The 144,179-nt window shown below is 37.9% G+C and overlaps 1 protein-coding gene and 1 pseudogene across 1 annotated transcript; both read left to right on the top strand.

Annotated features, from left to right (window-relative positions):
• The first annotated feature begins 55,231 nt into the window (after positions 1–55,231).
• Positions 55,232–112,296, top strand: QRFPR (pyroglutamylated RFamide peptide receptor). Its single transcript, XM_015139153.3, has 6 exons — positions 55,232–55,871; positions 99,036–99,194; positions 102,794–102,855; positions 106,582–106,817; positions 109,089–109,186; positions 109,895–112,296. The coding sequence occupies exons 1-6, from the start codon at positions 55,532–55,534 to the stop codon at positions 110,293–110,295; spliced, it is 1,296 nt and encodes a 431-aa protein (XP_014994639.2). The 5' UTR covers positions 55,232–55,531; the 3' UTR covers positions 110,296–112,296.
• Positions 66,552–67,468, top strand: LOC706652 (putative monooxygenase p33MONOX pseudogene; annotated as a pseudogene).
• Positions 112,297–144,179: the final 31,883 nt, after the last annotated feature.

Raw genomic sequence — 144,179 nt, 5'->3', positions numbered from 1 at the left:
TATTTAGCCTCCCTCCAGATATTTCTACCCCTGCTATTCATCTCTTTCCAGGTGATGTTTCCAGAGTATCTATTCCTAGTCATTTGGGGAAGACAGTTTGGTTCTGATATACACTTGAGTGAGAGCAGGCTGCAGGGTGCATCTCTGAGGTCACCTTGCCCCTGCCAGTCTCAGGCATCTGGTCATCCTATAGCTTCTCTTAGGCTAGAGCTTCTCAATGAGCTGTGCTGCTGCTGTGGGTGGCAGATGGGCCCTGGTGGGGACAGTGTGGGACAAGAAGGGTGTACCACCCTTCCCTTAAGCAGCACAATACCCACTGACTGTCCATTGACTTCCAAAGCACCACTGCCCAATACAAGGCTGGCGCGGGAAACAGATTTTACCAGGTTACTATTGAAGAATAACTAGAAGAAATTACAACAGCAGGGTGAATAACCTAACATTTGATGTTAAATAGGATTGTTTCTCAGAAGCCAAGGGAAAGGAAAAGGTAAGCGCTTCCAGGATGTCTTCTCATAGGCATATCCATTTTCAGTCTTAGGGTCCCCCTCCTTTGCCTCTCTTCAAAAAGATAATCTCCTCTTCAGTTTCACAAAATAAATCCTCTCTAATCACAGGAAAACCTTATTTCCCACCCTAGAATTCTTTTCCTAGGGTGCACTCCCTCTTCTCTTACTGCTAACCAGGACAATGGGACTCAATATCTACGGCTGCCCCCTTCTCAGAGGCTGGGTTCCTCTTTTGGAAACACGTGGGGGCAGGTGGGGCTGCACCTTTGGTGGTCAGATCCAGCCTCTGTCCTCTGCTGGTGGGACTCCAACATGTGTTGTTGCCTGCTTCCATGGCCTTGCAGATTCACTCCTGGTCTCCGGTGGCAGGTAACGTCCTTGCACTGATATCCCCCTCTCCTTTCTCCTCTCTCAGGCACTGAGACACACCCCAACATCTCAAGGACAAACAATGCCTTGGAGAGACAGTGTAAACAACAGCGAGACAAAGGAAAACACCTTCCTGGTGGGCTCTTCTACCTGCTAATTACTTACAGGGAGTCATATATAAACATTTCCAAACATGTCATATATAAACATTTCACTGCCCAAATAATGAGATCCTTGTCCACAAAATGATGCCTGGTGGTTTCAGTTCTTTTTTCCCCCACCCTTTCCAGCTTCTCAGCATAATAAGCAATGCCTATAACAGAACTTAACCAAGAATCTCCTTTTCTGAGACACTGCTGCCCTTCATTAGAAGACAAAGCAATCCTGTAACATATGATAAGATTGCTTTTCCTGCTAGTACCTTGGTTTTGAGGATGCAGCTCAGAGAAGGAAGGCACATTCAAACTGTCTCTGTACTAGCCTTTTTGGAATAGGGTATACTTCAATTTTACTGTAGCCCTGAGAAGCTGCCTGATAAAAAAAAAAAAAAATCAAAGTCTTTAGTATCAGAGAGACAAGGGTTGAAACTTCCATTCTTTATTTACTAGCTCTGGGACCTTGGACAACATACTTAATCTTTCGATTTTCTTACCTAAAATGAGTTAATAATTTTGCCTTATTAGATATGAGGACTAAATAAAATACGCATTCAATTTACCTGGTGTATAGTTGACAAACATAAATAATAGTGTCCTTCCTTATCCCTTCTAATTTCTGGGATATTTCTAAATATTTATTTTGGGGGTATGCATATGTGGAATTCTGTTTTCTTATAGCAGCATTCTGATACAAAATCAAATCAGACTAAATAATTTGCTGGAATTATCCTATTTAACCCTTACAAGAACCCTATGGAATTGGTGCTAATATAATCCCTATTTCACAGATAAGGGAATTGAGGTTAAGGTGACATGACCCAAGTTATTTAGATGGGATGAGATTTTACCCTTAGAACCTGGTTAAAAGAAAGTGAGGCACAAAGCAAGTAACAGCAAAATGGAAAATTACAGGCTGCGTATGGTGGCTCATGCCTGTCATCCCAGCACTTTGGGAGGCCGAGGCAGGAGGACTCCTTGAGCTCAGGAGTTCCAGAACATCCTGGGCACACTCTATTATTCAAAAAAAAAAAAAAGGAATGTGGAAGAAAAACAACAATCCTTTTAATCCTGGGCTTCTTAGGACTTGAAACTATATAATTATGATAAAGCTCCCTTAATTAGGCCAAAGCAATAGTTCTGTGTGTGCTCTTTGAATTTTCACAGCTGGGATTTAGCCTTTTCCTGTCTGAGAAAAAAACAGGAAAGTGACCTTATAAGAAAACTTAAATTTAACTGAAGTCAGCAGGACACAGGTGGGCTTTGAGATAGTCTATGAACTATTTTGCATGGATATGCTAAATATTTTCTCTTAGTGAGATATATTTAACTTCTTATTAATATCTAAAGTTTTAATATTGGCTTTTTATTTCTAGAAAAACAGAATCTAACTCATTTTAAGTTCTCTTCAGAAAATCTGCTTCATGGCAATTACCCAAGTCCAAGGCAGCTCTTTCCCAGACTCCTGGCAGAGCACTCACTTGATAATAGTGTTCCCACAGAGGATTCAAGTCATCTGGAAAAGCAGTGTCAGAAAAACCTCCTCAAATCATGTCAAGATGAAATAATATTAGAAGTGTTGCCTCTGCTGGGTTATCCAAGACAGGCATTTCAGAGGTGATTCCTCACAAATGCTATTAAAGATCAGTGACATGCTTCTTGAACATACATCTTTTCTCCACCATCCTATTTCTTTATGTGCTTACTAGAGATGACATCTCTTTTATTAAAAAAAGAAGGCTTAGCTGCTTAGCTCACATTTTGCTTTAACAATAGCCCTTGTTTGTTTTCAGTGGGACTCCTTTAAATTTCTCTCTCTCTCTCTCCAACATTAATCTAGAAAAGGATATTTCTCAGCAGAACATACATTAAGGGTCATCCCCATGTGGAGCCATCAGCAGCTCCACAGAGTTTAGCTGATCTATGAGGCTTTAATGCAAAAACAATTACTTTCATTTGTTCCTAACATTAAGCTTTGGAAAAATTCATTAATTAAACTGTGTAGAAGAGAGACAGACCTCATTGATTCTTCTTTTTTTTAATCTGTGAAATGAGGAGATTAGATGAGGTATTTGTATAATTTCTATGGATATTAGAAATTTCTGATAACCCATTATTAGGGAAAGTATAAGTTTCCTCTTGCCGCTCTCACAATTTGCCACACACTTAGTGCCTTGAAACAACGCAAGTTTATTATCTACACTCCTGAAAGTCAGAAGCCCAAAGTGAGTCTTATGAAACTAAAATCAAGGTGTCGGCAAAACTGCATTCATTATTTCTGGAGGCTCTGGGGGAAAATCCACGTTCTCACCCTTTCCAGTTAGTAGAGGCCATCTGTACTCTGTGGCTTGTGGCCCCTTCCTCCATTTTCAAGGCCAGCAGTGCAGCATCTTCAAATCTGTATTTCTGATCTCTGCTTTCTGTTTTCACACCTCCTTCTCTGACTGTGCCACTCCTGCTTTCTTCCATCTTAAAAGGACCCTTGTGATTACACTGGGCATACTCAAATAATATAGATTAACCCTCCCATATCAAGATTCTTAACATTATCACATCTGCAAAGTCGCTTTTGCTATGTAAGGTAACATATTTACAGGCTTCAGAAATTGAGAGGCAGATGTTTTCAGATGCAGATATTTTGGTAGGTTGTTATCCTGCCTACCACGGAAAGGTACTGATTAAATGCCTACAACATTAACTTTCACTTACACAGTCACATAAATATAAGTGTGCGCAAAATATTACATTTAGTGAGTGGTTTGGTGTGGGCAGGGGATACTCACAGCACGGCCATTTCAGATGACACACGGTTCCAGTAAGGATAGGTTCCAAGGAGACCACTTTGTGGAATGGGTTTTCTTAAAGGGTCAGCAAAAGTTACACATGAGAGTTGCCCCTTCCCATGGCTGAGAAAAACATCACATGGCATGTGGTCGATCACCAAGTGTGTCTAGAAAACAAAGTGAGTAAATTCATGGATGGCACACCACTGTGTTTTACTACAGTTCAGAAGTTCCCTCAAGCTTGAAGGTTTTTTCCCTGCTGTTTCACTTGCCAGCAGAGTTGTTCTGTATTTTTTCAGTGAGTATGTCAACTCACTGAATGCTTTCCACTCACTAGAGTGTCTGCGCCTTTAAACATTAAGATATGGAAGAATTTTAGGGATCTTCTAATCCACCTGTTGTGTGTGATAGATGAATAAACAGACACACAAAGCGTAATTAACTTGCCCAAAGTCACTCTGGTAGAACCTGAGCTACAACCAGACACTGGAATGATTCCTATTCCAGTGCCCTTGCTGCTATGCCATGTTACCTCTGGCTTTGTTTGCAAATGCTATTGGGACAAGCAAATGAAATAGCAGGTGGTTAAATATGGATATTAGAGCTTTACTTTCATAGCAAGTAGGTGGGAATTAATGCTAATTTCTGAAATGCAAGAGTACCTCTCTTTTATCTAGGAATGATGAAGTCACATTTTGAAATGAAAGGAACACTATATTTTCACACTTAAATTGATATTCCACAAGTCTGATTAATAAGAATCAGTATGAAAGGAAAATCATTTTACCCACCATAGTTGGTAAAATTGGCATTGTTCTCTGTTGCTTCTTTTATCCATATTATTTAATTTTTTTCTTTGGATAAAGATTTATCTACTTTGAGTTGGAATAAAATCCAAACTTTCCTTACTTAGAAAGAAAACCATCAGCAGCCTATTGTTTGCCACGGGAAAATTATAAAGTCTTCAATATTCCTCTCAGAGAAAAATGTCAATTTCCTGGGATCCGAGATTATTTTAAGTGCTTTATCTTTACATAACCAAAATGTCCCCAGGCTTCTTCAAACGTTAACATTCCAGACCTAAATTTCCTTGGTTTCTTAGCCTCCATCTGCTGCCTAGGACTCCATCCGAGGCCTCCTCTGTCTCCTTGGGTCTTTCTTTAGGGTGGGTCTCAGTTGTGCTGGCTGTTAAATTTCAGCTAGCTCCTCTGCCACAGCCTCCTCGCTGAGGCCTGAGACCTATTCTTCCCAAAGCAGAAGTGGGGAGATGCCCTCAAACTCCCTTACTCAATTACATCTTGTATTTGGTTATGTAGTCCCCAAAGCAGCACTTGGTTACCCTAAATGTGATAAAAGCTCCCCTGGAAGTGTGTTAGCTTCTTCTAACCCTCTAGCAGGTTCTCTCTTGTCCTGTCAGGTTGAGGAACAGAAATAATAACCCTCTGTCTTGCCAACATGCATATAATCAATGAATATGGATCGATATGCTAGGGAAGAGTGGGGAGCGGGAAAAGGCGACTCAGTCTGTCAGGCTCAGCTCTCTATACTGAGATAAGTAACTGCCTGCTAATTTATGATCATGATGAGTGATTTTTAAGTGGCAGGAATGAAATGTCTCCCAACAGCTTCCCATTCTATTAACTTCATTATTAACTTATTATTTAGTTAATAATAAGTTAGAAGTAGAAAAACACTGTTAAGAAAAGTGGGACTGGGCGCCGTGGCTCACGTAATCACGTGGCTCACGTAATCCCAGCACTTTGGGAGGCTGAGGCAGGCAGATCACTTGAGTTCAGGAGTTTGAGACCAGTCTAGGAAACATGGCAAAACCCTGTATCTACAAAGAATATAAAAAATTCAGCTAGGCTGGTGGTGCATGGCGATAGTCCCAGCTATTTGGGAGGTTGAGCTGGGAGGATGGCTTGAGCCCAGGAGGCAGAGGTTGCAGTGAGCCAAGATTGTGCCACCACATCCCAGCCTGGGTGAGAGTGAGACCCTGTCTCAAAAAAAGAAAAAAAAGTGAGAAACATTAAAGATATCTAATACTCTTTTTTAAAAAACAAAAAAGATAATTACTTGATTTAAAACACTTTTAAAATAATGAAAATCTAAGCCAAAAATTACCCATTAAATCCTGAATTCAAGACAATGTTTTCATTCTCCCAGGTTGCCATCCAGTTCCCTTTTTAATGCCTCTGTAACATGTTATTAAACATGTAGGGGGTGTAAAAGGAAGACCCTCTGTAGGGTCAAGACATGTTTTGTTAAAATTCTAATTCACGGGTGTTTTTCTCCAAATAGGATTATGAATTTCTTTGGAAACTTTTTCTTTCTCTCAAATTCTACCTCCCAAACATAAGAATCATCTAGACTCCTTTCTTTTAATTTTAAAAAATTTTTAAATTATTTTATTTTATTTTATTATACTTTAAGTTCTAGGGTACATGTGCACAACGTGCAGTTTGAGATTTTCTCTCTTTTCTTTACTACCCATGTGTAAATAGTTTTCCTTCCAGCCAGGCTCGTGAAGGAGTAGTTTGTAGCCAGGCCGCAGCAGGCTTGCCTATTCTCAGACCCAATGCAGCTTCTCGGAGCCCCTGGCTCCCCTTGGCCATTCAAAGGCTGGCCTTGGTGTAATTTTAAGACTGTAAAAGGTGATGTTTCTCCCTGCAGTTTCCTTCACCCTGTCTTCCCATATTACATGCTGTTTTGAGATTCAGAACATTTCTTCAGCTGCTTCTCTCAGATTTTTTTCTCTGTGTTCCTCTTATCAAAGCTTTTATCTCTTGCTTCACCAAAGCCTTCATCTCTATGCTGATGTATCTCAGAGGGAGAAGCAAGTGGCTACTTTGGTAATTGATTTATTCATCTTATATTTTGGAGTTTTTTTGGAGATGTAATTTGAGTGTCTCAAACACATTACTTTCTTTCCTTTTTTTTCCTAAGGACAGAGGAGTTTGGAGTTGGGTGGACAAAGAACAAGAAAGGAAAGATATTCATTTGTCATTATAACTAATATTAAAATAGTTATGAGCATCTACTATATGGCAAGCACTGGTCACAACAATGCATGAGGAAATTACAACTCTTATTCTCCCAGAAGAGACGACCCAAGGTAGGGGACAAGCTGTGGGTGGCAAGGTGGATGTGTGAATACAGTTTAGTCACTGGGAAGGAAGGGATATGTATGTTGCTTTGAAAATACATATAGCTCTGGTCTGGGAGCTATATGTCAGGAACTGTCTGCTCAGTGAGAGTGACTTCCAAGTGGAGACCTGACAGTTGAGTAGGAGTTAGCCTGGCAAAGCCAAGAGGCTTGTTCCAGGAGTAAGAAATAGATCTGAGGTAGGAGACAGCATGAGGAACTCAGGCTCCTGCAAGGAGTACAGTATGGCTGGAGCCCAGACTGTGAGGGAGCAGTGGCAAACAAGGAAGGGTCTCTCAAACAATGTTTGGTAGGTGGGACTTTTTCCTGAGGGAAACTGTCTCTGGTAGGGAGACAGGAAATGTTATAAGCTGGGAAGTGACAAGGTCACTGTGTTATTGTGTGGAGAAAAGATATTGGGTGTGGGAAGCAAAGAAGTAGGAAGCTGTCCTAAATTATCTAGAAATAACAGTGGTGTGACCTGAAAAGGTGGCTGTGGTGTTGGGAAACAGTGAATATATTGGAGAGGTATTTCAGCAGTAAGACTGACAGGACTGGGTGACTGACTCTGTGTGTAGATAAGTGAGAGAGAGGGATTTTCTTGAATGACATGTAGGTTTCTGGCTTCAAATAATAGGTAGACATTAGTGGCTCTCGCTGAGTCAGGGAACACTTGAGAAGACTGGGTTTTGCTTTCAGTTTGAAGAATGTTGAGGTTTATGTGGAGGCAGGGGATGAGAATGAAAGCAGAGATAAGCATACATGGATCTGGAGCTCAGGGTTGAAAATACAGATTTGGGAATTGTCAATAATAGTTGGTACAGATCTATAATTCATTATCCACAACTCCAAATCTCAAAAGCCCTAAAATCCAAGTGATTTTGATTTTAAGTTTTATGCAAATGCATTTGAAGCAAAGCTTGATATGAACTAAGTTAAGGTATTTTTAGTCTTTATCCCAATAATATTATTATTTATACCTTTTGTTGTAGGAAGATTAATGCAATCAGTTATGGGGTGCTGCCCAGATGCTAATGTTAATGTTAGTAATGTTAATGTTAGTAATATACAGTAAATGCAATGTTTTAGATTTCTAAAATCCAAAAAGATAATCTAAATGTGAAACCATTTGTCCTCAAGGGTTTGTGGACTTATATTTGAAATCTGGAGAGCGGATAAGACCCTGAAGGACAGTCTGTGAAATAATGAGAGTTCTATGATGGATATGATAAATTGTCACTCAGCAGCTATCTCAAATATCTATCCTGTTTTACAGAAACTAGAAAGTTAGAAACGACGTTTTTCTCATCAGAAGCTGCTGTTTCAGATGAATTTCCCAAAGCAGATGAATTTCTGCCAGACTTGGAAGATGAAAGTGATATAAAGGTTGTGTTCCTGCAGTTGCTGCTGGTGAGCCCAGCCATGAAGGATGAGGAAGTCTAGATTTGGTAGTAGCATCCTGAACAGACTGCTTCCTGATCCTGGGAGCTTCCTGATTACCTAGTGGAGGAGGTTATAAATGTCAGCTACAACTTTGTGAACAGTTGCAGAAATAAGGTCTGTGGTAGCTACTTATATACTTTATGATGTATTATGTTAATATATATGAAAGTATTTAAAGGAAGTATATATTTTATATATGCTTTCCCCTTCTTCCCTTTCTTTTTCCTTTTCTCTTTGATACACAGTATGTTATTGATTGCCAAATTTATCATTTTGGCCACAGGCACAGGATGTCCCAATAGTATGGTGACTGAACTAGAAAAGAATTGAGTGTCACCCAGGGGTGACTGGATGGATGCAGTTACTGATGGAACTTTGGGTCTTCTCTTCACAGGGGAAGATGAGATTGTTTTCATAGGTGTGAAACATAGTTTTATCACATTAGGTAGGAGCACATTGCTGTTGCTAGTGGTGTTAAGTGTCAGTAGAAGGATGTGCTGAGCGTTAAGTAGCTGATGGAGTATAGTTCCAGCTCATGTTAGTCTGGCGTGCTATTCCTTCTTCAGAGGCTGGAACATAAAATGACCTTTCCCATACTCTTGCAACTAGGATTCTGGATATGATTTGGGTTTTACCAATCAGATGCTTTTATGTGAGATTTGGAAAGTAGAAGTAAAGTGGGGAGATTCTAATGTTTCATATGTCATTTCTGTTTTAAGCCCAATCTGGAGGTAGTATCTTCACCACTGGGGCAGCTTCCTGATCTTTTGCAATTTTTATTGTTAGCGTCCTGACTGTGGCAATGAGGGCTTAGTTCTGGAGTCAATAGATGGCACCTTCACAGTTTGACAAATGGCTTCATGAGTGTAAGGGACAGTGTCTCCTTTTATGTTTTTGAAGATATTCCTAAAACCTCAACCTTAAGTTTGCTTCTTGAGCTTTCACAGTAGCTCTGTAGGTAATTTAATACTCTGTAGTAAATCCCTCCCTGCTTAAGCTGGCTGGAGAAAATTCTGTTTGCTTCAGTGAATTCTGACTGAAAAAAAAAAATGTGCCTAAGGCAAACCCTCAGGAAAAGCTACTTATGATACATGATAAGAACAGAGAACTTGACCAAAATTAATTAGAGTAAGCAGAGATACAGAGAGAAAAAAAATAGTGTAATGTCATGGGAGGCTATGCATAATAAATTAGAAATAACTTCAAACTAGACCACATCATTGAAGATAAGAAAAACTATCACCATTATCAGAATGAGCAAACAGGGCACAAAATAATTTTTTTGATGTTGTAAATACTTCTGGTGATTATATGGCAAGATGAGGCTACAGATCAACATGTGTATATCTATATATACACATGTTATATATATCTGCTTTAATAGAGATGCACACACAGCAAGTCACAAACAGTGAGACATGGATATCATAGAACACATTGTGAGTAAAGAATTCACACTGCTTCTACCCTTTACCCAGTAAGAGAAGGTTCTAGGCATCTCCTCCTGAAACTCTGTCTTCCTTGGCCATGGCATTCTGGTACTGTTAGTACTTGGGCACCAGGTCATTCCTGTTGCTCTCAGCCTCAGTGCACTCATCCATCTCATCCATGCCCTCGCCCATGTACCACTGCAGGGAGGCCTTGCACCTGAACATGACAGTGAGCTGCTCCAAGATGTGTTCAAACAGCTCCTGGATGGCTGTGTTGTTGCTGATGAAGGTGGCGGACATTTGTAGTCTTGGAAGTGGCTACATTTCACATTGTAGGGGGATCCAATGAGCCAAGTAGCTCCTGTACTTATTTTGGATGTTAAGCATTTGCTTGTCCACCTCCCTCATGGACATGCAGTCCCTGAAAATGGCAGCTGCTGCTAGGTAGCAGCCATGGCAGGGGTCACAGGTCGCCATCATGTTCTTGGCTTCTTGGTCTGCTGATGACTATCTAGGGTCAGGGCAATCTGTGGCTTGGGAATTGGTTTTGCTTAATGTTTTTATCCACACACAAAATTAAAACGTCTTTTGTATTGGGCAAGTAGGCAAAGCTGCTTGTATTTTAGATAACTAAAAGATAATCCCTAAAACACACCTCACTTTCAACATGTTAGAAACACCTCATAGTTACATAGGAGTAGCTAATCTTGAGCATTTCCTTTATACGTTTCAATTATTTCCCCTCTCTTAGAGACACACATCTATTTTTCTTCTCCAATTTTTAATATGAATCTTCAGTGATTTCATTTACCTGCTGGTTTTGTACCATAGAAGTGGCCATTTCATCTTTAGTACCTTCTTCCAGACAGGTTTATAGCTACCACAGCATCCACTTGTATACTCCCAAAATGTCTATGTGTAACTCACAATTTCAAATGTATACTATTATAGTTACCACTTGTTAAGATAAAAGTTATAGCTAGGATTATGACAGTCACTGTGGAATTTACAGATACTAAGAAGCGTATCTTCTACTGTTCCATATTTTAAGCATTTAGAATACTACCTACCAAGAAGGTACTTGTTACAGATCTGACATCCAGAAACTTCCTGTCGGAGATTCAGCTAGCTTCATGGTCTATCAGTGTTTGCTAGTTTATTCTTTACTTTCCCAGGATTTAGCATCATCTTCCAACCTACAAATATGATTATATTGTTTCTCCCCCTTCTTGATTATTTATACAAATGCTTGATGAAAATGACCCTAGATGGAACTGGCAGATTCTGTTGTTGTTTACGTGACTACATTTAGAAAAGTACTCATTTGTTCCTTTTATTGCCTGATTAGAATTAGACAACAAGAGTTCATGAATAAAATATCCCAATGCTGATTTTTAAAGAAGGCCTTGATTAGGAAAACTATCAAATTTTTAAAAATGTAAGTATATTACATAGTGTGGACTTCACTTGGTCACATGATAATTCTTCAAATTTCTGGTATACTAAAATAGGCATCTAGGGAAAATTCCATTGTCAGTCACTTATTACTTTAGATAAATGAACTAAGATAACATGAAACTCATAGAAACAACTCAAGAACAGAGTGACAGCATAAAAGGTGCTGCTTTGTGGTGGGTACCAACAAATAGAATGCCAATGCTATTGACAAATCTTCAGAAAGAAGAATGAATCCAAAATTATGCAATTTTACCAAAACAGTAAAAAAGGATTACTCAGAGGCATAGAGTATAAAAAAGATATTATTACACAAAAATCTTAATGGTAAAATATAACCACTATGCCATTTTGAAACAACTATCTGTTTTGATTTTGAAACTTTTATAAAAACGAGCCTATAAATATAACACCTTAATGCTCCTGCCTTTCTTGCATATCCTGTTCTGGTTGGCTGGTAGGTTCTGTTGGTATATACTTCGTATTCAGGGGAAGACAAGACAACTTGCAAGGGTTGGAGGAATTTCTTTTTCTGTCATGGATAATTAATTAGGCTATAGGTTTGCATCAGTAGCCCTCTGTTGCTTCCCTCATGTCTCTCTCATGCATGTGCACACACACACTGACACACATACATTTACACCAACCCTTCTCCACATACACACTCTGCCTGTCATTTGATTCTACAACCCATCTTGCCAATCCTCTTTGAAACTCAATGCAAGCCCTATAATTTGATCTTTCTCTTTTCTTTTAGGAACTGTAATGTCATTTCATTTCTAGAACTTTCCTTCTAATCTGCTCCAGTGACTTTTGGAATTTCCTGAGCTCAAGACACTAAGACCATGATTTCTTTACTGTTAGTGTTCTACCAGTCAGATGCAGGGTTTTATCCCTATGAGCTAATCATTCTGAAATGTGACACCAATCTGTCCTTGTTAAGACATTGTAGGAATTGCTTGGGGAACCTAGGTTCTTTGCATAGGCTGAAATTTTCAGTTAGGGGCACTGTAGTACCTGCTCTTATGAAAACCTACCAGTTCTCACTTGCCAATGCTAAGAAGAGAGCAAGTCCAAAGTAGTGGGAAAAGAGCTTGTATTTTTCAATGGATGCTTGTTTTTTTCAGTGGATGCTCCTGAGGTGCTACTCTTGGCCACTCAGGCTGAACTGAATTCCTTTCTCCACCTGTTTGCCTTTAAACAGTGTGATGATGACAATGACTCCTTGCCTGAAAATAGCAACTTTCCTCCTGTCTATGTCCTCCTGGCTGTGAGGCTGTCTAGGACTTTGCAAAATACGTTTGGTTGTGTTTTCTCATGTTATTCTGGGAGCACAGCGAAAGGAGCAGGGCAGAGCTTTCAGTCCTCATTTTAAACATAAGAAAACCTCAGTTTTGAAGACATGAATGACCCCTGCAGTGGGTCACATAGCTAGAGAAGTCCTTAAAGTTGCATGAAATCCTGCTGTTTTCTGATTCCTGGCCTGGCCCTCTTTCTTCTTCACCAGTGTTTCCCAAACTTCAATCATCCTAGGCTACCATCTTATTTTACCTTGCCTGGCTACCACTTGTTAATATTTTTAGGTATTTTTAGCATATTCACTTTCTTACCCAAATTAAAAATAATTAAGAACTTTCTATCATTATCATAAGTGGAAAACTAGCACTTCTTTCCCAGTGGAAATAAACTGACGATAAGTACATCAAAACAAAGCAATATTATGAAATTCTAGCTAAATAAGTTGCTTTCATGTTGCCAAGCCAAAGACTCTGAAGCCTAGACCTACTTTATTATTATTATTATGAAAAAAAGTTATCAAATGATAGATATGTTAAATATATGCTAGCATGAACTGGAGACTCTCCATGAGAATGTTAAATGGATTGAGAGACAGTTGAAAAGAATAAAAGAACTGAATCACCATATGAATCAATATTTTTAGGCTATGCATGTGTATAGACCCCAAGGTCATCTTACCTATTTCAAGAGGTAGTTGTTCTCCAACAACTCTTTGGGAAACATCATTGAATTCTGATTACTCATATATCCCTTCCATTTTTTTTTCCCTTCCGGTGAACTTAAATGCAGACTTCCAAGTGTAGACTTTGAACCTGTCTTCCCTCTTTTCCCCCAGACTGAGTCACCAGTGTGGACTCTGAAGCCGATATCACCTCCTGGGTCCATACCTACCCTACCTGAGTCTCTTCACATTTCTATGCAACTGCAGAGATGGCTCTAATAACAAAAATTTTGACACAATAGTTTCTAAATAGGCATTAAACAAGTAGTCTTTGTGTCTACTTTTAAATTATTTAGCACATTTTTCAACTGCTGGAGGAAATCAAGCAAGACAACAATGTGGTTAGGTATAAATAGGATTCTTTTCAGAAGAATTGCCCCTCTATTTAAAAACTGATGTTTTAGAAAATTGATTTTGTAGCAATTACCAGGTATCTTGTAAGGAAAAATGTAAGACTTTGGAATAAACTAAAAAGATTACTTGGATATCCTTTTAGTGGAATACTACAGCCTCTGGGAAATTATCTGATTCTGTAAGGGACGCTGCACTTTTCTTTGCCTTTGAGCTATTTTATAATCTTGTAATTTATAGATATCTCATAGCAATGAACATAATTCATGTCTATAAACATTCAAGCAAATTTTGTCTGGTGGAGAAAGCCACTTTGGGTCCATTTGTAAATTTATTTCAACATTCCCTTACTATATATATATATATATATATATACAAATGATTCTTTGATTTCTCCTTTGAACAAGGCTACAACAATGGCCTGATTTCCTCATTAACTAATGAATTAAAATCTTTGATATGTGTTTATTTTATATCTGTAAGAAAATCATGATTGTATTACTCTCTTTTAAAGTTTCTCTTTTAGCTCTCCAGTAGAGACATTTAAAATAGAAGTTTAATTTTTTTAAAGACTTTTTACTGGTGTGGGTATTTTTCCATTTTATACTGCAATAATTTGAAAATACAAATGCTAGTATCTACTTAATACCACTGTAATTATTACTGTGATTAAACACACCCACACACACATACACACACAAACTCTAATCTGCTGAGGAACAAAAAGATAAAAATTTCCACAATTATAATAGTTTATCTGATTATCTTTTTTGAGGAACATAGTGGGTGAAGTAATTCCCTATATATATATCTGGCTTTGATATTTTATATCAACCTACCCAGAGTCAACTATGTTCCAATGGTATCACATGTGATGATATTTAGTAGTGAGGACCACTTAAGGCCAATTGTGAGATGGTGAAGTTTAACCTTCACACATCTTGTTTTTATGCAGCATCTGCTGTTACCTCCTCTGTTCTATCTCTAAGCAGACTCCTTTTCCTTTTTTCTTTTGGAGCGACTTCTTTCAGGCCATTATCTATCTACCTAGGAAATGTGGAAATCAGGAAGAGTTTGGAGTTTTAAATATTTGGACTTGGTTCAAATTTCTGCTATGTCACTGATGATATGACCTGGGTAAGTTAATACACATTCTGACTTCTAATTTCCTCAACTTTGAGAAAGAGATAGCACCATCAGAAGACTGTGGGTTTTTTTAAATTTTATTTTAAGTTCTGGGATACATGTGCAGAACATGCGGGTTTGTTACATAGGTATACATGTGCCATGGTGGTTTGCTGCACCTATCAACCTGACATCTAGGTTTTAAGCCCTGCATGCATTAGGTATTTGTCCTAATGCTCTCCCTTCCTTTGACCCCTACCCCATGAAGAACCCCAGTATGTGATGTTCCCTTCCCTGTGTCCATGTATTTTCATTGTTCAACTCTCACTTATGAGTGAGAACATGTGGTGTTTGGTTTTCTGTTCGTGTGTTAGTTTGCTGAGAATGATGGTTTCCAGTTTCATCCGTGTCCCTGCAAAGGACATGAACTCATCCCTTTTTATGGCTGTATAGTATTCTGTGGTATATATGTGCCACATTTTCTTTATCCAGTCTATCATTGATGGGCATTTGGATTGGTTCCAAGTCTTTGCTATTATAAATAGTGTTGCAATAAGCACACGTGTACATGTGTCTTTATAGTAGAATGATTTATACATCTTTGGGTATATACCCAGTAATGGGATTGCTGGGTCAAATGACATTTCTGGTTCTAGACCCTTGAAGAATCGCTACACTGTTTTCCACAATGGTTGAACTAATTTAGACTCCCACCAACAGTGTAAAAGCATTCCTATTTCTCCACATCCTTGCCAGCATCTGTTGTTTCCTGACTTTTTAATAATCACCATTCTAAGTAGTATGAGATGGTATTGCATTATGGTTTTGATTTGCATTTCTCTAATGACCAGTGATGATGAACTTTTTTTCATATATTTGTTGGCTGCATAAATGTCTTCCTTTGAGAAGTGTCTGTTCATATCATTTGCCCACTTTTTGATGGGGGGTTGTTTGTTTCTTGTAAATTTGTTTAAGTTCTTTGTAGATTCTGGATATTAGACCTTTGGAAGATGGGTAGATTGCAAAATTTTTCTCTCATTCTGTAGGTTGCCTGTTCACTCTGATGATAGTTTCTTTTGCTGTGCAGAAGCTCTTTAGTTTAATTAGATCCCATTTGTCAATTTCGGCTTTTGTTGCCATTGCTTTTGGTGTTTTAGACATGAAGTCTTTGCCCATGCCTATGTCCTGAATGGTATTGCCCAGGTTTTCTTCTAGGATTTTGATGGGCCTAGGCCTTACGTTTAAGTCTTTGATACATCTTGAGTTGATTTTTTTATATGGTGTAAGGAAGGAGTCCAGTTTCAGTTTTCTGCATATGGCTAGCCAGTTTTCTCAACACCATTTATTAAATAGGGAATCCTTTCCCCATTGCTTGTTTGTGTCAGGTTTGTCAAAGATCAGATGGTTGTAGATGTGTGGTGTTACTTCTGAGGCCTCTGTTCTGTTGCATTTGTCTATATACCTGTTTTGGTACCAGTACCATGGTGTTTTGGTTACTGTAGCCTTGTAGTATAGTTTGAAGTTCGGCAGCCTGATGCCTCTAGTTTTGTTCTTCTTGCCCAGAAATGTCTTGGCTATATGGGCTCTTTTTTGGTTCCATATGAACTTTAAAGTAGTTTTTTCTAATTCTGTGAAGGAAGTCATTGGTAGCTTGATGGGGATAGCATTGAATCTATAGATTACTTTGGGCAGTATGGCCATTTTCACAATATTGATTCTTCCTATCCATGAGCATGGAACATTTTTCCATTTGTTTGTGTCCTCTCTTACTTCTTTGAGCAGTGGTTTGTGTTGTCCTTGAAGAGGTCCTTCACATCCCTTGTAAGTTGTATTCCTAGGTATTTTATTCTCTTAGTAGCAATTGTGAATGGGAGTTCACTCATGATTTGGCTCTCTGTTTGTCTATTATTGGTATAAAGGAATGCTTGTGAGTTTTGCACATTGATTTTGGATCCTGAGGCTTTGCTGAAGTTGCTTATCAGCTTCAGGAGTTTTTGGGCTGAGATGATGGGGTTTTCGAAATATACAATCATGTCATCTGCAAACAGAGACAAATTGACTTCCTCTCTTCCTATCTCAATATGCTTTATTTCTTTCTCTCTTGCCTGATTGCCTGGGCTAGAACTTCCAATACTACGTCAAATAGCAGTGGTGAGAGAGGGCATCCTTGTCTTGTGCCAGTTTTCAAACGGAATGCTTCTGGTTTTTGCCCATTCAGTGTGATATTGACTGTGGGTTTGTCATAAAGAGCCCTTACTATTTTGAGATACATTCCATTGATACCTAGTTTATTGAGAGTTTTTAGCACGAAGGGGTGTTGAATTTTATCGAAGGCTTTTTCTGCATCTGTTGAGATAATTATGTGGTTTTCTCTTTGGTTGTGTTTATGTAATGGATTACATTTATTGATTTGCATATGTTTAACCAGCCTTGCATCGCAGGGATGAAGCTGACTTGATCATGATGGATAAGCTTTTTGAAGTGCTGTTAGACTCGGTTTGCCAATATTTTATTGAGGATTTTCACATTGATATTCACCAGGGATATTGGCCTGAAATTTTCTTTTTTGTTGTGTCTCTGCCAGGTTTTGGTATCAGGATGATGCTGGCCTCATAAAATGAGTTAGGGAGGATTCCCTCTTTTTCTATTGTTTGGAATAGTTTCAGAAGGAATGGTAGCAGCTCTTCTTTGTACATCTGGTAGATTTCGGCTGTGAATCTGTCTTGTCCTGGGCTTTTCCTGGTTGGTAGGCTATTAATTACTGCCTCAGTTTCACAACTTATTATTGGTTTATTCAGGCATTTCTTCCTGGTTTAGACTTGGGAAGGTGTATGTGTCCAGGAATTTACTCATTTCTTCTAGATTTTCTAGTTTATTTGCATAGAGGTGTTTATAGTATTCTCTGATGGTAGTTTGTATTTCTGTGGGATCAGTGGTGATATCCCCTATATCATTTTTTATTGCACCCATTTGATTCTTCTCTCTTTTTTCTTTATTAGTCTGGCTAGTGGTCTATCTATTGTGTTGATCTTTTCAAAAAGCCAGCTTCTGGAGTCATTAATTTTTTGAAGGGCTTTTCGTGTCTCTTTCTCCTTCGGTTCTGCTCTGACATTAGTTATTTCTTGTCTTCTGCGAGATTTTGAATGTGTTTGCTGTTGCTTCTCTAGTTTTTTTAATTTTGACTTTAGGTGTCAATTTTAGATTTTTCCTGCTTTCTCTTGTGGGCATTTAGCGCTATAAATTTCCCTCTACACACTGCTTTAGTTGTGTCCCAGAGATTCTGGTACATTGTGTCTTTGTTCTCATTGGTTTCAAAGAACATCTTTATTTCTGCCTTCATTTCGTTTTTTACCCAGTAGTCATTCAAGAGCAGGTTTTTCAGTTTCCATGTAGTTGTGTGGTTTTGAGTGAGTTTCTTAAGCCTGAGTTCTAATTTGATTGCACTGTGGTCTGAGAGACTGTTATGATTTCACACAAAGAACTCAAACAAATTTACATGAAAAAAACAAACAACCCCATCAAAAAGTGAGCAAAGGATATGAACAGACACTTCTCAAAAGAAGACATTTATACAGCCAACCGACACATGAAAAAATGCTCATCATCACTCACCATCAGAGAAATGCAAATCAAAACCACAATGAGATACCATCTCACACCAGTTAGAATGGCAATCATCAAAAAATCAGGAAACAACAGGTGCTGGAGAGGATGTGGAGAAATAGGAACACTTTTACACTGTTGGTGGGACTGTAAACTAGTTCAGCCATTGTGGAAAACAGTGTGGTGATTCCTCAAGGATCTAGAACTAGAAATACTATTTGACCCAGCCATCCCATTACTGGGTATATACCCAAAGGATTATAAATTATGCTGCTATAAAGACACATGCACACATATGTTTATTGTGGCACTATTCACAATAGCAAAGACTTGGAATCAACCCAAATGTCCATCAGTGACAGACTGGATTAAGAAAATGTGGCACATATACACCATGGAATACTATGCAGTCATAAAAAAGGACGAGTTCATGTCCTTTGTAGGGACATGGATGCAGCTGGAAACCATGATTCTCAGCAAACTATCGCAAGAACAGAAAACCAAACACTGCATGTTATCACTCATAGGTGGGAACTGAACAATGAGATCACTTGGACACAGGAAGGGGAACATCACACACTGGGGCCTATTGTGGGGAAGGGGGAGGGATAGCATTAGGAGATATACCTAATGTAAATGACGAATTAATGGGTGCAGCACACCAACATGGCACATGCATACATATGTAACAAACCTGCACGTTGTGCACATGTACCCTAGAACTTAAAGTATAATCATAATAATACAAAAGGACAGATGGAATTATATCAAGCTAAAATGCTTCTGCACAGCAAACGAAACAATTAAAAGAGGGAAGAGGCAACCTGAAGAATGGGGGAAAATATTTGCAAGCTATTTATTGACAAGAAATTAATAGCCAGAACATACAAGGAAGTAAAATAACAGCAAAAAAAAAAAAAAAAAAAAAAAAATCCAATTTAAAAACTGGGCAAATGAACTAAGTAGACATTTTTCAAAAGACATACAAATGTCTAACAGGTATATGAAAATTTTCAACGTCAATAATCACTAGGGAAATACAAATGAAAGCCACAATGAGATCATCTCATCCCAGTTAGAATAGCTATCATCAAAAAGACAAAAAAAAAAAAATGCTAGTGAAGATGCAGAGAAAAGAGGACACTTATACACTGTTGGCAGGAAAGTAACTTAGTACAGCCACCATGGAAAGCAGTATAAAGATTCCTCAAAAAACTAAAAATAGAACTATCATAGGATCCATTAATCCCAGTACTGGATACACATTTAAAGGAAAGGAGATCAGTGTATTATAGCAATATCTTCACTCTCATTTAGTGCAGCATTATTCACAGTAGCAAAAATATGAAATCAACCTAAGTATTCATTAACAGGCAAATTTATATAAAAAAATACAGTATAGAGAGCATGGCAGATGGGAGTCAGGACTAGATTGCAGCTCCCACTCAGATGGACAGAGCAGCATGTGGAGGCTCACATCATGAACTTTTGCTCCAGAATGACTGTAAGAATAAATCAGGAAAACACAGATAACCCACAGACCCTCTGAAGAAGGCAGATTGCTCCTATAGGACTTGAGACACTCCAAATATGGTGAGTGTCCAAACTGTGGAAGTGAGAAAGGGGGATCATCTCCCTCCAAACACACATTCTCACTGGGGAACCTGAAGGTCTAGATCATGGGAGAAGCTTCTGACCTTACTTGGAGCTGAGTCAATTTAGAGAACCGAGTAAAACACAGAGGTAGAAGCAGCAGTGGGAAAAGCCCTGTAGTCTTGCTAGCAAGCCATTTCCCCCTTGCTTCACAGGGGTCCTTGGGGTGGGCTGCCTGAGGTACTGGGCAAAGGTGACAGGAAGAAGGAAACTGCCAGCTGAACTGTTACAACTTGAACTGATCAAGAAGTATCCTGGCCAGAACTCAGGGGGAAGACGTGAATCTGATATATAGACTTCACAAGTGAGGGAAGCGTGAAAGTCCTACTTGCTTTTGCAGCTGAGAGGCAGGTAGTTCTCAGTCCTGCTCCCCCACTGCCTAAAGACTCAGTACTGTTGGGGGTGACACAGTAAGAGTGAGACCAGCCCTCTGGGTTGTGTGGGAGCTGGGTAACAACTGTGACTGGTGGCTTTCCCCCACTTCCCTCACAACCTGCATGACACAGCAAAGGCAGCCATAATTCTCCAAGGAACATAACTTCATTGACCTGGGAACCTCACCCCCAACCCCCACAACAGTCACAGCAAGACCCACCAAAGGAGAGTCTAAGCTCAGGCATGCCTAGCCCTGCCCCCACCTAGTGGTCCTTCCCTGTCCACCCTGGTAGCTGAAGACAAAGGTCTTATACTCTTGGGAGTAATAGCACCCCACCCATCACCTGCTCCTCCCCACACTACCACAGCAGATGCTCTGTGGAAAGCACCACCTCTGGGCAGGAGGCCAACCAGCACAAAAATAGTACATTAAACAACCAAAGCAGAGAACCCTCACAGAGTCCATTTCACCCAAATGCCACTTTCCGCGGAAGAGGTGCTGGTGAGAGACTCAGACAGTTCACATCACATGACTCTGTGCAGACCACCACCAGCACCAGCCTGGAGCCAAGTAGACTTCCTGGGTGGCTAGACCCAGTAGAGAGAACAATCACTGCTGCAGCTCAGCTCACAGGAAGCCACATCCCTAGGAAAAGCAAGGGAGTACAACATCAAGGGAATACCCTGTGAGGCAAAAGAATCTGAACATCAGCCTTCAGCCCTAGACTTTCCCTGTGACAGAGCCTACCCAAATGAGAAAGAACCAGAAAACCAACTCTAGTAATATGACAAAGCAAGGCTCTTTAATACACCCCAAAAAATCACACTAGCTCACCAGCCATGGATTCAAATGAAGAAGAAATCCCTGATTTACCTAAAAAAAAGTTCAAGAGGTTAGTTATTAAGCTAATCAGGGAGGCACCAGAGAAAGGTGAAGCCCAATGCAAGAAAATCCAAAAAACAATACAAGAAGTTGAGAGAAATATTTAGAGAAATAGTATAAATATAAAAAAGTCAAAACTTCAGGAAAAAATGGATGCACTTATAGAAATGAAAAGGTTCTGGAAAGTCTCAGCAGTACAATCAATCAAGTAGAAGAAAGAATTTCAGAGCTCAAAGACAAGATTTTCTAATTAACCCAATCCAACAAAGACAAAGAAAAAAGAATAAGAAAATATGAACAAAGCCCCCAAGAAGTCTAGGATTATGCTAAACTACCAAACCTAAGAATAATTGGTGTTCCTGAGGAAGAAGAGAAATCTAAAAGCTCCTTGGAAAACATATTTGGGGAAATAATTGAGTAAAACTTCCCTGGCCTTGCTAGAGACCTAGACATCCAAATCCAAAAAGCTCAAAGAACACCTGGGAAATTCATCACAAAAAGATCTTCACCTAGGCACACTGTCATTAGGTTAACTAAATTTAAGGTGAAGGAAAGACTCTTAAGAGATGTGAGGCAAAAGGACCAGGTAACCTATAAAGGAAAACCTAACAGATTAACAGCAGATTTCTAAGCAGAAACCATATAAGCTGGAAGGGATCGGGGCACTATCTTCAGCCTCCTCAAACAAAATAATGATCAGCCAAGAATTTTGTATCCAGCAAAATTAAGCTTCATAAAGGAAGGAAAGATAGAGTCTTTTTCAGACAAACAAATGCTGACAGAATTCACCACTGCCAAGCCAGCACTACTAGAACTGCTAAAAGGAGCTCTAAATCTTGAAACAAATCCTAGAAACACATCAAAACAGAACCTCTTTAAAGCATTAATCTCACAGGACCTATACAACAAAATGTATTTTTAAAAAAGCCAGAAAACCACATTACACAGGTAACAAATAGCACAATGAATGGAATGATACCTCACATCTCAATACTAACATTGAAGGTAAATGGCCTAAATGTTCCACTTAAAAGATACAGAATTGTAGAACAGATAAGAATTTACCAATTCTTACCTCACAAGTCCTAACATATGAGGATTCACATGAACTTAAGGTAAAGGGGTGGAAAAAGACATTCCATGCAAATAGACACCAAAAGCAAGCAGCAGTAGCCATTCTTATATCAGAAAAAAAACAAACTTTAAAGCAACAGCAATTAAAAGGAGGAAAAGAGACATTATATAATGATAAAAGGCCTTGCTCAACAGGAAACTATCACAATCCTAAATATATATCCATCTAACACTGGAACTCCTGAATTCATAAAACAATTACCAATAAATCTAAGAAATGCGATAGAGAGCAACACAATATTAGTGGAGGACTTCAATACTCCACTGACAGCATTAGACAGGGCGTCAAGACAGAAAGTAAACAAAGAAACATTGGATTTAAAATACACCCTGGAACAAATGGACTTAACAGATATTTACAGAATATTCTACCCAACAAGTGAAGAACATACATTCTATTAATCAGCACATGGAACTTCCTCCCAGATAGACCATATGATAGGCCATAAAACGAACCTCAGTAAATTTAAGAAAATTGAAATTTTTATCAAGTACTCTCGCAGACCACAGTGGACTAAAACTGAAAATGAACTCCAAAAGGAATCTTCAAAACCATGCAAATACACGAAAATTAAATAACCTATTCTTGAATGAGCAATGGGTAAAAATGAAATCGAGACTGAAATGTAAACATTCTTCAAACTGAATGACAGTAATGACATAACCTATGAAAGCCTCTAGGATACAGCAAAGGCAATGCTAAGAGGAAAGTTCATAGCCTTAAATGCCTACACCAAAAAGTCTAAAACAGCACAAACAGATAATCTAAGGTCATACCTCAAGGACCTATTAAAACAAAAACAAACCCCAAACCCAGCAGAAGAAAGGAAATAACCAAGATTAGAGCATAACTAAAAGAAATTGAAACCAGAAAAAAGTAATACAAAAGATAAAAATGAAACGAAAATCTGGTTCTTTGAAAAGATAAATAAAATTGATAGATCATTAGCAAGATTAACCAAGAGAAGATGAGAGAAAATCCAAATAAGTTCATTAGGAAACAAAACTAAAGATATAACAACTGACACCACAGAAATACAAAAGATCATTCAGGGCTACTATGAACAGCTTTAGATATATAAACTACAAAACCAAGAGGATATGGAAAAATTCCTGGAAAGATACAACTTCCCTAGCTTGAATCAAGAAGAATTAGATACCCTGAACACACCAACAACAAGCAGTGAGATTGAAACCATAATAAAAAAATTACCAATAAAAATGGTCCAGGACCAGATGGATTCACAGCAGAATTCTACCAGACATTAAAAGAAGAATTGGTACCAATCCTATTGACACTATTCCACAAGTTAGAAAAAGGAGAAATCCTCACTAATCCATTTTATGAAGCCAGTACCACCTTAATACCCAAACCAGGAAAGGACATATTCAAAGAAGAAAACTACAGAGCAATATCCCTGATGAACATAGACGCAAAAATTCATAACAAAATACCAGCTAACCGAATCCAGCAACATATCAAAAATTAATCCACCAGCAAAATCATACAAGGGACACACCTGAATGTAATAAAATCCATCTATGACAAACCCACAACCAACATAATACTAAAAAATGGGGAAAAGTTAAAAAGCATTCCCTCTCACAACTAGAACAAGACAAGGATGCCGACTTTCACCAATTCTCAACATAGTACTGGAAGTCCTAGCCAGAGCAATTAGACAAGAGAAAGAAATAAAGGTCATCCAGATTTGTAGAGGAAGTCAAACTGTTGCTGTTTGCTGATGATGTGATTATTTACCTCAAAAACCCTAAAGACTCCTCCAGAAAGCTCCTAGAACTGATCAAAGAATTCAGCAAAGTTTCTGGATACAAAATTAAAGTACACTAATTAGTAGCTCTTCTATACACCAACAGCAACCAAGCTGAGAATCAAATCATGAACTCAACCCCTTTTACAATAGTGGCAAATAAAATAAAATACTTAGGAACATACCTAACCACAGAGGCAAAAGGCCTCTATGAGGAAAACTATAAAACGCTGCTGAAAGAAATGATAATTGACCCAAACAAATGGAAACATATTCCATGCTCATGGATGGGTAGAATCAATATTGTGAAAATGACCGTATTGAAATAAACAATCTACAAATTCAATGCAATTCCCATCCAAACACCAACATCATTCTTCACAGAACTAGAAAAAAAAATCTTAAAATTCATATGGAACCAAAAAAGAGTCCATATAGCCAAAGCAAGACTAATCACAAAGAACAAATCTGGAGGCATCACACTACCTGATTCCAAACTATACTATAAGGCCATCGTAACCAAAACAGCATGGTACTGGTATAAAAGTAGGCACATAGACCATCGGAACAGAATTGAGAACCCAGAAATAAAACCAAATACTTACAGCCAACTGATCTTTGACAAAGCAAACAAAAACATAAAGTGAGAAAACGACACCCTCTTCAACAAATAGTGCTGGAATAATTTGCAAGCCACACGTAGATGAATAAAACTGGGTCCTCATCTCTCATCTTATACAGAAATCAACTGAAGATGGATCAAGGACTTAAGTCTAAGACCTGAAACTATAAAACTTCTAGAAGGTAATATTGGAAAAACTCTTCTAGATATCAACCTAGGCAAGTATTTCATGAACAAGAAATGCAAAAGCAAATAGAAACAAAGAAATAGTTAGGACATAATTAAACTAAAGAGCTTTTGCATGGCTAAAGGAACTGTCAGCAGAGTAAACAGACAACTCACAGAGTGAGAGAAAATCTTCACAATCAATACATTTAACAAAAAACTAATATCCAGAATCTACCACAAACAAATTAGCATGAAAAAAAAATTCCATGAAAAAGTGGGCTAAGGACATGAACAGACAATACTCAAAAGAAGATATACAAATGGCCAACAAGTATACAAAAAAATGCTCAACATCACTAATTATAAGGAAAATGCAAATCAAAACCACAGTGCAATACCATCTTACTACTGCAAGAATGGCGATAACCAGAAAATGAAAAAATAATAGAAGTTGGCATGGATGCAGTGAACAGGGAACACTTCTACACTGCTGGTGGGAATGTAAACTAGCACAACCACTATGGAAAACAATGTGGAAATTCCTTAAAGAACTAAAAGTAGAAATACCATTTGATCCAGCAATCCCACTACTGGGTATCTACCCAGAGGAAAATAAAAGACACTTGCACACGCATGTTTATAGCAGCACAATTTGCAAATGCAAATGTGGAACCAACCCACAAGGTCCATTTCACCTCATTGCCACCTGACTGGAACAGGTGCTAGTATCCACAGCTTAGAGACCCATAGACTGTTTATATCACAAGTCTCTGTGTGGACAACACCCAGTACCAGCCTGGAGCTGGATAGACCTGCTGGGTAGCTAGACATAGAAAAGAGATAATAATCACTGTAGCTCAGCTCTCAGAAAGCCACATCTCTAGGAAAAGAAGGAGAGTACAACATCAAGGGAACACCCTGTGGGACAAAAGAATCTGAACAGCAGCCTTCATCCCTAGACCTTCCCTGTGATAGAGCCTACCCGAATGAGAGGAAATCAGAAAAACCAACTCTGGTAATATGACAAAACAGGGCTCTTTGACACCCCCAAACATTCACACTAGCTCACCAGCAATGGATCCAAACCAAGAAGAAATCCCTGATTTACCTACAAAGAATTCAGGAGGTTAGTTATTAAGATAATCAGGGAGACACCAGAGAAAGGCCAAGCCCAATGCAAGAAAATCCAAAAAACAATACAAGAAGCAAAGGGAGAAACATTCAAGGAAATAGATAACATAAAGAAAAAACAGTAAAAACTTCAGGAAACATTGGACACACATATAGAAATGCAAAATGCTCTGGAAAGTCTCAGCAATAGAATTGAACAAGTAGAAGGAACAACATCACAGCACAAAGACAAGGTCTTTGAAAAAACTTAATCCAACAGAGACAAAGAAAAGAAAACATAGAAAATATGAACAAAGCCTCCAAAAAGTCTGGGATTATAAATGACCAAACCTAACAATAATCAGCGTTTCTGAGGAAGAAGAGAAATCTAAAAGCTTGGAAAACATATTTGGGGGAATAATTGAGAGACACTCCCCTGGATTTGCTAAAGACCTAGACATCCAAATACAAGAAGCACAAAGAACACCTGGGAAATTCGTTACAAAAAGATCATCACCTAGGCACACTGTCATCAGGTTAACTAAAGTTAAGATGAAGGAAAGAATCTTAAGAGATGTGAGGCAAAAGCACCAGGTAACCTATAAAGGAAAACCTATCAGATTACCAGCAGATTTCTTAGCAGAAACCTTACAAGCTAGAAGGGACTGGGGCACTATCTTCTGCCTCTTCAAACACAATTATCAGTTAAGAATTTTGTATCCAGCAAAACTAAGCATCACATATGAAGGAAAGATACAGTCTTTTTTCAGAAAAACAAATGCTGAGAGAATTTGCCACTACCAAGCCACCACTACAAGAACTGCTAAAAGGAGCTCTAAATCTTGAAAAGAATCTCAGAAACACATCAAAACAGACTCCTCAAATTATCAATCAAACAGGACCTATAAAACAAAAATACAATTTAAAAAGCAAAAACAAAAAACAAAAATCCAAGGTACACAGGCAACAAATAGCATGATGAATGCAATGGTACCACACATCTCAACACTAACTGTGAATATAAACGGCCTAAAGGCTCCACTTAAAAGATACAGAATTGCAGAATGGATAAGAATTTACCAACCCACTATCTTCTGCCTTCAAGAGACTTACCTAACACATGAGAACTTACATAAACTTAAAATAAAGGGGTGGAAAAAGGTATTTTATGCAAATGGACACCAAAAGCAAGAAGAGTGGCTATTCTTACATTAGACAAAACAAACTTTAAAGCAACAGCAGTAAAGAAAAAGAGGAACCTTATATAATGGTAAAAGCCTTGTCCAACAGAAAAAATACCACAATCCTAAATACATGTGCACCTAACACTGGAGCTCTCAAATTTATAAAACAATTACTATTAGACCTAAGAAATGAGATAGACAACAACACAATAATGGTAGGGAACTTCAATACTCCACTGACAGCACTAGACAGGCCACCAAGACAGAAAACAAAGAAACAACAGATTCTAATTATACCTTGGAAGAAATGGACTTAACAGATATATGCAGAACATTTCATCCAACAACCACAGAATACACATTCTATTCAACAGTGCATGGAACATTCTCCAAGATAGATCATATGATAGGTCATAAAATGAGCCTCAATAAATTTAAGAAAATTAAAATTATATCAAGTACTCTGTAAGACCACAGTGGAATAAAACTGGAAATCAACTCCAAAAGGAACCTTCAAATTCATGCAAATACATGGAAATTAAATAACCTGCTCCTGAATAAGCACTGGGTCAAAAACAAAATCAAGATAGAAATTAAAAAATTCTTTGAAATGCACGACAATAATGAAACAACCTATTAAAATCCTCTGGGATACAGCAAAGGCTGTACAAAGAGGAAAGTTCATAGTCCTAAATGCCTACATCAAACAGACTGAAAGAGCACTAACTGACATTCTAAGGTCACACTTCAAGAACTAAAGAAACAAAAACAAATAAAACCCAAACCCAGCAGAATAAAGGAAATAACTAAGATCAGAGCAGAACTAAATGAAACTGAAACCACAAAAACAAAAAATACAAAAGATAAATGAAACCAAAAGCTGATTCTTTGAAAAGATAAATAAAATTGATAGACCACTAACAAGATTAACAAGGAAAAAAAAGAGAAAATCCAAATAATCTCATTAAGAAACTAAATGGGAGATATTACAATGGACACCACTGAAATACAAACGATCATTCAAGGCTACTATGGACACCTTTGTGCCCATAAACTAGAAAGCCTAGAAGAGATAGGTAAATTCCTGGAAAAATACAACCCTTCTAGCTTAAATCAGGAAGAATTAGACACCCTGAACAGACCAATAACAAGCCTTGAGAATGAAATGTAATTTAAAAAATTACCCACAAACAAAAGTCCAGGACCAGATGAATTTACAGCAGAATTCTAACAGACATTCAAAGAAGAATTGGTACCAATCCTTTCAACACTATTCCACAAGAAAAAGAAAGAGGAAACTGTCCCTCATTCATTCTATGAAGTCAGCATCACCCTAATACCAAAACCAAGAAAGGACATAAACAAAAAAGAAAACTACAGACCAATATCCCTGAAACATAGATGCAAACATCCATAACAAAATACTAGTTAACTGAATCCAACAACATATCAAAAAGATAACACACCATGATCAGGTGGGTTGCATACCAGGGATGCAGGGATAGTTTAACATAGGAAAGTCCACAAACGTGATACACCATATAAACAGAATTAAAAACAAAAATCACATGATCATCTCAATAGATGCAGAAAAAGCATTTGACAAAAATCCAGCATCCTTTATGATTAAAACTCTCAGCAAATTCAGCATACAAGGGACACACCTGAATGTAATAAAAGCCATCTATGAGAAACCCACAGCCAACATAATACTAAATGGGGAAAAGTTGAAAGCATTCCCTCTGACAACTGGGACAAGACAAGGATGCCCACTCTCACCACTCCTCTTCAACATAGTACTGGAAGTCCTAGTCAGAGTAATTAGACATGAGAAAGAAAGAAAGGTCATCCAAATTTGTAAAGAGGAAGTCAAACTTGCTGTTTGCTGAGGATATGATTGTTTACCTCAAAAACCCTAAAGACTCCTACAGAAACCTCCTAGAACTGATGAAATTTAGCAAAGTTTCTGGATACAAGATTAATTTACACAAATCAGTACCTCTTAAGTCCACCAACAGCAACCAAGCAGAGAATCAAATAAAAAACCACTTTTACAAAAGCTGCAAAAAATAAAAATAAAATACTTAGCAACATATCTAACCAAGGAGGCAAAAGACCTCTACAAGGAAAACTATAAAACACTGCAGAAAGAAATCATAGATGACACAAACAAATGGAAACACATCCCATGCTCATGGATAGGTAGAATCAATATTGTGAAAATGACCATACTGCCAAAAGTAAGCTACAAATTCAAAACAATAACCGTCAAAATACTACCATCATTCTTTGCGATATGAGAAAAAACAATCCTAAACGGCATATGGAACCAAAAAAGGGCCCGCATAGCCAAAGCAATATGAGGCAAAAAGAATAAATCTGGAGGCATCACACTACCTGATTTGAAACTATACTATAAGACCATAGTCACCAAAACAGCATGGTACTAGTATAAAAATAGGCACATAAAGGCCAGGTGTGATGGCTTATGCCTGTAATCCCAGCACTTTGGGAGTCTGAGGCAGGTGGATCACCTGAGGTCAGGAGTTCAAGACCAGCCTGGCCAATATGGTGAAACCCCGTCTCTACTAAAATTACAAAAAATAACTGGGTGTGGTGGTGTGCAGCTGTAGTCCCAGCTACTCAGGAGGCTGAGGCAGGAGAATCGCTTGAAGCCAGGAGGTGGAGTTGGCAGTGAGCCGAGATCTCACTACTGCACTCGAGCCTGGGCAACGAGTGAGACTCCATCTCAAAAAAAAAAAAAAAAAAAAAAAAGGCACATAGACCCCTGGAACAGAATAGAGAACCCAGAAATAAACACAAATACTTACAGTCAACTGATCTTCGACAAAGCAGACAAAAACATAAATTGGGGAAAGGACACCCTTTTCAACAAATGGTGCTGGGATAACTGGCTAGTCACATGTAGGAGAATGAAACTGGATCCTCATCTCTCACCTTATGCAAAAATCAACCAAGATCCATCAAGAACTTAAATCCAAGACCTGAAACTATAAAAATTCTAGAAGATAACACTGGAAAGCCCCTTCTAGACATTGGCTTAGGCAAAGATTTCATGACCAAGAACCCAAAGCAAATGCAATAAAAACAAAGATAAATAGCTAGGACTTAATTAAACTACAGAGCTTTTGCAAGGCAATAGGAATAGTCGGCAGAGTAAACAGACCCACAGAGTGAGAGAAAATCTTCACAATCTCTACATTTGACAAAAAACTAATATCCAGAATCTACAACAAAGTCAAACAAATCAGTAAGAAAAAAAATTCCATGAAAAAGTGGGCTAAGGACATGAATAGACAATTCTCAAAAGAAGATATACAAATGGCCAACAAACATATGAAAAAATGCTCAACATCACTAATGATCAGGGACATGCAAATCAAAACCACAATGCAATACCATCTTACTTCTGCAAGAACGGCCATAATAAAACAACAGTAGATGTTGGCGTGGATGCGGTGATCAGGGAACTCTTCTACACGGCTGGTGGGAAAATATAAACTAGTATAGCCACTATGGAAAACAATGTGGAGATTCCTTAAAGAACTAAAAGTAGAACTACCATTTGATCCAGCAATCCCACTACTGGGTATCTACCCAGAGGAAAATAAATCATTATATGAAAAGGATACTTGCACACACATGTTTGTAGCAGCACAATTCTCAATTGCAAAATTGTGGAACCAACCCAAATGCCCATCAATCAACGAGTGGATAAAGAAACTGAATACATATATGTCTCCACACACACATAATGGAATCCTCTCGCAGCCATTAAAAAAATGAATCAATGGCATTTGCAGTGACCTGGATGAAACTGGAGACTATTATTCCAAGTGAAGTAACTCAGGAATGAAAAAAAACAAACATTGTATATTCTCACTGGTATGTGGGAGCTAAGCTATGAGGACACAAAGGCATAGGAATGATACAATGGACTTTGGGCACTTTGGTGCACTGTATACTGCTCGGGTGATGGATGCACCAAAATCTCACAAATCACCACTAAAGAACTTACTCATGTAACCACATACCACCTGTACCCCAATAACCTATGGAAAAACAAAATTTTTTAAAGACAAAAAAAAGAAAAGTAATAAAATAAAGAAAGTGAGACATATAGCATATAGGGAAAGAAGATTCTGTTTATATTATATATAATTTGAGTTTTTTTTTAGAAAAAAAATTTTTTTCTAAAAACAGAAAAAATAAAATTAGAAAGAATACTGTATTTAAAAGTATACTTGAAATCTTTTCTAACACACACATACACTCACAGACACACGCCATTACATTTACATGTTGAAAGTACCCTTGTGTCCACTAAATACCTGATAATGATCCAGAAGTTCATTGCTGATTCATATCGTAGTAAAACAATGGAGTCTCAAAGACAAAAATAATTCTCTGGCTTCCAAGCAAATAGATGAAGTCTCTTAGAAAAGAAAGAAAAGTAGGTTGCTGTAAGAATGCTTTTTCAATAGCAACATACTAAAGGAGGCAAAAGGTTTGTATTAAAGCTGTTATTTGTCGCCTCTAAACCTCATGTTGAAATTTGATCCCTGATGTTGAAGGTGGGACCTTAAGGCAGGTGTTTGGGTCATGGGAATGAATTTCTCGTAAATAGATTAATGCCCTTCCTCAGGAATAATTTTCCATTCTATTAGCTTCTGAGAGAGCTGAATATTAAAAAGAGGGTGATACCTCCCTCCTCCTTGTCTTGCTTCCTCTCACCATGTGATCTCTGCATGTGCTTGCACCTTCCACCATGACTGGAAGCATCCTGAGGCCCTCTCTAGATGCAAATGTACAATCTTGCACTTTTTCAGACGTCAGAATTGTGAGCCCTATGAACCTTTTTATCTTTATAAATTACCTAGTCTCCAGTATTCCTTTATAGCAACACTGAGCAGACTAAGACAAAGGCCATAGAAAGGATATATGCAAGAACTCAAGGATATATTTCATCTACATCCTTGTAGATGTAGGAATTTCTACATCTTTCTAAGGAATCAACTAGAAGATGAACTTCATCATAGCTGATCAGGGGACCTTCTACAGAAAACTACTAATGAGAATTTAGATTAAAACAAATGTGGAATAAAAGCCTATCAATGTATGCTTTAAAAACTAAAAAATGAAAGGAGAAGGGAAAGAAAAGGAGAAGACAAAATTAGCTCATGGATTGGTGCACAAATAATAGACAGTAGTTAAAAGATATTTCTTAATGCTAATAAATGTAATAATAAAAGCCTAAGTAAAGAAAAAGGAAGGCTAGAGAATTATTTAAAAGTATTAGGCTAAAAGTCATTAGTACAAAAATATGCACATTTAAACCAAAATATTCAAACTAGAATAAACAAAACAGACTATTCAATGAAAGACACATGGGAAATACAACATAAAATAACTGAAAAAATAGAGATTAAAAATATTGGTCATATTTATAAAAGCAAAAAGATTCAATTTACCTATTAAAATAAATAAGGTCAGCTTAAAAGCAAAACAACTCTATGCCACATACAGACAATACACTGAAAATGAAGTTATTCAGAAACTCTAAAAGTAAATGGGCAGAAAGTGTACTGGTCAAATGCAAATGAGAGTAGAGTTTAAGTCTATAGTCTTGAAATCTAGGCAGAAGTCAGCCAAATCATTAATAAAGAAAAAGGAGGATCTTTATAATGTTAAAGATGCCATTTACAATGGAGATATAAAGTTATAAATATCTGTGAACTATTTAATGCAGACAAAATCTACATAAAGCAGAAACTTTGAAAAGGAATAGACTGAAAAAATCTAAAAGGTAGAAATTGTACCATACTACTCTTGGTCCAAAGACAGGTCAAATGGACAATACTAGGTAAGGATATAGAAGATCTAACAAATAATGAACAAAGGAGGTCCTATGAGTGTATATATATAAAATTTTGAATAATAAGAGAATAAAGCCTTCTTTTTCTGGTGCACATGGGCTACTTAAAAACTACCTGCTGGGCGCGGTGGCTCAAGCCTGTAATCCCAGCACTTTGGGAGGCCGAGGCGGGTGGATCACAAGGTCAGGAGATCGAGACCATCCTGGCTAACACGGTGAAACCCGGTCTCGACTAAAAAACACAAAAAACTAGCCGGGCGTGGTGGCGGAAGCCTGTAGTCCCGGCTACTCGGGAGGCTGGGGCAGGAGAATGACGTGAACCTGGGAGGCGGAGCTTGCAGTGAGCTGAGATCCGGCCACTGCACTCCAGCCTGGGCGACAGAGCGAGACTCCATCTCAAGAAAAAAAAGAAAGAAAGAAAAAAAAAAACTTTACCATGTGTTAAGTCCAAAAGGAAACCTTGATAAGTTCCTGTGGTAGGCAGAATGACTCCCAAAAGCTGTCTATGCCATGATTCCCCAGATCCTGTGAATATATTACATGACAAAAGGCACTTTGCAGATGTAAGTAAGGTTATAAACCTTAAAATAGAGAGATTATTTGGAATTATCTAGGTGTGCCCAATCTAATCACATGAACTCTTAAAAGCAGAGAACTTTCTCCAGGTAAAGTTAAGGAGATGAGGCAGAAGTTGAATTCAGAGAGATTCAAATCCTAAGAGAGGCTTGCCTTGTTATTGCTGGAAGGAGTCACATGGAAAGAAAATATGAGGAGGAATGGCTTTTAGTCTCTAGCCACCAATGACATGGGGACCTCAGTCGTATAACCACATGGAACTGAATTCTGTCCCCAACCTAAACGAGCTTGGAACCAGATTCTCCCCCAGAACATCCATATAAAAGCCCAGGCCAGCTGATGTCTTCATTTCAGGCTGGTGAGACCTCAAGCAGAGAACTCGCCAAGCTCATCTTAACTTATGACCTACAGAACTGTAATAAAATTAATTTGTCTCATTTTAAGATGTTAACTTTGTGTTAATTTGTTATGGCAGCAACAGGAAAATAATAAAATTCCAAAAAGCAGAAGTTATAAACAACAGTATATGATCACAAAGTACAATAAGATTAGGTTGATGCAAAAATAACTGTGGTTTTTGTCATTGAAAGTAATGGCAAATCCTCAATTACTTTTGCACCAACCTATTATTAATAAAACAAAAAAATTTGGGGGTCAAAAGGCAAACACATCCCAAACTACAGAATTTCTAAAAGTTAAAATAAGAATTTGACATATCTGAATCCTTAAAGGACTAAAAAGAAAATCTAAAGCCTCCAATAGTTATGCCAGTAAAACCAAGAATAAAACATTTAACTCATAAAAGTAAAAAAGAATATCAGCATAAGCCAAACACATAAAACAATATATAATAAATATATAATGAAAAAATTATAATGGAAATTAATCTTTAGTTTTCTTAATCAAGTAAAAATGAAAAAAAAACCACATAAATACACAAAGAAACTAAAGGGGGAAATAACCATTGAAAAAAATCACTAATTTCCTAACCAACAATTTGCACAACTCTTGGTGAATACATTTGACAACCTAAGAAAGGGGGAAATATCCTAGAAATATATAATGTATCCAAAATTGACCCCTCTAGAGATAGGAAGTCTAAAAGGCCAATTTTCATAGAAAATTAGGAAGTGATAAAATTATGAAAGAGCTACTGTATTAGTCTGTTCTCACAGTGCTAATAAAAACATACCCAAAATATGCACATTTAAACCAAAATATTTAACATAGAATAAACAAAACAGAGTATTCAATGAAAGACACACAGGAAATACAACATAAGATAACTGAAAAAAAGAGATTAAAAATATTGGTCATATTTATAAATGCAAATGGATTCAATTTACCTATTAAAATAAATAAGGTTAGCTTAAAAGCAAAACAACTCTATGCCACATACAGATAATACACTGAAAATGAAATTACCCAAGACTGGGTAATTTATAAAGGAAAGAGGTTTAATGGACTCACAATTCCACATGGCTGGGAAGGTCTCACAATCATGGCAGAAGGCAAATGAGAAGCAAAGGCACATCTTACATGGTAACAGGCAAGAGAGCATGTGCAGGTGAACTCCCATTTATAAAACTATCAGATCTTGTGAGACTTATTCACTACCACTAGAACAGTATGGGAAAAACTGCCATCATGATTCAATTATCTCCACCTGGCCCTGCCCTTGACATGTGGAGATTATTACCATTCAAGGTGAAATTTGGGTGGGGACACAGCCAAACCATATCAGCTATTCTCCACCCCTACCAAAAGCAACAGGCCCATATGGTTTTATCAAAGAATTATACTATATCTTTAAGGACCACATAGCTCAAATGCAAATCACACTTTTCAAATAAAATAAAAGCAAATGTCCAAATTATTTTTATAAGAAAAGTTTAACTTTGACACTTAACCCTGATAAAGCCTTTTCCTCAAATATTAGTGAAAACTCCTAAAATAGAAGGTTGGCAAACAGAATCCACTAGAACATTAAACAATCATGAACCAAGTAGGTTGTCTTTCATTCTGCAATAAATTTTCAATATTATGAAATGTATTAATAAAATCAATTACATAATTACATCAAAGGAAAAAGTTTTAAGATACAAAAATGATATTAAACCAAATTTAATATTTATTCCTGATACATTAGTGAACTAAGAGTCAATGGATAATGCCAGATTCTCACTTAATGTGGGAAAATCAGAAGCATTCCTACTAAAGCCAGGAACAAGACACCGTCTCCCTACCTTAATTTTTTTTTTTTTTTTTTTATGATTGGATGTGAACATGCTTAGAATGTATTTGTTTAAATTTTCTAGTTAAAAGTGTTTTGTGGGCAGGAATCCTAGCCTCCAGCCTTAGGAAAAAGTCATAAACACATTTTAGAATATCTGTTTATTTGTACATAAAATATACATTGTTCCCAAGATATACTACATGTTATGTTACCTATTAGGAATAAAATGGTAAATTAGATACAACCTAATCCTAGATGGCAGAGCCCTTCTGCCTTCATATAAATATTAGAGGCCTACATTTTCCTAAGTCAGAAGTTCTCAGGCTTGGAGACACATTAGGATCACCTGGGGAGCTCTTAACACCACTGCTCAGGCCCCACCTGCAGACATTCTGAGTTAATTAAAAAGTGATTCAAGTGGCGCTAATATGTAGCCACAGCCTGAATGCTTGTGTCTAGAAAAAGGAACCGCTGAGCTGGGATGGAAGCTGGTCAATGATCTTAAAAGCAGATGGCTTACCCTAGCAGGTACCAAGTCATAAAGCCTCTATAATTAAAACGGTGGATATAGACCCATGAAAAGATAAACAGACACAGTAAAGGGCAAGGCCAAGAAGTAGACCCAAGTACATATGAAATAACCCAGGTACAAAGCAATTTAAACACTACAAAGTATTGCATAAGAAACTGTGGTAGACATACATAGAAGCATACAATGTCAATGAATGCTGAAGATGGAGACGATGTTTGGTGATTGGGTACTTGATAAAGGTGAGCTTTTTAATTAGTGAGTCTGGGACAAGTGGTAGCTTTTGAGAAAAAGAAAAAGTTACACTATTGATTAAATCTCAAATTAATCAGAGATCTAAACATTAACAATGAAATCATACAAGTATCAGAATAACACCTGGGTAAATCTATTTCTTGGAAATGAAGAGTCTTTCTAATATGACTCAAAATTGTAAACATATAAAGAAAAGGTAATAAATTATTTTAATCAAGCTCCATATACATGGCTTCAAAACAGTTTACCAATTTGCCTTAAAATACAGTAATTTTCAATGTGAGCCGTGGTTTTTCCTTTTCTCCTACTCTTTTTTTTTTCTACAAATTGCAAATACTTGGGCTTTGTTAAAATATCTCTATATTTAGAAATAAGTTAAAAATCAACCGATTAGGACATTTGTAGGTAAGCAATAACAGTCATTCTATATTGAAATGTTTTCTTTTTGCAAAGAATCATTGTGTTTTATAGTTACCACGATGATTCAATTCAAATGAATACAATCCTTAAGGAAAGCATGATTACAAAAAGGCTTTTATTCTTTTACTTCAATCTTCAACTTAACATTTAACATATATTTTAGAATTAAAGTTTAACACAAATGTCACACCTCTCATTGAGAAGCGATACCTTTAATGAGTAGGCATGAAAATGCAGAAAATGCCTGACTCCCTCTTTACAGGGTAGATATGAAGACGAAAATAATAGTGCATATGAAAGCAACTGAAACATTATATAAAGTATTGGATAAGATATTGTGGTAGACATACACAGAATCTAGAAATGTTAATAAATGCTGATGACTGTGTTCCAAAATACCTTCAGAGAATCCAGACATGTTTTATAACTTAAAGTGATCGATATATATTTTAATAAAAATATATTTATGTCTATAAAGCCAAGAAGCTAATAATGTCATTTTCTCAGTGTAATTATAAATACTTACATTCTATAATATTAGCTACTTTGTAAAACTAAGCAAAATATTAAGCTAATAATGCCATATTTTCAGGGCAAGTATAAATACATTTGATAATATTAGCTACTTGTAAAATTAAGCAAAATATAAAATTACGATAAAAACATGCTATTGTGCAAATATTTTCCACTATATTATCTCAGTCCACACAAATTAGCATTCTCTAAGGAAGAATGGGAACTTGCTAACTTAAAATGATGATGGTTTGTTTAGGATTTAGAAGCAGGGCAATGAGCATTATACAAAAAGTGATGTGTTGTGTGTTCCCGTTGTCCTTCCAGTGGTGTAGGAGCTCAATAATTAACCACAGACAGTGGATAATGATCTAAAAGGGAAATTTGGTATCTAGAAAATAAAGCTGATTGGGGTGGGCTAGGCATTATAAATAGCACAATCTCCAATAGGCCTGATTTCATAAGCTTTGGATCCCATTGTGGATAAACAGTAGACTGGCACTGGCATCTTCAAAGCCACCAAAGCATTCATTCACAGCTCAAACAGGAGAATTTACTCCCTGATTTTTTTTAATGAAACAAGGTAAATTTTGAGCTGCTTTCTTAATATAAGCTCCATTTTCTAAGTTATTGTTTTATTTAACACAAACCTACCCTGTTAAGTATAGCCGGAAAGAGAAGAGCGAAGGGAAAGAAAGCAGATCCACTATGGAATGGCGGGGATCCAGGTCACATGCTCTTCTGGAAAGGTCCCCGGAAATTCTGGCATCTGCGTTGACTCAGACTCTTGTTAACACTTGTATTGTACACATTAAAAAGGAGGAAACCTTTAAAACACTAGTAGGAGGGGTCACTTGCTTATGTCACCCAGAATACATGGTGCTGTCATGCCTGCCCTTCCTCCTTCTCCGGGCAGGTATAGCTGGAGGAGCTGCTTAGAGTCATCCTCCTGCTGTGAAGATCTGTCATTTTCTCAGGTGTGCTATCAACAGTGTCTTGCCACTAAATCTGCTGAGATAGTCACTGGTCCATGAGAGACAAATCTTGTCACCAGTTTACTAGAGCACTTTGGTTGCAAGATGTCACCAGGTGTTTCCATGAACACTTAGGTCCTAACCCCCAGATCCAGGAAAATTTGGACTTCTTCTGAGTGATATAGAAATACAGGCCCACTAAGATTGTGGGGCTTTAGCCAGTATTTCTTTCCCTTGGTGGACACTGGCCAATATCCATCATCAAAAGAGCCATCTCTGCCCTGAGCTTGCCAACCACAGAAAACTCTGAGAAGAATAGGCTTCTGCAATTTCATGGCTAATCTGTAGGTCTCTTCCCAGACTGTAAAAGACCTAAACATTAAACACAAATTCAAAAAAGCAAACTAACAAACCAATCATGTAGCCAAACAAATGCAAACACTGGATATAGTTTTCAGGATGAATGGATGAATCCCATGTGCTATTTGGTATTCAAGGAACCTAAAGGAATGTATTTATAGTCTATATCCTGATACAGGAGAGTGATAGCAAATGACACCCACAGATTCTTAAATTGCATCACTGTCATCCTGGATGTCCCCTGAGTTGAGTGGCTGTTATAACACAACTCTCACTCGGAAATAATTCTGGCAATATGTTTTCCTGCAAGAAGCAAGACTTATTTCCTCTACTTCTGAATGCCAGATTTGGGACTTTAATTATCAAATGGGTGTCCCTGGTTCAAATGTCTATACATAATAGAATCAGAAGGGAGTTTTTAATCTGAGACTTTGTGAAAATTTATTTAGGAAGCATTTCTATAGCTTCCTAAATAAATTTAAGGAATTTAAATACATAAGGGATTCTTCTAGATTACATTTACAAGTATAAGTTTATTTAATCCTCATAACACCTTTTTGAGAGAAAGTTTTTTTTTAATTTAATGTTTTATTAGTACGTGGTAGCATTTTTTGATGTGCATACATATTCATAGTTCTAAAGCTATTCTTATGGCTTTTTTTATTATTATACTTTCAGTTCTAGAGTACATGTGCACAATGTGCAGGTTTGTTACATATGTATACATGTGCCATGTTGGTTTGCTGCACCAATTAACTCATCATTTACATTAGGCATATCTCCTAATGCTATCCCTCCCCCAGTCCCCCACCTCATGACAGGCCCCAGTGTGTGATGTTCCCTGCCCTGTGTCCAAGTGTTCTCATTGTTCAATTCCCTCCTACAAGTGAGAACATGCAGTGTTTGGTTTTCTGTCCTTGCGATAGTTGGCTTAGAATGATGGTTTCCAGCTTCATCCATGTCCCTGCAAAGGACATGAACACATCATTTTTTATGGCTGCATAGTATTCCATGGTGTACTTGTGCTATATTTTCTTAATCCAGTCTATCATTGATGGACATTTGGGTTGGTTCCAAGTCTTTGCTATTGTAAATATTGTGGCACTATTCATGAGAGAAAGTATTTCTATGGTCTCACTTTACAGAGGAAGAAACTGCATCCAAGTTTCCCCAGTGAGAGGATGGCAGAGACAGGATGCAAACCCTGGGCATCTGAGTCAGTTGTATAAAGACACCTCTGGCATGGATTTACTGCATCTCACTCTAAATATAATCTTTGATGAGAATTACATACATTTAATCATGCACATGATTTTCTAAGATGTGCTATCAACAGTGTCTTGCCACTAAACCTGCTAAGATAGTCACTGGACCATGAGAGACAAAGTTTGTCACCAGTTAACCAGAGCACTTGGGTTGCAAGATGTCACCGGGCGGTTCCATGAATGCTTAGGTCCTAACCCCAAGATCCAAGTGAATTTGGGCTTCTTCTGAGTGATGTAGAAACACAGGCCCATACAGAAGATAATTCAGTGGGTGTAAATCACATCTACCTCCTTCATATTAAAGAATGGGTGATAGCCTTTAGCCAGTGTGGCTAAAACCTCTTCTCTGTACAATGTATTTGTTGCTTCTCACCTTAGAGTTTCTAATACAGATTATAGAAAATGTCTCTGCATTTCCTTATTGTTTCAGATTTGGTCTTCAAGCATCATGCAATAAACTTCTTCAGAAAAGATTGCTTTCTTCCAAAACACTGCATGAAATTCTGGCTGCCTGCCTTGTTCACTAATGTCAGGAACTCTGTACACCCGACCCTCAAATCTGAACACCTTGTGTCTGCCTGCTTTCGTGGCTGTGGTCTTTCTGCAATCATCAGATTGTTCTGTGCTAATAGTCAAAACACTCCCTTTGGCGGAAGAACTGTTTGCTTTTCAGACTGAATTGGAAACTGATTTTCCATTCTATGGCCCTGGCATTTTCTGGAAAATGGAGCATTAGTAACTGCGTTTGTAGCAGTACCTCAGAAGTGGCCCTGAGGGAGAATGTCTGTTTAAACTAGTGGTGTGTAGGCTACACTATCATGGAAATATAAATAATTATGTGTTACCGTCATCCTAAACCAACTCAGGGGAGTAATACAGGCTTAATATGTTTAAAATCTGCACGAGCACATGCACCATTCTAAGGAGAATGTGCTTCCCCTTGTGGCTGTCTTGACAAAACATCTGCTCAATCTCCTGCTCCATCCATGCTGCAATTATTTAGTGGTTTGCACCATTTTTATGGTTCTTCTCGTAGCATGAGAATCCATAGAACAAGCATTATGGATTTAACACTATCACCTCCCAAATTCGGTCACAAAGCTGATTCTCTGCATTGATTATACACCTGTAGTCTGATTAGCTGCCATTAGCAGATAGATTAGACTGACTGATTATTTTGTTATAAAAATTATCTGTTTAATTCAACAAAACTATTACTTAAAGCAAAGGAGTCGTTATTTATTATACATTAGGGGCTCTCCAACCTAATTACCCATTAGAGTCAGCTGGGGAGCTTTCACCATCTCTGATGCCCATGCTACATTCAAATTAGTTACATCGCTATCTCACAGGTTGACATTCAGATATCACACTTGTTATAGTTCCCCCCGACAATTCCAACATGGAGCTGAATTTGGGAACTACTGATTTACAGGGAGATTTTTTAAATGATCCCATTATTATAACAGAACATAATAGGGAGTATTTGTTTTATTGTTCTACACTGGCTCTATTACTATGCCTTCTTTTATCTGCAATATCTGCATTTTATCGGCATTCAATGAATATAACCTCATTTAATCTCACTATGACCCTATTGTTTTGTCTATGTTATAGTTGATGAAAATAAGGGGCAAAAATTAACTTGTCTAAAATTGTCCATATTATAAGTGACAGAGTCATGATTTTTGCTGACAGCATGGCTCTTAACCCCTATGCTATTCTGACTCCTATTAAATTTTCATATTGTTAAATAGAGTAGCTGTAGTAGCAGCAGCAGCAGGCATTCACAGAGCGCCTACTACACTTAGGATGAATGAGCTACACTTCTAAGTGCTTTACATGGAGGGCAATATGCAACTTCCTGAATAAATACCAACTCTTATTAATAATTGCTTAATTTGCTTCTACATTCTATTGTTGTGCTCTCAGAATACAGCTCTTTTCCTCTCTCCTGTGGCTGCACTGCCATGGAATTGGAGATTGGTCCCCCATGTTTCTTCCCTGTGTTGCTCCATTCCTTCCTCATGCTCACTGCCTTCCCGACATTCCTCATTTACCCCCCTCAGCTTTCTTGACACCCAATTTCCACAAAGATACAAACTGCTCGTGGGCCCCCAAGACCCAGGGAAGAGAGCGTGCCTTCTTCTGGTGTGTGGTAGGAGGAAGAGAGGGTTCTCCTAGCCACATGCCCTGAGAAGGGCGACCTCTGATTGCTCCCTACTTGGAATCTATTGCCACTCTGCCTTGTCATGACCAGCTGGGTTCCCTCACAGGAAACTCTTCTGAGGTTCTGCAGCTGAACCCACTTAACTGCTGCTGGTGCCAGTGGAGCCCAGTGTGGGACCAGGGACCACTCCTGAACTACAAAAGACACCAAAGAGTCACTCAGTATAAAGAGGGTGTGTACACACTCATTGATCACAGTAGGACCTTTAGCCCACTCTCAAATAGATTGTTGATTTATTTCTGTGGCCACACTCTATATCTTAGTTTTAATAATTGTGTCTCTGTTTTTTTCTTCACTCTCACCTTCACGTACATGCCTCTGAACAGGCCCTGACCCAATGACCTTGTCCTAGTCCCTTAAGCCCCACTAGGGTCTGTTGTCCAAGCCCCTAATTCCAGCCCCTAGCCTGGACTGGCCACCTGCCACAGATCTCCTTGACACCCAGTGGCTAGTCTTGTCCTGTGCCTATGACCAGGTGCTCTGATTCCATTTGCCAGTCTCTCGGGGTGTTTTTCACATAATTACTTACTGTGGAGACTTGTCCTGTGACCTTCTCTATTCTGGGGTTCTGGTATATTTCTGGTTATGGGTCTTTTCTAACATGACCCGTCCCAAGTGCCATTTGAGCCTGAGGTTTGGCAGCCTTCTCTCCACTGGTGCTGGTGTTTGTGATAAATTATTTATATCCACATGGAAGTTTGTTTATTGCTGAGCTATGTCATAGGCTTCTAGCAGTTTTCCCCACCGGTCTCAGGATGGCTGGCACAGACTGCTCCTTTATTAAAGGGGCCAGGTTGCTTTTAGTGAAAACATTTAAAAATTATATTCAAACACGACAAATCTGTAAGCAGGTACACAATATTCCTTAGATCATCAATGGGCATCACCCCTTCCTACACACCCCACTTCCCTCATCCATCTCCATGATCGGTGACAGCCTCCAGCCCAGGCCCATCCTTCCCTGTAACCCTGTGCATCCCTCCTCATAGGGCTCACCTGTCAAGTTCAATACCCATTCAGTAAACATTCTGCATGCTGTGGCTGCATATTAGTGCCACCTGGAACCTTTTTAATTAAATTAGAATATCTGCAGATGGGACCTCAGCATTGGTGGTGTTAAGAGCTCCCCGGGTGATTCTAATGTGTCTCCAAGCCTGAGAACTTCTGACTTAGGAAAATTAGGCCTCAGTCTTTTATACGAAGTTGAAAAGGCCCTGCCACCCAGGATTAAGTTGCATCTAATTTATCATTTTATTCTTAATATGCAACATAGCATGTGGCATTTCTTGGGAACAATGTGTATTTGATGAATAAGTAAATAGATATCCTAAAATGTGTTTATGACTTTTCCCTGAGGCTGAAAGCTAGGATTTCTGTCCACTAAACCTAATTGGCTGAAAGTTAAAAACAAATACATTCCAAGCATGTTCACATCCAATTATAAAAATTTTAAATTTTGACATTCTTGACACCTCTACTTTTGAAAACTTGCAGAATTTTCTCCATATATATATATATATATATATATATATATATATATATATATCTTTATTACAGGAAAAATAGAAAACACATAACCAAAACAAAGAAACTAAAAAATATTTGTACTTATACCATCTAGAAATAAACTGATGTTAATCCTTTACTATCTCTTCATTTACTATGCATATGTATTCTTGGATACATTACATTGAATCATCATCTTATTCACTCAGCAATATATCATATGAAATGTTATTAACCTTATTAATACATAACTTGTAGACAAGTCAGCTAACCATTAGGGAGGTGAAAATTTAAATTCAGAATCTCATAAAAGGACTCTCATATGGTTTGACTGTATCCCCACCCAAATCTCATCTTGAATTCCCACGTGTTGTGAGAGGAACCCAGTGGGAGGTAATTCAATTGCGGGAGCAGGCCTTTCCTGCTCTCATGAGACCTAATGGTTACGAAAAGTGGAGTTTCCCTGCACAAGCTCTCTTCTCTTGTCTGCTGCCATGTGAGATGTGCCTTTCACCTTCTGCCATGATTGTGAGGCCTCCCCAGCCATGTGGAACTGTAAGTCTAATTAAGCTCTTTCTTTTGTAAATTGCCCAGTCTCAGGTATGTCTTTATAAGCAGCATGAAAAGGGACTAATACAGATTCTAAGAAGACCTTTCTAAAATTCAGCTACAGTATCTCTTTTGTGCTTCATTAGTGGTTGAATCCTTAAATAATATTTGTGTTTGAAAGAACAAAACTTAAGGCCTGTGAAATAAAGTTATTCCCCAGTAGAGAATAGGGAGGGTGCAAAAGCAAGAATTTTAATGAAAATGAAAACATTACTTAGGAGTTTTGAGTACTAAAATCATAACATTCTTTTAAACTTATGATTGCCTTTTGCTTTTGGCAAAAGAAATCATAATAGCTAATTTTCATCAACAACAGGTATCCCATTGTTCCGTTAGTCCAGCTATACTTAAAAATATGTAGCTACTTTGGCAAAATTCCTTTCTAAAAACTTGTCTTGATAATCTCCCTCCCTTTACTAAGTCATTTTAGAAGTCTACCAGAGCCGGCCTCAAATTCACTGTTTAAAATCCCCACTTTCCTTCTTGAGGAAATTGAGAGTTTACCCATGTCTAGTCTTCACTGTTTTTCTTGGACATCTGATTTCCAAAAGATTTTTGGTGATGATTATTCAGACACGTTGGTTAAATTCTCTTCATGCTTTACTTACACAGTCTATTGCTGATCTCCATGCAGAATTGAAGGGATTCACTTGAACAGTGAAACAACACAGCTGAGCCCCTTAGCTTTCATAATGAATTCACTCACTGGCAGACACGTCATGTCCAGAGCACATGGATCTCTTTTCAATCAACAATAGCGCTTACCCCATTTATCTCAACTTAGAGCCATTTGTCATATGGCTCCTGTCCAAAGCCTGACAGAGATAATTGACATTCAGGGCTGGTAGTTTATGAAATATCAAGGGTTATCATTTGCTAAGTTTCCTCCAATCAGGTCAGATCACTAGAAAGCAAGATACTGTACCTGCATTATCTTATTCTGGCTCTCTGTAGAAATCACTTTATAAACTATGACTTGAATTATGCCTTCAGCTTGCATCAAGTTTGCTATTAGGAATGGCTATTAGCAACTATACTTTGCTTGTCATGAAGTTTACAGAAAGCCCATGGTTATTAAAGACACCATCCATTATGTATTTCAGTATTTCTTATATGAAGACTAATGTGGTAAATTTTTCTCAGAGGTCAAAATCCGAAGAAAGTTGTTCTCTTTTGACAGTATGCTTCCTTTCTTTTTTAGGTTATGAGGATTTCAATTCTCCCTTATATTTTTCTTTTGGCCCTAACTCCATAGCTGTCAGAAGCTGATAGCTAAGTCTTCTGATCCATTAGTTTAGTGTCCCATAATCTAGGTTTGCTGATATAATTATCTGCCTAGCTTTTATCATTACCAACCTCCTGTCTCCTTCTCCTCCCTGTCCTCCTTTTTGTTCCAGCCTCATGGTTTATATTTTCCTCATTGGTAGTAAAGACAGTATGGGGTTGAGAGTATGATTGCCTGGAATTTTGAGAAACAAACTACCAGTTTTTAGCTGTGTGACCTTGAGCAAGTTTCATTATATTATCTATGCCTCACTTTTTCATTTTTCAAAGAGGCTAATAAAAGCCTACCTCATATGATCGTTATGAAAATTAAATGAAACAATGCAGACAAAGTATTGTTTAAAAGATATTATTTTTGCATTTTTTCTTTTTAAAAATTGTGGTAAAATGCACATAACATAAACAGGGTATACTGTACATTTACCATCTTAACCATTTAAGTACTGTACATTGTTGTGCAGCCAATCTCCAAAACCCTTTTCATCTTGCAAAATGAAAACTTTATATCCCTTAAATAACAATTCTCCATTCTACTCTCTTCCCAGGCTTTGAGAACCACCATTCCCTATGCTTTTGACTATACTAGATACCTCATATAAGTGAAACTTAGAGTATTTGTCCTTTTGTGACTGGCTTATTTCACTTAGCATAATGCCCTCAAGGTTCATCCATATTATAGCATATGTTAAACTCTCCTTCCTTTGAAAGGCTGAATATTATTTCATGGTATGTGTATACCACATTTTGTTTACCCGTTAATCTGTCGATGGACACTTGAGTTGCTTCCACCTTTTGCCTGTTGTGAATAACGTAGCCATAAACATGGGTGTAAAAATGTCTCTTCTAGACCGTGTTCTCAATTACTCTGGTACCCAGAAGTAGAATTGCAGAATCATATGATAATTCTATTTCTATTTTTTTGAGGAACCACCATGCTATTTTCTATAATGGTGCTATCAGTTTACATTCCAACCAACAGTGTACAGTGGTTCTCTTTTCTTCACATCCTTGCCAACATTTGCTATCTTTTGCCTTTTTGATAATACCCATCTTAACAGGTATGTGGTGACATCTCATGCTGGTTTTGATTTGCATTTCCTTAATAATGAAAAATGGCCTCTTTTTGCATGCTTGTTGCCCACTTGTATATCTTATTTGGAGAAATGTCTATTCAAGTCATTTGCCTATCTTTTAAGGGGATTGTTGTTGCCCTTGTTAAATGGTAGGAGTTATTTTTATATTCTGGATATTAATGCCTTATTAGATATGTGATTTGCAAAATTTTTTCCATTCCATAGATTTCCTTTTCACTCTGTTGTTTGTGTTCTTTGAGGCATAGAAGTTTTAAATTTTGATGTGATACAGATTATCTATTTTTACTTTTGTTGCCTGTACTTTTAGTGTAATATCCAAGAAAGTATTGTCATATCCAATGTCATGAAGGTTTTCCACTATGTTTTCTTCCAAGAGTCTTATAGTTTTAGCTCTTATGTTTAGGTCTTTGATTAATTTTGAAGTAATTTTTGTATATGTAAGGTAAAGGTTCAAATTCATTATTTTACATACTAATATCCAGTTTTCCCAGCACCATTTGTTGAAAGACTGTCCTTTCCCCATCAAGTGGTCTTGGTACCCTTGCCAGAAACCATTTGGCCATGTATGTGAGAGTTTATTTCTGGGCTCTCCATTTGATTCCATTGGTCTACATGTCTATCTTTACGCCAGCACCATGCTGTTTGATTACTACTGAAATGTTATAAGTTTTAAAACTAGGAAATGTGAGATCTCCAATGCTATTCTTCTTCAAGATTGTTTTGGATATCTTTTCACCCAAGCAAATAAAAAAAATTGTTTTGGTCATTCAGGGTCCCTTAAGATTCCATATAAATTTAGCATAGGTTATTCTATTTCTGCAAAACATATAGTTGGGATTTTGATAGGTATTATATTAAATGTGTAGATTACTTTGGGTGGTATTGATATCTTAGCAACATTATGTTTTCCAATCTATGAACACTGAATGTCTTCCCATTTATTTGTGTATTTTTAAATTTCTTTCAGCAACATTTTGTAGTTTCCAGTGTACAAGTTTTTCTCCTCTTTGGTAAAGTATATTCCTAAGTATTTTATTGTTTCTGATACTATTGCAAATGAAATTGTTTTCTTAATTTCCTTTTCAGGTTTCTCTTGTCAGTGTATAAAAATGCAACTTATTTTTGTGTGTTGATTTTGTATCCTGTAACTTTGCTGGATTTGCTTATGAGTTCTAGCAGTTTTCTGTGCAATCTTTAGGTGCAATTATTTTTTAAACATAAGTTACCTCCAGTCTTTTCTTAAGGTAATTAACATGGATAAAAATACCCAATATATACAATTACATAATCTCTCTCATTCTCTCTCTTTTGCTGAAAGCACTTTTCACAAAAAAATCAATTTATTCTGGGCTTCCTGAAATTACTCTTTTTCGATATTTTTGTATCTGTTCATATACATAAACATATATACACACACACACATATATATACATATACACACACACATATCCATCAAAATTCCTGCTTTGTAGCAGAGTTCAGAATATTGATTCTATGCAAACTTGTAGCATACCGTGGTTACTACTCTTGCTTTTTAAAATTTCTCATTGAGATACTCTGCTACTATGGTGTCAGAAATTTTAAAGCTCCTCAGTCCTCTTTATTCAACTTCCATTTTAGAAACTATAACCAAGAGATCATACAATCTTTTCTAAATATCATTAACTTGGTTTCTTGCAGCTTAGAATCCCTATCTGACAATATGTAGTATGTTCTACATCATCTCCCTCAGAGTTGGCAGTTTCTCAGGCTTCTGTCACTTCTACCTTACTATCAACCCTTTGCTCACTGGGCAGAATTAAGAACAGAAAACCAAGTCTCCCAGAAGCTTTTTCCTTTTGAAAGACAAAATTCTCAGGAAGGTGAGGAAAATACCACATGCTCTGCTTTTAGACTACTTGTACCTTTAGCAAACATCTAGTGAACTCCCCATCTCTGACAATTTGGTAATCTTTTCTAAGGAAAGTTTGATTATCACAACATCTCACTGACAAGATAAAGTACAGACAGTCTTTTAAAATTACTAGTTGCCTCTCCTTTTGTATTTATCCAGATACTTTCTTCCATGTTCCTATCTTTGAGGGTAGAGAGTTCTTTGGCGATTCTTCTTCACCCTGTGATTTTATTTATTTTGGAAAATAGACCCTCTATCACTCTTGTTTTCTAGTCATGAGAATTTTCAGTAAGCATCAGAAGCCAATCCTGCCTTTCTGGCTTGCTTTATCCCTATTTCTAACATAATCATTTCTACTTCTGTGCCTTTGGAGAGGCTACTCACCCTGTGAGATAAGTGACCTTTCTCTTTTTCAATTTATCTTTTCTTTTAGGCTTGATTCACACTCCACATTCCCCACACAGCATGTATGGATTTGCCTTTGCTTGAATTTCCAGAACATGTTCTTTTTGTGTCTGGATGTGGCACTTGTCACCTTATTTTGAGCTATGAATATTTCTGTCCATCCAGCCCCTCCAACAAGATGGGGTTGGCAAACTGCTGCTGCAAAGGGTCACAGAGTAAATATTTTCTGCTTTGAAAACCATACAATCTCTATCACAAATATGCAACTCTGCCATAGTAGTGTGAAAGCAGCCAAGGATGATATGTAAATGAATTAGCATGTTGTGTTCCAGTAAAATGTTTTTATTTTTATAGGCACTGAAAGTTGAATTTCATACAATTTTATGTGTCATGAAATATATTCTCTTTATGATTTTTAAAAATGATCTGAAAACATGAAAAATATTCCTTGCGCATGAGCTATACAAAAACAGATAGTGAACCATGTCCGGCCCAGGCTGTAGTTTGTTGACCCTAAACTAGATAATGAACTCCCCAAAGGCTGAGCTGTGTTGTGTGCCCTTGTAGGAGTTACCCTTTAAGACTGGGTCTGTTTCTTCACCATACTACTCTTAATGATGAACATAGTGCCTGGCATACAGCAGACATTCAAAACTGTTATTGAACAGAGGCATAAATACTCATTTACTTATCTGGTTTTTAAACAATAAGCAGGTATTTCAGGAAATGGTCATGAGGAGTTTCTGGGGGGGGCAGGAAAGGTCAGGAGTACTGGCAGTGTCTTGTGAGATTAGCCTTGGGCTACCTTAATAGGGGTATTTTCACTAGGTAGAGCATTGGGTGAGTGAGATGTGGGTGGTTGAGATAAAGTCGGTTGGGAGGTTGAAGAGATGAGGGTTGAAGAGGTGTAGAGAAGTCTTGAAAATGAAGTCTAGTGCTATATTATTAGAGGGAGGAAGACACAAAAGAGTTTAAAACTTTAAAGGCAAATGTCATTTTTTTGTACACTTAGCTCCAATCAAACTAGCTTCGAACATGCATTATTTCAAAAAACAATTCTCAAAATCTGGATTCAAAAGCTTTTCAAATATCCTAGGGAGCCACTATGAGAGTTTGTCTTTGCTTTTCAAACTTCCCTGCTTCCCCTATACTCCTTTACTTGTTTTGAAGAGTGTTGAGTAGAACTGGGAAAGATGAACACTATTGCCGACTGCAGTAATGTATGTCTACATAAAGCACAAGAAATTAAATATAGTCATATCAGACCTGCTCTGGCCCTAAGAAAGCCTTGAGATTTCTTCTCTGGGTCACCTGGGGCTGGAATCAGCCTGAAGCTATGCTGCTGACCTTCTTTGATCCCAACACTATGGACCAGGGAGAGGCAGGGCATGTCTTCTATCTATGTGGTTCCTATGTCATTCGAGAGCCGTTCTCTATGACCCAAACTTTCAGTCCCTAGTCCAGAGAATTGGAGTCATAGATGTGAACCATTGCTCCTACAATGGGTTATGATTGGACATCTTCCCTTAGGTTTCCTTCAACAGTTACAATATGAACACATCCTTTTCAAATGCCCTTGGAGCATATACCAAAATAGATAATACCCTTGGCCATAAAACAAACCTCAACAAATCTAAAAGAATGCAATTATACAGAAAATGCTCTCTGACCAAAAGGGAGTCAAACTAGAAAACAGAAAAAAAGCAGAAAAATGTTCAAACACGTGGAAACTAAATAAGACATTTCTAAATAATCCATTGGTCAAAAGAGACATTTAAAAGGAAATTAAAGAGTACATTGAGCTGAATGAAAATGTAAATATAACACATAAAACATGTGGGACACAGTTACACCAGTGCTGAGAGGGAAATTTATGGCACTGAATGCTTACATTAGGAAAGAGAAAAGGTTCCAAGTAAATAATTAACGTTTCTACCTCAAGAAACTAGAAAACGAGTAGCAAAATAAAACGAAAGCAAGTAGAAGGAAGAAAATAATAAGGATAAGAACATGAAAATCAAGAGATGAAATTCAGAGAAAATAATAGAGAAAATCAGTGAAGCTAAGAATTGTTTCTTTGTAAATAGCAATAAAACAACCAAACCTCTAACTAGATTGACAAAAGAGAGAGAGAAGGCAGAAATTATAAAATCAGGAATGAGACAGGGGATATCCTTCAGCCATACAAAGGATATTAAGAGAATACTATTAACAACTCTACACACATAAATTCAGAAGAAATATATCAATTCTTAAAAAAAACTCACCCAATATGGAATAGATAATTTGAATATCACTAAACTATTAATAAAATTAAATCCATCATTTAGGAACACCTTTAAAGGAATTCTTAGAATACTACCAAACTTTTAAAGAAGAATTAATACCATTTCTATATAGTCTTTTCTAGAAAATAGAAAAGGAGAGAATGCTCCCAATTCATTCTATGATGCTATTATTACCTGAATGCCAAAACCAGGATAAAAAATACAAAAAGAAAAAAAATTACAGACCAATAGCCCTCATGAAGATAGACATAAAATTCTTTAAAATCCTAACTAATAGAATTTAAAATGTATATAAAGAATTACACACCATGACTAAAATGGGGTTTATTTAAAATATTCAAGGCTGATTCAATATTCAAAAGTCAATCAATGTAATCCACCATTTTAACTGGCTGAAGAAAAAAATCACATGATAGTATTAATTGATGCAGAAAATCATTTGACAAAATTTAACACCATTGATAGAATCTCTCCACAAGTTGAGAGTAGAGAGTAACCTTCTCAAGTTGATAAAGAACATCTGCAACTAACATCATACTTAATGGTGAAAGAAGGCTGAATACATCCTTATAAGATTGAGCACAAGACAAGGATCTCTATTCTCCATTGCCATTTAACATAGTAAACTGTGTTCTCCAACCATTGCGCTAAGGCAAAAAAACAAAACAAAACAAAACAGGCCGGGCGCGGTGGCTCACGCCTGTAATCCCAACACTTTGGGAGGCCGAGACGGGCGGATCACGAGGTCAGGAGATCGAGACCATCCTGGCTAACACAATGAAACCCCGTCTCCACTAAAAATACAAAAAAATTAGCCGGGCGTGGTGGCGGCGCCTGTAGTCCCAGCTACTCGGGAGGCTGAGGCAGGAGAATGGCGGGAACCCGGGAGGCGGAGCTTGCAGTGAGCCGAGATCGCGCCACTGCACTCCAGCCTGGGCGACAGAGCGAGACTCCGCCTCAAAAAGAAAAAAAAAAACAAAAAACAAAACAAAACAAAACAAAAAAACAAACAAACAACTAAAACAGGAAATAAAGAGCATACAGATCAGAAAGGAAGAAATAAAACTGTCTTTCTTCTCAGATAATGTGATTGTCTATGTAGAAAAGTCCAAGAAATCTACCAAAAAAAAAAAAAAAAACCCTCTGTATTAGTCCATTTTCACACTGTTGATAAAGACATACCCAAGACTGGGCAATTTACAAAAGAAAGAGGTCTATTGCACTTACAGTCCCACATGACTGGGGAGACCTCACAATCATGGTGGAAGGCAAGGAGGAGCAAGTCACATCTTACATGGATAGCAGCAGGCAAAGAGAGAGCATGTGCAGAGAAACTGCTGTTTTTAAAACCATCAGATCTCATGAGACCCATTCACTATCATAAGAACAGCACAGGAAAGACCCACCCCCATGATTCAATCATCTCCCACTGGGCCCCTCCTATAACACATGGGAATTATGGGAGCTACAAGATGAGATTTGGGTGGGGACACAGAGCCAAACCATATCAACCTCCTAATAAAATTAAGTGAATTCATCAACATTGGAGGAATCAAGGTCAACATACAAAATAAATTGGATTTCTGCATACTAGTAATGAACACATGGAACCAAAAATGAAAAATTCAATACAGTACCATGTACAAATGTCCCCCCAAAATGAAATACTTAGGTGCAAATCTAAAAATATGCACAGGACTTACATGCTGAAACTGTAAAATGCCTTTGAAATGAATCAAAGATCTAAATATATGGAAAGACATTCTACTCATGGATTGAAAAACCAACCTAGTAAATATGTCAATTCCTATCAAAATCCCAGCAAGGTTTTTTGTAGACATAGACAAGTTGATTGTAAAATGTATATGAATAAGCACAGGTCTGAGAATAGTTACAATAATTTTGAAAAATAAGAATGAAGTAAGAGAAATAACTCTACTTGATTTCAAAACTTATTATACAGCTACAGTAGTCAAGAATGTGGAGGATAGATAGACACATAGATCAATTCAACAGAATAGAGCTCCCAAAACATAAAATATAAAACTATAACAGTTTTAGAAAAATACCTAAGAGAAAGTTTTTGAGAAATAGGCTTTGGTGAAGTTGTTAGACTGAACACTAAAAGCTATCTATAAAAGAAAACATTGATAAATATGACTTCACTAAAACTAAAAGCTGTTCTGTAAGAAGATAAATAACAAGTTACAGACTGGAAGAAAATATTTGCAAACCATTTACTGACAAAGGAATTGTACGTACAATATAATATAAAAAGAACTTTCAACAGCAAATAAACTAAACAATACAATTAGAAATTGACAAAACACAAAACACATGGAAAGACGTTTCACCAACGAAGATACAAAGATGGCAAATAAGCACATGAGAGGTTCAATATTACTTGCCATTAGGGAAATGTAAATTAAGGCCCTAAAGAGTTATCACCACACATCTATTAGAACAGCTTAAAAAAATAGTGACAAAACCAAATGCTGGCAAGGATGTGGAGAAACGTTAACTTGTCATGCACTGATGGTAGAAATGGAGACTTGTACAGCCACTCTGAAAAGTAGTCAATCTCTTTAAAAATTAAATATACACATTACAGACTCAATAATCAAAACCTTTTGGTATTTCCTATAGAAAGGAAAACTATGTTCACACAAAAACCAGTACATGATTCTTTATAGCAGCTTTATTTGTAATCGCTCAAAATGGTAATCAAACAAAATGTCCTACAAGAAGAGGTGCATGGTTAAATAAACGGTGATACAGCCTCAGCAATAAAAAGAAACAGCCATTAATACATGCAACAACTTGGATGGATTTAAAAGGTATTAGGCTAAGCGAAGGAAATTCAATATCAAAAGGAAGCATATTGTATGATTTCCCTTATATAATGTTCTGACAAAAGTTGAGAGAGAACAGATTAGTAGTTGCGAGGGGTCAGAGATGGTGGAGGGAGGGGCTTGGTGTGAGTATAAAAAGCACCAAGGAGATTTTTGTGGTGATAGAAGAGTTTGTATCCTGATGGCTACAGGAATCTACACTTGAGATAAAAACACGCAAACACTGTACCTGTGTCAAATTCCTGGTTTTATATTGTTCCCTAGTTAACTAAGATGTAACGAATGGAGGAAACTGGGTGAAGGGTGGGTACACAGGATCTTTCTGTATTATCTTTGCAATTTCCCACGTTCTATATTTTAACTATCTTAATTATTTTTCAATACAGAAAATAATTTAAAATAAACCTTATTTGCCTTGGGTAGTTGTGGCTCCCATTATTTTTCAAGAGGAGAAACTTGAAACTGTGGAATCCCGCAATACCCAGTTTCACATATAAGCATGACCTGACTGGGGCCATGCCCTGAGAAAGGCGCCGGGCGGCAGCAAGGTGGGGAGCCAGGGAAGTCTTCCCTCGCCGTGAGGGTGCGGGGAAGCGACCTTGGCGCCACTGAAGCTGGGTGTGAGGGGGGCGTCACCGAGTTCAGCCCCACCCTCCGCCGCTCCCCAACCGTGTCCGGCGTCCGCATCGCATGGCCAGAAGGCGGGGAGCGAGAGGCGCTGGGACCCTCGCGTGGCGCTCCATCACCCCGTACCGTCGCGGCGCCTCGCCTTAGGGAAGAGCAAGGGAAGAACTTTACTTGAACCGCGAATATTTTTTGGCCACTGAGATTGAGTTTCCCAGTGCTTTGGCTTCCTGCCTGTTTATCGTGGATTTGATCCCTGAGCTGCTCGCCTTTCCCTAACCTCCTGCGATGCAGCCGAGAGCCCTCCCGCGCGCCTGAGTCCAGAGCCGAGGAGGGGAGGCGGCCTCCTCCCGGTTCCCCCGAAGCCCTCCCTGCGCCGCGGATGGCCAGGAAGTAGCGGGCGGTGGCCCCGCGTCCCGGGAGCGCACAGCAATGCAGGCGCTCAACATCACCCCGGAGCAGTTCTCCCGGCTGCTGCGAGACCACAACCTGACGCGGGAGCAGTTCATCGCTCTGTACCGGCTGCGACCGCTCGTCTACACCCCAGAGCTGCCCGGGCGCGCCAAGCTGGCCCTCGTGCTCACCGGCGTGCTCATCTTCGCCCTGGCGCTCTTTGGCAATGCTCTGGTGTTCTACGTGGTGACCCGCAGCAAGGCCATGCGCACCGTCACCAACATCTTTATCTGCTCCTTGGCGCTCAGTGACCTGCTCATCACCTTCTTCTGCATCCCCGTCACCATGCTCCAGAACATTTCCGACAACTGGCTGGGGGGTAAGAGTCGCGCCCTGCTCCTTCTCGGTTAACCCTCTGCTTTTCAGGCAGATTTTTAACTTTGGTTTGTTTAATTATTTGAAATATTTTTTATCTTACTTTTAGTAAGAAAACCAGGGGAGAAAAATCTGGTAATTACAGAAAAGGGAGCTGAAATAAGTGGCGACGGGTGCGACTCCCCACATCACTGCTCAGGACCTTTCCCAAGCCTTTCCCCAATGTATGTCTCTATGCCACAAGGAGGAAGCGCTGGACGGGAATCAGAGGCGGCAAAAAAAACTTACATCCAAGTGAACACAGGTGGCGAAGTTCTAAGAAAGAGCAAACCAAAGTTAAAAATCTCATTTCCTCATTCCCCCAGCCTCCACCCTCACTTCCCAGTGGCTTGCAGACAGCTTCTTGTACCTATGAATATAAAACAAATATAATTCATGTACAGTAAAAATATACTGAACTAGTCCTTTAAAAAATTGTATTAAGTGTCATGCAGGAAGAAGGAACACAGAAAACTGATGCCCTCCTGACTATTAAAAAATGAGAGATGACATTCTCGTCCTTCCGTATAATGGGAACAAAAATGACAGAAGAGAGATGGAGTCACTGAGTTGGGAACAGTGTGTGGAGGTTGGAAAAAAAGATATCCTGTTTCTGCAGATGATCCAGCTGTTCCAAGAACACAGCTGGAGAATGCCCTGGTGTAAACCCATCAGCAGTAGTGTTGTGTTCTCACCAGTGCTTATGGTGCACTGTGGGCCTCCCCATTTTCACGGTTGGGTATTCTTGTGGCCACATCAAAATGGTTAGAAATGTAAGAGAAATAGATCATTATGCCTTCAATCTCTGCTATTTCTATCCCATTACTAATTCTCTTAAAGTCATGGAGGGTGTTTCATCCTACCATTACCAATTTGAGATTGTGAGCATTGCTTTTTTCCCCATTAGCTTAAACTGAGTTTGCTATTAGTGAGTCAGAATGTTAAAATCTTTGATTCTTATCAATCTACAATATAAATATTTTCAGAAAAGCATTAAACATGGAGTACAGAGCATTGACTTGAAAGTAATACACAATGTGGAAAGAAAGACATTGATTTATGAATTAGAGACTTTCTTATGCACACTGATGCAGTAATTGTATTTGGGCATTTTAAAGTTGCTCAGTGCAACTAACTCCATCAAATTAATGGGGTATTTTTTGATCATCATACAGAACTTGTTTTTTGGGGGAAAAGCATGTGAGTTTTCATTTCTAAATGTTTGTGAAAGCAGATTTATGAAGCTTATTTTTACTGGAGATGATTATAGCTCCATTTGTAAAGGTGAAAATAATTATGCAAAGTGGGATTTTATGGTGGGGATCAAAAGACCTGGATTACTATTTTGGCTGTAATACATGTTAATTTTGCATGTCTGAGTCTCAATTTTTCAGTAAAATATTAGGGATTAGAGATGTTTGAAAGTGCAGTGAGTCTGGTCAGGCACAGTGGCTCACGCCTGTAATCCCAACGCTTTGGGAGGCCAAGGCGGGTGGATCACGAGGTCAGAATATCGAGACCATCTTGGCTAACATGGTGAAACTCCATCTCTACCAAAAATACAAGCAACAACAAAAAATTAGCCAGGCATGGTGGCACGCACCTGTAGTCCCAGCTACTTGGGAGGTTGAGGCAGGAGAATTGTTGAACCCAGGAGGCAGAGGTTGCAGTGAGCCAAGATTGTGCCACTGCACTCTGGACTGCGTGACAGAGCAAGACTCCATCTCAAAAAAAAAAAAAAAAAAAAAAAAAAAAAGGAAAGAAAGTGCAGTGAGTCAGATCTTGAGCTCCTGTTCATATTGGGGAATGATGGCCGAGAAAGGCTGTATGGAGCATCTTCCATCCTCAGGGCTTATTTGGGAACTGCCAAGATTTTTCTCAAGTTTTCTTTTCTCCCTGCTTCTTACTTCATGGAGAACATTTCACTTTAGCTTCTAAATACTGAAGGAGAGTAATACATTGCTCATTTATTTTACAGGGTTAGTGTGAGAATAAAGTGTGTTGGTAAAAGTGCTTTGAAAAATATTGGTCATGCCATGAAAGTATAAGGTATTAATTCTATTAAGGGGTGTTTAATTGGGGGTGGCCTATGTTTATCTGGGACAAGATTTATAGAGTAAATAATAATCTTATAAATTGAGTAAATAATACCAAAATTGAAGTGCGAGGGAGAGGTGAGAGCCTGCAGAGGGGTTAGAGATAAATATGAAAATAGAATTAGCTCTAGATCCTTGAGGAATCGCCATACTGTTTTCCATAATGGTTGAACTAGTTTACAATCCCACCAACAGTGTAAAAGTGTTCCTATTTCTCCACATCCTCTCCAGCACCTGTTGTTTCCTGACTTTTTAATGATCGCCATTCTAACTGGTGTGAGATGGTATCTCATTGTGGTTTTGATTTGCATTTCTCTGATGGCCAGTGATGATGAGCATTTTTTCATGTGTCTGTTGGCTGTATGAATGTCTTCTTTTGAGAAATGTCTGTTCATATCCTTTGCCCACTACCATATGACCCAGCCATCCCATTACTGGGTATATACCCAAAGGATTATAAATTATGCTGCTATAAAGACACATGCACACATATGTTTATTGCAGCACTATTCACAATAGCAAAGACTTGGAATCAACCCAAATGTCCATCAGTGACAGATTGGATTAAGAAAATGTGGCACATATACACCATGGAATACTATGCAGCCATCAAAAAGGATGAGTTTGTGTCCTTTGTAGGGACATGGATGCAGCTGGAAACCATCATTCTTAGCAAACTATCACAAGAACAGAAAACCAAACACCGCATGTTCTCACTCATAGGTGGGAACTGAACAATGAGATCACTTGGACTCAGGAAGGGGAACATCACACACAGGGGCCTATCATGGGGAGGGGGAAGGGGGGAGGGATTGCATTGGGAGTTATACCTGATGTAAATGATGAGTTGATGGGTGCAGCACAGCAACATGGCACAAGTATACATATGTAACAAACCTGCACATTATGCACATGTACCCTACAACTTAAAGTATAATAATAATAAATAAATTAAAAAAAAAAAGAAAATAGAATTAGCTTGTGCATTATAGGACAGGATAATCATTGCAAAATTTCCTTAATAAATTAACAAAAGAAAAGTTCAAGAGAATGTAATCTAAGAGCCAAAAATTAATTCACAATTTATTATTTTACAAAGCTATTGAGGATCTCCTATCTGGCAAAGTATTCTACCTTGAGAGTACAAAAGTGCGTAAAGTCTATCTGTGCCCTTCAGGACCTCAGAGAATAGGAGATGGTCCCAAAATTAGCAATAAGAGGATTTGATAGAAAGAGGATCCACTCTGCTCTAGGAGCACAGAATAATCAGGAAGGCTTCCTCAAGGATGTGATGTTCAAGCTAGGTCTTGAAGAATAATTCAGAGAATAATTTAGACTGTTTCCAGCAGAGGATGGAGTGTGTTCTAGGAACAGGGGTCAGTGCCAAGTTGGAGGGAAGAAAGAAGATGGTGTATTCCAAGAATACCATGCAAGGCATTGCAAGAATGCACAGTTTGTATGTGGGGAACGGCAGGAAATGAGACAGAAAAGTAGTGCAACTGGGGAGGAAAGTATTACATATATATATATATGTAATTATGTAAAAACCTAAAATATGAATACCCCCCAGATTCCTTCAGGGATATGGTAGGAAACAGAAAGAAAGCAATGAAGATCACCAGGAAGCAACAGCGACAAAAGAAAGACTCTGTCTCCTCTGAAGGGGGCAGGATTGCAGCATGCTGGAGTGGTGCCCCGGATTGTCACATCCTCTTTTGGTGTTGTTCTTGCTTCCCCACCTCTCCTTCCGAAAAGTTGGCAATACAGATTTTTATGATGCTGACTTCTAAGTCAAATCCAAAAGTATAATGCAATCGAGTAAAAGAAAGCATCTTTATGGCTTGGTCACAGATAATTCATGGACTTCCAGTTTGTGACATCTCTACATTGCCTCTCTCTCAAATATTTCCGATAATGGTAAGGCTGTGAATGACTGTTTTATTTTTCTTTTAGTCCATTCCTCTTTCTTTCTGGGGACCAGCAGCACTTATTGAGTCAAAACCTGCATTTTAACAAGGTTCTCAGTTGTTTCACACGCACATTAAAGTTTGATAAGCACTAGAGAAGTCAGCTCAGGTCTTTACAAGGAAAAAAAAAGTTTGTTAAGCACTACTTGAAGTAAGTAATGGTTCTTAGACCTAGCTACACAGAGAATCTCCTGACGGCCTTTTGGAAATGGCCTGCACCAGCCCCAGCCCAAACCAGTTACACTTGTCTCCAGCCACACTACCTTACAGAGCCCAGTGTCCACAACTCTACTCAGGTCCCCTTTCAGGGACATCATGTTGTTACCTTAAAATTGGTCGTGGCAGGAGTATTCACATAATGGAAATCAGCACTTACTAGTTAGGCCTGTTTTTTAAAAAAGTGAAGAAAAAATCACAAACAAACAGAAATCAAACAGTTGTTTCCAGCACACCACTGAGCAAAGACATTGCGTTTTCTTCTGTACACTGCTGAGGACCATGAATTATAGGTGAGGCAAAGTATAGCCACAAACATGTTTTTAACTGAAGTTGGAAAGAGATACAGCTGATCCACAGCATCTAAGTGTGCCCAGCATGGAGGCAAGCTGACATTCGATTCCTTTCATCCACCTTGCATTACCATCATCCCCTTATTGTCTTACCTTTCATCTACCAGTTGACTCACTCTCTACTCTCCAGGACTCCTTCCAATATGGAGCTAGCAGGAGTGGGGATTCTCTGCCCCCAAGTATTATAAGCAGCATATGATTATGAGTTTTTTATTCCTCATATGAGGGTGGAGTTGTGCTGCCGTGGCCCTTTCCTTTAGGAAAGTTTTTATCTGTTCTCTTCTCTGATTTACTTGGCTAGACTGCAGCAGTGGAGTTGCCCATTGCCTCCTTAGGGCCACCAAATTTACCTATCCTTATCTGCAGCTTGTTCCTCCTCATTTTGTTTTGTTTTTTCCTCTTTTTTATTTTTTTCTTCACAATGTCCAAATGCTCCTCCAAATTCACTCACTGAACATGTTCTGTTTCTTCCAGCTAAATATAGAACAATTGATTTTGCTTGTGACCAGTGCTACAGAACACCACTCTCTTCTCTAAGTTTCCATGAACTGGTCTTTTTTTCTTTCTTTGTTTCCTTTATGTCTCTATCTCTGTATTTTCTGCCTTTTGAGGGTTCTCAATCTTTCTCTTATTTTGCAAGTAAGTGTCCACTGAAGCTTAGCATGCAATCTCTTTTCTTTCATCAATTTCTGCATAGAGGTTATAGTCATGACTCTCACTTCTTTGCTGATGATTCTGAAATCGGTGTCTAATCAATATCATAAGCCATGGTCTTTCACCTGATCTGAAGACTTGGCACTTACACATGAATATCTTACCAACATCCATCATTCTCTCATGTTATCTTGTTCCTCTGCCCAAAGTCTAAAGTATTATTAATGACACTATGAGTCATTCTTGTATTCAGCATTTCCTGGGTATTTCCTGTGTGCACTGGGATATTGCAGGTATTGAGAAAGCCGTGTTCCTGTGGAAAAGCCAAGTTTCCATTAGACTAAGGAGGGAGGAAGCATTCAAAGAAGTGATGGAGAATGCAGGGGGGTTTGTAGATGTCAGGGTCCCAGAGCACGCAGTGCAAGTATTGAGGAGTAGGGAGCTTGAATCAGATTAGGGGATGTTCACAGTCTGATGGGTTTGAGTCCCAAGTTGAGGGATGGGCTGGGAGAGAATGGGACTCGTGGTAGCTGAGGTAAATGAAAATTTAAGGCATAGGAATACTAATTCTGAACAGTTCCCAGAAGGAGATAGAAAATCAGTTCTAATGCTAGCCTGCTTTATGACTCTAAGCATTAATAAGATGAGATGGGGAGTGTTTGGGGTGTGCCTGGAGTAGTGGCCTTGCTAGGATCCTGCTGGATTCTGTATCCACTTCCGTCCTGCTGTGGATGCAGGCACAGCCCGGGGGAGGATGGTCTCCCCAGGTGCACACACAGTTCTGCAGCTCTCTCCCAAATCCTGCTGTGGGCAGTGAAAAGAATTTTCTAGCAGTGGCTGGCAAATTGACTAAAAGCAATTCCAAAAAAAAGGAGTTTGAAATATATTCTAAGTAATGGCAGCATCGCTGGGGGAAGTACACTTTCATGCACCTTTACTACTTTTGAAGAGTACTAGGGTAAGAAAATACAGAAAATTAATTTTCTCAGCAGTGGATATGAGAATTTCTCTTAGAGTGGTAATGCTCAATCTTGGCAACATGAAGGAATCATCTGGGAGTTTTTTAAAACACAGATGCCTGGTTCCTACCCCCTGGAGATTCTGATTTAATTGGTCTGATTATGATAATTGGTATGGAGTTTTCAAAAGTTCCTCAAGTTAGAAAAGTTATAATTTGCAGCCAAAGTTGAAAGCCACTGATGTAGTGTAAATGCTGACAGCACCAGGAGTTCCCAAAGTTAAAAAAGTTATAATTTGCAGCCAAGATTTATAGCCATTGAGGTAGTATAAATGCTGACAGCTCCAGAACTCAGGCTGATATGAAGACTAAAAGAAATAATAGATGTGTTTTTTTTAAAAAGTGCAGTGCCTACCCCATGTACCAGCTCAATGTAGCTATTATGTATTTAAAAAATAGCAATGGCAGTCAGAATGCTTAGAAAATGCAAAAGCAGATTATCTTAACTGGAGTCCAACAAGGAGCTCAGAGGCAATTCTTCCATTTTCTGGAGCCTATTGCATCTTTACTAAAGCCGTTGACGTTTTTAGAGTCTTTCAAGATGAATTTGGAAAGGAGTCAAAAATGGTGAAAAGTTTGGAATATAAGCCATACAAAGAAATACAAGAAGAATTATTCTCTTGCCTGGAGAATAGAACTTTAGTTATAAATTAGCACACCTCACCACAAGGGTTTTTCAGTCTGTTTTGCCCAGGGCCACAGTAGCGGATGTGGGCGGGTAATAGAATGGTAGGAGGCGAAGCTCCAAGCTTCATCATAACAGGTCCTGTCTCTCTTTTTAAGAATTAGAGTTTTGCGTATGATTTTATATGAAAAATGAAAGGATGTAACTGGAAGGAAAGGAGGGAGAGAAAGAAAGCACTCACTGTACACAACATGAAATGTTAGAGTGTGTTTTTAGAGATTGAGAGCTGATACATTGTGAAATGAATTAAAGGAGGTTGTTGAACTTCATTTAGTGAAAAGATCTTAATTTTGAGGGCCAATTTAGAACAGAGAGCTTAACCTGGAACTTCTTCAGTCCCATTTTATTATTCAATCAGTGACTAGAAAACATCAGTTACATTTGTTATATAATTTTTTTTCTATGACATTTCAGAAATTTTACATATGGTAAGATTGGTGTAAAATCAACAGTATTGTGGGGCTTAAAAAGTCAACAGAAATGATAAAAGCTGTTGATGAAGAACTTCCTTATTTAAAATAAGGAAGTATTAAAAAAAAGATGTAAATTAAACAGAGGCCCAACAGCAACAGCAGTTTGGAAGTAAAGTCAGGAATTATGCTATGGACCAGCCTCTGGTTGATCTTTCCTAGAATCCATTATGTGCACACTTTGAGAAGAAAAGATACTGTAGGTCGCTAAATTTTCTTGGTAGGTGGGAGAGTGGCAGTAATAGCAATAGGATTTATGTAAAAGATTCTCTCCACTTAGGACAAGAGCAGTTTACATTTAAAATAATGACAGGAAAGGATTTAGCAGTAAGAAAGTTTTAAACATTTCACTGTGCACTTAGGAGGCATAAAATGAATGCCCTTTTTAGTTTGCTTTTCTAAAACATAACTATTCTTTTCAAGTGGTTGATTTATTAGGATTCTTGTTTATAGGGAGAGAAGCCCAACTTAAACTACCTTAAGAAAAAAAAGGGGCTATTCTACTTCTGCAACTGAAAAGCTCAAAGTTAGGGCTGGTTTTAGGCATAAATGGATTAAAGTCTTCAACAATGACAGTCTTCCCTCTCTGTGGCCAGATTCACTTCCCTCTGTGTTGTGGTTTCATTCTTGAGCTGTCTTTTGCCCAAGTGTGAAAGTTGACCCCAGGAGCTATAAGCTTACATTTTCTTTAAAACTCCCTGTCTCAACCCAAGGGTCCATTGATGGACAAATGGATATACAAAATATGCTGTGTATACACATAGTGGAATATTACTCAGCCATGAAAGGGAAGGAAGTTCTGATACTACAATGTGGATGAACTTTGAAAGCATTATGCTCAGTGAAATAAGCTGGACACAAAAGGACAAATATTGTGTGATTCTACTTATATGAACTATTTAGAATAGGCAAAGTCATAGAAACAGAAAAGATACTAGTGTTACCAGGGGGTATGGGGAGGGCAGAGTGGGGAGTTATTGCTCGATGCTTAAATTTCTGTTTGGGGTTATGAAAAAGTTTTTGAAACAGATAGTGGTGATCACTGCATGAGACTATGAATGTGATTAATGCCACTGAATCATACACTTAAAAATGGCTAAAATCATAAGTTTTATGTTATATATATTTTACCACAATAAAAATTCTGGAATAAAAAATAAAACTTTTTATCTCAGGAAATAAGAGAGAGAACTTCCTGGTAGTTGCAGAAAATTCTGGAAGGATTCTAGCCAGTTTGGCCTTGCTGTCTTACCCATAGAACTAATCATGCACCTCAGGGAGCGCCATCGTCACTCCTATTCAAAGACCTGGAGATGCCTCCTTCAGCAGGGAGAAAAGCCTATTGAGGAGCCACTGTGAGGCAGTTTCTTATCCCTGTCTTGTGGGAGACTGACTTTCTCTCATCTGTCTCCCATTTGGTTTCAGTTGAGTGTAAGACTTCCCACCTTGCTCCCACTTAAGGTTCAGCTGCAGTCTTTTGTATAAATCTGTACAATTGCTCGACTGTGGTTTAAGGGTTGCTCCTCCCCAGCAGAGCAACCCATTGCCCATGCTGTCAGTCATCTTGCCCTTCAAGGCTCAGCGTCTTCCTGTGTTGATCTGGCCTTTGGCGTCTGTGCAAGTAATAAACTTCCTGAATCCATTGATGCTCATTGTCTCCTTACTAACTGAATCCATGGAGGTGTGACAAGCTAACAACTGCACTAGTGACACTTGGGACCCTGTTAGCCACCAAGCACCTTGGAAAGGCTTGTCTGCTTAGCACGAAGTTCTTCCATAGGAAGGTACTCAGGGTAGATAGATATGTTTAGCAGAGTCGGCCATTTATGTCTATTGGAGTGAGTCAACTTACAGGGACTAAAGCTCCCTGATCATATGTGTCCCCATAAGGCCAAACCCTGCACTAGGTTTCTCAGGATCAAGCTGAACCAGCGTTCTGAATAGCTCTTCCTTGTCTGCCTTTCCTGCCTTGGATGGAGTGCTGGGATCTCCCTCTGCTGTTCCCATCTCATTTATTAATATATACTCCCCAGTGGACCAACTTCCAGGCTGCCAATTCCTTCTAGTAGTGGACATATGCCTTCTCTCTCTGCTAAGGAATTATTGAAAGGTCAGTGAATGGGGTTCTAGAAGTTGGTATTGGCAGTTCCCTCTCAGTCTGTGCCTTTAAGAAAAATTCAGCAGAAGCTATACTATTTGTTTCCTTTTATGTCTTAAAACTAAAGATTCTTAAGGATGAATTCTGAAGTAATCAAGTAAGTGCTTATTGTTTTTATCTGTCTTTGTAAAACTAAATTAGTCCTACCCGTAGCTTGGTTTTGGAGAAATACATTACTGTCATATCAGAGAGATTGTAGGCTATTCAGGGTAATAGAAATCTTAAAAGACAGCATGTTCTTACAACCCGGGAGAAATAGAAGGATAGAGAAAAAGTTTGATGCTGTGAAAACGAACATGGATTGTGGAATCAAACAATATTGGGTTCTAATCCTGTTCCATCCTTTATCAGTGTTTGTATTAACTAGATTATAAATTCCATGGCCTGGCATTAAAGCTTTCCCTATTAGAAGACCAAGGAGAGAAGTTATAAAATAATGTTTGATGCTGCCCCCCAGTGGTTGATGTGGCCGCAGAAAATATGACAAAGATAAAGGTTTTAGATCAAGCTTTATTTTAACAAAAATATTAATGCATATCTAGTTCTTCTTATTTCCCATTTGATTTCTCTATGAAGCATATAGCATTTACGTATTTTCATTTATGCAATCTCATTTTAAAGCCCCCTTGAATACATGTATGAAAATATGTTAACGTTTTTAAACAATTTCCTGTGGGATTGAGATGCATTTAAAATCTGCAAACGTCAGGCAGTGTTGCCTAGTGCGTCCTGGAGACCTTCGAAGTCGCCGTCGCTCTCACCATGACTGGGTCCAGACTGCGCCAAGCCTCTGGAGGACGTGGGTCCTCGGAACCTTTGTAGTGCCGGACTCCGGGCCACAGGCGCGGCAGCAGGATAACAGAACCTCTGGATGGACTCTTCCTGGGAAGCTTTGCTAATTTGCAGCAGCTAGACCATGTTCCTCATTAACATCTGTCTGTCAGCTTAGTCATCACATCATTTCACCATGGTAGCAGGGACTCAGCTCGGAATTCTATATAGAAAAACACCTGGATCCCAGACTTTCAATGGCTTCAAGACAACTAGAAGTGCCTGCTCTTGAGGCTAGTGGGCCTCTAGGCAAGATGTCCCTGCCCTTCGGGATATACCCCTGGGCACTCAGCTTTGATAATACTCTCAAGGACCCTGCACCCATTACTCCTCCTCCATCAGACATGGGCAGCGTCCCTTGGAAACCAGTAATTCCAGAACGCAAGTATCAGCTCCTCGCCAAGGTGGAGGAAGGAGAGGCCAGTCTACCCTCCCTGCCATGACCCTGTCATCGGCCATTGACAGTGTGGACAAGGTCCCAGTGGTGAAGGCTAAAACTACTCATGTCATCATGAATTCTCTGATCACAAAACAGACCCAGGAAAGCATTCAGCATTTTGGGCAGCAGGCAGGACTGAGAGATGCTGGCTACCCACTCCACGAGGGCCTCACCACTGAAGAGACCAGGTACCTTAGAGTGGCATAAGCACTCCACAAACTAAAGCTACAGAGTGTAGAGATACCAAAAGAAGAGAGGCAGCCTGCATCAGCCCAGTCCACCCCAAGCACCACTCCTCACTCTTCACCTAAGCAGAGACCCAGGGGCTGGTTCACTTCTGGTTCTTCCACAGCCTTACCTGGCCCAAATCCTAGCAACATGGACTCTGGAAGTGAGGATAAGGACAGCAACTTGTCAGATAAGTGGAGCCTCTTTGGACTGAGATCACTTCAGAAGTATGATTCTGGCAGTTTTGCCACCCAGGCCTACTGAGGAGCCCAGAAACCCTCTCCAATGGAACTGATCCGTGCCCAGGCCAACCGAATGGCTGAAGATCCAGCAGCCTTGAAGCCGCCCAAGATGGACATCCCAATGATGAAAGGGAAGAAACAGCCACCACAGGCCCATAATCTCCAGCCCTGTGACTTGAATGTGCTCACACTCACTGGCTTCTAGAGCCCTTTCCAGGGATTCTGGTAAAGAAGGTTTCTTGCAACCCACTCTCCTTTTACCTTGGCTTTCATATAGGAAAGGTATATTTAAAAACTTAATCAGATGGTCGCGGTGGCTCACGCCTGTAATCCCAGCACTTTGGGAGGCCAAGTTAGGTGGATCACCTGAGGTCAGGAGTTTGAGACCAGCCTGGCCAACATGGTGAAACCCCCATCTCTACTAAAAATACAAAAATTAGCCAGGCATGATGGTAGGTGCCTGTAGTCCCAGCTACTTGGGAGGCTGAGGCAAGAGAATTGCCTGAACCGAAGAGGCAGAGGTTGCAGTGAGCCGAGAGCATGCCATTACACTCCAGCCTGGGTGACAAAGCAAGACTCTGTCTCTAAATAAATAAATAAATAAGGTAAAAAACCTGTTAAATTGAGGCTAGAGCTGGAGACATAATTGGTTTTTGAGAAACATTAGTACAAAGCTTGCCCTTGTTGTGTGGAGGAAGCCATTTTGTACTGCTTTAAAGTTAGACTAAATATTCTCAGCAGTGGTGTATAGGGACCTCATTACCTATTTTTTCATCATTTACCATAGGTAAGAACTTCGATCACTGCTTACTGGGTAAATAATGTTTGTGCTGTTCCAAAACCCAGGCTTCTTGATTCCTTTACCACTATCCGTGTGAGCACGGACAAATCATGGCGTAGAGGTGCTCACTGACTCACTGAGACGACTCTGGCCCTGTTGATGGCTGATGCTGTGCTCCAGTCTTATCAGTTAGGGGACCCAAGATTTGTTTGGGACCTGGGTACAGGTTAAAGCCAGACTTGGCAGGGACCCCTGCTTCTAGGCTGAACCTTGAGTCTCCCCGCTTTTTGGTAGACCTAATGGATCACTGTCCTGCAGCCAGTTCTTCATGTGGGGCCTCTTAGGCCAGTGCCAGGGGAGGCATCTCCTCATTCTGTGCCACAGAACAAACGCTAGTCTAGTAGAGCTTTTCTTGCACTTTAAAGTGAGATTAATTTAGCTCCAATTTGGTTAAAAGCTTCCTAAGCGAGAAAATTCGACCTACTGTTTTGGTATAGGTAAATGGACTTAAACTTTTTTAAAGTAAGGGAGATGGTAGATACAGTTAGATTATAGTCTTGAGGTTTATATGAAGCCAGTAGTGTTACCTTATTTTGATTTCCTTGTTCAGGTCAGGGCCTGGAATGTCTGTGGCGGGAGGTGAATGAATTCAAAATTTTCTGTATGAAAGCATTTTTCACCAAAGTGAGCCTCATGCCTTTATGCAACACATAACCTTACTGAGGGAGGGAAGTAGGGAAACCACATTTTTATTTCTCCTTACTGTGTACAAGTTCAGTTATTGTCTTGAACACGGTCTCAAATACCCATTTTTTGTTTTGGATAGTACCTTGTCTGTGTAAGAAGCTGACCTTTCCACAGAGGGGCCCTGGAGTCTGAAATTATGAGAATTAATTTATTTGTGTCTTCTATTATGATCTCTTATTTTGACAATAAAAATCCTTACTACTTTCTCCAAAAAAATAAATAAATTAATTAATTAAAGAATATGCAAACATTGTAGTTTGGCAAACATAGTGTTTGACTGTGGTATAACTATTTAATTTCTCTTTGCTTTGGTGTCCTAATATGTAAACTTAGGAAACCTTATTCCCACTTTACAGTGTTGCTATGACAATGAATGACCCCAGGTGTCAAAAAGACCAGGCACCTAGAGATAATGCAAAGAAAGGAAGCTATAATTGTTGTTCACATATTCAAAATTATGCTACTTAAAGTGTTAGCTACATTTGTGTGTAGAATAGTTTTATATACAATAAGGATGTTGGAGAATTTTTTAAAAACTTGTTGCACTGTTAGTCATATATCAAATATATTTGGTATGCACTTTTACAAAGCACCTGTAAAAACCAGGTCCCTTATAGCTTATTTATGATAAAATACTATAAAGTAGTTATTTCACATAAGTACAATTTACATGAAAAGAATTACTTTTATGCTCAAACTATGAGGATTCAAACTAATCATTTGTACTCAGAAAACAGATAAGAGTGCTGCTTTCGTTTATTTCAGAAGCAATAATACATGTCTAGAGGAGGAAAAAGTGGTGGTAAAAAAATATTGCTGGGACTGAAGCTGATTTTGTAGTTCCTTTCAAGGCTCATGTGTCTTTCCAGGCCACCCAGACCATAGGCACAACTTTGCAACACCAATGTTCCTAGGAAGCGGTCCCACTGACCTCTGCCTCTGTCTTGTAATTTAAGACAACTTTTCTCAACCCCTGTGTGCCTAACTCCCCATCCCACCCCAACGGAACCTCCCTTGATTATGAACATGTGCAACCAGTTATATTGCTGACATTCTTGCTGTTTAGTTCATAGCCTGAAAATGTACATGACGGCACCTCAATTTGGACACCAGGGTGAGAGTGACTGTGAAACAATGATGTCAGGTGTATGAATATTGTCTTTGGACTTTCCTGTGATGCTGGCGCAGGCTTGCTGAGATGTGGGCAATCCTGGGCACTACCGCCTTGCTGTGCACTGCAAAGAAGTGGAAATAATAATACGAAAATGGATACCAAAGTCTTAACATAGAGCTTACTATGTGCCAAACATAATATTATAATATTATCCTCATTTTACAGATGAGAAAATAAAGGCTTAGCAAGGTGTCCATGTATTGATTAGCTATCCTGCATAACAAACCACAAAAAATTTAGGTAATTAAACGATCATTCATGATTCTATAGGTCAATTTCAGGTTGGCTCATCTGGATAGTTCTTCTGCTAGTCTCATCTTGTTCACTCTCAGTGCTACATCTATCTGGTGACTTCATGGGGGCTCATTGTTTTACCTCAGCAAGGGACAGGCCATCTCTGTCCCACATGGTTTCCTCTTTCAGTAGGATACCCAGAATTCTTTATGTGGAGGCACCATATTTCAAAAGAGAGAGAGAGTAGAAGCATCAGAATCTCTCAAGACCTAGGATAGAAAGTCACACAAACGTTACTTCTGTGTTAACGCAAGTCACATCACTGACCCTATTTTCCCTATTTCAAAGAATAGGGAAACAGATTCCTCCACTTGATGTGGCAAGTGGCAAAATCATGTTTTAGAGAGCTTGCAGAAAGTCATGGAATTTGTAGCCTTTAAAAAAAAATCTTACTTTTTCATAGTAAGTAAAATGCCCAAGCTCATATAGACTGGACATAGGGGTGCCAGGCTTTGACCCAACCAGTCTGCTTCAGTGTTGGGTTTTTAACCACAGTGGTTATATTGACAGGGGAAGAATTTCACTTTCTGCAGTGAATTATGCTTCACCACCTGCTTCGGCCCTGTTTGTGCAGTGGTGCCTTTAGCAGTACCAGCCCTCGAACTCAGGTACTAGTTTGAGACCTGGAAGACAAATTTCTGTAGTGAAAATTTGCTATGATCTTTTCCTCATAGACTTTTGTGAAAAGACTTTTGTACACTGTCTATAAGTCACCCTGCCCACAAGTCTACTAATGCAGAGGCCCCAATACACGTACATATTCGTAGAAGTCTGTATTGGCTCCAGTGTAAAGGTAACCATGAAGCTATTCTACAGATGAAACTACACGCTTGGTTAAAAAAAAAAAATTTACTGTAATATCTACAAACAATAAAGGATTTATTCTTGTGAGGAGGAATTTTACTGGATCAAAATCTAAGTGTCAATATGAACCTGATCCAAACAGTGATTTATGGGAAAGAGACACTGGTTACATGTGTGTGTGTATATATATATATATATATATTTTTTTTTTTTTTTGAGGTGGAGTCTCGCTCTGTCACCCAGACTGGAGTGCAGTGGTATGATCTCTGCTCACCGCAACCTCTGCCTCCTAGGTTCAAGTGATACTCCTGCTTCAGCCTCCCAAGTAGCTGTGATTACAGGTGTGCACCACCACGCCCAGCTAATTTTTTGTATCTTTAGTAGAGACGGGGTTTCACCATGTTGGCCAGGCTGGTCTTGAACTCCTGACCTCGTGATCTGCCCACCTTGGCCTCCCAAAGTGCTGGGATTACAGGCATGAGCCACTGCACCTGGCCTAGTTTTGGCTCCTTCTTTAAGACATCTCTGGAGGATGCAAAATGTGCTAGGCTTGCATAGACTCCAGAGAGGTTAAATTGTTTCTTTTACATTTATCCATGAAAGCCTGAAGTTTTTGAAAGAACAGCTCTCCATGATATATTTACAAGTTTATTTCAATAACAATAAGGGGTATTTCATGTCAGATAAGTATGGTTAGTTATCTAAATTGGATTTGCTTTTATCCTAGGCAGACTTCTTTTTAAATGGTCTTTCTTGTAGTGTCTAGATTCTTTTATTTTTCATGTGGAAGTCCAGTTGTTTCAGTGCCATTTGTGGAAAAGGCAATCTTTTCTCCATTTTATTGTCTTTGCTCCTTTGTCAAAGATTAGTTTACTATATTTATGTGATTGCTGAGCTCTCTATTCTATTCTATCGATCTATTCATCTGTTTTTTCATCAATACCACACTATCTTGATTAACGTAGCTTTAAAATAAGTCTGAAGTTGGGTAGTGTCAGCCTTCCAACTTTATTTTTCTTTTTCAATTTTGTGTTAGTTATTCTTGGTCTTTTGCCTCTCCCTATAAACCTTAGAATCAGTTTGTTGATGTCCACAAAATAACTTGCTGGGATTTTGCCTTTCTTACCTAAACATGCCAAAGAAAGACTTTATAGTGAGAGCAGCTGCATACATGTGTCTCCTCTCCCCCCTTTTCCCCCTCTTCCTGGATAAGGGTATATAGAAAAATGCTTTTTACAAAGAAAGAGAACTGAAAGAAAACCACCCATGTTGTTCAATTATGGTCAGAAAAATTTTGATTTACAGATGTTACTGACAGATAGGGAGCTGACTCTGTGAGAATGGGATTTCCTTATCTTTCATTTAAAAACCTGAAGAAAATCTCTAACAAAAATCATTAGGTGAGTGGCTTATAAGTCAGAATTATATACTGAGCTATTTGGGCTCTGCGTGGCTTTCACACATCTTTCAACATGTTTTAGCTCTGGGTAGCAGCAATATAGAATATTGTAGAAAATTGCAGTTATTGTTTTTTAAAAAGTTCCTTATATGGAGGTAAATAAAAAGTGGTTGTTTCACTGGCAACTGGAAGATATCTTATTTTAGAATAAATAGTACTGGTTCTTTGTAATTTGAAAAGGGAACAGGAGCAGTGTTGGGAGTGGGCAAAGGAAGGAAGAGGCCGCACCTTTTATTAAATGGTTTTGCTTCCAGCACTACATGTCATTAGGTCAAGTTGTCATACTACAAACTTGTGGCCTAGTTACCTAGTGAAAAAATAGTTTAGTCTGGGAAATATTGTTCCTTAAGAGCAACAGGAAGTCTTCAATCTATTGTGAACTTTTCTTGCTATTTAAAGTCTGGTCCATGGACACGTAGCATCAGCGTCACCTGGAACCTTTTTCAGAATAATCTCAGGCCTCATCACAGACCTACTGAATCAAAATCTGCATTTTTAACAAAATTCCCCAAGTGGTCCATGTGTTCAATGGAGTTTGAGACCCAGTGGCCTAAAATATATCATTGCTGTGTTCCACTTTTGCTTCTGAGGAACACGGGATAGATTATTTTGGCCAGTGGTGGTAGGTCACCACTGAGCACTTTTTATTAGCAAGTAGACTGTGGCTGCATATCTCTCTCTGATTACCTATAATATCATAGAAGTGTTGCTACAGTAATCAGGACCCTATGCTACTAAAGTTTAACTTCCACATCATCATTATGCAAGGAGGGTGCAGAATGTAATACACTATCACTTTTACTTGTCTGCTTTATTTATTGAAGACTGGATCCATCTGATTCAAACAGAATGAGTGAAAATTTCCTCAAAGTAAATATGGTCTTTGTGAAACTATTTACCCTTGTTTTCAGAAATTACAAATTTCTCTAATTATAATTAAGGAAATTGAGTGGCTTTTTCTCCTTTCTGTAGCATGTGGCTGGATTTTCAGAGTTAAATCTGTGAGACATTATTGTAACAGTACATTCTTCTGAATAGATTTTCATAGCATTTTTTTCATTTGTTCATTGCATCATTCACTTACTCATTTAACTAACATTTATTAAATGCCTAATTGACCTAGGGATGCAAGGGTGAACGGCACACAGTATATGTTGTGGAAGGTTCTTGGGGAGAGACAACAAGCTTTTTGGAAAATATGAATAGTCTTGTATGCCTGGAGTTTGGCATTCAGAGGGGATGTGGTGAGAAATGAAGTTGGAAAGAAAGGGAAACTGCGGATTCTGAAGAGCTTTCTAGTGCTGTGTTAAGGAGTTTGAGCTTCATTTTGGAGCAGAGGCAACACTACTGAGGCAGTGAATTTCAAAGTAGGAGTTGCAACCCATGAATGAGTCATGAAGTCATTTGGTGAGTCAGTATTAGCGGTTTTACAAAATGGAAATACAGCAGAATAGAAAATATCAAAGAGCATTTCTGTAGTAAAAATTTTGGGTAAGTGTGTGTGATGTTCATGGTCAAAACCAATACTATCAGGGGAGTCAGGCTACCCAGGGGAACCAGGCGAGCACAGTTGACCTAAAAAAAATTAAACCCATCAGAACTCAGCAGTACCATAATCCTGGTCCATCAAAATGATAATGCTTTGTTCTAGCCAACTCTCAGAATTGGGATACTAAACTGGAAGAATCGATGTTTGCAATTTATAGGGAACACAACTAATTGAAAAAATGATTTACCCGTGGTTAGCTTCTAAGAAAGTACTAAGTTTGTTATACATCTTGTAATGTCTGTATGTGGGTGAGCCTATGACAAAGGCAAACCATTTTACATCAGGTTATACTAAAAGGTGTAAGTGATGACTGAGCAGAAAATCACTATCATCTTATATATGATTTCTGCCTAGGGCTACATAGCTCTCTGACTGTTTTTGTTACTGCACTAAACACAGTTGCCGAAAGCAAATTTGTCATATACTCATTGTGTATAATAAATTTTAATTTTGGACTGTGTTATGTGCAGAGATTACCAACTCATAATAGAGGAACTCCGTTGCTCAAAAAATTTTTGAAAAATGTTACCCCAGTAAGATTTGAAAAAAAAATGGTGTTTAGAAAAACGAGGTGAGAAAGGAGCAGGGTCACATGCAAATTACAGAGATGAGATACGGAAAAGAAGGAAAATTGTGATAATAAGCTGTATTAGTCAGGGTTCCCTAGAGGGACAGAACTAATAGGATATATATACACACACACACACACATACACACACACACACATATACACACACACACTCCTATATATATACTCCCATATATACACACACGCATATACACACACGCACTCCTATATATACATATATACTCCCATATATATACACTCCCATATATATATACATATATATACATATATATACACACATTTACTAAGTATTAACTTACACAATCACAAGGTCTCACAATAGGCTATCTGCAAGCTTGAGAGAAAGGAGAGCCAGTCCGAGTCTCAAAACTGAAGGACTTGGAGTCCAGTGTTCGAGGGCAGGAAGCATCCAGCATGGGAGAAAGATGCAGGCTGGGAGACTGGGCCAGTCTTGCCTTTTCACATTTTTCTGCCTGCTTTATATTCACTGGCAGCTGATTAGATGGTGCCCACCAGATTAAGGGTGTGTCTGCCTTTCCCAGCCCACTGACTTAAATGTTAATCTCCTTTGGCAACACCTCACAAACACACCCAGAATCAATACTTTGCATCCTTTGATCCAATCAAGTTGATGTAATAACCACCACATCAGCTGTCTTCCAAACCTAAATGTATGTACAGGTAGAGAATAGAGTTCTATTAATCTGGCAGGTAATGAAGTAATTTAAAAGAGATCACACTGATGCTTCCAAACCATTGAAACACCCTGAATACTTACTTCTTTTGTAAGGCCTGTTCTCTACACTAATTATAGAAAACTTGGGATTTGGGGGATGCATTTCCATAGGGGTTACAAACACAGACTCTGGAGCCAGACTATTTGTCTTCATCCCTTACTGTATACACAAATGACCCTGGACAAGTTACTTTATTCCCCATTTATTCCTCATGCAAGCGGAAATAATAATACCACCTATCTTTTAGTGTTGCCAAGAGAGTCTATGAGTTGATGGTGTTAATGCTTATGAGATCAGTACCTAGTACATAGTAACTGCTCAGGAAATGTTCCTAGAGTAGAAATTAGTTTTATAACTTAGAACATTGTGATCAGTGTGGCTCAGCCATGACCAAGGACATTTCTGGCAAGCTTATGTCATAAACAAGGACAAAAGAAGAGATAGAGTGGGAAACAGTAAAGAGGCAATTTCATGCTGTGGCAGAACACCACAAGTTTATGAGAGCAGTACAGGGAAAGAGATGAAAGATGAGTCATTTATAAAACACGAACTTCCCTTCCCAACTATTCTGTCAAGAATAAAGAAAATGATTCAGTATCCTGAGACTTTGATAAAGTTGCTTATCAGCTTAAGGAGATTTTGGGCTGAGACAATGGGGTTTTCTAAATATACAATCATGTCATCTGCAAACAGGGACAATTTGACTTCTTCTTTCCTAACTGAATACTCTTGATTTCTTTCTCTTGCCTGATTGCCCTAGCCAGAACTTCCAACACTATGTTGAATAAGAGTGGTGAGAGAGGGCATCCCTGTCTTGTGCCAGTTTTCAAAGGGAATGCTTCCAGTTTTTGCCCATTCAGTATGATATTGGCTGTGGGTTTGTCATAAATAGCTCTTATTATTTTGAGATACATTCCATCAATACCGAATTTATTGAGAGTTTTTAGCATGAAGGGCTGTTGAATTTTGTCAAAGGCCTTTTCTGCATCCATTGAGATAATCATGTGGTTTTTGTCTTTGTTTCTGTTTATATGCTGGATTACGTTTATTGATTTGCGTATGTTGAACCAGCCTTGCATCCCAGGGATGAAGCCCACTTGATCACAGTGGATAAGCTTTTTGATGTGCTGCTGGATTTGGTTTGCCAGTATTTTATTGAGGATTTTCACATTGATGTTCATCAAGGATATTGGTCTAAAATTCTCTTTTTTTGTTGTATCTCTGTCAGGCTTTGGTATCAGGATGATGTTGGCCTCGTAAAATGAGTTAGGGAGGATTCCAAAATCACAAGCATTCTTATACACCAGTAACAGACAGAGAGCCAAATCATGAATGAACTCCCATTCACAATAGCTTCAAAGAGAATAAAATACCTAGGAATCCAACCAACAAGGGATGTAAAGGACCTCTTCAAGGAGAGCTACAAACCACTGCTCAGTGAAATAAAAGAGGACACAAACAAATGGAAGAACATACCATGCTCATGGATAGGAAGAATCAATATTGTGAAAATGGCCATACTGCCCAAGGTAATTTATAGATTCAATGCCATCACCATTAAGCTACCAATGAATTTCTTCACAGAATTGGAAAAAACTGCTTTGAAGTTCATATGGAACCAAAAAAGACCCCACATTGCCAAGACAATCCTAAGCCAAAAGAACAAAGCTGGAGGCATCATGCTACCTGACTTCAAACTATACTACAAGGCTACAGTAACCAAAACAGCATGGTACTGGTACCAAAACAGAGATATAGACCAATGGAACAGAACAGAGTCCTCAGAAATAATACCACACATCTACAGCCATCTGGTCTTTGACAAACCTGACAAAAACAAGAAATGGGGAAAGGATTCCCTATATAATAAATGGTGCTGGGAAAATTGGCTAGCCATAAGTAGAAAGCTGAAACTGGATTCTTTCCTTACTCCTTATATGAAAATTAATTCAAGATGGATTAGAGACTTAAATTAGACCTAAAACCATAAAAAACCTGGAAGAAAACCTAGGGAATACCATTCAGGATATAGGCATGAAAGCAATGGCAACAAAAGCCAAAATTGACAAATGGGATCTAATTAAACTAAAGAGCTTCTGCACAGCAAAAGAAACTACCATCAGAGTGAACAGGCAACCTACAGAATGGGAGAAAATTTTTGCAATCTACTCATCTGACAAAGGGCTAATATCCAGAACCTATAAAGAACTCAATCAAATTTACAAGAAAAAAACAAACAACCCCATCAAAAAGTGGGCAAAGGATATGAACAGACACTTCTCAAAAGAAGACATTCATACAGCCAACAGACACATGAAAAAATGCCCATCATCACTGGCCATCAGAGAAATGCAAATCAAAACCACAATGAGATACCATCTCACACCAGTTAGAATGGCATTCATTAAAAAATCAGGAAACAACAGGTGCTGGAGAGGATGTGGAGAAATAGGAACACTTTTACACTGTTGGTGGGACTGTAAACTAGTTCAACCATTGTGGAAAACAGTGTGGCGATTCCTGAAGGTTCTAGAACTAGAAATACCATTTGACCCAGCCATCCCATTACTGGGGATACACCCAAAGGATTGTAAGTCATGCTGCTCTAAAGACACGTGCACACGTATGTTTATTGAGGCACTATTCACAATAGCAAAGACTTGGAATCAACCCAAATGTCCATCAGTGACAGACTGGATTAAGAAAATGTGGCACATATACACCATGGAATACTATGCAGCCATAAAAAAGGATGAGTTCGTGTCCTTTGTAGGGACACGGATGCAGCTGGAAACCATCATTCTCAGCAAACTATCGCAAGAACAGAAAACCAAATACTTCATCTTCTCACTCATAGGTGGGAACTGAACAATGAGATCACTTGGACACAGGAAGGGGAACATCACACACCGGGTCCTAATGTGGGGAGGGGGGAGGGAGGGATAGCATTAGGAGATAATGCCTAATGTAAATGATGAGTTAATGGGTGCAGCACACCAGCATGGCACATGTATACATACGTAACAAACATGCACGTTGTGCACATGCACCCTAGAACTTAAAGTTAAAAAAAAAAAAAAAGAAGAAGAAGAAAAAAGAAAATGATTCAGAAACAAAGAAATAATAGAGGAGATAACAAAACAAAAATAAATACATAAAATATGTATACAAGTTGGAATTCTTTTCAGTTATCGTTTATTTGAACTTTATCAGATAGCCAATGGCATGCTTGTGCTACTTTGTACCAGCCCATGAGAGCTGATTGTGTACCTCTCTTCTGAACTCCACATTCACTGATATTGTGTTGGTAGTTTTGAAATTGGCTCTGGCAGGAGTATTTACATCAGAAAATTAGCAAACATTACAAAGCAAGGTCTTCCTTTTTAACTTGGAGAGCTGCTTATTAACATTTACCAGTCTACCAGTGTAGGTATCTCTTATAATGCAGACAATAAGCAATAAACAACATTCTAGGTATTACCGGCTATTATTACTTTAAGGCATGGTTTTCTTTTGTCATCTCACAATCAACTTTAACCCAGATTTTTGCTTTTTAAAAAAGTATTTTGACTATATTCAAAGAGAATTGCTTTGAATACTACTTTGTAATTTTATGGTTATCTGTGACATATTGTTTCATGTCTAGTCTCCTTTTAGGAAGAGGAGGTGGGAGAGTATATATGTTGCACAGCCTGTCTTTAAAGAGCCTGGAGTAGTGTATGACCCATAGATGAGTGAATGAACAAATATGTGAATGAAAGAGAAGATAGAATATAAAATAAATCTGAGTGAAAGACAAAGAATATCCTCTCCCCCTGAAGCCCCTTAACCTCTTCAGTTGGAAGCAGTGTTAGAAACGTAGACCTTGAAGTGAGGGCTGTCTCTCAAATCCATTCTCTGGCCCAGTGGTTCTTGAGCTTTGCTGCCTATTTAAATCACCTGGGAACTTTAAAAAGCCTAAGTCCCCAAGCATACCCTAAAATTCACAATCTTGCAGAGTGGATCTAAATATCAATTTCTTTTAAAGCTCCCCGGTTATTCTGACGTATAGCTAAGTCAAGAACCAGTGCTTTCTAGGGCCTGGAATCTGGCACTAGGTCTTAGAATTCTCCGTGTAGGGGAAGGGAGTTTAATTGGGAGGGAATCTGAATATCTGCCTTTGAGTAACTGCTGGAAATGTAACGGGTAGTTACTGTTTGGATCAGCAGATAGGTACTGGTCTGAATTCCTGGTTATGGCTTTAATTTTTTTTTTTTTTTTTTTTTACCTTATCTCTCTTGCAGAAATATTTGACTGCCTTCTTTCTCTCTCTCTGTTCCACTCCCCACTTTGTTGACTATTCTTGCTTTTATGCTCTCTCTTAGAATCTCAGGTCCATGGCATTTAATTAATAATATGCTATTGTTATCATATGAGCAATGATCCTCTCTTGTCTGCCAATGAAGGCAGACAACCTCTAGAAACTAGAAAAGGCAAGGAAATGAATTCTCCCCTAGAGCCTCTAGAGAGAACACAGCCCTATTGACCCATTTCAAACTTTTGACCTCCATAATTGTAACATATAGATTTGTGTTGTTTTAAGTCACTAAGATTGTGGTACTTTGTTACAGCACCAGTAGGAAACTCATACAAACACCCTGTGCATTAGCATAGAGTAACTCTTTATTTAGGCCTTGTTTGATATTATGCCTTGCTAAGGGAAACCTGGTATGATCAAGGTATTGGGTGGGTATATTCGTATATTCTTCAAGAAAGAATAGGACCACCTCTCAGCCCTAGCGGAGCCAAGCAGGAGGATTCAGAGACCCAGGACAAGACCCAATACTATGCTGGCTTCAGGTGTGACCCAGTATAGTGCCAGCTATGCAGGCCATGGGAGTGCTTGCATCACTTCTCCCCTAGTTCCAGGCAGCCCATAATGGAGACTATCCTTCTGATTGGGAGAAAGAGAGAGAGGAGAGCTAGAGATTTTGTCTGGTAGCTCAGGGATTCTTCATTATCTTACCCAATTCCATCAAAGCAGTGTATCTAGGAGTCTGCAGTACTCTTGGGTTGCCCCCTAGTGCTGATTAAGTTTTTTTTAAGTGCTGATTTTTAAGTTTGTTTTTTTTTTTTAAATTTCTTAAAACAAATGAAAACGGAAACAGAACATACCAAAACCTATGGAATATATCAAAAGCAGTGTTAAGAGAGAAATTTAAAGTAATGAAATCCTATATCAGAAAAGTAGAAAATCTTCAAATAAACAATCTACTAATGTATCTCAAAGACCTAGAAGAGCAAAAGTAAACCAAACCCCAAATTAGTAGAAGGTAGGAATAACAAAGATCAGAGCAGAAATGAATGAAAAAAAAATAAAAGCACAAAAGATCAATGAAAAATTGCTTTCTTGAACAGGTAAACAAAATCAACTAACCTTTAATCTGACTAAGAAAAGGAGAGTGACTCAAATAAAACAAGAGACAAAAAGGGAGATATTACAACTGATACAACAGAAATTCAGATGATCATTAGAGACTGTTATGAGCAACTGTATGACAATAAATTAGAAATCCTAGAAGAAATGGATAAATTTCTAGACACCTATAACCTACCAAGATAGAACCATGAAGAAATCCAAAAGCCAAATATACCAGCAACAAATAATGAGATAAAAGCAGTAATAAAAAGTCTTTCATCAAAGAAAAGTCCAGGACCTGATGGCTTTACTGCTGAATTCTACCAAACACTTAAAGAAGAACTAATATTAATTCTACTCAAATTGTTCCAAAAAAATCAAAGAGGAAGGAATACTTCCAGACTTATACCACAAGGTCCGTATAATCCCAAAACCAAAACCAGACAAAGACACAACAAAAAAAAGAAAAACTACAGGCCAATATCCCTGATTAGCATAGATGCAAAAACCTCTAACAAAATACTAGAAAACCAAATTCAACCACACATTAAAAAGATAATTCATTATGATCAAGTGGGATCATTATTTCTGGGATGCAAGGATAGTTCAACATATGCGAATCAATCAATGGTGTATATCATATCAACACTATGGAGGACAAAAACCATATGATCATTTCAATAGATACCAAAAAAGCATTTGATAAAATGCAACATTCTTTTATGATAAAATCTCTCAAAAAATTGGACATAGAAGGAACATATTCAACATGACAGAAACCATGTATGACACACTCACAACAAGTATCATACTGAATGGGGAAACTGAAAGCCTTTTCTCTAAGATCTGAAACATGACAAGGATGCTCACTTTCACCTCTTTTTTTCAACATAGAAATAGAAGTATTAGACAGAGCAATTAGACAAGAGAAAGAAATAGATGACATCCAAATTGAAAAGGAAAAAGTCAAATTATCCTTGTTTGCAGATGATATGATCTGAAATTTTAAAAATATCTAAAGACTCCACCAAAAAACTGTCAGAACTGATAAACAAATTCAGTAAAACTGCAGGATACAAAATCAACATACAAAAATCAGTAGCATTTCTTTATGCCACCAGCAAACAATCTGAAAAAGAAATCAAAAAAGTAATCCCATTTACAGTAGCTACAAATAAAATAAAATACCTAGGAATAAACATAACCAAAGAAGTGAAAGATTTCTACAATGAAAACTATAAAACATTGGTGAAAAAACTGAAGCAAACGCACACAAAAAATGGAAAATATGCCATGTTTATGGGTTGGAAGAATCAATATTATTAAAAGTGTTCATACTGCCTAAAGCAATCTACAAATTAAATGCAATCCTTCTCACAATATCAATGGCATTCTTCACAGAAATAGAAAAAACAATCCTAAAATTTATGTGGAACCACAAAAGATCCAGAATAGCCAAAGCCATCCTGAGCAAAAAGAACAAAGGTGGAGAAACCACATTATCTGACTTTAAATTATACTGCAAAACTATAGGAGTCAAAATAGCAAGGTGTTAGCATGAAAAACAGACACATAGAACAATTGAACTGAATGAAGAACCCAGCAATAAATTCATGTATTTGCAGTCAACTTATTTTTGACAAAGGTACCAAGAACATATACTAGGGAAAGGACAGTCTCTTTGATAAGTGATGCTGGAAAACTAGTTATCAATATGCAGAAGAATGAAACTAGATCCCTATCTCTCTCCATCATACATCAATCAAAAATGGATTAAAAACATAAATCTAAGACCTAAAAGTGTAAAATAGCTAGAAGAAAACATTGGGTAAACACTCCAGAACATTGATCTGGGCAAAGATTTCTTGAGTAAAACCTCAAAAGCACAGGCAACCAAAGCAAGAATGGACAAATGGGATCACATCAAGCTAAAAAGCTTGTGCACAGCAAAGGAAACAATCTTAACAAAGTGAAGACATAACCTACAGAATGGGAGGAAATATACAAAATACCCATCTGACAAAGGATTAAAAACTAGAATATAGAAGGAGCTCAAACAATTTAATAGGAAATAGTCTGATTTAAAATGGGTAAAAGATCTGAATAGATATTTCTCAAAAGAAGACAGACAAGTGGCCAACAGTTATATGAAAAAAATGCTCAACATCACTAACATTGGAGAACTACAAATGAAAACCACAATGTGATAGCATCTTACCCCAGTTAAGATGGCTTTCATCCAAAAGATAGGCAATAATGAATGCTGGCCAGGATGGGGAGAGAGCAGAAACCTCATACACTGTTGGCAGAAATGTAAATTAACATAGCTACTATGTAAAACAGTGTGGAGGTTCTTCACAAAACTAACAATAAAACTACCATAAAATTCAGGAGTCCCACTGCTGGGTATACATCCAAAAGAAAGGAAATCAATATATTGAAGAGGTAGCTGCATTCCCATGTTTATTGCAGCACTCTTCACAATAGCCAAGATATGGAATCAACCTAAATATCCATCGATGGATGAATTGATAAAGAATATGTGGTACATGCACACAGTGGAATATTATTCAGCCATAAAAGGAAATGAAGTTCTGTTATTCACAACGGCATAGATGGAACTGGAGGGCATTGTGTTGAGTGAAATATGGCAGGCACAGAAAGACAAATATCACATGTTCTCACTCATATGTGGGAACCTAAAAAATAAATGAACTTTTGGAGATAGAGTAGAATGATAGTTACCAGAGGAAGGGTAGTGTGAAAGGGTAATAAAGAGGGGGATGGTTAATGGATATAAAAACACAAATAGAATGAATAAAATGTAGTATTTGGTAGTACAATAGGGTGACTATGTTTAACAATAATTTATTGTGTATTTTAAAATAACTAAAAGAGTGGAATTGGAATGTTCCTAACACAAAGAAGTGATAAATGCATGAGGTGATGAATACCCCAGTGATCATGATTTGATCATTACATATTGTATGCCTGTATCAAAACATCACATGTACCTAATAAATACCTGATAAATATGTGTAACCATTATGTGTTCACAATAACTAAAAATAACTTTTAAAAAGTTGGCCAGTGTGTTAATTTCAATTCCCCTTATCAATGATGATTTTTTAAATGGGCATGTAATCCATTCTGGCCATAAAGTCTGAGGTTTTCCTTACTTTTATGAAGGGCTTGAGAAAGTATATTCTTTGTTTTCCACTTCTGGTCTTTGAATCTTGTTTGAGATGCAGTGCTTGGAGATACTGCAGTCATCTTATTTGCCAAAGTGACAATCATAAGGACAAAGCAAATCACACTGAGGAGGACAAAGAAATCCAGTGGAGAGAACTCGGAACTGTAGTGAAGCCATTCAGCTGTGGCATTTATGACCCTGTTATTGGCCTACCTCTGAAATTATTTTTATGTTAGATAATACATTTCCCTTATTGTTTAAACCAGTTGAATTTTTAACTGGTTAATCCAAAACGTTCTAATGAATGTATAGAACAGATACATGTAAAGAAAACAAAAAAATATTTATTCCAACAGCCAGAGAGAATTATGATGATCACATCAGTGCATTACATTTAGTTATTTAAATTTTTCCCACATACATTTTTAGCAAAATAGAAACCTTTTAGTGTTTGTATACGTCTGTACATGAATATATTGTTTACTGTTTAATTTCATTTTTTGGTTGCATTGTTAAATATCTTTTGAAAGATTATTAATGATTGAATGATTTGCATTATATTGGCATATCCCAATTTATTTAACCATTCTGCTTTTTTTTTTTTACATTAGTTTATACTAACTTGGAGTTATATCTTTGGTGAACAACTGAGTACATAAATTACATAAGTGCTCCTAGTATTTTATTAAGCATTTCTGAGGAAGTTCACTTTATAGTATGCTTTGTTGCCTGATTACCTTCACATTCAAGAAATTCTTTCTAATGCCTAAAGTTTTTCCATTTCTTTCCTAGTATACAAAAATATTCCTTCCATTATTACTTCACAATGGGTTATTTTAACATGAACATAATGAAACCCCATTATTTCTGATTTCTGCTTTACTGTCCTTATGTTTAACCCAGGCTCATTTTATTCTATTATTTGAAAATCTAATTTTTGTCATTAGTGGAAAGTTTAAGCAACTCAGTTACCTTTCTGAGGTTGTATTTGTAGCTATTAAAATAATGAAAATTAGAAGAAAAATACCAGTATAGACATAATTGTATACTGGGGAACTTGTTTTTAATGCAAATATACACACAAACAATTCTTATAAAGTAATTGAAGGAAGCACTCTGCAGGGAACTACAGAATTCATATGAGCTGTGACTCCACAAAGTAAAACCTAAAAGTTTGAAATTTGTGAGACGCAGAGTATCAAGACCCACTCATCCTAAGTCAAAGCTTTCCAGGGGACAGCTTCTACCTGTACACAGAGCAGCTAGTGGTCTTTCATGCTGTCCCATTCTCAAACATGTAAGGAGAACCAAGGATTGTCAGACAGTTGAGGAAAGCTTTCTTTCCTTCTTTCTTTTATTGTACATGTGCAGGATGTGCAGGTTTGTTACATAGGTAAACGTATGCCATGGTGGTTTGCTGCACAGATCAACCCATCACCCAGGAATTAAGCCCAAGAATAAAGGAGAACAAAACAAATGAATAAATGAAACCCAGAAGAAATGGTTAATCATAGAAGGGAATTTGGAAATAAACTCTAATTAGTATTTTTATACATACAGACATATCAAGAAGAATGTCTCCTCATTTGAAATTTTCCCGGTGGAATTAGTATTGGTTTATAAGTCTCAGACTTCTGCAATGAATATATCACTCAACAGCAACCTTTTAGCTGATATTTATATAAGGAAAATTTATGTTCCTAAACTCAATAATTTAATATTCTAAGCAAAATGATATATAGGGAAAATATCAAGCTACCTTCCAAAAATAAAATACCTTCCAAATACATCAAAATCACAAGTAGGTGTTTTGAAAAGCATGCCTAGTGTTCACAGAGGGATGCATGTGCCGAATGTTGACACTAAGAGAGGCATCATATCATTTTATTCAGTGTAAACCATGCTTTGCCATTGTTACTCTTGCAAAGAAGATTTGTTTTGAGAAGAGATTGAAAAAGATATTGATGAATTCTTTAAATGTAATGCTGAGTAATCAAGTACTAAACTTGTTCAGAATGTCAATCTGAAATAGTTGATCATAGTGATAACAGAGAGAGCCTTCAATCAAACCACCAGACACTGCTCGCTGAAAATAATATGGGGACTAAACAAACACAGTGATAAATATTATCCTGGAACTTGGTGGACTGTGAGTGCCTGACTCTTATAACGCTGTGCAAAAAAAAATCTGTGAACATAAACTTGAAGAGAGTTAAGTAAAGCTTGATTTTGTAGTTTTTCATCCTAAAATGACACTTGCATCCCCTGAAGATCCATTCATCATTTATAAGTCCCTACCCCAGAATGAAAATGACAAAGAATCTCTGCCTGTTTCTTGCATGAAATTGCCCTTTTGTCATCCAGCTCACCTATGATGTCACTTTCCATAGGCCTTGACAATGACTACATTTTAACCATCCTTCCCTTTCCACTTTCTTCAAGTTTCCAGTTTGCTTTTTTCTTCAGGAGTAACGGGTCATCCCAGGTAATTGCCCTATTTTCATTGTAAATTTTACCTGCATTTTCTAATGCCTTTATAAATTGCTGTGTGCTGATTGCTATGCCTTATTGGAAAAAAATATTTATGATGTACCATGAAAAGTGGGCATGTTATTGATACAGAGTAGCATGCATACAAACAATCTGATAACCATTCTAATTGTTTTGCAATCAATTAGACCAATTATTTTAAGATATTATATTTTAAATGCTGGCTTTCCTATGTTTTAGTTATACTTAATGAAATCTGTTAGAAGTTTAATTTGGCCTTTTAAACAAAAGGAAATAGGTGACCAGGGCACATTTCCATATAGACTGTCTCATTTTCAGGAATGGGTTTCTGATATTAAATTGGGGGTATGTGTCTGGATTTAAGATGAGACTGACTTCATAGATCAAGAACAAGCTTCTTTGAAAAGAAATATTTTAAGAGCAAGAAAAGCTTTTGAAAGTAAAAATATTGCTGAAATTATACATACATTAGAAGGGTTGGAAGACAAAAACAAGAACGTCTCCATAATGTGGGGCAAATAGGCAAATCTATATCTATATATAAAAGGTATAAACATAGGAGGATCAATTCAGGAATTCCAATAGCTGATCAATAGGAGTTATTTCTTAAAGACACAAAGGAAAGCACAGAGGTAAAGGACTGAGAGTTGCCAAATGTAAAAGGTACACACAGGGCTATGGAAAAAGAGTAAAAAAAAAAATGACACGTGTTTCAATACATCCCCATAACAGTTCAGACTTCTAGTTACAAAGAGATCAATAAAATCTTCCGAATAGTAACCAGGATATTTATAAGGGAGCAAAAATCAAGCTGACAATATAGACAGGTTAGCACCAACAGTGGATGCTAAAAGTCAATAAAGTAAGGTCTTCAACATTCTAAAGGCAGATGATGTTGAATTTAGGTCAAACTACAGCCATTTTAAGATATATAAGAATGTAAAGAACTTACTTTCCTTATTATTTTGAAGAAGTTACTTGAAAAATATTATGCAAAATATGGGTAAAATACAAGAAATGAAAAACCATGAAATTAAAAAAACCAGAGAAGAAATCGATTGAAAATGAATTTAATGATGACAGCTGTAGAGTGATCATTAAAAACAAAACAAAGCAAAACACAGCCTGCAGTCATCAAAATTGGAAGTCAGTGGTCTTCTAGAAAGAAGTATTAAAATAACAAACAGTGGAATTGATTCCAAGCAGTATATGTGTGATGTTAAAAGTTGAGATGTAATAGTAAAAATGATAATGATGATGATAATAATAAGAATAGCTAATGCATTTTCACATAGTACTAGACACTGGCCTAAACACAGTAGGCTTGTTTTCTCATTTAATCCTTCAAGAGTCCTATGAGGGAAGTACTGTTATTATTTTTACATTTTATAGATAAGAAAACCCAAGACACAGTGAAGTAAGATAATTTGCCTTAGGTCACAGTTAGCAAGTGATGGACCCATGATTCAAACTCAGACAGCCCAATTCTAGAGCCTATACTCTAAACTATTATACTGTGGTGAAGAAGATATATGGTTCTTCTTCCAACTAGAAAAAAGAAACACAACCCAAAACTCTAGGAAAAATTAAATAAACAAAAATACTCTATAAAAAAGTTACATCCATATAAAAAGCCGATTAAAATACGGTATGCTTTAGAGCAATAGATATATTCACAAGGATCTTGACTATAAAGTCACTAAAAAGGAGATAGGTTTAAAACATACACATTGGCTTTGTAGTTAATATTAGTCATGGTAATTAAAATGCTGTATATGGTTTTAATCTTTTATAATTACAAAGTAGGCCAAGGGAATAATACTTAATATGGCTGTGGAACAGAATGAAAAGCTATCAGTCTTTAGATAGAGTAAATGTAAAGGTATAGATACAAGACATTTGGAGAAAGAAGAATGCAAAAATAGGAGGAGAGAGGTACAGAGATGAGGTATCATCTCACAAGTGGGGGACAAGATAAACTGTTGGAAGCTAATAGACTAATGAAGAGGGTGTTAATATATTACTTTAAAAGTCAAAGTAGAAGAAACTACATGCTAGAATTTAAGAAATACATCCCCTAAAACCTTTCCAAATAAGTTATTGAAGACAGTGTTATAACTGTAAGAAAATTAGAAGCTGTGGGAGAAGCAACAGTGGGAAATGACAAAAGTGAACCAATAGCCCATCTACCCAAGAAGGTAATCTATATATCATCTGAAATCAATAAATCAAAAGAAAAGCTGTATAAGGCAATTTATTTAGAGATTGTAGTGCCCCCAACAGTAGAATTAAAAGCAAGTGGTTGTTGGGAAATAGGCAGACACTTATTCTTTTTTATTGCAGCCCTTCTGATTTTAAACCACATGCTCATAATTCTTTGATAAAAAATTTTTAATGTAAGAGATAAAAAAATTGAATTTGTGATTAAAAAGCTATCAAGAAAGAAGTTTCCAAGCCCAGGTACTTTCACTGGAAATTTTGCCATTTAAAAAACAGTTAACACCAATTTTACACAAACTCTTCCAGAAAACAGAATTGGAAGAAATAGTTCCCAACTTACTTTATGAGGCCTTCATTGTCCTGACACTTAAACCAGAGAAAGACAGTTCAATAAAAAGAAAGCTGTAAACCAATAGCTCTTATGAACTCTGGCATACAAAATATCAATATAATGCCAGACAGATCCAACAATGTATAAGAAAGATTATACATCATGATGAAGTAGGATTTATTCCAGGTATGCAAGGCTGGCTCAAATTCCAAACTCAGTGTAATCTATCATATCCATCAAGCTAAAGAAGAAAAATCATATGATTACACCAATTAACAAAGAAAAACACTTGACAAATTTCAACACTCATCCGTGATAAAAATTCTCAGCAAGTTAGTAATACAGAGGCGATTTCTCAATTTGATAACAGCATTACAAGAAACCTACAGCTAACATCATATTTTATGGTGAAAGACTGAATGTTTTTCTTCTAAGATTGAGAACAAGGCAAAGATGTCTGCTTCTCACCACTCTTATGCAAAACTGCACTCAAAGTAGAAGCCACTAAGAGAAAGAAGGACAATAAGTAAGACATATGCAGATTGGAAAGGAAGAAACAAAAGTGTCTATATTTGCAGATGACATTATTTTCTATGTAGAAAAGTCCAAAGAATCTACAAAAACACCTAGAGGTAATAAGTGAGTTCAGCAAGGTCACAGCACGTAAGATAAAGACACAATCACATTTCTATAGATTAATGATACAGGAAGAGGGGCAGGGAAGTGCTGGGAAGGGAAGGACATGGTCCCTGGCTAGAGCTCCGCCCCCAGGTCTGTGCCTATGGACCTAGGTGAGGACAGGCATTTCTGTTTTTGTGCCCAAATGTTACATTTCCCAAGACCACCCTGACCTGCCACGCCCTCATCCTGTGCCTATAAAAACCCTGAGACCCTAGTGGGCACAGACACAAACAGCTGGACATCAAAAGGAACACACTAGTGGAAAAAGACACAAGCAGCTGGAAGTTGAAAGGAGCGCACCAGCCTCAGAGCACACGGCCATGCACCAGCAGATGCCAGCGGGCAACCAGCCGGCAAAACAACTGCAGAGTTTGGCCAGAGCAGTCAGATGACAGCCCATGACTCAACTCCATGGGAAAATCACCTTCCCACTCCTTCCCACTCCATCCCCATTCTGGCCTCCCCATCCACTTCACCAAGAGCTATCACTCGATAAAAATCCTTGCACTCATTCTCCAAGCCCACAGGTGATCCAATTCTTCGGTATACCAAGGCAAGAATCCCGGGATACAGAAAGCCCTCTGTCCTTGTGATAAGGCAGAGGATCTAATTGAGCTGACTAACACAAGCTGCCTACAAAGGGCAAAACTAAAAGAGAACCCTGTAGCACATGCCCAGCAGGGCTTCAGGAGCTGTAAACATTCATCCCTAGACACTGCCATGGGGTCAGAGCCCCATGACCTGCCCATCTGCCTGCTCCCTCCATGGGTTTTGAGCAGCAGGGTACTGAAGAATCGAGCCACAACCCCATCACAGGCCCTGTGAGGGGGACAAGGGAACTTTTCCCGTTTTGTTAACAGGTGACATGCAGAAACTGAAATGAGCAATACAATACCACCTAAAATTACTCCAAAGAAAATAAAATATTTAGACACACACTTACCAAAATTTGTATAGATTCTGTATGCTAAGAATTACAAAAATGCTGATGAAAGAAATTAAAGAATACATAAATAAATGCAGAGACACTGTGTTTGTGGATTGGAAGATTCAACATATTAAAGATGCCAGTTTTCCCAAAATAGATCTATAGGTTTAATGTAATTTCTCCTAAAATCTGGGCAAGAATTTTTGTAAGTGTAGAGAAGCTTATTCTAAAATTTATGTGAATAGACATAGGTCCTAGAATAGCTAAAACCATGTTGATAAAGAAGAACGAAGTGAGAGGAATCACCCTACCCAATATTAAGGCTTACTAGGTATATAAAACAATCAAGATGATGTGGTGTTGGTGGAGGAATAGACGTAGATCAATGGTACAGAATAAAGGACCCAAAAATAAATCTACATCATGTAATCCGCTGATTTTTTGACAAAGGTGCCATTCAGTGGAGAAAGGATAGCCTACTCACAAATAGTATTGGAGCAAATGCAAACTTATAGGCCAAAACAAACAAACAAAACCTTAAAGTAAATCTCATGCCTTATACAACATTTTACTCAAAATGTATTATGTAGACTTAAATGTAAATGTAACACTATAAAACTTTTTTTTTTAATGAGAAAAGTTTAAGACTAGACACAGAGTTCTCAGAATTTTTAACTGACACTAAAATCACAGTGCATAAGAGGAACAACTGATGAATTGAACCTCATCAGAATTAAACACTTTTGCTCTGTGAAAGCCCATGTGAAGAGATAAAATGACTAGCTACGGACTGAGAGAAAATATTTAAAAAGCACCTATCTGAAAAAGGACTAGTGTCTACAATATGCAAAGAACTCTCAAAACTCAACAGTAAAAAGGCAGTCTAGTCAGAAAATAGAGAAAAGATATGAAGAAACATTTCATTAAAGGGGATATAAAGATAACAGATAAGCACATGAGACGATGTTCAGCATTATTAGCCATCAGGGAAATGCAAATGAAAACCACTGTGATATATTACTACACAGCTATCAGAATGGTGAAAATAAAATTAGAGACAACACCAAATGCTGGTGAGAATGTAGAGAAACGGAATCAATTATACATTGCCAGCAAGAATGTAAGATGATACTACTCTGGAAAAGAGTTTGGTAGTTTCTTCTAAAACAATATATGATTACCATACAACTCAGAAATTACATTCTTGAGCATTTCTCCAAAGACACGAAAATCACCCAAAACCTGTACACAAACAGTTGCTTTATTTGTAAGTCAAAAACTGGAATCAACCCAGATGTCCTCCTGTGATGAATGGTTAAACCGACTGTGGTACATACATAGAATGAGGTAAGTGTCCCCCTCAGGGCCAGCAGGGCAACCTCTGTCTCCTTTTATGAATCCAGAAAGAATCCTAGAGAAAAAATGGCTCATCTTCTTCACCTGTAAGTTTCCCACTGCAGTCTCTTTACTCATCTTTCTTTCGGCACCTGGCAGCCATAGGACTTTTCTCCATTTCCCTTCACTCATCAGAAGCTGAGTTTCCTTCAGCCTCTTCTCTCGTCTTCCACTTTTCCCTGAGCTAGGTTTTCCTTCCTCTGGATAAAATTTTTCCCTCTCTCCTGTTATACAGATAAAAGTGTTAGTGGAAAGTTTCTAAGTCACAAGATAATCACTTGGAGTGCTTTGTAATGGTATTATGCATAATAGGAATAATTACTGGGAGGGCTGAGATTTTAGAAGAGGCCAACCGTACATCTATTTTAAAAATATTTAGCAATTAAGGTTCTCATCTTTAGTCTTTACAGTTTAAATCAGCAGAATATTCCAGTGTATATCAGATGAGTCTACTTTGGGGTCTTATAAAATATTCCTTAAAATTGCAGATGCTTTAGATGCTGGGACCCCAGCAAATTATGCTATATACAGTTGGAGCTGCTTTAGTTGATGCAGGGCTGGAGCTTGGAGCCCTCTCTGCCTCTTCACATTTGGCCTGCCCCTCTCTGTAGGCAACTCCTACAGCACCGTGTAGAAATGTAGTGCTCCCTGGAACACTGATGGAGCCACAAGTCTGGATCTTCTCTGGAAGGGCTTTCCAGTTGAAGAAGTCCATAGGTCTGTTCTTGTGTGGTTCTCAGCCACACTTGTACAGCAATTCTAATCTTGACTATATTTAACTTGTTTCCTACTCTTCTACAACAGGATGTGGTTGAGGGGAGTGAAATAGGATTCAAGATTTGGTAAATTTGCTCATTAGAAGCTGCTTAATTATGAAACACGTTAGATGCAACTAGAAACCTACAGGTTGTATTGGGACAAGGATGCATAGACTGTTTGAATATGATTTGTTTATTGGGTACATGAAATTAAGGTAATTACATGCCAGATTGTTCTATAATCTGTTAGACCATTATTTCAAATAGTGGTTGCATCAAGTAACCTTTCCTTTGTGAAACTGCAATGTGTCTATTCACTTGTTTTTCAATAACCTTGGAACAATTATTCAGAGTAGTTCTTATCATTAGATACTTTCATGCAATTATACCTCATTATACTATTTTCTAAATTAATAATGTTTTTAATCTTCTCTACAGTTAAAGACTGTTTTTTTTTTCATTCTGTTCTTTCCATTCAGATCCTTTTTAAAGTCACTGTTACACACTAAAGTGAATACAAACACTGCCCAAACTGTTTTCAATTTTCAAACATCATGTTTAGAAATAATGTAGTCTTGCTTCTCTTTGAATTGAGACTTGCTCTGTGTGGTGGTGGCTGAGTGGATAGGAGAGTGAACACCATTCTCAGTGAGAGCAAAAGGTTCATGTTTTGCACAATAAAGTTATATAAATGTGTTAAAGTTGGAAATTGAAGGCAGCAGATATTAAACCAAAGCAATTGTTCCTAATCCAGTAGGCAAAATAAAATGATTGTAACCTCTATCCCAAGAGTCAGACATAGTAGAAATGGAAGCAGCAGTGGAGGCAAACTGTAGTAGTAGGATTGAGGACTGTCTAATCTTAGAGTTAACAGTACACACAGAGAGAACATAGCCCATAGTACGCTACATTTTAAAAAACCTACCTTCCAGAGAATAAGGTAGCAAAAGAGAAGTATATCAAATAATTCTACTTCGTTGCAAGCAACAGTTGATAGCTAAGTAGCTCAAGAGAAGGGAATGTGTTGGAAGGATGTTGAAGGCTCACAGGATCAGTGTGAAGCTGAACGAATGGATCTACAACAGAAAGCGACCAAGGGACCTCACAGTTCAGTAGCCATAACTCAGCAGTGACCTGTTAGCACTTATGATCTGGTGAGCAGGTGACCACACCTCCCCAAATCTCTCTTTCATCTGCATTCAACCTTTCAACACTAAGAAGGATCTCACCTATTACTGCTTTGTCCTCCTAAGTAGGAGCTCTTACCTAACCTGCCCACAGTGGGGGAGAGTTAATATTCTAAAAAGAAATCATGTTGCCATTTGGAGAAGTGAGGTGGATGCTGGAATATCAAAATATGAGAAACACCCATTCCAGGCTGACTTTAAGAAGCACAGCTTTGATATTAACATCTGATTGTCCTGTAAGGAAAAAAAAGAAGGACATCTCAAGTAAACAGTGCCCTTTGCAGGGAATGTAGGATTATCCCAGTTTAAAATTACCATGTTTATGGGAAGAAATTTCACAAGACACATTCTTACAAATAATTTAGACCCATACAGTTCACACTGGGAAAGATAAAAGGTAGAATAAGCTGACTGAAGAGCTAACAAAGAGATTACCAGAACAAGAAGCTGAAAAAGAAAGGGAGGTTTGATGATAGTCAGGCTTAATGAAGGGCAGAGAAAAACCAGAACTCTTCAATGTTTATTTTGTTTTAGTCTTCTAGACCTTGAAAAGTGCTTTCTCAATTAAAAAGGGCAAATGTTTAGAATGAAAATAAATATCCAAGATAAGTAAGTAGATAGCAAAAGAGCATGTACCTATTTTTAAAAGAACTCAAACCTACATCCTAGATAAATTACATGACAGAACTTTGAAGAAACTTGGAAATGTGGTCAAGGAAACACTGTCAGTAATTTCTTAGAGAGCTGGTTGGAGAAATGTCAGAAGTAATGAATAGGGCAAATGCTGTTCCAAATTTATTAAAACGGTAAAATGACAGATTATACTACAGCTTGGTGTGAAATTCACAGGTGGGTTATTAAACAGATGATTTATGAGCAGGTAGACAAGAAAACTGCCACATAGCTTGGGCATAAGATAAGTGAGGGTGGTGTAACGGAAGGAACTGGAGTCAGACAACCTGGACTCATTCTGTCAATAAATAGATGTGCGGACATGAGCACATCATTTAACTTCTTTAAACTACAGTGTCTTTCTCTGGGAAATAAGGTTATTAGATTAGGTGTTCTTTAATGGTCAGTTTATCCACAAAGAACATGTCATCCCCAAGTGTATCGTATTTACCTTAATTCTTTTAATAGGGCTGCCCAATGATAAAAGAGCTGCCATTTATTAAAGAATGTATCCAGTATTAGGTGTTTTTGCCACGTTTTGAAATACATCAGTCCTTTGACAGATGGGTGTTGTTTTTTTTAAAATTATACTTTAAGTTCTAGGGTACATGTGCATAATGTGCAGGTTTGTTACGTATGTATACTTGTGCCATGTTGGTGTGCTGCACCCATCAACTCGTCAGCACCAGATGGGTGTTATTAATCCCTTTTTTCAAATGATGAAATTGAGGCTCAGAGTGGCTAAGAGATCAGATAAAGCAGAATCAGAGTGTATCCTGATATCAATGAATCAATTGACAGACATCCTGTGCTGTAATACACAAACTGAATATATTTGGGATGGATAACACTATAATGAGATAACACTACAATGAATGCAGCAAAAATTCTCTTTTGTTTGGATAGCAGTATTTAAAATATCTTTCCTTTCAACCAAATTGTTTATAAAATGTTTAAAAGTACAAGGTTCTTCTCAATAGAAAAAGTTCAGATTAAATTTGTAAGAAAAGAGATAAAACCTAGAATAAATATGCAGATTAATAATTTATACCCATATTCATTTATTCAAGTATCACATCCAAACCAGGATTTGAGATAAACTGATTTATTCACAGTATAGTAACTATTCAAACACAGTGGAATTTATTAACATTGAAAGTAAATTCCCACTGTTGGCATCTAAACCATCTTTCTAAACAAAAGAAGGCCTTAAAGTTGAACAGGATTTTGTCTTGGGAAACTGTAACAAGGAATATAAGTGAGTGGGATTGGTTCTTGGGTTGCCATTTGGAGCCCCCAAAAAGGATTGGGAAGGGAGTATCTAGAGTGATATCTAAGTACGTTTTCCCCTTAGGCATAGGATAGGAGGTAAGAGAGTCTTGGGTTAACAAAATTTCTATTAAAGTGATCCAGTTCGTTTTAAGTTGATTTCAAGTTCAACAGAAGCCAATCATTTGAAAAGTCCAGCACAGAAGACTGACGTAAACATCAGTTTCAGTCACAGAAGAGGGTGTTCAGCCTTGGGGAGCCAATACAGTCCCACAGTTTCTGCCTTGGCCAAGCCATATCCTGAACATTGGTGAGTTCCCTTCTGCCTAGTGCATGGCCATGGTCCATGGGGGTTCCCTTCTCCATTCACCTTTTAAAGCTCTGAAAAGCATAGCAAATGAGAAACAGCTGAGACAACTAGGAAAGACAGGAGTGACACAAAGGCTTCTGTCAAATACAGGTGGAGCCACTGTTTGGAAAGCATGGTTGGTTCTGAGACTCTGAGAACAAAGCTAGAAATGAGTGGAGTTTAAAAGCACTTTTTCTAATTAGCGCCTCTCTAAAATAGAATGGGATGCCTTTAGGAGTGACGAGCCTCCTACTCATTTGTTCTTTTCAGTTCAGTGAATATTTATTAATGGCCTACTGTATTGCCATTCTTAAAGCTGGGAATACATCAGTGAAACAAATAGACAAAAATTATTGCTCGGGGCCGGGCGCGGTGGCTCACGCCTGTAATCCCAGCACTTTGGGAGGCCGAGGCGGGCGGATCACGAGGTCAGGAGATCGAGACCATCCTGGCTAACACGGTGAAACCCCGTCTCTACTAAAAATACAAAAAACTAGCCGGGCGAGGCGGCGGGCGCCTGTAGTCCCAGCTACTCGGGAGGCTGAGGCAGGAGAATGGTGTGAACCCGGGAGGCGGAGCTTGCAGTGAGCCGAGATTGCGCCATTGCACTCCAGCCTGGGCGACTAAGCGAGACTGTCTCAAAAAAAAAAAAAAAAAAAAAAAAAAAAAAAAATTATTGCTCGGGCATTATCTATATTTTAGTAGAGGTAAATAAATAATAAAACAATAAAATAATAAAAATAAAAAACAAATTAGCAGCATATATATTATATATCAGTATGTTAACATGTGAAAGAGTTATGGGAAAAAAGTAGAATAAAAGAGATGAGGAATGAGAGGAGATAGGGAATGGGACAGGCTCAATTACAAATATGATTGTTAGAGTAGGTCAGCCTCATTGAGAAGGTGACTGTATTAGTCAGGGCCCTACAGAGAAACAGAACCTATAAGATATTTGGAGATATTTAGGAGAGATTAATTATGAGGGATTGGCTCACTCAATTGCAGACACTGGGAAGTTCCATGACCCACTATCTGCCACCTAGATGCCCAGGAAAGCCAGTGGTGGAGATCCAGTTCAAGCTTGCAGGCCCGAGAGCCTGGGGAGCTGTGTATGTAGGTCCCAGTCTGAGTCAGAAGGTGTGTGGGAACCAGGAGCATTGATGTCAAAGGGCAGGAGAAGGTGCACGTTCCAGTTTCAGTAGAGAGCAAATTCATCCTTCCTGTGCCTTTGTGTTCTATTCACGCCTTCAGTGGATTGGATGCTGCCCAACCACACTGGGAAGGGAGGATCTTTCCCACTGATTTCTGATTCAAATGCTCATCTCTTCTGGAAACACCCTCGCAGGCATACCCAGAAGTACATTTTTCTATCTGTCTGGGTATTCCTTAAGCCAGTCAACTGGACACATAGAGTTAGCCATCACAGTGACATTTGAGCAGACTTCAGGGAAGGATGTAGGGGAGTGATCTCAGAGAAGAGCATTCCAAGGAGCTGGAAAAGCCATGCAAAGACCTGAAGCAGGGCTATGAAAGTAAGGAGACCTCCCATGGAGTATTCCTTCTCTGAAATGCTTGAGACCAGAGGTGTTTGAGATTTCAGATTTTTTGGAATGTTGAAATATTTGTAGACATAATAAGATATCTTGGCAATGAGATCGAAGTCTACACATGAAATTCATTTATGCTTCTTATATACCTTACACACATAGCCTTAAGGTAGTTGTGTACAATATATTAAATAATTTTGTGTGTTTTGGCTGTGACTTGTCACAGGAGGGAAGATGCGGGATTTTCTACTTGTGGCATCATATCAGCACTCAAAAAAGCTTTGGGTTTTAGAGCATTTCAGATTTTGGGATTAGAGACGTTCAACCTGTATTTAAGCAGAGCTCAGCAGAGCATTTCGGAGAGAAGTTGAAGAGAGAATTTCTGCTTTTGGTATAAACTAGGACTAGATAACCTCTGATGAGTCTTCCAACTTCATATTCCCTGAGTTTGTGATTCTCTGGTAGCTGGGAATCATGAATTTGGTAGCAGCCAGCAGCATGGGTTCAAGACCAGAGGTGCCAGACCAAGACTCACAAATCCAGATGGTAAAGAGGCCAGACAGATAGTATAAACATTTTAAAAGATTGACAAATATTTTAAACTATTATGTAAACCAAATAAAGCATGTTTTCAAGCCAAATCTTGCCTAGTGGCTACCAGTTTGAGACCATTGCATTAGAGAAAGTAAAATCAGTTTGGAGTATAATGGTGTAATACATATATAAAGTCTTAGACAGGGAGCCAAAGGAGAATAAATGATAAAAGAAGAAATATGGGAGTCTTTGATGAGAACTATTCCTTTGTTGTGATTTGACAGGAAGCCAAAAGAAAACCGAGAGTCAAAGATTACTCTGTAGTGTAGAGCCCAGGCGGCCAGTTCACAATGACTTTGCCCTTCCCCAAGCAAAGGTCATATTGCTTTTTTTCCACTGTTTCTATGGCTAGATACGGATTTGTCCTCTCATTGTCTTATTATACATAATTGCATAGCATTTAGGAACGTAGAATTCAGTTAGAGGGAGAAAGATAAGCCAATGCAACATTTTTCAATTATTTTGCGTCTACAGTGTAATTACAGTTATCAAACTTTTTGGCAGAGGCTCAGAATGAACTGATTGTGATAATTACAAAGACACAGATGAAACCTTTATTCTTTTTGTTTTGATGTATGGTTTGTCCTATTTCCTTGCTGCAGGTGCTTTCATTTGCAAGATGGTGCCATTTGTCCAGTCTACCGCTGTTGTGACAGAAATTCTCACTATGACCTGCATTGCTGTGGAAAGGCACCAGGGACTTGTGCATCCTTTTAAAATGAAGTGGCAATACACCAACCGAAGGGCTTTCACAATGCTAGGTGAGGCCACTGGATGTGCCAATGGCAGTGTGAGTGACATTTTTCATTACAGAATAAAGAGGACCATATTTTTAAACTAGAAGAGTAGCTTCTTATCTAACTTGTAGGCATTGGAATATAATTTGAGAGTTTCAGTGCTTTCCCTGTTTGCCTCCACCTCCACACCATCTCTCTTTTAGGCTAACCTCAGCACTGAAAATGTATCATTTTGGATATACTTTTTCAGTTTACGTCTTAAATGTTTGAGCACTACGTTCGGCTAATCTAAGACAAGCTATGAGTGGCAATGCCACATTAATGTTCATTAGATTGAGAACTGTCATCTTTTTTTTTTTTCTTTAGAGACAGAGTGTCAACTACATTGTCCAGGCTAGTCTCAAATATCTGGGCTGAAGTGATCCTCCTGCCTCAGCCTCCCAAAGTGCTGTGATTACAGGCATGAGCCACTACACCCAGCTGGGAATTATCAACTTGAGATAAGAAGACTCTAAGTTAAGCTAACAAGGGCAGGTCGATTTTTTTTTTCTTTTTTAGGCAAGGTCTCATTCTGTAGCCCAGGCTGGAGTGCAGTAGTGTGATCACAACTCACTGCAGCCTCAGCCGCCCAAGCTCAAATGATCTTCCCACCTCAGCCTCCCAAGTAGCTGGGACCACAGGTTCTCACCACCACACACAGCTAATTTTTTTATTTTTGGTAGGAACGGGGTCTCTCTATGTTTCCCAGGCTGATCTTGAACTCCTGGGCTCAAGCCATTCCCCCTCGGCCTCTCCTTGTACTCCCTGGCCTCCCAAAATACTAGGATTACAGGTGTAAGCCACTGCACCTGGCCAGGCAGGTTGATAATGATAGGGAGCAGGAAATGTGTTTTTAGAAAAGTGGAGAACAGGGGTGCTGCTCTTGTGATGAGTACACAAGGGTAGAAAGTGACAGGGTACATGAGAACAGTGGGTTCTGAGTGCTGGGGATGCCTGGCAAAGGCACATTCCACCCACTTCATACTTTTGCTTTAGGCATTTCTGGATCGCCAGCTTGCTGTAATTGTTACTGAGTCAGCAAGTCACAATGAACACATACCTCATGGTAAATGGTAAATTTGAAGCAATGCCCTAAGGTCTAACACAGTAAAATGGAAGCATTTCTCTATTCAGTAATTATAATTGAGCCATTTAAAACCTTAATGTGCTTCACAGTGGTTTGAATTTAATATAGCAAATAACCAGAGGTGTAGCAAGCAACTAATGTGATAATCAAATAAAGCAATTTTTACTAATATCTCACTTGAGAAGAATGAGTAAACATTTATTTCTGCTATAAGAATTTAGCCAGTATTGGGCTGTGGAATTACAGAAAGAACCCCTGCAGGCTTTGCAATGCCAAAGTCATTTTAAATAGCTTGAAAATAATAGCTAAATCATTAGGGGAGAAAGGTGTTAGTTTTAGTTAGTTTTAATTTCATGTCATATCTTTCCTATTAAGAATTCAGAGATTTCTGGGCTTTTAATAATTGACATCCTTCCAACATCATAACACCTGAAAACAGCATGTGGGGATGGAAAGCGAGTAAGGAAAGGATTACATGGAGGAGGGGAGTTATTTAAAGGAAAGAGAACTGGCGAGAGTGACAACATCTCAAAGCATAGTTGATAATAGGCAGTCAAGGGAGTTCCTACTCAAAAGAGACATAGGAAACAAGGTTTTAAAATCAACTAGACTCATCTCACCATGGGGGCTTTTGTGAACTGTTGTCTAATGTCTCCTGTAGCTCTGTCACACTGTGACCCAGCCTTGTCAGTCACTGTTTGTCTGTCACGTCCCATTCCTCCTTCCAGCTGAGATTGCCTAGACCTAGACAGAGGATGTCCAATCTTTTGGCTTCCCTGGGCCATATTGGAAGAAAGAGAATTGTCTTGTGCTATACATAAAATACACTAACACTAACAATAGCTGATGAATTTAAAAATATATCGCAAAAAAACTCATAATATTTTTAAAAAGTTTACAAATTTGTGTTGGGCCACATCCAAAGCCTTCCTAGGCCACACGCAGATTGGACAAGCTTGGCCGAGATCCTCCAGGCTTTCTTGCCCAGATGTGGTCACTGTGTCTGTATTGTTCATCTAACTGTAGCCCTTCTATCTCAGAACCGTCCAGGAAGGTAGGCAATGAGCTATACAAATTAGACTCAGTTCCTCGAGAATTTGTACTAAAGTCCAGAAAAAATGATTGGACATAAGATAACTTTATGTGATTAAAATAGAACAGATGTGTATGGTAATAGGGAGACAGAAAAGAGAGAGAGAGAGTGAGAAATAGAGACAGCCAACCAGCCAGACCTGTGAGTCCTACAGCTGCCAGGTATCATTGGATCATGATGAATTTTTATAGGCAGCACCAGATTATGTGTTTCTTTATAATAAACCCTAATTATGGCTTAATTGAGTCATTGAAACCCAAAGCAATAAACTGTGCTCTTAACATTCCACCCAATGTAGAAAGAACAAACAGAGTTCGAGCTGGAAACTTTTCCCCCCAAATCAAAGTTGGGGCTCTTGGTTCTGTCCTTTTCCACGTCTGTTAAAACACATGAGTTGAAATTGTTGTTGGTAGTTAATCCCTTTTTTTCTTTTCTAAGAGTACATCATTAAAGCAATCCCTCTTGACAAGTTTGTGGAAGACAGGAAATTTGGAAAGAGCATTCTGGTTTCTGAAGTTATCAGTGTTCGTTTTCTAAATAAGAAAATAATGTCCATGTTATGGTGCTCAAGATAATGTACATTTGATTTTAAAAACAGGTGATAGAGAGTGGTCCATGCCATGTTTAAAAGTTATTCATCCATTCCACAAACATGGATCAGCCCCTACAGAGGGCCAGGAATTTTCCCAGGACTCTTGTTTGAGGAAACACAAAAATAAATGGCATTGTGTTTGCTTTCGAGGAATTTGTAGGGAATTGAGAAGTCAGTAAGGGCAACCAAGACACTGCACTAGAGGGCATGTAGAGACAACAGGGAATTAGTAGTCAGCTTATTTGGAAATAGCAGCAGCCTTCAAAGGTTCCCCAGAGAATGTGATTTCTGAGTCAAGTCCTGGAAAATGAGTCCACAGATAGACACTGGGAATAGGGTGGCCAGGGAGTGGCACAGTGCATTCTGGGATACAGGAACTGAAACCAGCGCTGCAGACTCCTCAGTAGAGGACTGCAATGTGAATAGCATGGACTGAAATGGGAGAGGAGAGACAGGCAATTGAGATGGTAGAGAACCTCATGGGCAATTGAGATGGTAGAGAACCGCGTGGGCAATTGAGATGGTAGAGAACCTCATGGGCAATTGAGATGGTAGAGAACCTCATGGGCCATGCTAAGGAAACTAGGTTTTATCTTGTAGGCAATGGAACACTATTAAACATTTAAAACTTGTTTTAGGGAGTTTATTCCAGCAACAGTTTTGAGGATGGTGAAAGAGTGGAAGCATGAACCTCAGGGGAGACCATGGCACTACCCTAAGGCAGAGAACAGCTGCCCTCCTATAGGGAATCTTCATGGTTAGATAATTATGCATGGATGTGTCATACTCTGATGACTTTAACACTTTTACAGGTGTGGTCTGGCTGGTGGCAGTCATCGTAGGATCACCCATGTGGCACGTGCAACAACTTGAGGTAGACTCCAGCTGGGATGGATAATCATATTGTTGAACTATTTTCTCACCCTTCTTAATTGTAATTATTTTCCTTCCTGCATGAGCAATACAGCAAATTTGTATGACCTCAGCTATTTCACTGGAGGTCTTTCAAGTGGAATAAAATGATTTTTTAAGGTTCATTTTCTCTGTTTTACCTAGCTCTTCCTGATATATTGTTAGGACTCTAATGCTTAAAATACAATTTTCAAAAAATACACAGGTCAGTTTCTACATTTTCCGGCACGCTGAGCATGCTTTTCCCAGTGTCCTCAAATGTTTTGTTACATTTTAAGAGTTGAATGATTGCTCTAAGTTTTTCTTTTATTTTTAAGTCACGTAAAAAAATTGTAATAAATTATCTACTTAGTTGACTCTCATAAGTCTTTTCTTACCTGCCTCCTATTCATTGACACATTGAAATTCTAACTGGAAACATGTCAGGAGATCATCTTATTCAGCCTCTCTCCTTTCCCCACACCTTTGTCAGACAGGCCCAGCCATGCATGGGGATTCACAGGAAGGAGAGCGCTGAGTTGGTTTCAGACAGCCCAGCCTGTCTGTTAGGGTGAACTTTAACATGTCTTGCATAGGTGATCTACCCAGGTAGCAGTTTTCAAAGACACTAGGGTGTTGCTCACATACACCCTAAGATAAGTTTTAAATGGTTTATCCCTTTGTACCTTTTAAAATAGAGATAGGCAAATGTGAAACTTTACGGTCCATGTCATGTCATCCTCAAGGATAACAAATGAGCCTAAGATAAGAGAACATTCAAAAAGTAGCCTGATTTTTTTTTCATGTAACTAATTTATTGAATGAGCTGGACTCCACAGATGAGAGCAGAAAATAATTTTATTTTTTCCCTTGCTAGCTGTAAAAATGCATCTGAGGACTTTTTTAGTCCTCTTGGTGAAATATGGATGAAAAAATCTTGAGCAACTCTTCCAGTCAGATAATAAAATTTCTCTGGTCACTTTCACTCACAAGAATAGTGTGAGTTTTGTTATTAAACTGTCCTGTCCAGGAATAGAATTACATAAATCCATACTCTTATTTAATCAATTTGCAATTTTTCCCTTCCCTCAGTGTGAATAGTTTTCAGGCCTAGAAATGTGAAGGAGTTATGGTCAGCTGCTTCTGTTTCCTCTCCTTGTGTTTCTTTTTCTCTCCCCTGCCCCACTTCTCTCCCCGCCCCCGCCCCCCCCACACCATTGGCTGCCTCTCTCTTGTCAGAAGCTGATGAGGAAAATGGGGAGAGGAAAGGGGGAGATGTCACCGGAATCGGTGCCCTCTAGGTGTGATGGTATTGCCTGTGACTGACTACTTGCTTCAGGACTTCTCAAAGATAACCGCACTGAGACCTCCAGCCAGCTGGCAAGGGATCATGCCAGCTCTTGTCTGTGGACGCTGCCCTTATCTCCAGCGGGAAGCCCAGACTGGTGGAGCCCTTTCATAATGACTCAGTTCTAAATCGTGTGGTCCATTTCTAGCCCATAGAAAACAAACAGGTGTATCCATTTTTAAATAAAATAAAAGCATTTTATTTTATTTAATATAGAAAAATTATTTTTATATGTTTAAAAATACTCTAAATATTTTTTAAATATATAATTAATTGTGTTTGTAGAAAATGCGTGTCATGTCATTGGCAAAGCCAGTCCTCACTGTCAAACAGATCAGTCCAGTCAAAGTTACTCCCTGTCAGGAAAACATTTGATTAACCAAATGTATTAATATGCATCCCATGGCCACCATCTCACTCCTAAATTCTTTTAGAACAAGCAAAGACTTCCCGAGGGCATATGCTCAGATGGTTTTACGGAAAATTTCAGATCTTCACTCTTCAATTTCAGATTTTCTATTTCCAAACATACGCTTCTCGAAAATTCTACTGCCTAATATCGTCCTGAGCTTGCAGGGACTCTGAACTTATGACAGGGATGATACAAGTCTCCCTGCCTTCAGCATTTCTCACTGCCACTCTCTGCTTCGGTTGTACTGGGCTGTCTCTCTCATGAGTGATGTATTTGTCAGTTTTCAGGTGATAGAAGCAATGAGATGGTTAAGGTTGTCATTGCTCCTGCCTCCTTACTGTATGAAAATGTGAATTCACAACTTCTCAACACCTGTCAAATACCTTTTTTTCTCTGCCAGGCTTTACCCTGAATAGAAATATATTTAAGAGAGAGAGTAGCACAAAGCCCTGCCATGAGTTTGTGATGCCTTGATCAGTGTGGCTTCCCTGACATCAGTCATTGAATTATCTCTTGTTTTGGTGCCCCGTGGTGAGATTCAGTTTGGGTGAGAGATGTGACTTTGGTAAGTTGGGAGAAGGGTGCTTATGATGGAGGAAATGGGAATGTAGACCCAGTGTGACACTTCAAACTTGGGGACGATAGTAGGCAGTGGAATTTTAGAGAAGTGTGTGTTTAGAAATAGAAGATCTGAAATTTTCCATAAAACCATCTGAGCATGCCCTCAGGAAGTCTTTGCTGAAGTCCATAGTGAGGACTTTGCCAAAGTCAGGAAGTCCGTAGTCCCTAGGGCTATGTGAACCTGATCCAAGACGCCCAGTCCAGCATGCTCTTAGATGTGTCAGTTCATGCCCCCCGGTCATTGGCCTTTGCAGGCTTTGCTTCCATAGAGTCAGAATGAATTTCATTTTAACATCTTATTTCCAGAGAGTTTGAATCTTGAGATTATTTTTCAGTGAGTGTTATTCCTAGTTGCATTTGTAAGTAACACCTAGGTCAGAACTTGAATTTTCTTACCTTTGATGAGTAACCAAAAAGTTGCTTTCCCCCATTCAATTCACGTTGAAGACTGGTGATAAAATTTGCTGGGAATGTAGGCAGAAATATATCTGAGACCCAAGTATTCAGCTCCACAGTGACTAAAATGACAATAGTTTTGATAAATCTGTCATTTTTATTCCTATTACCCAAAAAAGTAACTTTTGAATATGCTTTAAATATTTAGTTTGTTCTTAAACTAGCCCTTAAAGCACTCTCTATTATTTATAAATGTTATTAATAATAGTTTTGAGCTTATGAGTCTGCCAGAAATAGTATGAATAAACCAGCAGGTACAATCTGAATATTTGTATATTTGCAATAGTTTGAATTCCAATTTCTTATTCATCTCAGAATAAAAGCTGCCAGTTGCCTCTTTAATATCTTTCCAAGCAATCTGATCATTGCAATATATGAAGTAGCAGTAACAAATTACGGCTTTCAGTACCTCTCAACTGAAAGATGTCTCATGCCTTTCAAAAATCTATCTCAACAATTGAAGAAGCAAAATAATTTAATATTAAACTACCTAGCATGTATTTTATATTGCAAATATTGCAAAATATTTTTCGATATATACTTTGGCAAATGTAGTGCTGTTTCAGTCAACTGAAAACTTGTGACTAGTGGAAATAGAAGTTGACAAAGATAATAAATGAAAGTAAACAGGCTATGGACCTGAATTCCATTTAGAATATAAAAGATGGTATAAAACTCTTAAGAACTTAAGCAGTGAAGTGGAAAAACTATGCTTCACAACAAAAGAACAATGAAAAATGTATCTCATTTGAAATACATGCTGGGGACAAATTTGAAAGAACTTAAAAAATGTGTTGCAATAATACTTGGCTGATTTCTGTTCTTTTAATGCTGACTACTGGTTCTTTTAATGAATTTTTCTTATTATAAAGATCAAATATGACTTCCTATATGAAAAGGAACACATTTGCTGCTTAGAAGAGTGGACCAGCCCTGTGCACCAGAAGATCTACACCACCTTCATCCTTGTCATCCTCTTCCTCCTGCCTCTTATGGTGATGCTTATTCTGTACAGTAAAATTGGTTATGAACTTTGGATAAAGAAAAGAGTTGGGGATGGTTCAGTGCTGCAAACTATTCATGGAAAAGAAATGTCCAAAATAGCCAGGTCTGTTTAATGAAATATTCACCTCTTTAAAATATCTTTAATTAATTGTGCTGGAAGGGATGGTTGCCAGGGCTCTCAGAACCGCTAGGTAATTTAGTCTAAGCAAACTTTGTAATTCAAATTTGAGGCATGGACTGACTTTAAACTCTTGAAGTTTTACATGGGGCGGAAAGAAACAACAAGATTACCAGCTCACAAATCAACTGGGAAGTTACAGCTATAGGTAGAAACTGACTTGGAATTTAGAACATATATGACGTGGTAGGAAGACAGTGGGCTGGTGTCAGAACCCTGTGGTCCTATGGGTACTCTCTCTATTACTCACCAGCCACAAGATAGACATCAGTCTCACTCCCAAGGCTCTGCTTCCCTCATATGTACAAGGAGCATAATAACATCCATCCTTACTTAATCCCACCCAAAGATGATGCTAAAAGACAAGAGATTGATCTGTATGAAAATCCTTTGGAAACCGAAGCATGCTATTTATTTTAAATTATTATTATTTATTTATTTTTACCTAAGGGCTTTGCTTTCTGAATTTATTCATTAATAGAAATTTTAAAACACGACTTACTGCTGTGATACTTGTAGTCCATATCATTTTTTAATAATCTACACTGAATGACTATCAGAAACAAAGCAAAAAAGCCTTAAATGGAAGAGTCTGGTGATTTGGTGGGATTTTATCATCTCTCCAAGTGTGCTCTAGTGCTCAGTTAGAATTAAAAAGCCCTTCTCAATGTACAGGGGCCCCTAGGCTGTTCAGCACCTTGGGACCTATCGTTAAGTTGGTTCTTCCCACTTCCTTGAAAGAAAAAGCTATCGTGTTGAAATAAGAGATAATGGATCAGGCACAGTGGCTCATGCCCGTAATCCCAGCAATTTGGGGGGACCAAGGTGGGTGGATCACTTGAGGTCAGGAGTTCGAGACCAGCCTGGCCAATATGGTAAAACTCAGTCTCTACTAAAAATACAAAAATTAGCTGGACGTGGTAGTGGGTGCCTGTAATCCCAGCTACTTGGGAGGCTGAGGCAGGAGAATTGCTTGAACCTGATAGACAGAGGTTGCAGTGAGCCGAGATCACACCACTGCACTCTAGTCTGGGTGACAGAGCAAGACTCCATCTCAAAAAAAAAAAAATAATATTCACAATAAAAGATAATGAGTATGAGTTTTTATAAACTTAAAGCACCATGCATATGTGTAGAGCTCTTGAATATGTAAATCCTCTTTACAGAAGTCACGGAGAAAATTAGTTTGAAGCCCTGGTTAATCATATTGTTAAGATACATCAGGCCGGGTGTGGTGGCTCACACCTGGAATCCCAGCACTTTAGGAGGCTGAGGTTGGAGGACTGCTTGAGCCCAGGAGTTTGAGACTAGCCTGGGCCACAAAGTGAGACCCCGTCTCTACAAAAAATTTAAAAGTTAGCTGGGTGTAGTGGCATGCACCTGTGGTCCCAGCTACATGGAAGGCTGAGGTGGGAGGATCACTTGAGCCCAGGTTAAGGTTTCAGTGAGCCATGATTGCACCACTCCTCTACAGCCTGGGCAAAAGAGTAAGAACCTGTCTAAAAAAAAAAAAAAAAAAAAAACAAGATATATCATATAGATATTCATTTTAATTGTATCCCTGGAACTTCCCATATTTCATATTTTTTTTTTTTTGTTTTGGTAGAGATGGGGTTTTGCCATGTTGCCTAGGCTGGTGTTGATCTCCTGGACTCACACAATTCACCTGTCTTGTCCACCCAAAGAGCTGGGATTACAAGCATGAGTTACTGCACCTGGCCCATATTTTATAAATATTGATATTTTACTGCCACAGGCATGAATGCTCTTTAATTTAAAGTGAGTGAAAGCTTTATATTGAAGTAACAGAAGTTGGACTTCCTAAATTCACATCCAAGATACAGTCTTTACTAGTTATCCAACTTCGCAAATTAATTAACCTTCTGTGTGTCTCGATTTCTGCATCTATCAAATGACTTACTGAGAAAATTAATAACATCATCCATTTCATGCATCTGGCAGAGTGCCAGATCCGTAATGAGCAGACATTCAAAGAACACTTATGATGTGGAAAATATTAAGATGAGGGTAATATCAACAGGAAAAGAGGATAATCAGCTCACAAATAACCTATCATAAACTTAATTTAAAAATTATATTTGAGTGAACTAGGCTTAGACTTTAATAGCTTTGCAATGAAGCTGGCACATTTGCCAATGAGAAGTTAACTAATACAATGTTTGCTTGTGGGTTTAGGAAGAAGAAACGAGCTGTCATTATGATGGTGACAGTGGTGGCTCTCTTTGCTGTGTGCTGGGCACCATTCCATGTTGTCCATATGATGATTGAATACAGTGAGTGCTTGTCATTCTCATTTGATAGACATTCTCATTCATTTCCTGTGAGAATAGACAATGAATCTTTGAAATGTGCCGCTGTTCACTTGGATAATCAAAAACCTAACATTTCATGTTTCTTTCATGTCTTCAAGATCACAAGGTAATTATGTGGTAGGTCATCATGTATGACTATGACTAAATCTTTAATAATTACAGAAGACAAAAGCTTTGAGATTCCTCTCCCATGTTACTCCTTCTGTTCTCCCTAGGCTATTTAAACGTTGGGAAAGGAGTGACATCCTATGAGCATTTCCCATTTAGAACCCGACTTCAATAGTTAGACCTGCAGTATATTCTCTCTGATAACCCAGGACTTATCATGGTTCTCAGTATGATTTTGTTTCTGTAAGGCAAGTGAACATTTGAAGGGTTACTGCTGCTTCCAGTTTACATGAAGCTTGGAGTTATCAAGCTGCATTGCTATAAGCCCCCTACTATTTGCTGGACACCAGGCTATGCTTGTAAGCCTAGATTCTCTAAGTGAAGACTCATCACAAAGGTTATTTTTATTCAGATATCAGATGCCTCTCCCAAAACGATCTTGAGAATTTTTCACACCTTTAGATACTTGTACAAGTGTAAGTCTTTGACAGACGACAAACAAAAGTTTTATTTTATGCTCCTTAAAATAAATATACATTCTAAAATATTACTTTATTTCAGGTAATTTTGAAAAGGAATATGATGATGTCACAATCAAGATGATTTTTGCTATCGTGCAAATTATTGGATTTTCCAACTCCATCTGTAATCCCATTGTCTATGCATTTATGAATGAAAACTTCAAAAAAAATGTTTTGTCTGCAGTTTGTTATTGCATAGTAAACAAAACCTTCTCTCCAGCACAAAGGCATGGAAATTCAGGAATTACCATGATGCAGAAGAAAGCAAAGTTTTCCCTCAGAGAGAATCCAGTGGAGGAAACCAAAGGAGAAACGTTCAGTGATGGCAACATTGAAGTCAAATTGTGTGAGCAGACAAAGGAGATAAAAAAGCTCAAACGACATCTTGCTCTCTTTAGGTCTGAACTGGCTGAGAATTCTACTTTAGACAGTGGGCATTAATTATAACAATATCTTCATAATTAATGCCCTTCAGATTGTAGCCCAAAGAGAAAATTATTTTGAGCAAAGGTCAAATACTTTTTTTATTCTTAAGATGATGACAAGAAGAAAACAAATCACATTTCCGTTAAAAAATGACACGAGGTTGGTCCAAGTGCAATGATGTTTACAACCAATTGATCACAACCACTCAACAGATTTCTGTGTTCCTTCTCACTTCCACTGCTTCACTTGACTAGCCTTACAAAAGTGACATGGAAGGCCAGGTGTGGTGTCTCACACTTGTAATCCCAGCTCTTTGGGAGACCGAGGCTGATGGATCACAAGGTCAGGAGATCAAAACCATCCTGGCTAACATGGTGAAACCTCGTCTCTACTAAAAATACAAAAAATTAGCCAGGCGTGGTGGCGGGCGCCTGTATTCCCAGCTACTCGGGAGGCTGAGGTGGGAGAACGGAGTGAACCTGGAAGGCGGGGCTTGCAGTGAGCCGAGATTGTGCCACTGCGCTCCAACCTGGGCAAAAGAGCGAGACTCCCCATCTCAAAAAATCTTTTTTGAAAAATGTGTGAACCATACTTTTAATATTATTTCAGTAGATTTTTAAAAATCTTGTACAGAAATCAGTGTTCTTAGCTAACAGTTTTTCTCCCACGCAGTTTTTCTCCCACCGTAATGTGACTATGTATTGCTAGACTGAATAAGAAAATCACTTAAAATAACGTCTTCTTCCTTGAAAATTAAGTTAATAGTTCAGTGCTGTAATGTGATTTTTATTGCACTGTTGAAATTAGGTAATACAGTCTCTTTCACATGAGGTCTGTGCCACAATCATAAAATTAAAGCAGAGGGAGAAGCAGCCAAGTGACGGATGAATGAGACTTAGAGGAAGATGCCTGTACTGGAGCTTTGTATGGTTCTGCCAGTTACCTTGCTGCCTTGCTGTATGACTGGCAAGTCACATCGCCTTTTTAAGCCTTCATGTTTTCCTCTGTAAACTGGAGATGATACCCGCTCCACTTCACGGAGTTGCTGCCAGAACAAAATGAGACATGAGCAGACAAGCCCTTTGTACTCTAAACAGCCTCAAGCTCTGATGCATAAGCTCCCTATGTCTCACATCTCCCCTTTATGTTCTCTTTTCCTTTCTGAGACTCTCCCCGACCCCTGCCCAACTTTCCCCTCATGCCTGTGTTGTAACTGGTTTCTCTAATCAAAAGAAGAAAGTTTGGGGAGCCTCATTTCTGTGATATATTTAGACAAAACTATCTCATATGGTTATCTTTTTAAGCCCCTTATTTTCACTGATGGGATTTCTTATATAAAAGGAATTTTCTGTGTAGTTAGTAGATGAGGGTGTGAATCAACTCCAAGCCCATGAAATTGTACTGTGCCCAAGGCTGACCCTCAAGAACTGGGTCAAGAAGAACAATAGAGTCCCCCACCCATATTCCTTACCCCAACCTCCCTTAAGTGCAATCCTTGTCTCTTCAATCTTCTCTCTGGTTCCCAAATGTCATGGATACAGAGGCCACCATCACAGCACCCTGTCATTTTGCTTTCAACAGCTAAGATTCCCAAAGTCCAGCATCAACCTCACAGCCAAAGTGTTTATTCCATTTCCAGTTTTCCAGCACTTATTCTCCCAGCTAGGTAATAGGAAGAGAAGCTTAAGAGCTTATAGGACATTTTACAGGTAAAAGCTTTAAGATTTGGTAACAAAGGAACTAACTGTTGGGATCTTCAAGATACAGACATTTAATTTTATATGTGTCAGTGAAGCATGCATGAAAAAGACAAAGATGAAACAATGTACAGTATTATGAAAAATCGTCAATATGACACTGCAAAATTCACAAAGAGAAAAGAGAGAGACTGATTATTTAGTTTCTACTGAAGTGGACTATGGGTTATTTATATAAACTGCCTGTCATATCTAGTTACCCTATGGCAAAACAATGATTATCATTAAACATTAAACCATTAAAAATGAATTGGATTCACTGATTTTGGTTATCCTTACTCAGTTGGTAAGTATTCATATAATTCTTTCTACATTTGGTGTATACATGGTCTAAATATGACTTAATGAAAAACAGATAAATCTGCACTGTTATTGACCATGTAATTATTAAGGTTAGAAGTTTCTTATAATTCCTAAATATTTAGATATAAGGTAATAACATAAATATTTACTGTAAAATTTCCAGACATCTTATGAAAGCCTTTTAAAAAAAATTTGCTCACATTGCATTAAAGCTGTTTTAGAAACAGTAGCAGTAATAGCACACCTTTTTTGTCGTTTAAACATATAATCCCTTTGCTCTGTTATGAAGCTTCAAAAGGTAAATGTGGTCCAATCTGTTCCTGAAAATGTCCTACTATTAGCCAAAGAAGCTGTGAGTCTCATCTGGACGTTGAGTCCAGACACTGATATAACATAGCCTGTGAGTCCATAGAGAGTTCACCCTGGATTTACAAAACGAACCTGACTACTGCCTTTTGTTCTCTTTTCTCTGACTTCACAGTCCCTTGAGTCTTTATTTCCTTTGTCTTCTACTCAGCCATCTGCCTTTTTCACCTTTTGTCTCTGCCACAGACTGCCTGTCACTCATTTTATCCATCTGGTTTTCCTTTACCTGGTGCTTGGAGTGAAAATTGAAAAGGTTTTGTTGGATCCAGGAGGTAGGGTTGGGAGTGGTACGGAAAACTAGCTTTTCATCTATTAGCATTTAGGTAAAACATTTGTGAAAGCAGTAAAAAATACGTTTCACTGCTCAGACCTCTAAGCCTTTTATTTCATTATGGATCACTGTGCCAAAAAGAGATCAGTATCTTTTCTCCACTCTGTAAATAGATATGACCTTCTGAGGAATATTCATAGTTCATGTCCCCTTTGATTATACTATGAAGGATATGTCCTTTTTTTTGCCATAGTTTGGTATGGTTCAGAACACCAGTGTTATACATACTAGTTTGATTAAAGATTAATTGCTAGTTCCAAGATCATTTTAAAAAGAGAAACCCAGTTTCAGGCCCTATGCTATGTTACTTGAAGGCTTACAATAAATCAAAATAACAAGAAAATGTGTCATTGGCTTAAGGATAGATACTTAGCTAAATGCAAAATAATAAAGATACCAGAAGAAAAGGCACAAATATATAATCAACTTGTTTTGGCTGAGGTAGCAGCATAATTCAATGGGGGGAATGACAACCTTAAAACAAAAGGTTCTGGAACAATTGGATATTCAAGGACCAAAAATAGGACTTTGATTCTTATACTACATACAAAAATTAACTCATAATGCACCGTATACTTAAACAAAAGAGCTAAATCTGCAAAACCTCTAGAATAAAATAGAAGAAAATCCTGGTACCCTAAATTAGGCAAAGATTTCATAAGGCACTAAAAGCAGGAAGCATAAAAGGAAATTGATAAAATTAACTTTGTCAAAATGAATAGCTTCTGCTATTTGAAAGGTAATGCTATAAAAATGAAAGGACAAGCCACAGATTATAAGAAAATATGTGCAAAACACATCTGGTAAAGACCACATATCCATTATTTATAAAGAATTCTCACAACTCAGTAATAAAATTGGCAAATTATTTGAACAAACATTTTACCTAAAAAGAAACACAAATCAATAAGCATATGAAAAGCTGCTCAACATCAATAGTCACTACAAATGGCAAAACAAAACAACAGTAAGATGGCGCTACAGACTCCCTAGAATAATTGAAGTTAAAAAGTATTGGCAAGGACGTTGAGCAACTGGAATTCCCATGGCTGGTGGGAATATAAAATGACACAGTTATTTGGGAGACAATTGGCTAATAAATTGAACAGTTGTTCTACAACCCAGAAATTCCATTCCTGGCCGGGCACGGTGGCTCACGCCTCTAATCCCAGCACTTTGAGAGGCCGAGGTGGGTAGATCACAAGGTCAGGAGATCAAGACCATCCTGGCCAACATGGTGAAACCCTGTCTCTACTAAAAATATAAAAATTTGCCAGGCGTAGTGGTGGGCACCTGTAGTCCCAGCTACTCTGGAGCTGAGGCAAGAGAATCACTTGAACTTGGGAGGCAGAGATTGCAGTGAGCCAAGACCGCGCCACTGCACTCCAGCCTGGCAACAGAGCGAGACTCTGTCTAAAAAAAAAAAAAAAAATCAATTCCTGGATATTTTCTCAAGAGGAATTAAAACATATGAATATTCATAGCAGCTTAATTCATAATCACTAAAAACTGGAAACAATCCGAATGTCTATCAGCTGGTGAATGGATAAACAAATTGTGGAAAAGCAATCCAATTGAATATGACTTACCAACAAAAAAGAATTAATTGTTGATACATGGGACAACAAGGATCAACCTCAAAAGTATTCTGCTGAGTGAAAGAAGCCAGCCAAAAAAAACCTATATGCTCTATGATTCCATTTACATGAAATTCCAGAGAAGACAAAGCTGCAGGAATGAAAAACGGGGAGGGGTTGCCATGGGCTAGTAGTTAAGTTTAGCCAATTGAATGCAAGAGAGTGACTTTTTTGGATGACAGAAATGTGTTATCTCTTAATTTTAGTAATGGTTACTTGGGTTTAAACATTTGTCCAATTGATTAAATTGCATTCATTAAAAGGATGAATTTATTGTATACAAGTTATAGTTTGATTTTTTAAAGTACATTTCATGAAGGAATTCCATTTCGCAATGTAAAAATGCCAACTCTTCATACTGATTCCTTGACCCGAAGAAGAAGAGTATCTATAGTAGGAAAAGCCTAATGGAGGCTTTTAAAATTGCCCTACCCACCACCACCACTCAAGAGAGTAAATTAAAAATAATATTTTGGCCCCAGGTGAACAACAGAGATTGGTGCTGCACTCAGAGATTTAAATGATACTGCATATATACCCATCATATCTTCATTTGTTTCACTAATATGATAGATTCTGAGATTTAAATGATAGTGCATATATGCCCATCATATCTTCATTTGATTCACTAATATGATAGATTCCTGCAAAACTTAAATGGATTGTAATACATGACGTAGACTGCCACAAACAAGTAGTAGCCCCAAGTGCTGTGCTGTGCTGAATGTGGTATCTTTACGGGAGCAGATTACCACAGCGTCTAGCACACTATATGTAGCTATTCATCAGGCCAATGCTTTGTTTTCAATGTCTGTTAGGAAGGAGAATAAGCAGGAATCTTCTACATCCACATGGAATAAACAACAATGTATTTTCTATTGTCTTAACAAAAATTATGTTTATCTGTCTGTTCCTTTACAGGATAGACCAAAGGGACATGAAGTGTCTGGATATTCCACAGAAGATCATATTGGTCCTCTATGACATTATACTACTTGTATCTGATACTATGAATATATATATATATATATATATAGTGTGTGTGTGTGTGTGTATATACATACATATATACACGCATATGCGTGTATATATAAGTATTCAGTGACTATGTGGCCAAGATTTCTTACCATGTGTTGGGTGCTGTCTTACCCAACAAGTGTTAAGCATGGGCAGTCTCAGAAATAATTAATTCATAATAAAATGGAAATAGTATATCCAGAATCACACAGATCAGGAGCGCACAGATAAAGTGCACAGACAGGTGGCACATAGATCCACATCACTCAGCACTCCTGCACCTGTGGTCCCATGTTTGCCTGGATTGTCAGTGACTGAGAGAGGTGTTTTAGAGTCTTCCACTATGCCTTATATTGGCTTATTTCTCCTTTTAAAGATGCCAGCTTTTGCTGGTGTGTTAAGTCTATGTTATCAGGTACATGTACACATAGGATTCTCAGATCTTCCTTTATGATTGGCCATTTTATCATTATGTTCTTTCTTATCTTTTAGCAATCGGGAAGTTTTCAAAGAATGCATTATCAAAAGTCCTCTAAATGTGTTGAATAAATTGTTGAAAACTATGTGTTCTGTTTTTCATAATAGAAACAATAATTCGCCGGGCGCGGTGGCTCACGCCTGTAATCCCAGCACTTTGGGAAGCCGAGGCGGGCGGATCACAAGGCCAGGAGATCGAGACCACGGTGAAACCCCGTCTCTACTAAAAATACAAAAAATTAGCCGGGCGCGGTGGCAGGCTTCTGTAGTCCCAGCTACTCAGGAGGCTGAGGCAGGAGAATGGCGTGAACCCGGGAGGCGGGGCTTGCAGTGAGCCGAGATCGCGCCACTGCACTCCAGCCTGGGAGACAGAGCCAGACTCGGTCTCAAAAAAAAAAAAAAAAAAAAAAAAAGAACAATAATTCAACAATAGGAAAAATTCTGAGTGACTGCCAGTAGAGGAGTAACCAAATAAATGATCTTACATTCTCATATGATCTATATTTTCAAGGAATGTTTATTGCCATGTGTGGCAGGTGAAGTCTTGCTAATAAAAGGTGAAAACTACACATTCAGAAAGTTACCCCTAATGCTTAACCTGGTCTACTCCACGCCCATATAGTCTATAAAAATAAAATTCCTTTATTTATCACTCCATAAAGAGTTATTTTTACATTCTCAGCTTGCCAAAGTAGGCTTATGATGATTTTCTGCTTTACTGCCCTAAAGTTTAACCTGAAGCCATTTAATTCAATTATCTGTAAGACTAGCATGCTCTTTAAATACAATGTTTAAAAAGTTTTTGCTATTAGTAGAGTAAAAAAGCAGTTCACATGGGCAAGGACTTCATGTCTAAAACACCAAAAGCAACGGCAACAAAAGCCAAAATTGACAAATGGGATCTAAATAAAATAAAGAGCTTCTGCACAGCAAAATAAACTACCATGAGAGTGAATAGGCAACCTACAGAATGGGAGAAAATTTTTGCAATCTACTCATCTGACAAAGGGCTAATATCCAGAACCTACAAAGAACTCAAACAAATTTACAAGAAAAAAAACAAACAACCCCATCGAAAAGTGGGCAAAGGATATGAACAGACACTTCTCAAAAGAAGACATTCATACAGCCAACAGACACATGAAAAAATGCTCATCATCACTGGCCATCAGAGAAATGCAAATCAAAACCACAATGAGATACCATCTCACACCAGTTAGAATGGCATTCATTAAAAAATCAGGAAACAACAGGTGCTGGAGAGGATGTGGAGAAATAGGAACACTTTTACACTGTTGGTGGGACTGTAAACTAGTTCAACCATTACAGAAAACAGTGTGGCGATTCCTCAAGGTTCTAGAACTAGAAATACCATTTGACCCAGCCATCCCATTACTGGGGATACACCCAAAGGATTGTAAGTCATGCTGCTCTAAAGACACGTGCACACGTATGTTTATTGAGGCACTATTCACAATAGCAAAGACTTGGAATCTACCCAAATGTCCATCAGTGACAGACTGGATTAAGAAAATGTGGCACATATACACCATGGAATACTATGCAGCCATAAAAAAGGATGAGTTTGTGTCCTTTGTAGGGACATGGATGCAGCTGGAAACCATCATTCTCAGCAAACTATCACAAGAACAGAAAACCAAACACCGCATGTTCTCACTCATAGGTGGGAACTGAACAATGAGATCACTTGGACTCGGGAAGGGGAACATCACACACCGGGGCCTATCACGGGGAGGGGGTAGGGGGGAGGGATTGCATTGGGAGTTATACCTGATGTAAATGACGAGTTGATGGGTGCAGCATGCCAACATGGCACAGGTATACATATGTAACAAACCTGCACATTATCCACATGTACCCTAGAACTTAAAGTATAATTAAAAAAAAAAAAAAAGCAAAAAAAAAAAGCAGTTCACCTACTTTTCAAATGTCATATTTGTCGGTTTTACAGAGAGTACAGGGGTCCTTTACATGTTAAAAAACAAACACCATACCCATCCATTAAAAAGTGTAAACTGATAGTATGTTGTTCTCATTGACTCATTCAACAGATATTTTTGGAGCTCCTGCTGTGGTCAGACCTAGACAGCCTCTTTCGAACTCCAGATCAAGAAAATTCTTTCTACTCTGAACTAGAACAGATTGAAAAGGGTTGACTGGCAAAAATTATAAAAAACAGGTAATTCATAGCTTTAAAAACAGACATGGCCTCAGTGGCTTAAATCTCAGGCCCCTTTCTGCCTTTGGTCACAGAAATTTTTGTTTTCTAGAACTGAGATTATGATGTATCTAAAAAAGAAAAAAAACTTAAAAGCAAATGAAATAAGATGACATAAAATGACCCTATTTGAATCATCAGAATTACCAGAGGACAGAAGTAAATGAATTCCCCTGTTCTGAGTCCTATGGTTTCTGTCACTACACCAGAATCCTTGGCTGCTGCCATGTTTACAAAACCATTAAGAAAACTTATATAAAAATAAACTATTTTTAAAATTAATAGTTAATGAACTGGCAAAGGTGATTTTTTTAATGAAGGAGTTTCAAGGAAAAGGAACATCTGAGAAGCACCCAGTTATATCTCTTGTCTGTAAGGAGGAGGCGTTTCAAGTGTAACAGATGTTCTCTAAACTCCAACAGCCTGAGTGACTTCAAAAATAATTAAGGAATGATTTCTTACTTAAAATAGCAGACTATGTAAACATATTTATTTCTCCTCCCTACTGAGATCCTATCAAAATGATATTAAAGGAATAGCAAATGTACAGACCCACAAACATGATGAAAAAGAGAGGATAGCCACAGTGAATACGAATTTTCAATAAATATCCTGATAAAACCTAGATGTTGATTATAGCATTGAAATCATGAAGAAAAATAGAGAAAGTCACAGATTCTGCCCAGAGCAGACCACAGTAGTGGAAGAATTAATTAACGATACGTCTCCAAAAGAGTTAAACATCATGGTCTAGTCCATCATCTGCCATAAATAGAATGGTTACCCGGAAGGTGTTTATTCCTCACAGCTTAACATTCCCACCCCAAACATACACATACATTTATTCTTGAAGGAAATTAAACGAGTCTGGGGAGATATTGGCAGACACCTCGGTATTCTGGAACACTGTAGTGCCCAAGTGTGATGATCAGATTCACAATAACCCTAAATCAAAGCCAGCCACTCGCCACCCTCAACCTATGTACATTTCTGCACTCTTAAAGGATCATTGATATTTTAGAAAACCCTGAAAAATGAAAGAAAAAAATTAAGATAAAGAGACAGAAAACTAACTGAATAATCAAATAATTCAAGGTGACAAAAAATTAGAAAGGAATTGTTTGGTATTCTTATAGAGATTTAATAAGATATTCCCTTTATAAAACCATAAATAAAGCATGCTACAAAAAGGAAGAATTGGATTAATAAAGCTTTTAGAAATTGAAAATAGATTGTTGAAATTAAAAATAGATTATTTACTCATCCTTATGGCCCATATGTTTAATGGAAGCCGTCACAAAACTTTCTTCAAAAGTGTTTCCTAATGTATGCTTACATGATAAACCTCTTGAGGCTATGTTTATCATTCACGGTGCTGTCCAGAAACAGACGACACATTCAAACTGAGTAATTTGAAGAGAGATAAATAAAGGGACTCCTTACAAGGGCTTGAGCAGGATACAGAAAAACAAAAGGATTAGTGCACCTAGCTGCTAATAACAACAAAGCACCCTTTCCACCCCTGGGCCTTAATGGGAGGCAAGAAGAAGATGGAAAAGAAAGAAAAGGAGGAGGAGAAGGAGGAAAAAAAGAGAGAGACAGAGAGAGAGAGAGTTGTATGGAAAGAACTGCCTGTAAGCACTAATGTCCTGGGTAGAAGAATGCCACCAGCCTTTGCTGCCCCTCATGGAGAGTGTCATAAACATAAATATGCTGACCTAACTCCTTCCTCCCTCTGATCTGCTAGCAGTCTTCATTCCTCAAACACAAGCAAAAGACAAAGGTGCTCCTTGATTCAGACATGGAGCACAGTGGTGCAGAATAGGTGGGCAAACAGAAAATATCCAGTGCATGTGTGCCTGAACGTATGTTAATTATGGTTAGTTATCCCCTCATATTTCCATGGTGGTTTAGTTGCATATAAAAGTATAAGTTTTCAGCCTGGGTGACAGAGCGAGACTCTGTCTCAAAAAAAAAAAATATATATATATAAGTTTTATTTCCTTCAATACATCTAAATCTGTGATGTTTTGTCTTTTTGATACCAACATGTCTATTTAGAGTTCTGAGGTCAGTCTGAGATATCTTCTTTCTCTTTGATATCTTTTAAAACTTGGTGTTTGTCTTAGATTCCACATTTTTTTCTGATTTATTTATTTTTAACTGATAAATAATAATTGTGTATATTTATGGGGTAAGATGTATACTTTGTAGAAAGATTAAATAAAGCTGATTAACATATCCATCACCTCACCAATTTATTTTTGGTGGTAAGAGTGTTAAAAATCTATTTTTAAAGCAAATTTGAAATACTGTAGTCCTCCCTTATCCATGGGGGATACATTCCAAGGCTCCCAGTGGATTCCTAAAACCATAGATAGTACCAAACCCTATATATATATCATGCTTTTTCTTACACACACACACACACACACACACACATATATATATATAGATATGTACCTATGATGAAGCTTAATTTATAAATTAGGCAGAGCAAGAGATTAACAAATATTAATAAAACAAAACAATTATAAATAAATGTATACATACATTTAAATGGAACAATTTCAAACTTATGAATTCTTTTCATCTGGTTGTTTTCTTTAATGTTTTCAGACCACAGTAACTGAAACTAGAAGACAAAATAACAGATAAGGGGGGATTACTGTATTCAGTACATTACTATTAACTGTTGTCACCATGCAGTGAAATAAATCATAAAAATTTATTCCTTTTGTGTAACTGAGATTTTCTACCCTTTGATTAACATTTTCATTTCCTCATCACTCTCCCTCTTCACCAGCCTTTGGTAACCCCCTTTCACTCTCTGTTTCTATGACATCAACTTTTTAGATTCCACATATAAGTAAAATCATGCAGCATTTCTCTTTCTGTGCCTGGCTTATTTCACTTAGCACAGTGTTCTCCAGTCCCATCTATGTTGTTGTGAATGACAAAATGTCCTTTTTAAAGGTTGTATAGTATTCCATTGCACATATATATACACACCATTTTTGTTTTATCCATTTCTCTGTTGACAGACACTTAGGTTGCTTCCATATCTTAACTATTGTGACTATAATGCTGAAATGAATTTGGAAGTGCAGATGTCTCATCAACATACTGGACATATTCCATTCCAGGTAGTAAGATTGCTGGATTATATGGTAGTACTTTTAATTTTCTTAGGAACCTCCATACTATTTTCCAAAATGGCTGTACTAATTTACATTTCCACCAACAGTGTATAAGGTTCCCTTTTCCCCACATCCTCACCAATACTTTTGTCTTTTGATAATAGTCATTCTGACATTCTCACTGTAGTTTTAATTTGCATTTCCCTGATGATTAAAGATGTTGAGAATTTTTTAGTATATCTGCTGACCATTTGTATCCTATCTTTTGAAAAATGTCTGTTCAGATTCTTTGACCATTTTTAATCAAGTTGTTTGTTTTCTTACTGTTGAGTTGTATCCAGTATATATTTTTTACTAGCCTCTTATCAAATGTATGGTTTATAAATGTATTCTCCCAATTTGTGGGTTGTCTCTTCACTGTTAATTGTTTCCTTTACTTTGCAGAAGCTTCTTAGCTTGATGCAATCCCATTTGTTGATATTTGCTTTTGCTGCCTGTGCTTTTAGAGTCCTATCCAAGGACTCATTGCCTCTTCAGCTGAGCTAAGCCCAGGAAATAAAAAAAAAGAAGAAGAAAAAAGAAAAAAGAAATATTGCCCAGACATACCATGGAGCTTTTCCCCTGTTTTCTTCTAGTAGCTTTACAGTTTCATGTCTTACACTGAAGTATTTTATCCATTTTGAGTTGATTTATGTATATGGTGTGAGATAAGGGACCAATTTCATTCTTCTGCATATTGATATTCAGTTTTCCCAACACCATTTATTCAAGAGATTGTCTTTTTCTTATCATGTGCTCTTGGCATATTTGTTGAAAATCAATTGACAGTAAATATGTCAATTATCTGTGCTTTCTATCCTGTTACATTGGTCAATGTGTTTATTTTTATGCCAGTACCATGCTGTTTTGATTATAGTAGTTTGTAATGTATTTTGAAATTAGGGAGTGTGATGCCTGCAACTTTGTTCTTTTTGCTCAAGATTACTTTGGATATTCTGAGTTTTTTCTGAGTCCATACAAATTTTAGGATTGTGTTTTGTATTTCTGTGGAAAATGACATTGGCTTTTTTAAAGAAATTGTATTGAATTTTCAGATTCTATAAAATCTTACTAACGTGTTTAGGTGCTGTTGGTCTTTTGGCCCCTTTGGACCTCTGTAAGAACTCGTAGTCTGAGATTTCTGATTTTTATTTTTGGAAAGTTTTTACCATTTATTCAAATATTTCTTCCCTCTAATTATCTTATTTTTCCTTCTGAAATTTTAATTAAACAGGCTTGATATTTTCTCCATTTTACTTAGTTTTTCATTAATTTTTAAAAATCTTTTTAAATGTTTTTCTGAGAAAGTTTCTTTTTTTATTTTATTACTTTTTTGTTTTATTTTGTGTTTGTATGTATGGGTATAGATATATGAAATCAAAAACGCTGGAGAATTTTAATTTTCTCTCTTCTGGGAGAGTTTTGAAATACAATATTCTTGCTCAGTAATTTTTTTTTTTGTATCCACTCTGTCTTTCATCCCAATTTATAATAGTTTCATTTAAAGTTTTGTATTATTTATAACAAAACCATTCGGTTTTTTGGTATAACTTTCAGTTTCCTCTTCATGTCACCGGAATCCTCCTTAAAATTTCATGGAAGATATTTATTATGTTTCTTTTAAAATTTTAAAAGACAATTAACACTAGGAAGGAAAGAATAAGTGTAAATGAGAATTGTAAATATTTCCATGAATACTTAGAGAAGATCCTGGAACAGTCAAGAAGACAATAAGGAAATGATAAATTTGAAGGATTTAGATCAGTTGTGGAGTTGGAATGATCTGGGGAAGAAAGAACATTCCCGGTAAGGAAAATAGTATAAAAAAGATTTCTGGAGGTAGTAAGGAGTATTTTATAGAAATTCAAATAAGATTGTTTTAAGCAACATCATCTACTGTGAGTAAGGATAGTATTTAGAAAGTTAGATTGTGTAGAAATGGCCCAGAACAGTCAACTATGGGAAATGTGTCAATAAAGGATAATTGAGAGAGTTTCTGAGTGGACAGTTGGGCCAGATTAAATTAAGATTTCACAAGTTAGTGGTCAACCAAGGTATGTGATCTTAATAACATTTTCTAACAATATCAAAGAGTAAACGGGCTTGTCTGGGAAATATAGTCAGCAGAGAAGGTGAACACAAAAAGAACACTGAAATAAGAGGTGCTGTCCAGAAAATGTGACAGGTGTTCTGTTTTTAATAATGGGAAAATGATGAGAAAACAGGAAAAGACAGATAGTCGGGAAGATGAGAACGAATATGGACAGGAATGAGTAGATATGATGGGTTAATCTATGTTGTAAGGCACGGATAATAGGACTGGACACAGTAGGAGGTAAGTATGAGATGTAACACAGAACACATTGGTAGGGCAGACTTTTGCAAATAGAGGAGATTGAGGGGCGCCTGATATCACTGTCCCCGTTGAAAATTTGGTGTGGCTGGGCCTCTAGACACCATCTTACCCTCATCACTCCTGATAGAGGAGAGGAAGATGTTTTTCACTCTTGGGACTCCAGGCCTTGCTGTTAATAAGGTCCTCTGAGAATGTAAACTCACTAGGGCTTTCAAAATACAGGAGGAGAAATGTTAGATCCTAAGATTGCTCAAGAACTGATTAAAGCTTTGTGTTTCCATGGCTATAGATAACATCCTTGTCCTCAGTGCATCTTTCATAAATACATGACTATGTCAAAAGAGGGGTAGGGTAAAAATATATAGCTGAATCACTTCAAGATGTTACTATTTATTGGAGAGAGAAAAGCAAGTAAAAATACATATTTTTATGTTTCCTACGTCATATTCCTATGTGAAGGACACAACAACATTGCCTGCGTTTCTTCCTGAAGAGCTTGGCCTGAATTGACTTCTCACCAAATTCCTAAGGCTCTTTTTACTGATTAGTTCTGCTCTGTCTTCTGTTGTTGTCTTGTTAGTTTTTGTGTCCTCCTATAGCATGTGTATATACAGACAGATTTCTGTTAAAATGAGTGGTGGATAGGCTACTGACCTTATGTTGCCTACTCTGCATACCAGAATCTGAATAATCATAAACATAGGAATACATGAGTATATGTGGCAGCATTTTTCAGAAATTCATCATATTTTCATTAGTTGACGGTAACCTTATCCATTGTGGGTAAAGAAACAAGATTCTGTGCTGTGCCTTGCTGCTGTTGGTTCATTGTCTTGTCCACTGAAGCTTCCTAATCTGATTCTGAGTCCCTTATTAGTAGGTCTTGGGGTTTGTTTTATCTTTTTTGTTCTAAATATTGAGTTCTATATTTTAATGCCCTGTCTTAACACTGCCACCTGGACCACCAAAAGGCTATTGGATATGCCACAGTTTGTTTCTCTTATCTGACTGCACTATTTCTGCAAGCTTTTCTGTAGAAATCAGACCTTCAATGCCTTTCAGCAATAATTGGAAGGCATTAAAGGTCTGTAGTGGGCAATTGAGGTTTGTTATTTTGTAACATACTGATAATGTCTATCCTTTTTATGGTAAAAAATTTCCTTCTGAAAATCACCCCTTCCCCAACTTAGACCATAGTGTTTGACTAGAAGTGTCCCTGCTCCCAGCTCCAGGAATCTTCCATGATTAGTGTAAGACATAGTGATTAGTCTAGGGTTAAATACATGGCCCAATTCTGGCCAACGAAAATTAGTCTCAGGATGTTTTTGCCACCTTTGGGATAGAAAAGTTTTCACCTTCCTGCTGGACTCTAGGTAAGTGTTGATGCAGCCATCTTATGAATACTGCCAACTGGTGACAACAGTAAGGCTTCTACTGACAAAGTGAGGCACAGCAGGGAGAAAAAGCAAGCTGGTCCTAGATCACGGTTCACTACAGGAACATTGAAATTCCCAAGAGATCCCAAAAAGCCAACTGAATATATTGGTAAAAGCATCAAATATTTTCCTTGCCAAATGGCTTAGGAAAATGCTATTTAATTATTTTATGCTCAATATTTAGTTAGTTGCATTTATGTCTTACCTTGACAACTAATCTTTGAGGGAAAAGAGTACAGGTATATTCATATATGCCTATGAGAGACAGAGATACAAAACAGCACAGTGCTTTGTACACCATAGTGGTACAACATTTGTTGATTTGAATTGATATGTATCCTAATTTTTTCCACAAGGGTCACTGAGTTTATCCTCATTCTGTATTTATAAATAATGTGAGTCATATAGCTCAGTGGAAATACAGCAGCTCTAAAGTCCACGCAATACTTACTAAAGCTTTGTTAAAGAATGTGTAGGAAAACAAGATATATATGTGTAGGATCACATACACATAAACTGTGATCTTGAATCATTGCTTTTGAGAACTTTTAATAAGTTCTCAACTTGTCTAACATTTTATATCTCTTTATCATGAAGTTCTTGAAAATTTGGATGGAAGGCCTCCGTTAATGAAACATTTGTAGTGAGAGTGGGAAGATGGAAAAGGAGATTAACAAAAGGTCTGGTTTAGAGTATGAACACTGTTGTCCAACATGGTGTGTGGGAAACACTGAAGAATGAAGAAGCCCTGATTAATTCACTGGTTATCACCAAGGCTTTATCCAGGGATGATAATTATTTGGGCACTTATTCCAAGAAGGCAGAACTTGCTAATCTGGGTGGAGGGATGTTCACAATGGCCTGGAATACTTTCCCTGTACCCCTCCCATTCCCTATTTAGTCATTCATGGAGTAGTGGATATAACACTGGCTAAGGGCATATCCTCGGTTCATGTTCCCACCTCTGTCGCTTGTTTGCTGAATTGGCTAGGGCAAGTCACTTCATCTATTTGAATCTTACATTTTTTATGTATAGAATGAGGTTATAATATAAAGGTTCAATAAGATGGTGGTGGTTAAATGTTTAAAACTTAAAACTCAAAGAAGTAAAGCATACTATATTGTTTGACTTTAATTACATTTAAAAATTAATACAAGTAAATCTAACCATGGAGTGCCCTTTGTACCAGGCTGGTGGGAAGTTTTTAAACATGGAATCACTCGTTACTCCTGCTGCCAGTATCTATTTATATCTGCTGTTATGAAAATTTATACCTCATACAGGTTTGATTTAAATGTCTTCTTAATTAGAATTAGATTTTCCCAGGAACATCAAAATTTTTTTAAAAGACAGATTAGACACACAACTAAATAAAGATAAAAGAGGCAAATTATAAACTCTCTTTTGACTAAAAGAATTGAAAGTTGGGCTACATTTTTGTAGATTTTTAAGAATTCTTTAGAACTTCCTATATATAATATCATGCCATCTGTGGATAGTTTTACTTCCTCCTTTCCAATCTGGATGACTTTTATTTATTTTTCTTGTCTAATTGCCCTGGCTAGACCTGTAGCACAATGTGGAATAGAAGTGGTAAGAATGAACAACTTGTCTTGTTTCTGACCTTGGAGGAAAGCTTTCAGTCTTTTACCACTAAGTGTCATATTTGCTGTGGGTTTTTCATAAATGTCTTTTATCAGGTTGGATACATTCCCTTATATTTCTATAACATCTATTGAGATGTTCATGTGGCTTTTGTCCTTTATTTAATTAATATGTATTACACTGGTTAAGTTTCACGTGTTGTACGAATCTTGCACTCCTGGGATAAATCCCACTTGGTCTTGTTATACAATCCTTGTATGCTGCTGGATTCAGTTTTCTGGTATTGTGTTGAAGATGTTTGCATCTGTATTCATAAGGAATATTGGTCTATAGTTTCATTTTTTGTGATATTTTTGACTGGCTTTGATGCCAGAGTAATACTGGTCTCATAAATTGCATTATTTAGTAGTATTCACCCATGATGTCATCTGGGCCTGAGCTTTTTTTGTGGAACTTTTTTGATATCTACTCAGATTTTTTATTTCTTCTTGAGCTAGTTTCAGTAGTTTGTGTCTTTCTAGGAATTTGTTAATTCCATCTAAGTTATCTGACTTGTTGTATGCTATATACAATTGTTTATAGTATTCCCTCATTATGCTTTATTTATTTATTTATCGCTGCAAATTCAGAGTAATGGCCATTCTACTACATAGACATATAGAACTAAATGCAGTAATATTTTCTTCCATTTCTCAGCAATAGGCAAGAGTCTACTCAGACATTCAAAGCACATGATTGTTGATTTTATACTCGATCTCTGAAAATGGGATACAATTCTTCCTCAAACAATTTTTGCTCTATCATCCTGCATTAGTTAGGGTTCAGTTTGCTTCAACAGGACACATAGACTCTAGCCCAGTGTGTTCTAGCAAAACAGGCTTTTAAAAAAATTATTCCAGCTAGTTAGTATCCAACACTGATGAGTGGGAAATTGAAAGCCAATCCCCACTGCTGGCTCCAGGACCAGATCACTTCTGCCGTGATCCATGCCAGGAGAATGGATATCCCATGTTCCACTGTTCAACACTGGAGAATGAGGAAGCCAGCCCTGGGACCTCTCCTACAGTTACCATGGAAAAGCCAAATGCTTTCCATGACAGTTTTTTGTTTGTTTGTTTGTTTGTGTGGTTTTTTTTTTAGATGAATCTCGCTCTGTTGCCCAGGCTGCAGTGCAGTGGGGCAATCTCAGCTCACTGCAACCTCCACCTCCCGTTTCAAGTGATTCTCCTGCCTCAGCCTCCCAAGTAGCTGGGATTGCACCCACAGCCACACTCAGCAAATTTTTGCATTTTTAGTAGAGATGGGTTTTCACCATGTTGGTCAGGCTGGTCTTGAACTTCTGACCTCAAATGATCTGCCCGCCTAGGTCTCCCAAAGTGCTGGGATTACAGGCATGAGCCACTGTGCCCGGCCTCCAAGACTGTCTTTACCAGCAGAATCCAGGTTTTGACACCACCCTAGTTTTATTCATTTCAAGACAATACTGCTTGGGCACACTCAGATTTACTAATTTTAAAATTAAAATTTATTTTAGTCACTATGACTTGAGCCACTTAGAAATGTAAACGAACTTTGAGAGTAATTTTCTTTTTGGATGAAAATATCTGACTCTGAGACATTTAAAATATGTTTCTTATTTATTTCAACTTTTACGTTTTTACAGACTTTCTATTATATTCTTCTTCATAGAACCCATGTTATATGACTGCTAGTATTTGCATGTTTTGATCTTCGATTTAAAAATCACTTCAACTCCCTCTCTACACCATCACTGCCTATTTCTGAGATAAAAAGTACTAATGTTTTCCAAGTGTTTGAAAGAATATCTACATTTAAAATGTTTGAACTATGGTGATATTATATTATAAAAATAAATATTTATTTGAAGACAAAAAGAAAAGAAATACACTATACGACAAAGGGGAAAAAACTATAATCTTTACTTAAATCAGTGGGTTAAACAGCCAACTTGAGAACCCTGACTGAAGGGTAATTTCCAACAATTGTGCATTTTTCTCTTTTGACTTAAATCCATTTGTATTATGGTGCATAATAAAACGTTCTTGGATTTGAAAAAAAATACTCTGTGCCGAGACTTCCAAAACACAACTATGTAAATCTTTTTCTTGTTCTCTTCATTCTACCTGAATACCTACTCTATATTCATTGCCCATTCTTTTCTGGAATATATTTGTCTCTAGCTTAATCCACCTCATTGTGTCCCAGGTTTATCTTAATAAAATCTCTTTGCAGTTTGCATTTTTTATTGCAAACTTTTTTTGGAGTATAACATACATAGAGAAAACTGTACAAATTATAAGCATAGAACTGAAACAATGAAAGGAGTTCTAGCTTTTTTTATACTGATGTCAAGGTTGGCTTTATTATATCAACTACACCTCATATTTTCATACTTTATATATCATTGAAAATAATTGTCAAAAAGCATATGTTATTTTTATTTTTTAAATTATACTTTAAGTTCTAGGGTACATGTGCGCAATGTGCAGGTTTGTTACATATGCATACATGTGCCATGTTGGTGTGCTGCACCCATTAACTCGTCATTTATATTAGGTATATCTCCTAATGCTATCCCTCCCCCCTACCCCCTCCCCACAATACAGACTGGTGTGTGATGTTCCCCTTCCTGTGCCCAAATGATCTCATTGTTCATTTCCCACCTGTGAGTGAGAACATGAGGAATTAGGTTATCTGTTCTTGCAATAGTTTGCTGAGAATGATGGTTTCCAGCTGCATCCATGTCCCCACAAAGGACATGAACTCATCCTTTTTTATGGCTGTATAGTATTCCATGGTGTATATGTGCCACATTTTCTTAATCCAGTCCGTCATAGATGGACATTTGGGTTGATTCCAAGTCTTTGCTATTGTGAATAGTGCCACAATAAACATACCTGTGCATGTGTCTTTATAGCAGCATGACTTATAATCCTTTGGGTATATACCCAGTAATGGGATGGCTGGGTCAAATGGTATTTCTAGTTCTAGATCCTTGAGGAATCGCCACACTGTTTTCCACAATGGTTGAACTAGTTTAGAGTCCCACCAACAGTATAAAAGTGTTCCTATTTCTCCACATCCTCTCCAGCACCTGTTGTTTCCTGATTTTTTAATGATTGCCATTCTAACTGATGTGAGATGGTATCTCAATGTGGTTTTGATTTGCATTTCTCTGACGGCGAGTGATGATGAGCATTTTTTCATGTGTCTGCTGGCTGTATGAATGTCTTCTTTTGAGAAATGTCTGTTCATATCCTTTGCCCACTTTTTGATGGGGTTGTTTGTTTTTTTCTTGTAAATTTGTTTGAGTTCTTTGTAGGTTCTGGATATGAGCCCTTTGTCAGATGAGTAGATTGCAAAAATTTTCTCCCATTCTGTAGGTTGCCTGTTCACTCTGATGGTAGTTTCTTTTGCTGTGCAGAAGCTCTTTAGTTTAATTAGATCTCATTTGTCAATTTTGGCTTTTGTTGCCATTGCTTTTGGTGTTTTAGACATGAAGTCCTTGCCCATGCCTATGTCCTGAATAGTATTGCCTAGATTTTCTTCTAGGGTTTTTATGGTTTTAGGTCTAACATTTAAGTCTCTAATCCATCTTGAATTGATTTTCGTATAAGGAGTAAGGAAAGGATCCAGTTTCAGCTTTCTACTTATGGCTAGCCAATTTTCCCAGCACCATTTGTTAAATAGGGAATCCTTTCCCCATTTCTTGTTTTTGTCAGGTTTGTCAAAGATCAGATGGCTGTAGATGTGTGGTATTATTTCTGAGGGCTCTGTTCTGTTCTATTGGTCTATATCTCTGTTTTGGTACCAGTACCATGCGGTTTTGGTTACTGTAGCCTTGTAGTATAGTTTGAAGTCAGATAGCGTGATGCCTCCAGCTTTGTTCTTTTGCTTAGGATTGTCTTGGCAATGCGGGGTCTTTTTTGGTTCCATATGAACTTTAAAGCAGTTTTTTCCAATTCTGTGAAGAAAGTCATTGGTAGTTTAATGGAGATGGCACTGAATCTATAAATTACCTTGGGCGGTATGACCATTTTCACAATATTGATCCTTCCTATCCATGAGCATGGTATGTTCTTCCATTTGTTTGTATCCTCTTCTATTTCACCGAGCAGTGGTTTGTAGTTCTCCTTGAAGAGGTCTTTTACATCCCTTGTAACTTGGATTCCTAGGTATTTTATTCTCTTTGAAACTATTGTGAATGGGAATTCCTTCATGATTTGGCGCTCTGTTTGTCTGTTACTGGTGTACAAGAATGCTTGTGATTTTTGGACATTGATTTTGTATCCTGAGACTTTGTTGAAGTTTCTTATCAGCTTAAGGAGATTTTGGGCTGAGACAATGGGGTTTTCTAAATATACAATCATGTCATCTGCAAACAGGGACAATTTGACTTCTTCTTTTCCTAACTGAATACCCTTGATTTCTTTCTCTTGCCTGATTGCCCTAGCCAGAACTTCCAACATTATGTTGAATAGGAGTGATGAGAGAGGGTATCCCTGTCTTGTGCCAGTTTTCAAAGGGAATGCTTCCAGTTTTTGCCCATTCAGTATGATATTGGCTGTGGGTTTGTCATAAATAGCTCTTATTATTTTGAGATACATTCCATCAATACCGAATTTATTGAGAGTTTTTAGCATGAAGGGCTGTTGAATTTTGTCAAAGGCCTTTTCTGCATCTATTGAGATAATCACGTGGTTTTTGTCTTTGGTTCTGTTTATATGCTGGATTACGTTTATTGATTTGCGTATGTTGAACCAGCTTTGCATCCCAGGGATGAAGCCCACTTGATCGTGGTGGATAAGCTTTTTGATGTGCTGCTGGATTCGGTTTGCCAGTATTTTATTGAGGATATTTGCATTGATGTTCATCAGGGATATTGGTCTAAAATTCTCTTTTTTGTTGTATCTCTGCCAGGCTTTGGTATCAGGATGTTGGCTTTGTAAAATGAGATAGGGAGGATTCCTTCTTTTTCTATTGATTGGAATAGTTTCAGAAGGAATGTTACCAACTCCTCCTTGTACCTCTGGTAGAATTTGGCTGTGAATCTGTCTGGTCCTGGACTCTTTTTGGTTGGTAGGCTATTAATTATTGCCTCAATTTCAGAGCCTGCTATTGGTCTATTCAGGGATTCAACTTCTTCCTGGTTTAATCTTGGGAGAGTGTAAGTGTCCAGGAAATTATCCATTTTTTCTAGGTTTTCTAGTTTATTTGAGTAGAGGTGTGTATAGTATTCTCTGATGTTAGTTTGTATTTCTGTAGGGTCGGTGGTGATATCCCCTTTGTCATTTTTTATTGCGTCTATTTGATTCTTCTCTCTTTTCTTCTTTATTAGTCTTGCTAGCTTGTCTATCAACAAAATTGATAGACCGCTAGCAAGACTAATAAAAAATCCAGCTCCTGGATTCATTGATTTTTTGGAGAGTTTTTTGTGTCTCTATCTCCTTCAGTTCTGCTCTGATCTTAGGTATTTCTTGCCTTTTGCTAGCTTTTGCATGTGTTTGCTCTTGCTTCTCTAGTTCTTTTAATTGTGATGTTAGGGTGTCAATTTTAGATCTTTCCTGCTTTCTCTTGTGGGCATTTAGTGCTATAAATTTCCCTCTACACACTGCTTTCAATGTGTCCCAGAGATTCTGGTATGTTGTATCTTTGTTATCATTGGTTTCAAAGAACATCTTTATTTCTGCCTTCATTTCGTTGTTTACCCAGTAATCATTCAGGAGCAGGTTGTTCAGTTTGCATGTAGTTGAGTGGTTTTGATTGAGTTTCTTATTCCTGAGTTCTAGTTTGATTACACTATGGTCTGAGAGACAGTTTGTTATAATTTCTGTTTTTTTACATTTGCTGAGGAGTGCTTTACTTCCAACTATGTGGTTAATTTCAGAATAAGTGCAATGTGGTGCTGAGAAGAATGTATATTCTGTTGATTTGGGGTGGAGAGTTCTGTAGATGTCTATTAGGTTCGCTTGGTGCAGAGTTGGGTTCAATTCCTGGATATCCTTGTTAACGTTCCATCTCGTTGATCTGTCTAATGTTGACAATGGGATGTTAAAGTCTTCCATTATTATTGTGTGGGAGTCTAAGTCTCTTTTTAAGTCTCTAAGGTCTTGCTTTATGAATCTGGGTGCTCCTGTATTGGGTGCATATACATTTAGGATAGTTAGCTCTTCCTGATGAATTAATCCCTTTACCATTATGTAATGGCCTTCTTTTTCTCTTTTGATCATTGTTGGTTTAAAGTCTGTTATATCAGAGACTAGGATTGCAACCCCTGCTGTTTTCTGTTTTCCATTTGCTTGGTAGATCTTCCTCCATCCCTTTATTTTGAACCTATGTGTGTCTCCGCATGTGAGATGGGTCTCCTGAATACAGCAAACTGATGGATCTTGAGTCTTCATCCAATTTGCCAGTCTGTGTCTTTTAATTGGAGCATTTAGTCCATTTACATTTAAGGTTAATATTGTTATGTGTGAACTTGATCCTGTCATTATGATATTAGCTGGTTATTTTGCTCATTAGTCGATGCAGTTTCTTCTTAGCATCGATGGACTTTACATTTTGGCATCTTTTTGCAATGGCTGGGACCTGTTGTTCCTTTCCATGTTTAGTACTTCTTTCAGGATCTCTTGTAGGGCTTAGTGACAAAATCTCTAAGCATTTGCTTGTCTGTAAAGGTTTTTATTTCTCCTTCACTTATGAAACTTAGTTTGGCTAGATATGAAATTCTGGGTTGAAAATTCTTTTCCTTAAGAATGTTGAATATTGGCCCCCACTCTCTTCTGGCTTGTAGAGTTTTTGCCAAGAGATCTGCTGTTAGTCTGATGGGCTTCCCTTTGTGGGTAACCCGACTTTTCTCTCTGACTGCCCTTAAGATTTTTTCCTTCATTTCAACTTTGGTGAATCTGGCAATTATGTGTCTTGGAGTTGTTCCTCTCAAGGAATATCTTTGTGGCGTTATCTGTATTTCCTCAATTTGAATGTTGGCCTGCCTTACTAGGTTGGGGAAGTTCTCCTGGATAATATCCTGCAGAGTGTTTTCCAACTTGGTTCCATTTTCCCCGTCACTTTCAGGCACACCAGTCAGACGTAGATTTGGTCTTTTCACATAATCCCATATTTCTTGGAGGCTTTGTTCATTTCTTTTTCCTCTTTTATCTCTACACTTCTCTTCTCGCTTCATTTCATTCATTTGGTCTTCAGTCGCTGATACTCTTTCTTCCAGTTGATCGAGTCAGTTACTGAAGCTTGTGCATTTGTCACATAGTTCTCCTGTTATGATTTTCATCTCTATCAGTTCTTTTAACGACTTCTCTACATTGGTTATTCTAGTTAGCCATTCGTCAAATATTTTTTCAAGGTTTTTAGTTTCTTTGTGCTGGTTACTTAGTTTCTCCTTTAGCTCTGAGAAGTTTGATGGACTGAAGCCTTCTTCTCTCAACTCATCAAAGTCATTCTCCATCCAGCTTTTTCCATTGCTGGTGATGAGCTGCGTTCCTTTGGAGGGGGAGATGCACTCTGATTGTTTGAATTTCCAGCTTTTTTGCACTGCTTTTTCCCCATCTTTGTGGTTTTATCTGCCTTTGGTGTTTGATGATGGTGACGTACTGATGGGGTTTTGGTGTGAGTATCCTTTCTGTTTGTTAGTTTTCCTTTTAACAGTCAGGACCCTCAGCTGCAGGTCTGTTGGAGTTTGCTTGAGGTCCGCTCCAGACCCTGTTTGCCTGGGTATCAGCAATGGAGGTTGCAGAAGATAGAATATTGCTGAACAGTGAGTGTTGCTGTCTGATTCTCGCTCTGGAAGCTTCGTCTCAGGGGTGTATCCCACCGTGTGAGGTGTGAGGTGTCGGTCTGCACCTAGTGGGGGATGTCTCCCAGTTGGGCTACTCAGGGGTCAGGGACCCACTTGAGCAGGCTGTCTGTTCTCAGATCTCAACCTCTGTGCTGGGAGATCCACTGCTCTCTTCAAAGCTGTCAGACAGGGACATTTACCTCTGCTGAGGTTTCTGCTGCTTTTTGTTTAGCTATGCCCTGTCCCCAGAGGTGGAGTTTACAGAGGCAGGCAGGCCTCCTTGAGCTGTGGTGGGCTCCACCCAATTCGAGCTTCCCAGCGGCTTTGTTTACCTACTTAAGCCTCAGCAATGGCAAGCGCCTCTCCCCCAGCCTAGCTGCTGCCTTGCAGTTAGATCTCAGACTGCTGTGCTAGCAATGAGGGAGGCTCCGTGGGCATGGGACCCTCTGGGCCAGGTGTGGGATATAATCTTGTGGTGTGCCGTTTGCTAAGACCCTTGGTAAAGTGCAGTATTAGGGTGGGACTTACCTGATTTTCCAGGTGTTGTGTGTCTCAATTTCCCTTGGCTAGGAAAAGGAATTCTCTTCCCCCTTGCACTTCCCAGGTGAGGCGATGCCTCGCCCTGCTTCAGCTCTCGCTGGTCGGGCTGCACCCGCAGACCAGCACCAACTCTCCAACACGCCCCAGTGAGATGAACCCGGTACCTCAGTTGAAAATGCAGAAATCACCCGTCTTCTGTGTCACTCACGCTGGGAGCTGGAAGCTGGAGCTGTTCCTATTCAGCCATCTTCAAATAGCATATATTTAAATGCCTCAAAACTTGATCATCTTTGAATTTCAGAGCGGCCAATGACTATATTAGAACCTTTGAAAAATTAGAAAACACCTACCAGTTTATTATATTCAGAGTCACTGGCTGACTGGAGAGGCAATTTTTTATTCTTAATTTGCAGAGTTGTAGGCTGAAACTTAGTGATGATAATAGAGGTGCAGCATCTAAAGCCAGACCTGTTTCTAAGGCCTGCCCTCTTCCCACGCCCCTGGGTGCTCAGCAGTGGGAATTGAACTTCTTGTAAATATTAGCCTTGACTGTGATAAAAAAAAAAGTGACTGAAGTTTGGAAAACCCTGTACGCCAGTGGTTCCCATCATTTTTGGCACAAGGGACTGGTTTCTCGGAAGACAATTTTTCCATTGATGAGCAAGTGGCGGTAGGGCGTGGAGGATGGTTTTGGGACGAAACTGTTCCATCTCAAATCATCAGGTATCAGTTGGATTCTCATAAGAGGCACGCATCCTAGGTCCTTTGCATGCACAGTTCACAATAGAGTTCGCGCTGCTATGAGAATCTAATGCTGCAGCAGATCCGGCAGGAGGCGGAGCTCAGGCAGTAAAGCTCCCTTGCCCACTGCTTACCTCCTGCTGTGCAGCCCAGTTCCTAACATGCCACAGACATCAGTTGGTCCCCAGCTTGAGGGCAGCAGGGGACCCCTGCTGTCCACTACCAGCTGCCCTTGCTAAACCAACTGCCTCTGAAATGAAAGGAGAGTTTAGTGAATTACACAAAGAACTTTTAGGTTGAAAGCATGTGAGGCCAGTACTGAAGTCTGGCTCTCTACCACTGAGACAGCAGACTGGAAACTAAAGACAACATTTCCCAGATGCCTTTAGAGATCTGGCTCCACCATAAGGATCTAGCACTGGCTTCAGATCTGGGAGACACACTCATCACACCTGTGTTCTAATACAGGTTAGCTGTCACTTTTTTCATCTTTTAAGAACATAAATGAAACTTAGAGAAGGGGAGGCCCATCTTCTGCTGCTTGTGCTGTCTCTGAAGGTAAGTGGGTCCAAGGAGGCATCTGGTTTTCTGTGGCAGCTAGAGCAGAGGATCCCTAGACTCACACCTCAATTCCATCAGCAATCTATTTCATTAATATGTCATTATATAGAGTCAGGGTTAGGTTGAAGGCAACAGAATATCCTCTAGTCAGTTCATGTAAAAAGAGGTTAATTAGCAGTTTTGGGGTGACTCATCAGATTTTTAAAAGGGCTGGAGAAGTAGTCTCTGGGCTGAATTTGCAGGAATTACCCTCATGAGATGTAACTGCCCTGATAAGAAGCCACTTCCTCTGCCACAATCTGGAAGGTAAGGCATCAAGGAGCTACCACCACAATTGCTGTCCTTAGGACCCTATCGAGCTTACTACGACCCATGCGCTACAGAAATTGTGATTTGTTAATTCCAAATTTATTATCCTCTCTAGTTTATTGTTGTATCCCTTCCTTTTCACATTTTTAAACAAAACAAACTCTTGAAAGTGAAAAATACCAAGCTGCTCTTTAAATATAAAGATGACATTATTATTCTACCAAATGCACTTGGAAAATAGACAGTAAAGGGCTATACTTCAGAAAATGTATGTATTATTCCACTCCCTCTCCCAAATTTGACCTCCATCTAACTAGGTGTCCTTTTTCCTAACATTGCTCTGTAGATGGCGCTATTGCTGCACAGTGGCAAGTTGGTAGCAAAAGAAACTGACCTTTAAGAGGACTCAGAGAACAGGTTAATTTTAAAGACATCTGGAACTCTGGCACATGGTTGGGTCAGAGCTAAGTATTTTCAAGTTTGGTTTGTGGTTAGATGTTGGTGAGTTGCCTCTAATGTCTGGAAAGCAAAGATTAAAAGACACTTGGAGATTGAAAGCCACAAGGTGGGTTTGGCCCCAAGACAGAAGGTACAGAGCTTTAAAGTTTAGTGGATGTTCCTGACAGCCCGGTTTGTATCTTGTTTTGCTCCTCTTGGGGTTCACCTGGGCTTGTGTAAAAACGTGTCACCCTGTTCAAGAGCCTGTCTTAGCCTATGGGAAGGTGTACTAGAGGAGCTGCCTGAAAGATGAAGTCATGAGAATAAGGGAGGTGTTTTTCATTTCATGCAGACTCATGGTTTTACTTCCTCTTGCCCAGATACCCTGTCTTACCTTGGTAATAAAACTTTGTATCTCTTTCTGACTTTCGTTTTGTGCAATAAATCATTTTCCTAAAACTATTCTTTGGAAGACAAATTAAAGTGAATATGAACGTGAGCGATAATGCACAAATAAAGATAAACTCTGAGACTCATTAACTTACTCAGACAGGCAATGTAACTGAAGAAGAACATTGACTGCTTTCCATTTCTTTCCATCCATGGCTTTTTGAGATCCTCTAGCAAATTTGAAAAATATGTGGAAGAATAATAACAACGCCTAGAAAACCTCAGCAATTCAGAAATTAATTTGACTCACCTATCTGTGAACACATGCAGTTGCATTAATAGCATACTCATACTGATCAACAGCCCTGCCAATAGACGTGCTTGATGGAGATTCACCGAACCACAACTCTGTGGGTCATTTCTCTTTAGGAAAGTCTTTCCAGCACTATGATCTGATATGTGATTCAAAGAATATAGTTTTTATAGCATGAGGACATTTTCAGTACCTAGAGGGTTTTTGTTTTGTGCCTTTAAAAGCCTGAAAGAGCAGTTTCTGGATCTTAAAACAAAGACTTCCTAAGCCCCATCCACAGAGAGGATGATGCAGTTAGGTCTGTGGCAAGACTTGAGATGCTATATTCCTAATTGCTCTATAAACTGCTCCAAGAATTTGATAAGTTTTGGAAGCCTGGTTCGTAGAGAAGGAATAAGATGCTAAAAAACAGAAAGAACCTGGGAGTGGCTGCACTCTCAAGACTTCTGATACAATTTTTTAAATTGCTGCATAACATTTTACCTATTTATGGGTTACAGGAGAGTATTTGTTATATGTGTAAGACACAGAATGATCAAGTCAGGATATTTTAGGTATTTGTAACCCTGAGTATTTATCATTTCTATGTGTTGGGAATATTTTATGTCCTTTCTTCTAGCTACTTTGAAATATACAATACATTGTTACTTACTAGTAGTCACCCTACTCTGTTATGGAACATTAGAATTTATATCTTATATCTAATATTTGTGCCCATTAACCAACCTCTCTTCATATACTCCTCCTACCCACACACCCTTCCCAATCTCTGGTGTCTACCATTCTACTCTCTACTTCCAAGAGATCAACTTTTTTAGTTGCCACATATGAGTGAGAACATGCATTGCTTGTCTTTCCGTGCCTGGCTTATTTTACTTAATGTAATGACCTCCAGTTCCATCCATGTTGCTGCAAATGACATGATTACATTATTTTTATGGCAGAATATTATCCTATTGTGTATGTATATCACATTTGCTTTATCCATTTGTCCTCTGATGGATGCTTAGGCTGATTCTATGTCTTTACTACTGTGAACAGTGCTGCCATAAAAATGTGAGTGCAGATATCCCTTTGGTATACTGATTTCTCTTCCTTTGGATAAATACCCAGTAGTGGGATTGCCAGATCATATGGTAGTTCTATTTTTAGTATTTTGAGACCTCTCCACACTGTTCTCCATAATGCCTGTACTAACTTACATTCCCATCCACACTATATCAGAGTTCCCTTTACTCTGTATCCTTCCCAGTATCTGTTAATTTTTGTCTTTTTATACAAGCCACTCTGAGGTAAGATTTCTCATGGTAGTTTTGATTAGTATTTCCCTGATGATTAGTGATGTTGAGAATTTTTTCATATGCCTGATGGCCATTTATATTTCTTCTTGTGAATAATGTCTATTTATGTGTTTTGCCCACTTTTTAAAGGGATTATTACTGTTTTTACTGCTGAGTTGTTTAAGTTCCTTGTATATTAAAACCTCTGAATTTACAAAATTGGAAACGAATAAAAGGATGGACCTAGGGTGAGAAGTGGAGATTTTTATTTTAAAACCCTGGAATATAGATTGCTTTACTGTCTTCTAAAAAAAACAAATTGCTTTCTCCCTCAAGTTCTTTTTTACACCTTAAGAGTAGAATAATTCTTATCTTCTGATGATATCTTTTAGAGAAACAAAATATACTTCTGGTGAAAAATACTTTGAGCTGGCCTGGGTCTTTATGACCTCTGGCCTCTTTGGCTGTTGGACATGCTACATACTTATCCTATGTTTCTTGGTTTTGTAAATTTTTAACTAGATAAAGTGTCAAGTGAACTGAGAAGGTGATAGAATCTAGTGCATGCCAGTGTGCCATTCAGATTGACTTATACAGGGCAACAGTCCCAAGTTGTGGACTTATTGGTATGCAGTGGGAAGTGAAATGGAAACTGCACTAAGGTAAGTGTTGTTTCTAACAGTATATTAAAACAATGTGAAAAGCCCAAAGTAGATGCTCTTAGTTCAAATAGCTCAACTTTGTATTTTTTAAGTCAACTTTGTATTTTAAAAAAGGTCAAAGTTATGCAATCCTTTTATTCTTTACTGACTTAAGATACCTACTTCTTTTGCATTAATCAATTATCTTTTATTATTGAATTTTATCTCATCTATCAGCTTTTTTATTATACATTTTTGTGTCATTTTAGAGGTTACCCTAGACGTCACAAAATGCAATCATAATTTTATCTCCTTTTGCCATGTCTCAAACACTGCAATGAGCAGATATAACAGATATCTGCAAAATAACAGATACTGGCAAGGATACAGAGTAAAGGGAACTCTTATACAGTGTTGATGGAAATATAAGTTAGTACAGCCATTATGGAGAACAGTGTGGAGAGTTCTCAAAAAACTGGAAATAGAACTGCCATATGATCTGTCAATCGCAGTACTGGGTATTTATCCAAAGGAAGAGAAATCAGTATACCAAAGGGATATCTGCACTCACTTGTTTATTGCAGCACTGTTCACAATAGTCAAGATCCTTGCAGTGCTTTAACTTATAATAGTTAACCCTTCCTATCCTTTTTTTTGCTGCTACTGTCACATTGTTTTACTCCTACATAAGTTATAAACTTTTCTTGAACTTCTGTGTTCTACATCTGTTCTTCCATCTGGGACCATTATACTTTGACATGAAGAACATTCTTGAGTAGTTCTTATATTGAAGATCTACTAGTGACAGTTCTCTCAGCTTTGGTTATATGGAAATGTCTATTTCTTTCTTTGCTATTTTCTTTTCTTTTTTTTTTTTGAAGGATACTTTAATTCTGTGTAGAATTCTAAATTGGCAGGTATGTTTTGCTTTTCTCTTTTAGTTCTTTAATGACATCTTCTAGCACAGTTCTGGTCAGTGGATTTCCTCCTGACATTTCTCCAGAAGCAGTAGGATCTTTATCTTTTGAAGATCTTCTCTTATTATTTGTTTTTAGAATGAAGCTGCAGTTTTCGTTGTATTTATCTTGCTTGGGGCTCACTGAACTTGTGGGGTTTCTTTTTGAGATTTGAAAGCTATTGACTATCATCAACTTTTTTCATCTCTCTTTTCTCTCCTTGGGGTTCTAGTTATATGCATGCTAGACTTTTTAATCCTGTTCCACATTTCTTACCTGTTTGTTTTGTTCTTTCTATTGTTTTTTCTGTCTGTGCTTCTTGAATATTTTCTATTGACTTGAGTCTGTAAATCCTATCTTCTCCTATGTTCAGTCTACTGTTAAACCCATCAAGAGTTCTTAATTTCAGATTGTGTATTTTGCACTTCTAGAATTGTATTAGTCAAGGTTATCCAAAGGGAGACAGAGAAAAAATATATATGTATACATATATATTATATATTATACATATATTATATATTATATGATATATAATTATTAATGTATATGTTGAAGAATTGGCTCACACAATTACAGAGGATGAGAAATTTCATAATCTACTGTCTGCAAGCTGGAGACCCAGGAAAGCCAGTGATTCAGTTGGGTCCCAAGGCTGGAGAGCTAGGGAATCTGGGTATGAATCCCAGTCCTAAAGCTGGGAAGATGAGATGAGATGTCCCAGTTCAGCAGGGAGACAGGAAATTCTCCTTCCTTTGCCTCTTTTTCTATTCAGACTCTCAATAGATTGGATGATGCCCAACAACACTGAGTAGGGCATTCTACTTACTGAGTCCATTCATTCAATGCTAATGTCATCTGGAAACATCTTCACAGATACCCCCAGAAATGATGTTTAACCTGAGCTCTCCTGTCAAGTTGACACATAAAATTAACTATTCACAGCAATGTTTGTTTGAGCCTCTTAAAATAAATTCTTTATTTATAAATTCCCTATTGTGACCCTCCATTTTTTTCTTCAATGTTGTGCATATTTCGATCTACATTCTTTAACTTATTAATCATGGTTATTTTAAAGGCTTATCTGCTAACTTCAGCTTAATCTGGATCATAACTAAGCCTATTTCTCTTGTCTACTTTATTTCATGTCTGCTTTGCATCCATCATTTTATTTTGGCTTTTGAAGTGTTTTGCATTCTCTTCCATTTTCTATGCCATTTAGTTCTTATGAAGTCTATGGATCCACCACTTTATTTTGTGTTCTTATAGTATTTCAGGGTATCTTCTGTGCTCTATACCATTTATTTATTATGAGATTTGTGTTGGAAGACTTTTTTGGTAACAGTTTTTAATACCACTTACAGATAATACAAAGTTCCCTTTCTTTGTAAGTTGCTGAAAATTCACACTTTAAAAATAAGATCTTAAGAAATTGCACTTCTGTGTTCTGGTCCCTACATGGACACATGAAATGCCAGTATTCAAGAATTGCGCTGTTTAACATATTCTACAAAATGCTGATTGCAGCTTATTACTTAGGAGCATCTTTATTTACCTGTGTTACTCTTTCTGTGACATTATCATTGTTATTGGCAAACAAGTATTTACTATATGCTTTCAAAAAGTCTGGAAAGAAAATCTTCCAGATTTTTTTCCAAAACAAAAAAGGTTCTCTCTGTCAAAAGCCATAGATCATAGAGAATGCATGTTCTTCCTCAATTCATTAGTCCCATTTCCCATGTTCCAAATCTTGTTTTTTTTTTTATTGTTTAACCATTTCATAGCCACAGGACCTTCACAAATATTATTTATTTATTTATAAACTAATACCAGGATGGTTTATTTAATGGTGAACTGAATTTCCTCCTAATAAGCAAATAGGTTGTACGTGTTTTGTACCAGAAAAACATCAATCAAACATTATTTCAGACCCACTTAATTCTAGGACAGAAAGAGATAAATCTGGGATAATCAAGAGAATGCAATCACTTGGCTCCTTTTAAACCAGCCTCATACAGTTTTAAAAAGACCTATTTTCTTTGTTTCCCAACGGATTTTATGAAACCTTTACTTGCAGGAATGATCCATAAAGGAATATGCCTTCATTATATAGACATTCTTTCTTCTATTAGTGTTACTACGATCTCACAGTATTCTTTCGAACTTCCGAGAAAGATAGCTCACGACTTTTTTGTACTTTATAGCCCTTTTAGGGCACATATAATAACATAAATTTATTTTCTATTATGAGCCTGATACATTATTAGCAACTAGCAACCAGGTACTGAAAAAAAGATGCCCTTTGTGATATTAGTCTTTGTGTTCAAGAAAATGGTTTGTCAAGTCCCAGCCTTGAAGTAGTAAATGAAATATATATATATATATATATATATATGTATATAATCCTCATTGTGTCAATGGGGCAGTGAAAAAGTGATTCACCATGTTTTCCCTATGCCAAAATCACCACCTAGGCTGAGATGGTGAATACGTTCTAAAGGAGTTTTGAAAAACCTGGGTGGTTAGGAGGATGTACTTTAGAATAAGTACAGACCTGGGATGAAAGAAACTCTCAGGCCATGTTTGAGATGTAAGTCCTTCATTCAAGGGTGTGTAAGAGAGCCTGGCTGCGGTGGGAAATGGCTATGGCTCCTGGCATGTGTTAGGACCTGCATTTCTGAAAAGATGAAAATATGCCGGAGAATGGCAGTAAGTAGACAGTAAAGTCAAATTTATTTTCTTATAAGCTTCAGATGTCTCATGTGTAAAATAGTAAAAATATTTTTACATTAAAGTTGAATAGAAATTTAATCTACTAGTAAAATTTCTCTAATTTTTATCCTTAACTGATGTTTACCTGGAACTTAGTTAAGTAAAAATGAACTTACTGAAGTAAAAATGAACTGGGACCTCTGGTTTTCTCAGTGATTTTATTACATTATCTTTTCATTCCTATCTTGTCCACTTGAACCTAGAGAACCAAAGGTAAAGGGGAGGAAGAGGACTAGACAGCCTGCTGCTTTTGCTTTGGTATGGAAATGAGCCTATGGCCATCTCTGGGTTCCACAAATAAGTAGACGATAGAGAAAATTTGGGGGATTTCAAAGTAGAAGTTGTCCCCTGGATTCTTTCAACTTGAGGTGTAACTCAAAATATTTAGCCAGTCAATTGGGAGTAGGCATATTTAATGTGGAATAGTAGTAGCTTAGAGTATCA

The sequence above is a fragment of the Macaca mulatta genome, chromosome 5, assembly GCF_049350105.2.
Source record: "Macaca mulatta isolate MMU2019108-1 chromosome 5, T2T-MMU8v2.0, whole genome shotgun sequence".
NCBI classification, from domain to species: domain Eukaryota; kingdom Metazoa; phylum Chordata; class Mammalia; order Primates; family Cercopithecidae; genus Macaca; species Macaca mulatta.
The sequence above is the reverse complement of the archived record's forward strand: the minus strand, read 5'-3'. Positions and strand labels throughout refer to the sequence as shown.

Excerpts from the sequence above, each read along its gene's own strand:
- QRFPR (XM_015139153.3), top strand. The coding sequence starts at position 55,532 with ATGCAGGCGCTCAACATCACCCCGGAGCAGTTCTCCCGGCTGCTGCGA. Across the intron at positions 99,195-102,793 it reads AAGGGCTTTCACAATGCTAG|GTGTGGTCTGGCTGGTGGCA; the intron begins GTGAGGCCACTG and ends ACACTTTTACAG. Across the intron at positions 109,187-109,894 it reads CCATATGATGATTGAATACA|GTAATTTTGAAAAGGAATAT; the intron begins GTGAGTGCTTGT and ends ACTTTATTTCAG.